General features: G+C 41.9%; 1 long non-coding RNA gene across 2 annotated transcripts; it reads left to right on the top strand.

Annotated features, from left to right (window-relative positions):
• Positions 1 to 72,946: 72,946 nt before the first annotated feature.
• On the top strand, positions 72,947 to 142,531 carry LOC140741197 (uncharacterized). 2 transcript variants are annotated; one of them, XR_012102025.1, is made up of 4 exons: positions 72,947 to 73,029; positions 140,126 to 140,235; positions 141,532 to 141,663; positions 141,816 to 142,531. It is a non-coding gene; the product is annotated as an uncharacterized lncRNA (long non-coding RNA). The 2 variants fall into 2 exon arrangements; XR_012102026.1 differs by having other exon boundaries at positions 141,529 to 141,663.
• Positions 142,532 to 144,179: the final 1,648 nt, after the last annotated feature.

Raw genomic sequence — 144,179 nt, 5'->3', positions numbered from 1 at the left:
TCCTTGAGTGGTCCCATCCTCTCCCTAGTTATCTTGTTGCATTTGGTGTATGTATAGAATGCCCTGGGATTCACCTTAATTCTACTTGCCATGGCCCTTTCTGGCTTTCCTAATTCCCTTCTTTAGTTCTTTTCTGGCTTCTTTATACTCCTCATGTGCTTCATTTGATCCGACCTTCCAAAGCTTTACATACTTTTCCTTTTTGACTAAATTCATCACCTCTCTGGACATCCAGGGTTCTCTTATCTTTCCATCCCATCCTTCCTTCTAACAGGAGCATTCATTTCCTGTACTCTGTGCAATTGATCTTTACACACCCTTCACAAGTCTGATGTGGACTTGCCAAAGAAAACGTGTTCCCAATTAACTCTTCTTAGCTCCTGCCTAATGCCCTCATAATTTGCCCTACTTTAATTTAAAACTCTCCCACAATGATCATTCTTATCTTTATCTATAGCTATCCTGAAAGTTGAGGAGTTGTGGTCACTGTTCCCTAACTGCTCACCCACTGAAAGTTCAGTCACCTGACCAGGGTCATTACCCAACACCAGGTCCAGTACAGCCCCTCCTCACGTTGGACTGTCCACATATTGATTTAAGAAACCCTCCTGGATACAGTTGACAAATTCTGCCCCATCTAAACCCCTTGCACTAAGAAGTACCCAGTTGCTATTAAAGAATTTAAAATCCCCTGTGACAACAACACTATTATTTTTACCATTTCCTTAATCTGATTACATATCACTTCCTCAATGTCCTGGTGGTTATCATGTCTGCAGAATCAGCTTTCTGCTTCTCTAGTTTTGGAATCCACTGTCACTACTGCACTCCACTTCTCTCCCTTCCTTTCTGTGCCAGGGACCCAGTTGTTGAGCACCCACCCACAAGGTCATCCCCCTCAACAGTATCCAGAACAGTTAACTTATTATTGAGGAGAATGACCACAGGGATACTCTACATTGGCTGCCCATTCCCCTTCCTGCCTCCTGCAACTTAGGGGTGACTACCTCCCTGTAGCTCTTACATATCATCTCCTCAGTTTCCCATATGAACCAAAGGTCACTGAGATGCAGGTCCAGTTACTAACACATTCTCTGAGAAGCTGCAGCTCGGTGCACCTGGTGCAGATGTGGTTATCCAGGAGACTGGAGGTCTCCCAGAATTCCCACATCTCACACAACACAACCCCTTGAGCCATTTAACTGTACTAACTGATGAAGAATGCCCAAGAAAAAACTTATCAGAAACTTAAAGCGCCCAAGCCTGTTGAGCCGTAGCCTCCCCAGTCTAACTCTGGTCCACTCATAAAATGGGCCCTAATTATTTTTATTTGTTCTTGCTAATGAATGGCATTTGATTGGGCTGCTGAAAAAGGCCAAAAACCCCCAAAGTTCCTTTTCAAATCTCTTGCCCTGATATGTGTGTAGCCTCTTCTCTTGATTTGATTGGGTCAGCAGGAAAAAAATATTCCATTTTCTTACTTTCTTTTCTATCATGTCTTTTCCAATGATCTCACTTTCTTTATCAGGATTTTCTTCAACTGTGGTTCCCCTACCACCAAGTTGACACAGAGTTCATTCTTTTTGCCACACTTCAGATGTCAGTCCTTATCTCCACTCCTTGAGCAGGATAGATTTCCCTTGTCCCTTTGTCCAAGTTAGATTGGCCTTGTTTTTGTATTCGCAGCCAGTGCCAATATGGGAACAATCCTCCCCATCATTGAGGATGTCTTCAAAAGGTGGTGCCTCAAGAAGGTGGCATTCATCATTTAGGATGTCTCACCATCCAAGACATGCCCTCTTCTCATTACTAGCATTCAGGAGGAAGTACAGGAGCTTGAATACCTACACTCAAGTTTTAAGAACTGCTTCACCATCAGGTTTCTGATTAGTTCATGAACACTACCTCACTATTCTGCTTTTGCACTATTTATTTATTTTTGTAACTTAGAGTAATATTTTAATGTATTGCACTGCATTGCTACCACAAAACAACAAATTTAATGGCATATGTCAGTGATAATAAACCTGACTCTGATTCCTCACTTTCTACATACCACCCAGCATTTGCAAATGTCAGTACCTCAAATATGTTGCCATCACCAGGCATATTTTCCTTGTCTGCATTCTGTTCTTTTATCTTTGTCAGTACTCAAACTCTTTCCTAGTGGACCTTCCCACACAGTTGCAGGAGATGCAACCCCTCATTTTTTAACATCTTCTGGAAACACACAGTAGGTCAAACTGTATATCTGTGGCAAGAGAAACAGAGAAACATTCCTCAGTGAGAAGTGGGAGTAAAATTGAGTGACTGCTTTGTGGAACACCTCTGTTCAGTCCACATGTGTGACTTCCAGCTACTTATCACTTTAATACTCCATCCCCTGAAAGCGGCCACACAAGTAGATAGGGTGTATAAAACACTGCAGCTGTATAAAACATTAGTTAGACTGCACTTGGAGTATTGTGTGCATTTCTGGCTGCCCCATTACAAGAAGGATGTGGATACTTTGGAAAGGTGCAGAAGGGGTTTACTAGGATGCTGTTTGGATGAGAGAGTATGAGGAGAGGCTGGACAAACTTGGGTTGTTTTCTTTGGAGCATCAGGGGCTGGGAGGAGAACCCATAGAGGTTTATAAGATTATGAGAGGCCTAGGTAGGGTAGATAGTCAAAATCATATTCCCAGAATGGTTGATCAGATTAACTAAAGTTGACATATCAATTTACTTTTAGTGAATCTCTATTGAACAGTTAAGTACACAAGGTTTGGAGGAATGACTCAATGAATGTCTGCATAATCTGCTCACATGTGTTGGTGTAAACTACAAACGTACCAATGATATTGCTGAAGCATGAGAAATTTGATACAATTTGTGCCTTTGTAAAATAAATCTCTCATACCATCACTGAACTTTTGCTTTATTCATCATGGGAGTCTGAGGTATATCAAATTACTCTGTGTAAACTGGATTTTGGCCCCAACTGATCTGTGCTTGGTGCCTGTCCTCTGTTATATGCAGCATTCTAATCTCATTCAAACCTGCCTTGTTAGCATATCTCTTTATTCTCTTATTCTTTGGCACCAACATAATAATCTGAAATGCAGACATAGTTGTCAGCTTCAATCACCAAGTCTGGTAGTGAAGTCCCCAGGGTCACAAACTCTGAAGGAAATTTTTCCTTCCTCTTTATCAAAAGAGATTTACACTTAAGCTTACGTTCATAACTTTACATTATAAACCATTCAAGATTTGGAAGCAGTCTGTTTCACTTTTCCCTATCCTATTTTACAACATTTAAATATTCCCTGTATTTTTAAGATATACTTCCAATACTTAAACTTTTTCTTAATTTTTATACTTCTTCATATCCAGCAGCGGACGTATTTCCTGCGGCTCGTGAGGAAATACGGTCTGCCTCAGGAATTGCTGCTGCAGTTCTACACTGCAGTCATTGAGTCTGTCCTGTGCACCTCCATCATTGTGTGGTTTGGAGCCGCCACCAAGCAGGATAGAACCAGACTACAGCGCACAGTGAGGACTGCCGAGCGCATCATTGGAGCCTCCCTGCCCTCTATTGTGGACCTGTACTCTTCCAGGTTGAAGAAGAGGGCGGGGAACATCATAAAGGACTCCTCCCATCCTGCGCACGGACTGTTTGATCTGCTTCCGTCTGGTAGGCGCTTCAGATCCCTCCAGACTAAGACTAATAGGCACTGGAGAAGTTTTTTCCCTACTGCGGTCACTTTGCTGAACAGTTAACTGCCGGTTAACTGTCGGCTAACTATTACTTGGATTGCACTACCTGTATGTATAATCTATATTTTCATTTATATTTATCATTATTATTGTTATGAGCAGAGAGACAACATCTGCCGGAAGTAAATTCCTTGTATGTGCATAGGTACTTGGCGATTAAAGTCTGATTCTGATTCTGATCAAAGTAAATCTGCTCCCTCTCTATTGCCTCAACATCCTTTGAAGGGGATAGAAATCGTACTATTGCTATAGAAGCTCTGGTTGGACCACATCTGGAGTATTGTGAGAAATTCTGGGCACCACATCTTCGGAAAGTACAGCAATGAACTTTTTTTGGTAATTGTAAGTTGTACACAACATTAAAGGGTTGAATGACAAATACTGAAACATTTAAAATGTTGTTTGCTGCAGAATTAAACATTATCGATAAAGGATGGCACTTGGAGACAAGGGAACTTAAAATAATCGTTTTAATGAATAGTGGAGATTACTGTACTTTAGGTAAGAAGGCCTAATTCCTACTAACTTCTGTGTGGTTCTTTAAGAAATACAAGGTTGGGGCAGTAATTTTTAACATTTGAGCACACAAGTAGATGGGATAATTAGGCTTTCTGAATGCAAAAGACATATACTTTGCAAACTGTAAGCTAACTTCAAACTGATAGGAAAGGAAGTGTGGCCTATCTTTGGCCTTGACCGCAGATGTAGGAGGAAAAATGATAAGACTGCTAAGTTGCCCTTTATCTCCCCAGATAAAGCAGTAGAACTGCAAATTCACCCAGCTGCAATTCACAGTTGAAGGGCTTGCTAGCTTTGCATGTGACATAATTTAGTGATTATTTGCTTGTAACCACTTGATATTAATGAAAAGTGAACCAACAAATGTGATGAGATAGAGAAATAACTGCTAACTATGACAGCCAACAAAAGTGTTTCTTTTATTTTCTTTTTTTTACAATATTCAGAAGAAAAAAAACAAGATTTACAGAGTGCAACACATAGATACATCTCAACATAACTTGTGTACATTCATATATTGTAATAAAATTGATCAAAATGTTATAGCATAATACATAAAGGTATGCCACTCTGTAATCAAAAATTTAAAGATAAGTCATACATCATAAAAGAAATTTTTTATATAAACCCCCTACCAACTACCAAAGATAAAAGCTGATGGATGATAATGGATAATTAGAAAAAAAACATATTCGCTTAAGAAGAGAAGATAAAAATATACATAAAAGTCTGTGCACTGTTAAACTTTATAAATTGGAAAAGTAATTTAGGAAAGGTCCACAAAAGTGGTAAATCCATTACTAGCGGCATGTCAAGGAAAGATATGAGAAGGTAATAATGGGAACTGATGGATAGAAAGGGATTGTTTCCACTGGGGGTCATGGAGTTGAGGATTAGAGAATATAATTGCAACACAATGAGACAAGCCTTTTGGAAGTGAAGTTGGGAAACACTTCTACACCAAGATGGTAGTAATTTGGGACGCTTTTTCGCAAATTGCAGTTTATGCTAAGTTATTTGTTAGTTTTAAATATGGTCTTATGGAAATACTCTCAGACAAAGGTAATGAAACATGGTAGGTATATGAGTCTAAAAAATGGATTGATTAGAAATTGTTTTTTCATGCACAGATCCTATATAAAATTGGTTTTACCCATCTAAATTCATGTGAGTGATCATTCCTTCAACAAATTGGTCCAGGTGTTTCTATAGGCAACTCACCATAGTTGGTCTGGCATTTCGTTGGCACTAGTTGTATGCCCAATGACATCATAAGTTTCTTCCATTGCCAGCATAAGTTGAGATTTTCAGTTCAACCCACAAACTTTGCTGAACATTCACAAGCAACAAGAAATGTGTATTCACTATGACACTGATGTTTTGTGTAAAGGATCTGACAGCCTCATCACTGGTTGCTTCATCAATAACATGGACTGTTTCATTTGTGGAATCATCAGTGAATATCACCTTTTGACCTTAGGAAGGTAATTGAAAATAGTTGGATCTAGGACACAGACCTGAGGAACAGTGGATGATACTGGTACTGAGATGATTGACTTTAAACAAACACAACTATTTTCTTTTGTGCAAGGTATGACTCCAGCCAATGGGATATTTTCCCTTTGATGCGCACTGACTTCAGTTTTACAAGGACACCTTGATACCATATAGATCAAATGCTACTTTAATGTAAAGGACAATCACAGTCAACTCACCTCTAGATTCCAAGTCATCCTAGAGAAATCCAAACTGGGCTTCAGTGAGTAGAATACTGATGAGGAAGTGTTGCTTGTGCCAATGATGACAGGCAGGTACATGGGTGACTGTCAGGAGAAGGAAAGGGAATAGGCAGCCAGTGCAGAGAGCCCCTGTGGCCATTCCCCTCAATAGTAAATATAACACTTTGGATACTGTTGGGGGAGATGACCCAGCAGGGGGAAGCCAGAGTAACCAGGTCTCTGGCACTGTGTCTGGCTCTGTGACCTGGAAGGGAAGGGGGAGAAGAGGAGTGCAGTAGTGATAGGAGATTCCATAATTAAAGGAGGAGGCATAAGATTCTTGGACATGAAAGAGACATTGGTATGTTGCCTCCCAGGTGCCAGGGTCAGGGATGTCTCGGATCAGATTCATGGCATTCTAAAGGGGAAGGGTGAACAGCTGGAAGCTGCAGTATGTATTGGTGCCGATAACACAGGAAGGAAAAGGGAGGAGGTCCTGAAGATAAAATATAGGGAGTTAGGCAGAAAACTGAAAAGCAAGATCTTCACAGTAGTAATCTCTGGATTGCTGCCTCTGCCTTGTGCCAGTGATCAGATTATTTGGCAGACAAATGAGTGGCTAAAAAATTAGTGCAGGGAAAAGGGACCATTTCTGGATCATTGAGATCTCATCTGGGGAAGGTATGACCTGTACAAAAAGAATGGGATACATCCGAACCCAAGGAGGACCAATATCTTGCAGGCAGGTTTGCTAGAACTTTTGGGAAGGGTTTAAACTAATTTAGCAGGGGGATGGGAACTGGAGTGATAAGGCTGAAGATGGTGCATTTGGTATACAACTAGATGTAATGTCTAGTTATGGCTCCAAGGGTAGTCATAGCGTAAGGGTGGTAGTGGGAACGATCTCCCACTGCTAAACAAATGCTCTTCATGGCGTGCGTCTCAAACAGCCTCTGACAACCAAGTCCAACTCCTGGCCTTCACATGTGGCATAGTTTTTATGCCTGGCGGAGCTGTTCTCACTGACAGGAGAAGGGGCAAAGGCGGACCACTGGCACCTTAAAACCAGTTGCTCCGGGCAGATGGGGCTGGTTAACCACGGATGGTAGCTCATCTAGGAGAGGGAAAACTCCGATTTCAAACCTCCGCTGCCTTGCGGCTATATCCGCTCACGGGAAAGGCTTTGGGAGTAAACCCCGAGGAAAAATCTGGAGTTGGAGTTCCAAAAGCGGCTGACTGCTGTACCCAGCACCAGCACGGCATCTCTTGCGATGCTGCTGGCACCAAACTGTATCGACTTTCGTTGTTCCTTTGGACCTGTCATCAGCATGGAGAGGGGGGGGTCCCACTGCATGGGCAACATATGGATCTCCATATCAACTCTGCCCGGGCTTGCGCCCTGGAGAGGCCACGCTCAGTACCCATGGTCAACCACGACTGATGGAGGCCACACAATGTCTAGTGAGACTGTGTGAAAGGTCAGCCAGATGATAGGGCAAATTTGCAGAGAGTGGGATGGATTAGTGTGTAACGGGGCCAAAATAAAAAAAATGATGAACCAAAGACTGAGGGTGTTATATTTGAATGCACACAGTCTACAGAATAAGGTAGGTGATCTTGTACCACAGTTAGAGATTGTCAGGTATGGGAACCGGAGTGAAGGGGCTCAGGATAGGACAGATGGTAAAAAAGAAAAGATAGCATGAAGTCAGATTGTCAGGAAGGGCAGGCAGGTGGTAGGACTTGGGTTGCAGCCAACAGGCTGAGTATCAAATCATTAGGGATGCAGAGTCAGAAAGGACAGCAAATACAGTACTCAAGGTGTTGTATCTAAATGAACGTAGTGTAAGAAATAAATTGGATGATTTTGTTGCAGTATTACAGATTGCCAGGCATGATATTGTGGCCATCACTGAATCGTGGCTGAAAGATGGTTGTAGTTGAGAACTGAATGTCCAAGGTTACACATTATATCGGAGGGATAGGAAGGTAGGCAGAGCGGGTGGTGCGGCTCTACTGGTAAAGAATGGCATCAAATCAGTAGAAAGATGTGACATAAGATCGGAAGATGTTGAGTCCTTATGGGTTGAGTTAAGAAACTGAAAGGGTAAAAGGACGTTGATGGCAGTTATATACAGGCCTCCCAACAGTGGCTGGGAGGTGGACTACAGATTACAACAGGGAATAGGAAAGGTGTGTCAGAAGTGCAATGTTATGGTAGTCATGGGAGATTTTAACATGCAGGTCGATTGGGATAATCAGGTTGGTAATGGATCTCAAGAGGGTGAGTTTGTTGAATGCCTAAGGGATAGCTTTTTAGAGCAGTTTGTCATTGAGCCTACTAGGGGGTCAGCTATACTGGATTGGGTGTTATGTAATGAACTGGAGGCAATTAGGGAGCTTAAGGTAAAAGAACCCTTAGGAACCAGTGATCACAATATGATTGAGTTCAACTTGAAATTTGATAGGGAGAAAGTAAAGACTGATGTAGCAGTATTTCAGTGGAGTAAGGGAAATTACAGCGGTATGAGAGAGGCGTTGGCCAAATTAAATTGGAAGGAGCTGCTGGCAGGGATGTCAGCAGAGCAGCAATGGTGTGCGTTTCTGGGAAAAATGAGGAAGGCGCAGGACATGTGTATTCCAAAAATGAAGAAATACTCAAATGGTAAAATAGTACAACCGTGGCTGACAAGATAAGTCAAAGCTATCACAAAAGCAAAAGAAAGGGCATACAGCAAAGCAAAAATTAGTGGGAAGATAGAGGATAGGGAAGCTTTTAAAAACCTACAGAGAGCAAGGGAAAAAAGTCATTAGAAGGGAAAAGATGAAATATGAAAACAAGCTAGCAAATATTATCAAAGTGGATAGTAAAAGCTTTTTCAAGTATGTAAAAAATAAAAGAGAAATAAGAGTGGATATAGGACCGCTAGAAAATGAGGCAGGAGGAATAATAATGGGGTACAAGGAGATGGCTGATGAACTAAATGTGTATTTTGCATCAGTCTTCACTGTGAAAGACACTAGCAGTATGCCTGATGTTGTAGTGTGTGAAGGAAGAGAAGATGGTGCAGTTACTATTACAAGAGAGAAGGTGCTCAAAAAGCAGAAATACCTAAAAGTACATAAGTCGTCCAACCAGATGAACTGCACCCTAGGATTCTGAAAGAGGTAGTGGTAAAGATTGTGGTGGCATTAGAAATGCTCTTTCAAAAATCATTGGACTCTGGCATGGTGTCAGAGGACTGGAAAATTGCAAATGTTACTCCACTCTTTAAGAAATGACGAAGGCAGCAGAAAGGAAATTATAGACCAGTTAGCCTGACCTCAGTGGTTGGAAAGATGTTAGAGTCAATTGTTAAGGACAATTGTCCTTGCCTGTGTGAGGAGTGACGCACCACACAGTCTTTAGTTCCACGCTTTGTAAGGCATGAAAATGCCCAACGCTGGCCTCTCAGGCCTGAGTCGACATAATCATCATCATCATCATTATCATGTTAAGAACAAGGTGATGGAGTACTTGGTGACACAGGACAAGATAGTACTTAGTCAGCATGGTTTCCTTCAGGGAAGATCTTGCCCGACGAACCTGTTGGTATTCTTTGAAGAGATTACAAGTAGGATAGGTAAAGGGGATGCAGTGTACAAGGGGTGATTGATAAGTTCGTGGCCTAAGGTAGAAGGCGTCAATTTTAGAAAACCTAGCACATTTATTTTTCAACATAGTCCCCTCCTACATTTACACACTTAGTCCAGCGGTCATGGAGCATACGGATCTTGGACCTCCAGAAAGTGTCCACAGATGGGTGATTGATGTTCGTGACCTATGGTAGAAGGAGATGAGTTATACAGCTGTTACATGCACATGCAGGTAAACTCTTTGAGTGATTATGCAGAAAGTTTGAAGTTAACAACTCATATCCTTCTACCTTAGGCCACGAACTTATCAATCACCCCTCATATGTTGTATATTTGGACTTTCAGAAGGCCTTTGACAAGGTGCCACACATGAGGCTGCTTCCCAAGCTAAGAGCCCATGGTATTACAGGAACGTTACTAACATGGTTAGAGCATTGGTTGATTGGTAGGAGGTAGTGAGTGGGAATAAAATGATCCTTTTCTGGTTGGTTGCCAGTGAATAGTGGTGTTCCACAGGGGTCAGTGTTGGGACCACTTCTTTTTATTCTGTATATAAATGATTTAGATGATGGAATAGATGGCTTTGTTGCCAAGTTTTCAGGTGATATGAAGATGGTTGGAGGGGCAGATAGTGTTGAGGAAACAGGTAGGACAGATTAGGAGAATGGGCAAGAACATGGCAAATGAAATACAATGTTGGAAAATGCATGGTCATGCACTTTGGTAGTAGAAATAAATGTGCAGACTATTTTCTAAATGGGGAGAAAATCCAGGAATCTGAGATGCAGAGGGACTTGGGAAGCCTTCTGCAGAACACACTGAAGGTTACTTGCAGGTAGAGTCGGTGGTGAGGAAGGCAAATGCCATGTTAGCATTCATTTCAAGAGATCTAGAATACAAGAGCAAGGATGTGATGCTGAGGCTTTATAACGCACTGGTGAGGCCTCACCTTGAGTAATGTGAACAGTTTTGGGCCCCTCATCTTAGCAAGGATGTGCTGGCATTGGAGAGGGTCCAGAGGAGGTTCACAAGGATGATTCCAGGAATAAAAGGGTTATCATACAAGGAACGTTTGATGGCTCTGGGTCTGTACTCACTGGAATTCAGAAGGATGAGGGGGGATCTCATTGAAACCTTTGAATGTTGAAAGGCCTAGACAGAGAAGATGTGAAAAGGATGTTTCCCATGGTGGGAGAGTCTAGGACAAAAAGGCACAGCCTCAGGATAGAGGGGCATCCATTCAAAACAGAGATGTGGAGGAATTATTTTAGCCAAAGGGTGGTGCATTTATGGACTTTGTTGTCACAGGCAGCTGTAGAGGCCAGGTCAGTGGGTGTATTTAAGGCTGAGATTGATAGGATCTTGATTGGACATGGCATTAAAGGTTACGGGGAGAAGGCTGGGAACTAGGGTTGAGGAGGAGGGAAAAAAAACGATCAGCCATGATTGAATGGCAGAACAGACTCGATGGGCCAAATGGCCTAATACTGCTCCTGTCTTATGGTCTTGGGAATATTTGAATCATGGCTGAAAGAAGATCATAGTTGGGCATTTACCATCCAAGGATACAAATTGTATCAGAAGGACAGGCAGGTAGGCAGAGGGGTTGGTGTTGCTCCATTGGTAAAAAATGAAATAAATTCCTTAGAAAGAAGTGACATAGGATTGGAAGATGTAGACTCCTTGTGGGTAGAGTTAAGAAACTGCAGGAGTGAAAAAGTTCTGATGGGAGTTATATACAGGCCACTGAACAATAGCCATGATGTGGGCTACAAATTACAATGGGAGATAGAAATAGCATGTAAAAAAGGCAATGTTGCAATATTCATTGGAATTTTCAATATGCAGGTAGATTGGGAAAATCAAGTTGGTACTGGATCCCAAGAGAGGGAATTTGTAGAATGCCTAAGAGATGGCTTTGTAGAGCAGCTTGTGATTGAGCCCACTAAGAGAAAGGCAATTCTGCATTGGGTGTTATGTAATGACCCTTATTTGATTAGGGAGCTTAAGGTAAATGAACCCTTAGGAGACAGTGATCATAATATGATAGAATTCACCCTGTAGTTTGAGAAGGAGCAGCTAAAACCGGATGTATCAGTATTACAATGGAGTAAAAGGAATTATAGAGGTATAAGAGAGGAGCTGGCAAAAGTTAATTGGAAGGGGACACTATCAACCGTGATGGCAGAACAGCAATGGCTGGTGTTTCTGGGGGAAACGTGGAAGGTACAGGATAAATACATCCTAAAGATGAAGAAGTATTCTAAAAGGAGGATGAGGCAACAATGGATGACAACGAAACTCAAAGACAGCATAGAAACAAATGAGATGGCATATAACATAGCAAAGAGTAGTGGGAAGCTAGAGGATTGGAAAGCTTTTAAAAACCAACAGAAGGCAACTAAAAAAACCATAAAAGAGAGAAAAGATGAAATATGAAGGTAAGCTAGCCAATGATATAAAAGAGGATACAAAAAGTTTTTTTTTCAGATACATAAAGAGCAAAAGAGAAGCAAGAGTGGATATCAGGTCATTGGAAAATGGCACTGGAGAGGTAGTAATGGGGGACAAAGATATTAATAAGTATTTTGCATCAATCTTCACTATAGAAGACACTAGCAGTATGCCAGACATTCCAGAGTGTCAGGGGGTGGAAGTAAGTGCAGTTGCTATTACTAAGGAGAAGGTGTTGGCGAAACTGAAAGGTCTGAAGGTAGATAAATCACCTGGACTAGATGGGCAACTGAAAGAGGGAGCTGAAGAGATTGTGGAGGCTTTAGCACTGATCTTTCAGGATTCCCTAGATTCTGGAATAGTACCAGAGGACTGGAAAATTGTAACTATCACTCCACAGTTTAAGAAGGGAGAAAGGCAACAGAAAGGAAATTATAGGCCAGTTAGCATAACTTCAGTAATTGGAAAGATGTTAGAGTTTATTATTAAGGAGGAGGTTTTGGGGTACTTGGAGGCACATGACAAAATAGGCCAAAGTCAACTGGTTTTCTAAAGGGAAAATCATTCCTGACAAATCTGATGGAATTCTTTGAGGAAATAACAAGCAGGATAGACAGAGGAGAGTTAGTGGATGTTGTTTATTTGGATTTTCAGAAGACCTTTGACAAGATGCCACACATGAAGCTACTTAACAAGATAAGAGTCTATGGGATTAAAGGAAAGATACTAGCATGGATGGAAGATTGGCTGACTGGCAAGAGTCGAAGAGAGGGAATAAAGGAGATCTTTTCTAGTTGGCTGCCAGTGACTAGTGGTGTGCCACAGAGGTCAGTGTTGTGACCACTTCTTTTCATGTTATATTTTAATGATTTGGATGAAGGAATTGATGGTTTTGAAGACAAGTTTGCAAATGATATAAAGGTAGGTGGAGGGGCAGGTAGTGTTGAGGAATCAGTGTGTCTGCAGAAGAACTTAGACAGATTGGGAGAATGCGCAACAAAATGGCAGATAGAATATAATGTAAGGAAGTGCGTGGTCATGCACTTTGGCAGAAGGAATAAAGGTGTGAACTATTTTCTTTATGGGAAGAAAATTCAAAAATCAGAGGTGCAGAGGGACTTGGGAGGATTCCCTGAAGGTTAACTGGCAGGTTCAATCAGTGGTAAGGAAGGCAAATACAATGTTAGCATTCATTTCAAGAGGACTAGAATATAAAAGCAAAGACATAATGCTGAGACTTTGTAAGTTATTGGTCAGACCACACTTGGAGTATTGTGGGTCCCTTATCTAAGAAAAGATATGCTGACATTGGAGTGGGTCCAGAAAAGGTTCACAAGAATAATCCCAGGAATGAAGGAGTTAACATATAGTGTATGACGACTTTGGGCCTGTAGTCAATGGAGTTTAGAAGAATGAGGGGGATCTCACTGAAACCTATTGAATATCGAAAGGCCTAGATAGAGTGGATGTGGAGAGGATGTTTCCTACACTGGGGGAGGCTGGGACCAGAGGGCATGGTCTCAGAATTAGGGATGTCCAATTAGAACAGAGACGACAAAAAATTTCTTTAAACAGAAGGTGGTGAATCTGTGGAATTCATTGCCACAGATGGTTGTGCAGGCTGAGTAAACTGGGAACATTTTAAGCGGTGGTTGATAGGTTCTTGATTAATCAGGGCATTAAAGGTTATGGGGAGAAGGCAGGAGAATGCAGTTGAGAGGGATAATAAATCAGTCATGATGGAATAGTGGAGCAGAGTAGATGAGCCCAATGGCCCAATTCTGCTCCTATGTCTATGTCTTATGACTTCCTGATGTCACTGCTGGTGATGGAGAGTAGACTGATTGTGCTGTATTTTGCCATACTGGATTTGTCCTGCTTTGTGTGAATAGGACTACCTGGGCAATTTTCCACATCACTGGGTAGATTGTCCTGGAACAGATTGTCTCACTCTAGTGCAACATTCCCTCTATTTCGTTTCTACAGCTGCACAAGCCAACCATTGCCCTGAGCAGGAAATTTTTACATGGCCTGTAAACTGTGGCACTTTAATTACGAGGGATGATTGATATGTTCTTGGCCTAAGGTAGAAGGAGTCAATTTTAGAAAACCTAGCACATTTATTTTTCAACATCGTCCCTTCCTACATTTACACACTTAGTCCAGCTGTCGTGGAGCATACAGACCTTGGACCTCCAGAAAGTGTCCACAGATGGGTGATTAATAAGTTCATGACCTAAGGTAGAAGGAGATGAGTTATACAGCTGTGGTTACATGCACATGCAGGATAACTCTTTGGGTGGTTATGCAGAAAGTTTGAAGTTAATAACTCATCTCCTTCTACCTTAGGCCACGAACTTATCAATCACCCCTGCTGTGGATACTTCCTGGAGGTCCAAGATCTGTATGCTCCACGACCACTGGACTAAGTGTGTAAATGTTGGAGGGGACGATGTTGAAAAATAGATGTGCTAGGTTTTCTAAAATTGACTCCTTCTACCTTAGGCCAAGAACATATCAACCACCCCTCGTAAACATTATGTGGAAGAAAAATCCAGCTGCGCAGTAACAAAGGCTATGTGCGTTGAGCATTTCAGTTACTGCATGGCCGTGCACCCATGAATCTTAGAGGGAACAGTGGTTTAGAGGTGCCCCCAGTCCTAGAACCCAAGTTTCAGTACCACATCTGGGAAGTTGCCTGGTCCTATAATCTTTGCTGTATACGATGCTCTCAGCCATTCAATATCATGAGACTGGATTCTGTGATGAGGATCTAAAAAGGAACTGAGATAGTCCATTCAGCATTTCTGGCTGAAGGTGGTTATGCATACTTCAGCTTTTTCTTTGGCTCTTGCAAGTTGTGTTGCACCATCACTGAGGCTCCCCGTCTGTTAATTGTTGCAAGCTTTTCAAATATCTCCTAATACATATTGCACAGGTCCAGGTTTAGTGCCTGATTTGGAATATAAATCACCGTAATACTGCTTCTAATGTATTTTGTGGAGAATCTAACTGATTACTATCTCAGGTTTAAAGCGAGTTCCAATTTCTGGGCAACTGCATGATCTCACTAAATTGCATAAAACAGTAGTGGCCAAATTATCTCCTGCTGGATTAGAGCCCCATAACTGCATGCCATACTGCAATTATAATCTCACTACAATTTTAAAACTATTTGTTATTCTCAGCTGCTATATTATGTTGTACATTTACTTCCATAAAGCCATTTGAATATTTTATGACCTTGTTCACTTGAGGTCCTGTTTTTATTATTATTTTACTTCTAAAGCTCTAAATCTCCACGTTTCTCAATTTTGCCAAGCCTTTCTCATTAAAAGCACATTTTTATACATATTTTTCATTGACAATTATCACTCCAATTTCCTCTTTTTTGCCTGTTCAGCAATCCTATTGCATTTTTCTTTGCTCCACAGAATTACCTACTGTTCCATTTATTGTTGGTATTTTCTTTAACTTTGGACCCTACTCCCTTTGTACAAATCATTGTTGGCAATACTGAATAGCATACTTTACACTCCCATCCATCATCCTAACAAGCCTCATCTCCTTAAACCCTTTCCATTCTCTCCAGTCCATTTTTGACCTTCTCCTAGCATCCTATTTAATATAATAAAAATGTTTATATTTCTGAGAAACACCTTCATCTCTCCTTTAGTATACCTAAAGTGGTTCATAATCAATTGTGTACTTTTGAAGTGTAATCACTGGTGTGACTGTCTACTTCCCTATTGTAGCTGGCATAGTTAATGATTCTCTATCCTCAAGTACTGTGCTCTCTCCTTTAAATCTACTATCATTATTTCTTCCCCAGAAATCCCTTACCATTCAGTCTTTGCAAACTGCTGACCTAGCACCTACTCCCCACCTTTCTCTCATTCCAAATCCATGCTTACCTTTTCCAGAACTTGGTTAAATCTATTGAATTAAGTTTCATTCATTTCCATAGTTCTTATCACAATGACACCAATGTCACTGTGACATACTTAAACAATTCCACCTTATTGTTCTTGACCTTTCTGCTACTTTGACAAAGTTGACTACACCAATTTCTTTAAATACCTTTCCAAAACCCTCCAGTTTCAATGGGACCACATTCATCTGGTTCCACTCTTGTCTATCCTACACTATTTCCTCTGGCAGCTCTAGGGACCTATTCTCAGAGTCCTCTCATATTTTCATCTGTCACCTATTGTACAGTATTTAAAAGCATAACATTAGTTTTGATTTGTACAGTGGTGATCAGCTCTACCTCAATCATTTTGGACCACTTCATTGTCTCTAAATTACTGGACTGTTTATGTGACTGCTGGATGAGCATATATTCGCTTAAACTATATCATCTCCATTCCCCAACTACTGATTCCATCCCCCTCCCTAGCAGCTATTTGAAAGTGAGGCAGACTGTTTCCAACCTTGGTGTCATATTTGATCCTGGGATGAACTTCCATGCTCTCGACTTAAAATCCAGTCTTTTGGTCAGCCAGAATAAATAAAACACTTCACACACTTGGCCTGCTCCAAACCCTATTTATTTATTGGCTTTACTTTAATCACTAAAATAATTCTCTCTCTTGTTAAGTATTGCACTCTTGTTTCTGAGCTGGCCAGGCTTGGCGCAGCAGAGGTTCTGACTGTCACTGTTTTTATTTAGAAATGTGGCACAGTAACAAGCTCTTCTGGCCCAACGAGTCCACGCAGCCTAATTACACCATGTGACCAATTTCTTCCTTGTCAGCTGTTAGTCTCCAGAGTTGTTGCTGTCCACTACTGCTTGGTCATCACCTGGGTATGGGTTGATGTGCATTACTGTTTAGTCCAGCAATGTCTTGATTTTTAAATTCTCAACCTTGTTTTCAAATCCCTCAACGGGCTCATCTCTCTACTTCTGTAATCTCCAGTGTTACAATCATCCAAGGATCCCTTCACCACCTGCAACTCATCTCTGGGTTGTGGGAATATCTATATTTGCCCGGATGACTTTAGTTCCAATAATGCTTAAAAGATTCAATACCATCTGAAATATAGCATCCTCATGATTGCTACCCCAACCACCACCTTAAATATTCACTCACCATTGGTGGCTGAAATCTACACCATCTACTTGATCCACTATAAAGGCACTTTTAGACTTACTCACTCCCAATCCTGAGACTTTAACAACCTAGAAGGGCGAGTGAAAGAAGTATGGGATTGTCACTGCTTGCAGTATCCCATGCAGATAGATATGGTTCAATGATGGTTAAATTGTTGGACAAGCATGCACAGGTCTAGATGACTGATCTGAAGATATGAGTTCAAATAAATTAATTAAATAAACCTTGAATTAAAATATGAACATCAGTAATAACAATCAAAATATTGGAGGATTATTGCAGAAATCCATCTGGTTTACTAATGACCTTTTAAAGGAAAGAAATCTGCCATCCATACCCAGTTTGGTCTTTATGTGATGCTAGAACCACAAAAATGTGATTGATTCTAAATTCCCTCTTAAATGACTTAGAAAACCACATAATTCAGTGGTCCTTTCAATGAGCTGAAACATATGCTGGCCAATATCCGATGAATGAATATTTTTATGGAGTTGCCTGCAATTCAGATTTTAAATGTATCACTATTTCTTTATTGTTGTTGATTTTAAATATGCCAACTCCCTGTCCAAAAGCACTCTGGGAGCACCTTCACTGGAGGGATTGCAGTGGTTTAACGACAGGGTTTACCACAATCTTTTCAAGGTTAGTTACAGAGAGGCAATAACTTGTCAGTAATGCCCAAATCCCAAAATAATTTTAAATCAAAATCCTCCCCTCCCCACCCGATAATCACACTGTTCTTCTGAATGATTTCAGAGTATGAAGTGCTGGTCCAGATCCAAGTAAAAAGCTAATGAGGGGAACTTGTGGGACAATGGCTGGCAAGCAACCCTGGAACAAATCCTTAATGAAGACAAATACAATTAAATTAGTGAATCGGTCTTAAATGAGTTAATGCCAATTGATGAATTAAATAAAATAATTTCAAATATGAACACTAGGAGCTGCTGTAGACTAAATCGGGTAACTGCACAGCCAGAAGCATAGGCAAAACTTTTAACAGACATGACATCTGGTATTTCCTGTAGACTGGAGATCAGTGGAAGGTCAGACAGTTCCCCACCAGAAGGAGGAAAGTGACCAAATTTTTGGGACATATTACTTTATGTAAAATGCAAGCTGCTACATTATAAACATATTGCCAGAACTTTGCAGACTTCTGAAAATACATCTGAGAACTTGAACAAATTTGAACAAAGGTACTGAAGGAATGCATTCAGCCCCTTGAACCTGTTCTGCCACGGATGATCTGCAACCTCACTCCAATTTCTTAAAGCAAACATCTAACCATCTCATTTATTATTTGAACTCACATCCAGGGGCTAGTAATTCTCAACTCCAACAAAATACCTTGCTGCTAAAAATTGGATTAACCCAGAGTAGATGAGCACAATCTGGGTTATTTAGCCCTGTCAGGAAATTCCCCATTTTCAACAGGGTATTATTTTCTCCCCAAGTGACACAAAGTTCATCTGGAATGAGACCGCCACTGTAACTGGCCTGATAAAGTTTAGTTCTTACTTGATCACAGATTAATCAGGTTTCATGAAGCCTGATTTGGCTGGAACCATGTTATTTAAAGATAGATAGATAGATAGATACTTTATTCATCCCCATGGGGAAATTCAACTTTTTTTCCAATGTCCCATACACTTGTTGTAGCAAAACTAATTACATACAATACTTAACTCAGTAAAAAAATATGATATGCATCTAAATCACTATCTCAAAAAGCATTAATAACAGCTTTTAAAAAGTTCTTAAGTCCTGGCGGTTGAATTGTAAAGCCTAATGGCATTGGGGAGAATTGACCTCTTCATCCTGTCTGAGGAGCATTGCATCGATAGTAACCTGTCGCTGAAACTGCTTCTCTGTCTCTGGATGGTGCTATGTAGAGGATGTTCAGAGTTTTCCATAATTGACCGTAGCCTACTCAGCGCCCTTCGCTCAGCTACCGATGTTAAACTCTCCAGTACTTTGCCCACGACAGAGCCCGCCTTCCTTACCAGCTTATTAAGACGTGAGGCGTCCCTCTTCTTAATGCTTCCTCCCCAACACGCCACCACAAAGAAGAGGGCTCTCTCCACAACTGACCCAGTTTTGTTTTCAAACTGTGTTCTTTGTTATCACTGGGACCTTTGAACGTTTATCACCCCATATACAGCCTCACATGTTGTGCTTTGACTGCTTTGTCCAAGGGCATTTTTCTTAAGCATTCCCTCAGGATTGAGGATAATGCACTTACACTTTGTTTTACTGGGTTCTGAGGCAGGGGTGATTAATGATGAACCATAGACTTTTCCATATGTAAGGAAGGCAGGTGGGTAGTTATTTGTTGTGGTGTTGTGCTCCTTCTGCCAGGTATGCAAGATGTCTATGCTCCTGATGCGTAGCCTTATGGTTCTCATTACCATTCTGAATGCTCCTTTACCTTTTTGAACAGTCACAGGCTAAAAGTTCCCAGGAGTTGCACTTCTTCAAGGAGGCTTTGAGCACATCCTTGAATGTTTTCCTCTGCCTATCTGATAATTTCCTCCCATAACAGAGGTTGGAATAGGGTGTCTGTTTTGGGAGTCTGGTCCAGGGCATGTGATAGCTGCCAGCCCAAGATGGTCAGGTGAGTGCCTGTAGGGCCTCAACACTGGGGACATTGTAAACACAAGAAATTCTGCAGATGCTGGAAATCCAAAGCAACATGCACAAAATGCTGGAGGAACTCAGCAGGCCTGGCAGCATCTATGGAAATGAACAAACTGTGGATATTTCAGGCCGATACCCTTTCTCAGGACTGGAAAGGAAGGGAGGAGACACTCAAATAAAAAGGTGGGGGGAGGGGAAGGAGGATAGCTAGAAGGTGGTAGGTGAAGCCTAGTGGGTGGGGAAGGTAAAGGGCTGGAGAGGAAGAAATCTGATAGGAGAGGGAAGGAAGAGGGGACCCAGGGAGAGGTGGTAGCCAGGTGACGAGGTAAGCGGCCAGAGTGGGGAATAAAAGAAGAGGTGGGGGGGAGGACATTTTTTTACAGGAAGGAGAAATCGATATTCATGCCATCTGGTTGGAGGCTACCCAGACAGAATATAAGGTACTGCTCCTCCACCCTGAGGGTGGCCTCATCATGCCATAAGAGTAGGCCATGGACTGACGTGTCGGAACGGGAACCGGAATTAAAATATTTGCCCACTGGGAAGTTCCGCTTCTGGCGAATGGAGCAGAGGTGCTCAAAGAAATGGACCCCCAATTTACAACGTATCTCACCAATGTAGAGGAGGCTGCATCAGGAGCACCAGCTACAATAGATGACCCAGCAGATTCACAAGTGAAGTGTTTCCTTACCTGGAAGGACTATTAGGGGCCCTGAATGGAGGTGAATAGACTGTGTAGCACTTTGGCTGCTTGCAGGGAAAGTGTCGGGAGAAAGGTAAAGATACGTTTGGTGGTAGGATCCCTTTGGAGATGGTGGAAGTTGCAGAGAATGATGTGTTGGATGCAGAGGTTCATGGGGTGGCAGGTAAGGACAAGGTTAACGCGATCATTTTTAAGGCAGCGGGTAGATGGTGTGAGTGTGGATGCCTGGGAAATGGGGGAGATGTGGGTGAGGGCAGTATCAATGGTGGAGGAAGAGAAGCCACATTCTTTGAAGAAGGAGGATATCACTAATGTCCTGGAATGGAAAGCCACATCCTGGGAACAGATGCGGCGGAGACAAAGGAACCGAGAAGGGAAAGCACTTTTACAGAAGGCAGGGTGGGACGGGATACAGTCAAGATACCTGTGGGAATCAGTAGGTTTATAAAAGATGGTGGTCGACTCTTTGTCTCCAGAGATGGAGACAGTGAGATCAAGAAAGAGCAGGGTGGAAGTTGGAGGCAAAGTTGATTAAATTGACAGGCTCAGCATGGGTGCATGAAGCAGCAGCAATGCCATCATCAATGTAGCAGAGGAAGAGTTGGAGAGCATTACCGGGGAAGGCTTGGAACATGGACTGTTCTATGTAGCCAACGAAAAGGCAGGTATAGCTGGAGATGTTGGTCTGGGAGAGGACAATGATATCGGTTCACTTATCTTCCAGTGAATCTGGAGGATTTTGTGGCGAAGCATTGGTGGAATTTTTCAAGTGGGGGTCTTGAGATCCTTGCCCGTCTGTATGCTCTGAGCTAGTGAAGGTGATGATCATGGTCACCCTCATTTTGCTAGCTTAGGACCATTTTAAGCTTCTACTCCTGAACTCTGCCTTATCTCATTTTGTTGCTCAGATCTGCATAGAGGAGATCACCCAAATTCAAGGATTTAAAAATACCTATATTTCTTCCAAACACCAAAGCAGGTTCATGCATTTGGGATTGCAGATTTCCACAAAGTACAGACTCCTTCTTGTGCCAGGAGTGCCTGTCTCTGCCTTAGAGAGTCTTCATAGCTTGTAAGCACAAGGAACATGCCTTCTGTGGACAGTGTTTTTCACCATCTTTGAAGAGTGCTGTTTGTACAATAGAATGTCCCTTGAAGTGCTGGCTGCAGTGATTGCATCTGTTGTGTTACATGTTGAGAACTGTGAGAGATTGTAACACATCTGTAGGGGACACCAGGCTGAAACCAACAAAGTCAGTCTCAGCGTGGCATCACACAGAGAAGCCCAACAGCGCTGTTCCTGTGGTTTGTACTGAAATGGCAGAATACAGCTAAACTAGAGCTTTTATCTACTCTTAGATGCATCAATAGTGGTCACCCTTCGAAGTCTCAGCCTTTTCCTCCAGTGATCCCTATACAGCAATATCTCGAGCAGACTAGAGCCATTTTTGTCATAGTACAACAGCTTGCACCTTTCTTACAAAGCACTGCCATTCGAAGATAGGATGCATCTCCTTCACTAATGATAGGGTATTGAAGTTTTTAAGACTTAAAGCAGCCAAACATTTTTGGAGCAGGAAGACAAGGATACAGTCCTACAAGAGCAGCCTGCCCTGTTTACAGCTCCAACACCAAAAAACTAGCAGAGGGAACAGTAAAACCAGGTTATGTGAGCCCAGCCTGCACATAGCATATGACCAATGGATGTAGAGAGCTTTGGTTACAGGCCTCAAATATGACAGAACAGTCCTACTACAATATTTAAATGTTTGCAACCTCTGCTGGCAACAGAGAAAGTACAGGTGAAGTGCATTCTGTGTCTGACCTATTTTTGCCTGTTAATCTGCTTCTCTTCGGGAGCACGAGGGAAGTCTACTTGAAATTTAATCCTCAATTCACATGAGTAACTGAAATAAAAATGTAGCTAAAATAAAGTCCACAATTCCTGCACTAATAATATTAAGTATTGATTTCTACCTCGATCTCACCAATTTTTTAAGCGTAAAGTCAAATCTGACTGTGAGTGCAAGTTTCATTTTGAAGTGACTATGTTCTGTGACCACTAGGTGGTTCTTTTGCTTAAATAAAATTTGGCTTGTATTGTTGCACTGTGATTTACTGCCACTGGTGTGGAGCTTCTTGGCATGGACATACAGTACGTAAGATAGATTTGACTTAGACTTTAGGTAGTAAATCACTTGTAAGTGGCTGGATCAAATGTTTAAGAGGATCTGATGACAAAGGCAATGATAAGCTATTTCTTCTCAAAGCATTTTAATTGATCAAGTCAAGTCAAGTCACCTTTATTGTCATTTTGACCATAACTGCTGGTACAGTACATAGTAAAAATGAGACAACGTTTTTCAGGACCATGGTGTTACATGACATAGTACAAAAACTAGACTGAACTATGTAAAAAAACAACACAGAGAAAAAAAAACACATGACTACACTAGACTACAGACCTACCCAGGACTGCATAAAGTTCACAAAACAGTGCAGGCATTACAATAAATAATAAACAGGACAATAGGTCAAGGTGTCAGTCCAGGCTCTAGGTATTGAGGAGTCTGATAGCTTGGGGGAAGAAACTGTTACATAGTCTGGTCGTGAGAGCCCAAATGCTTCGGAGCCTTTTCCCAGATGGCAGGAGGGAGAAGAGATTGTATGAGGGGTGCGGGGGGTCCTTCATAATGCTGTTTGCTTTGCGGATGCAGCGTATAGTGTAAATGTCCGTGATGGCGGGAAGAGAGACCCCGATGATCTTTTCAGCTGACCTCACTATCTGCTGCAAAATTAAGGGGGGCTATAGGGATGGAATGTCAATGTTGGTGGGGTAGCTTAACAGCTAGAGAAGAGTTCACTAGTAACATTAGGGAACACTCCTGCACAAAGTACAAAGTTTGGAGATCTCACCCATAAAGCAGTAATTAACACTAAATCAAGTGTTAATTTTAAATCTGAGATTGACAGTTGTGGGGATAAGGTAGATAAATAGTTGTGATCTAATTGAGTATTGAGACAGGTTAAGGACATAACCGTGCCACATCTGGTGAACAAAAATGCATTTATCTCCATCTGGCAAGGAATAGGACTGGGATCAGAGGGGGAAGAAAGTTGGTGGTGTCAGAGGAGCAGGGGGGGTTGTGGTGTTCATGGAAGGTTGGGTCAGAGGACCTCACTAATTTGCTCTCTTTTCACATTATTTATTTATTTTTTATATTTCTTATCATAACTTATAAGATTTTTTATGGATTACACTATACTGCTGCCACAAAACAATTTTTATGAAATACAGTATATGAATGATAATAAACTTAATTCTGATAAACACTCTATTCTGTACTTCACAGTGAACAGTAGGGTTCTGGGAAGTCTTGTAGAACAGAGGGACCCAAGTGTATAGATAAATGGTTCCCTGAAAGTGGTGCAGCAAGTAGATAAAGTGATGAAGAAAGCTTTTGACATAGTGACTTTTATCAGCTGGCCATTGAGTATAAAAGTTAGGATATTATATTGAAGTTTTTGGAGTTATATTCAAGACATTGGTGAGGTGGCAATTGTAACATTGTGTGCTGTTTTGGTCATTCAGCTATAGGAAAGATGCCATTAAATTGGAAAGAGTGCAGAGGAGATTTACAAAGATAATGTTAGGACTTGAGGGGCTGAGTTATAGAGAGAGATTAAATAGGTTTCAGTGGAAGGGTAACAGATTGAGGAGTGATCTTATAGAGGTATATAAAGTCATGGGGGACCTAGGTAAGGTGAATGTGCAGTTTTCCCCGCCCCCCCCCCCCCCCCCCCCCAGGGTTTGGGAATCAAGAACTAGGGGCTCTAGGTTTAAGGTGAAAAGGGGAGATAAGTAATAGAAACCTGAGGGGCAACTTTTACACTCATAGGGTGATCCACATGTGGAATGAGCTGCCAGAGAAAGTGATTGACAACATTTTAAAGGAATTTCTACAGGTACATGGATAGGAAAAAATTAAAGCGTATAGGTCAATAACAGGAAATTGGTACTAGCTTATTGGAGATTACCAGGTGGACAGAGGTAAAGATTGGAGGATACTCTCAAGGTCTGCTTGAAGAAGCACAACTTCCCCACTGACTCCAACCAAATCCTCTTGATCCAGGTACCTACCACCCTCTTACTTCATAAATCTCCTTTAAACTTTTGTCTTCTCACCTTAAACTTATGCTATCTTGTATTTAACATTCAATCCTGAGGAATAAAAACTCTGATCGCCTACCCTATCTATGCCTCTCATAATTTTATAAACTTCTATCAGCTTGCATCTCAGCCTCCTACATTCCAGCAAAACTCTCCTTATTCGTAATATACTTCAATCCTGGCAACATCCAGGTCCTTTTCTGCACCTTCTCCATATCATGCAGCAACTAGAATTGCACAATGCTCCAAATGTAGCTTAACCAAAGTTTTATACAAGTGCACACGTCTTCCCTACTTTTACACTCAATGCCTCGACCAATGAAGGCGAGCATGCCTTATGCCTTCTTTACCCCCTTCTCCACTTGTGTTGCCACATGAAGGGAGCAGTGGACTTACAACCCAAGGTCTCTCTGCACATCAATGCTCCTATGAATTCTGTCATTTATTATTTACTTTCCACTTACATTTGACCTTCCAAAGTGCAATACCTCACATTTGTACAGATTAAACTGTCATGTCTCCACCCATATTTCCACTTATTCTATCTCTTCTGTATTTTTGACAACCTTCCTCACTGTCCATAACTCTGCCAAGTTTTGTGTTGTTTGCAAACTTATTAATGAGCTCACCTACATATATACTTATTTGTATACAGTGCTCATTCATTTTTTTAAATCACTGACACAGTGTACATAATCACAGACAGCGCATTCATTCAAGTGTCATGTTTACCCATTTATGCTCACCTCTATAGTGCACATTGACACATTTATTATGCATAGCTATTCAGATATCCTGAACTCGCTCGCACATTCATTCAAACATGGTGCATTCACTCAAATGCATTCCTATAAAGCACATGTCCATTCACATAGAATGGGTGTTAACTCACACTCACCACAATGCTCACTCGCATGTATCATGTAAACTCATAGACCGACTGTGCTCACATATCATGTGTATTTGCATATACCGCCCATTTTCATCTTTACCTCTTTGAGGTTTTACATCTTTTTCTGGGTTTGAAATGATTTTCTATATGCAAAAATTAACGACAAAATTAAATCCATAAATTTGTAAATTAAATGTTATTGTTCAATATAGAGGTAGATGACTCATGCTGGGCAGAAGCAGAACTTTGGTGGCTGTAGTTGTGGAAAAGGTAATATAGAAATTCTAGGTTTTGGATGTGTGCCTCTGGACACAACTCTTTATTAGACACAGATTGTGCACTCCATTGGGAATATCCTATGTATAAACTGAAACTATATATTTTGGGAATTTGGCTGCGCATCTTTCTGTAACCATAATGATCATTAAACTGTAATAAATGAAGTGGGTAGTGATGTCAGACATGCAGTTGAAGAACTACAAACTAAGCTCCACAAACGGTGTGTAATTGGACATTTTTTTGTAGTGTGGTTTTTAAACACACTGTATGAAATAAAGCAGCAGCTACCCCTTCCACCCCAGCCCACTCACCATGTTGTCCCAGAATAATCTGGAACTTGCTTCATTCCTGCTGCAGTCTGAACACGACAACACTGACATATCCCCTGTCTCTTGCAGAAGAGGATGGACCGAAGATTTGTGGTATTAAGGTGTCATTGGTCATTGCAGTTGGAAAGGTGGAGGCTTACACATTGAAATTACAAACAACATTGTTCCTCGCACCTTCTCCATGGCAAGCCATTAGACACAGGCCTCCAGTCTGAGAAACAATCCTCGACAATCACCCTCTGTTTTCTACCACTGAGCCAATTATGAACCATCCAGACTAGCCTGCCTTGTCAAAAGCCTTGCTAAAGTCCATATAGACACTTCTATTACCCTATCCTCATCTATCCTCTTGGCTACCTCCTTAAAGAATTCCAAGAGATTTGTCAGACACGACCTCCCACATACAAAGCCCTGCTGACTGTTCCAAATCAGACCCTGTCTCTCCAAATGTTGGTAGATCTCAAAAATCCCTCCAGCAATTTACCCACCACTGATTTCAGACTCACTGGTCTGTTATCTCCCGCTTTGTATTTACTACACCTTTTAAAACAATGGTACCACATTAGCCCCTCTTCAGTCATCTGGAGCCTCACCTGTGGCCAGAGATGAAAGAAAAATCTCTGGAAGTGCCTCCATAATTTCTTCTCTAGCTTCCCATAAGGTCTGAGAATGCAGCAGGTCAGGCCCTGGGGATTCATCCACCTTAATGCACTTTAAGGCCTTGAATACCTGCTCCCTGCTAATTTGTATGTGGACCAGGACTGTTGCACTCACGACCCCCATTTCCTTAGTTTCCATTATTTTCTCCACAGTGAAAGCTGAGTGAAATATTTCCATCCTGTGGGAAATGGGTGAGATGGCTTTCAACAGAAGGCCATGTTGATCTGTAAGGGGGCCTATTCTCTCCCTGTCCCTGGTCACCATTTTACTCTTATATACCTATAGAATCTCTTGGCATTTTGCCTCACATTGTCTACCAAATCTTTCTCATATCTCTTTTTAGCACCTACTAACTTCTCTGTCATCAAGAGAGTTATTAGTTCCCAATTGATTATGTGCAGTGCATGCCTTCCTCTTTTTCTTAACCAGAGCCTCAATATTTTTCATCAACCAGTGTTCTGGAAAACTGCCAGCTTTGCCCTAACAGGAACATGCAGGCTCTGAACTCTTAACATCATACTGTTAAATGCCTCCCATTTAGCAGACCCTCCTTTCCCTGCAAGCAATCTTGCCCAATCAGCCACTGCAAGATCCCACCTAATGGCTCCAAGCTTACTCTGCCCCATTTCAGGACCCTAACCTGTGAACTGATTGTATCTTTCTCTGTAGCTGTGTTAAAACTAATAGAATTATGGTCACTGGACCCAAAGTGCTTGCCGACAGGCACTTCTGCTACCTGCCCTACCTCATTTCTTGGGAGGAGGTCCTGTATTGCACCCTCTCTAATAGCTGTAGACTCCCAGACATGCCCTCTTCCCTCCTATATAGGAGCCTGGAGACACACAATCTTTTAGGAACAACTTATTCCTCTTCACCATCAGATTTCTGAATGGTCCATGAACCTAGGAACATCACCTTACTGTTTTTCCACTACATATTTACATTGTTATATATTTATTATAGAATTTTTAGGCATTGCACTGTACTGCTGCCACCAAACAACAAATTTCACAACATATATCATTGATAATAAACCTGATTCTGATTCTGTTCCAATACATTGGTATAGGAAGCTTTCTTGGACACCTTTACAAACTCCACTCTGTCTAAGTCTTTTACATTATGCTTGGACCAATCAATATTAGGGAAGTTAAAATCACCCACTTATTTTTACAACTAGCTGCAATCTCAGAATCAGAATCAGGTTTGTTGTGAAATTTGTTGTTTTGGGCAGCAATACATTGCAATAAATAATAATGAAAACACTATAAATTGCAATAAGAAATACAGTGGATTCCGGTTAATTGGGACACATCAGGACCAGTACAGTTTGGTCTAATTCAGTGGTTGTCCCAATTAGGTGAAGTTTCATGGAAATAGTTAAAAAGGTATAACTATTATACCTTTTTAAATTATGTATTTAAATAAAATACACTACAAATGAGAAAACTACCAATGCTACTGCAGTACTATAAAACTGTGTACTGTATTATAAACACAAGAGATTTTGCAGAAGCTGGAAATCAAGAGTAACACACAAACAAAATGCTGATGGAACTCAGCAGGTCACACAGCATCTATGGAAATAAATAAACAATCAATATTTCAGCCCGAGACACTTCTTCAGGACTAGAAAGGAAGGAGGAAGAGGCCAAAATAAAAAGGTGGGGGTAGGGGAGGGAGGGCTAGCAAGAAGGTGATTGGTGAAGCCTAGTGGGTGGGAAAGGTAAAGGGCTGGAGAAGAAAGAATCTGATAGGAGAGGAAGGTGGACCTTGAGAGAAAGGGAAGAAGGAGGGACATCAGGAGAGATAATTGGCAGGTGAGAAGAGATAAGAGGCCAGAGTAGGGAATAGAAGAAGAGGGAGAAAATTACTAGGAGAAATTGATGTTCATGTCATCAGGTTGGAGGCCACCCAGATGGATTATGAGGTGTTGCTCCTCCACCTTGAGAGTGGCCTCATCATGGGCTGATGGAGGGGAGAGGAATTAAAATGCTTGACCACTGGGAAATTCTGCTTTTGGCATATTGAACAGAGATGCTCAGCAAAGCAGTCCCTCAATTTACGTCAGGTCTAACCAATGTACAGGAGGCCGCATTGGGTACACTGGATACAATAGTCCCCCACAGATTCTTAAGTGAAGTGTTGTTTCACCTGGAAGGACTGTTTGGGGCCCTGAATGAAGGTACAGGAGGAGGTAAATGGGCAGGTGTAGCATTTGTAAAACTGTGTATTAGTTCTTAATTCTTACTGATGGAGGAATTGATTTGTGTCATGTTCTTTTAATTGCAAATAAACAAAATCAGCACAGGCACCTAGTACAGATAGTAGACTGCCTTCATACAATGCTATCAACGATTGCATTCTCCAACTCTTCATTTTCATTGTAACATTCAAGATGATGGTCAATACCTTCAAATTGTTCATAGTTTCAAACCCATTGAAGTAGTGAAATATTTCATTTTCACTCCTGGCCATTTATGGCATCTCCAAGCCTGAATGCTTGAAACTATAGGTGACTTTTATGAATGCAAACTATCACTGCAAACACATGTTGTAGTGTGTGAAGGAAGAGAAGTGAGTGCAGTTACTGTTACAAGAGAGAAGGTGCTCAAAAATCTGAAAGACCTAAAGGTACATAAGTCACCCGGACCAGATGAACTTGTCATGTTTCTGGTTGGCTGTTCCCCTTTAATGCTCCTTTCTCCCTGATTATGCCCTAATTTCAGTCATTAGGTTTCCAATTGCTGCTAGTTTACTCAATTACAGTACACCTGGTTTTCATCAGAGACTGTGAAATAAGTATGATGGTGTCACTATCACAGGTTGCCAGTTTGTTGGTCTATTCTTGTGTGATACTTCGCTCCCTTGTCTGATTAGAACTATTAGTTCTAAGTTCAGCTCCAGTTTCAAGATATTCCATGAAAACCCTGTCTCCATGTCAAGACTCCATATCAGAGCTCTGTGTCAAGATTCCTCCTGTTTGCTGTTCAACGTTCACGTCTATGCCAGCATCACCAACTCAATCTCCATGCCCGTGTCCTGTGCTTGGGTTCTTCTCAGTCGCTCTGTGCAACAGAATTGCACCCTTGGGTTCTGAAAGAGGTAGCATTAGAGATTGTACAGACATTAGTAATGATCTTTCAAAAATCATTGGACTCTGGCATGGTGCCAGAGGACTGGAAAATTGCAAATGTCACTCCACACTTTAAGAAATGAGGAAGACAGCAGAAAGGAAATTATAGACCAGTTAGCCTGACCTCAGCAGTTGTGAAGATGTTAGAGTCAATTGTTAAGGATGAGGTGATGGAGTACTTGATGACACAGGACAAGATAGTACAAAGTCAACATGGTTTCCTTCAGGGAAAATCCTGCCTGACGAACCTGCTGGAATTCTTTGAGGAGATTACAAGTAGGATAGATAAAGGGGATGGAGTGGATATTGTATATTTGGACTTTCAGAAGGCCTTTGACAAGGTGCCACACATGAGGCTGCTTACCAAGTTAAGAGTCCATGGTATTACACTGCCTGATGGCCCATTTAACCGGAATCTACTGGATATATAAAAAATTAAATTAGATAAGTAGTGCAAGAGGAGAGCAAACAAGAAGAAAAATAGTGAGAAAGTGTGCATAGCTTCATTGTCCATTCAACAAAAAGCTATTCCTAAAATGTTGAGTGTGTATCTTTGGGCTTCTGTACCTCCTGCCAGATAGTAGCAATGAGAAGAGGGCATGTCCTGGGTGATGGGGTCCTTAATGACGGATGATTCCTTTTTGAGGCATCACCTTTTGAAGGTGGCCTCCATGCTGGGGAGGCTTGTGCCCATGATGGAGATGGCTGAATAGCAACTTACTGAAGCTTTTTCCAATCCTGTGCAGTGGTCCCTCCATACCAGATGGTGATGCTGCCAGTAAGATGCGCTCCATGGTACATCTGCAGGAATTTGCAAGAGTCTTTGGTAACATACCAAGTCTCCCCAAACTCCTAACGAAATATAGCTGTTGGTATGCCTTATTCATAATTGCATCAATATGTTGGGTCCAGGATAGATCTTTAGAGATGTTGACAGCCAGGAATTTGAAGATCCTCATTCTTTCCACTGCTGACCCCTCGATGAGGATTGGTGTGTGTTCCCTTGACTTCCCCTTCCTGAAGTCCACAATCAATTCCTTGGTCTTACTGATGTTGAGTGCAAGATTGTTGTTGCGACACCAATCAGCCAGCTGACCTACCTCACGCTGTATGTATCCTCGTCAGCAGTATTTCTGGAATTTGTTGTCAGGCATGCAAATATAAAATGGCCTATCCAACAAATGGCAATAACTTGAGTCTCAATACTAGAGATCAGCATATTTGTAAGAGGGTTGTCCATAACTGTAGAGCTGCACTCAGTGTGATTGATTGCTTCTAGGAGAGGAGCAGACCATGTTGGGGAAAAAAGAACAAAATACATTCTTGGAATGATATTTGGATGTGTGCTGGCAGCTAAGTCCTCAACCATAATTCTTCTATATCTCTGTTATGTAGATTCTGTATGATCCAAACCAAGTGCAATTTTGATTAAGTAGAGTGACATTATGGCAGAACAGGGAGCTCAAGATAATTTAATATCTCATCAGAATAAGTCAAGCATCAATTAGTCACTCTGAGGCACTGCACCTTTTAGAACCTTTAAAATTTCTCCAAAGCCCACAGCAAAATACAGAAGATGAAAAGAAGAGGCAAAGGTGACTCCACACTGGCCTGTATTGCCAATGGGACGGCTGTGGCTCCTTCCAATTTCACAAACTATTGAAAAATAAAATTTAGTGATGGATTTTAATAAGTAATATAAAAAAGTCACATTCCTCTTGGAAAATAGGAGTCTTAGTTAGGATTGGAGATTTTAGCGATCAAGGAGTACAGGTTGATTTACACATTGTTAAAAATACTGGCACAGGCTAGTAAGGCCATAAAAATGTAAACTAAGCACTGAGAATCATTTATAGAAGTGAAAATAGGGAGTTTATGTAAAACTTGTATTGAACCTTAGTTAAACCATATGCATAGACTGCTGATCTCCATATTATAAAAATGACATAGTGGTCGTGGAGTAGGTCAAAAACTCAAAGGATGATGCCGAAAATGACAGGTTTTATTTATAAATTAAGGCTGAGTGGACCAGTTGTCTTTTCCTTAAAAAAGGGAAAACAGAGGGCTGATCCGTTAAAGGTCCTTACATTTGTAAGAGGTTTCATAGGGTAATAAAGTCAGATTATGAGCACTGTAAACTGTAAGTAGACCAGATTGTGTCTAAAGTTAATTTATTGCATTTGTTTTAGAACCATAAAACAATCACAACAAATTTTAGTTCAGTCCAAATACAAGCATACAGAGAAAACTAGAAATGTAAGACTGTATGATCAGAAAATTATAAGGTAATATAGAAATTGCAACAAGGGAGCTTGTTTAATTTAACTATTTTCTATATATATGTGTGTGGGGGGGGTATATATATATATACTTTACTGTAATTCACATTGTATTGCTGCCATGAAGTCAACGAATTTCACGACATATGCCAATGATATTAAACCTGATTCTGATTCAGATTCTAATTGCTACATAGTCTAACCAGTCTGCACTGGGGATGTATCACCCAAATCAACAAACATAAAGCAAATTCAATGTGGCAATCCTGTACCATATCCCTTTATTATTGTATTTTCTCTTCCTATTCTATATTTCCTGAATGTACTTTTGTATCTATGTCAAGTCAATCTGTGACAGGTGGTCTAAGATAGGACGAGCATGATAATGAGATAAAATATCTTTCGAGCATTAAACATCTGAAAGTTGCATTGTTCACACTCAGGTAACTGCAAGAAATACAATATCGAATTATGAAGTCATAGAATCATGCAGAACAGAAACAGGCTTTTCTGGTCCGGCTCATCCATTCACCCTCATGAGAACTATATCCCTCTATGCCTTTCCTATCCAAGTACTTATATAAATCCCTTTTAAATGCCATACTTGCATCTGCCTCGACCACTTCACCACCTCCTCTGGCAGCTTATTTCATATAACCACAATCCTCCGTGTGAAAAACTCTAATCATACAGACTTGCGCTTCTGGTTTTCTCCGTATTCTTATATTTGAACTAGACTAAACTTTGTTGTGATTGTTTTATGGTTCTAAACCAGTATCCTTAAATGTACTCCTCACCCTAGAAGAAAGATTTTGACAATTTACCCTATCTATGCCTTTGTAAGGTTACCCCTCAGCCTCCTAAATTCCAGTGAGAATAAGCGCAGGCAATCCCATTTGTCCTTTTAACTGTAGCCCCCATTCCAGGCAATATCCTGATGAATCCCTTCTATATGCTCTCTATCGCAACCACATCTTTTCTATAGAGTGGTGACTAAAAGTGCAGTCCTCCCAAGTGCTGTCTAACCAATGTTTTATACAGATGCAGCATGACATCCCACTCAAGCAGCTATCTGATGAATGATCATGTCAAGGAGATTGATTGTAGCTATGAAAAAATGGAAGCTGATAACATCAAGTCCTGGTAATCAGAGACTGATGCACCAAGTTTTAACCTCACCGGCTGGTAACTGAATCCATTAAATTTCAGATGCTTAGATTTTTTCCTGTTATTCTGTCCTTGGCCCAAATATCCAAAGCATGCACAACACTGAAAGCTAAGAATGGTGGTGAATTCATCAGACAGAAAGCTGGAAGGAATGTGTACTTAGAGGACTTCCTCAACTGTGACTCTTTCCTTAATATGAGCACCCTATTCTCCACCCCACACACAGCAGCCTATTCACCACTGGCCAACAAGAACTTGGGAAAACAGGATCTGAAGCAGAAAAACAGCAAGGCATCAGGAGTGACTATATCTCCGCTGAAATTCTAAAGCTTCAGTTGAAGAACTTCAAGTCAATAATGAGGAGGTAGTGGCAAGAGGTTGCTTATACCAGGATTACAGCAAGCAGAAATGGTTCCAGTTCAGTGATCTCACACAGGTGGTAAAGGTCAGTGAAGACATTGTCAAATGCCACCTCCCCAACAACTACCCCACAAACCTCCTGTATTGCCACATGCAACAGCCCAAACACAATCTCTAGAAATACAGAATCCTATCCAATTCTTACACACTTACCACTATTCCAGTACTCAGATAGTTTCTGCCCACTGCCAAGTGTTCATTTTATGGTAGATGCAACACACACACACACACACACACACACACACACACACACACACACACACACACACACACACACACACACACACACACACACACACACACACACACACACACACACACACACACACACACACACACTCACTTCTACTATGCTCTTGCAGGAGAAAGTGGAATGCAGTCTTGACTAGGCTCATACCCAACATTTTGCTGCTCATGGTCAAGACCGTGTTCCACTTTTTCCTGCAAGAGCACAAAAGTGTGTGCTGATGATCAGGGACTGTGTGAAGTCCATTGCCAACAGCAGAGAGATCTTTGATATATGCTCATATCTCACCTGCTTTTTCACACCCAATTCATCCTCCATCCCACACTCTCTCCTGATTTTCAAGCTGAAGATATTTTAAGTATGACCTCATATTTGCTCCCTTCCCCTCCCTGTAACTGTCCACTTTCAGATGCTCCCAAATACACACTTGGCCAGTCCCTTGTTCACAGCTGCTAGCTCAGATGTCAGCATTTGGTGCACTACCATGGCTAGTTTAAATGTGGGACCGGAATATGGCGAATTGCCAGGCTTGAGTATCTTGCCGCTTGGCCAAAGGAGGAAAGGTGGCTTGTGATTCAAGTTCTCCAGAGGGGAACACCAGTTCTGCTCCAGAAGATCAAATGAGATTCTGATGGGGAAACTTACAGGTGAAGGCTAATGGCTGTACTCAGTGGGATTCATGGAATTTTGCCAGGCCTGGCTGAATGCATGTGGGAAATGTTGAGTTCATTGGGATGGGGGTGTTGCAGAGTCCAGCTCCAGTCTTGAAACAGGGCTTTGCTCAGTGGCTGGAGCCTATCTTTTCCAGCATGGAAGTGGAACTTCTGTCTTCAGGCACGCAAGCTCTTCTGAGTTTCTTGGAAGCTCAGATGACTGCCATCTTGGCTTTGGGATCCACCATTCAAAGATGCACTGTTAGTGTCAGAGCACAATCCATCCTCCAACAGATTACTAGGACTATTGAGGAATTGCCCAGGGTAAAGGAGCATAAATCGCAGTCCCTATCAGGGTGAAACATTCAACGCAAGAGCCCTGCTGACTGTCAGCCAGCTCACCTAGCTCTCCTGATAATGTGTCATTTGAGACTGAAAGCCATTCATGGCCACTCTGCAGTGCCACCTGCAGTCTCCTTCTAGCAAGTACACCCATATCTAATTCTCCTAGCTTGACAGCAGCTGCTCACAGAGCACCATGCAACGGGGTACAAGTGCAAACATGAGCAGCCAGTGTTTGCTGCCACTCGAGAAATTATAATTGGACAAAATTTTAAATGGAATATGACAAGAAATTTGAATGAATTGAGTCTAGGCTTTAAAGTACAGGGCTGATGCCTTTAACAGAATTAGTGGCAGTAGGTACTCACATCCATTTCAGCAATGACAGTTCTTGGTTTGCTGGAGCTGTGAGTCAGCATCTTCACTAGCTGCTCCATTGTGATGGCTCACACCAAAGGATCAGTGCAATTCGTGTCAAAAGATTGTGAAACAATGAATGCCTGAAGTGAAAACAGAAATCTAAACAGAGATAGTTTAAGGATTCCATAAAGTGTTATTTTGTAGGATTCATAATGTTTAATCATGCATCAGCCTCTGAAAGTTAACATGTAAAAAAATGAATGCAACAGCACTTAGAATGCTAAAGTCTTGCTGCAGTCAAACCTTCAGAATTCAAGAAGATGCTCTGTAGATGAGTACGAGGGGTGATTGATAAGTTCGTGGCCTAAGGTAGAAGGAGTCAATTTTTGAAAACCTAGCACATTTATTTTTCAACATAGTCCCCTCCTACATGTACACACTTAGTCCAGCAGTCGTGGAGCATATGGATCCCTTCTTTGTAGAAGTGGTCCACTGCAGGGCTGATTGATTAGTTTGAGGCCTAAGGTAGAAGGAGATGAGTTATTAACTTCAAACTTTCTGCATTATCACTCAAAGAGTTGGACTGCACGTGCAAGTAACGAGAGCGTCTTGGACCTCCAGGTGGTCCACAGCAGGGGTGATTGATAAGTTCGTGGCCCAAGGTAGGAAATGAATTATTTAGCTCTCGTTAGATGCACATGCAGTTCAACTCTTTGAGTGAAAATGCAGAAAGTTTGAAGTTAATAACTCATCTCCTTCTACCTTAGGCCATGAACTTATCAATCACCCCTGCTATGGACACTTTCTGGAGGTCCAAGACGCCGACTTCTACAAAGAAGGGATCCGTATGCTCCACGACCGCTGGACTAGGCGTGTAAATGTAGGAAAAATAAATGTGCTAGGTTTTCTAAAATTGACTCCTTCTTCCTTAGGCCACGAACTTATCAATCACCCCTGGTAAATAAAAAAAAATGCTTCAGTTGAGGAGCCATTTGATTTCTTGACTCTTGAGTCTGACCATCATGCTTCTTACCCTATCACTCTCACCCATATTTATCCAAATTAAACACTATGTGATTTATGTATCCAGCACATCTAAATCTTTTTGGAGTTGATTGCATTTTGCTACTATTTAACTCTTGTGCAAATTTTGTGGCATCTGCATGCTTAGTTGCCATACTCCCAATGCTGCCACCCACATCATTGATATTGAGCATGTACAGTAAAAAATTCTAGGAGTATTTCCTGTCAGACGCCACCCAAAGTATGTCTCCAAGCTGTTGTACAATACAAATCAAACAACACTCTCTGTTACCATGCAGACGCTGGCCAGTCTGCACCTGGAGCTCAGTGTGCTGGCTAGATTCCCCTTCATAATGGGTGATGCAATAGGCTTGGAAAAAGTCTAGACAAGAAAGACAAGAATGATTCCTAGATTAAAGTAAGAATTTAGTTGGGCATAAAGATCTAGGTCTGTTTACTTTCAGACAGCTTTGACTTAGGTATGACATGACAGAGGCCAATCCAACAATGAAGCTCCTGGGTAGTGCATCAATTAATAGATTATTATCCATTAATTTTAAGTTTTTGACTGCAATTTCGAACCAGTTCTAATTCCCTTGTATTCAACTTCTACTTGTAGTACTTCTACTTGTTTGATGCACTAGTTGTTTGATGAATTCATTTCACAATAATGAATGTAGCTGGTAGGAAAGTACTGTCCTGGTTTTGATTTGTTATCAGTTTCAATTTTTAAAAATGCTATCAGAGCTAATTTCCAATTTAAGGGAGCTATTTCTAACTTTATTCAGCAAGGGGCTGACAAAACCTGTCCTGTCTACTTAATCACTCTTGTATGGAAATTATCTGAACTTGGAACTATCTATATTAAATGGAATTACAATCTATTTTTAATAATAAAAATCTTTAATAACAAGCTGTTCATTTGGAACTTAAGCATCATCGAACTGCATGAACAGTCATTTAAAATACTTATTTGGCAGCTCAGCCACAACCAGAGAAATGTCTTGAATCTACTGTTTCCCCTGAACTTATTGCAGTTTAAAAAGCTTTTGATAATAAAGCCACAATTATATTCTTTTTTTTTTCTCTTGGCTACTTATAAATTTTACCATGTGTCTCCATTGGACCGATCTTTCTCCCTACTCTCCCATGTGTTAAATGAATTTCATTTGGATTTCCTGGTGAATACTTGGCATTTGCCAAGTGCCTATCTTTTAACTATTGAAACATAACATTATTTTATTTTACAAGAATTTAAATATAACTCAGTTATCCTAAGTATTTGATTCCATTTATGTAGTGGTTTTCACATCTTAGGACATCTGAAGGCTCTTCAAAAACCAGTACAGTGCTTTTGAAATAGAGTCATTGTTACAATCTAGGATACACAGCAGTTAATTTGTGCACAGCAAGTACTCACAAGCAAGAAGGGAATCTCCAAGGTTTAGGAGCATATACTTAACAGGTTAAGACTTTAGGCTTCACTCTAATCAAAAATAACTGTATGTGTTCAAACACACAGTAAAATAATTGGCCAGCAGTTTGTGAAACCCAAACTTTGATAATGAATTTACTTAGAACTTTGAACCTTGAATCAATCAAGAACAGAGGAAGCATGCGAGTCATCCTGCCCAGGACAGAGTATAACACAAAACAGCTTGACCTAAATCTAGATGTTTTATCAGAAATTATAGGCAATCTGAAACAATCAGGTCTCATCGGGCTTGGATCAGATAACAAAGTTCCGACACACCTGGTCTTCTGCCTGTGTCTTGTGTTAATTATGCAGAATTGTGAAGTGCGTAACTATGAAGAAAGGCATCTGACAGCAAAAGAGCCTGAGGTCAAAAGAGAAAATATTGTCAGTGTATCTCAACAAGAGCCAGCAAGTTCATTTTATATGTGTGATTCTCCATTGCAAGGAATTCTAGAAATGGTACCTACGTGTTTTTGTGCAGTTTGTAGATAATACACAGATTATACACTTTGTAGATGGTTCTCACAGGCAGAATGCACTGATGAAAAAAAGTAAATGTTTAAGATGATTGAAAGAATTCCAAATAAATAGACTGCTTTGCTTCAAAGTGCAAAGTAAATTTATTATTGAAGTACATATATGTCACCATATGCAACCTTGAGATTCATTTTCTTGCAGACATACTCAATAAGTCCAATAACCAATGAAAGACCGCACCAACAGGGCAACAAACTGTGCAAATGCAAAAAAAGAGAAATAATAATTATAAATAAGTAAGCAATAAATATCAAGCACATGAGATGAAAAGTCCTTAAAAGTGAGTCTATAGGTTGTGGGAACAGTTCAGTGATGGGGTGAGTGACGTTATCCTCTCTGGTTCAAGAGCCTGATGGTAGTAACTGTTCCTGAACCTTCTTCCTGATGGCAGCAGCAAGAAGAGAGCATGACCTGGGTGGTGGAGGACCCTGATGATGGATGCTGCTTTCCTGCGACAATTCTCTCTGTGTAGATGTGCTCGACAGTGGAGAGGGCTTTACCTGTGATGAACTGGGCCATATCCATTACTTTCTGTTGGATTTTCCATTCAAGAGCATTGCTGTTTCTATACCAGGCAGTGATTCAGTCAATATACTCTTCACGACACATCTACAGAAGTTTGTCAACGTTTTAGATGTCATGCTGAGTCTTTGCAAACTTTTAAGGAAGTAATGGCGCAGCCATACTTTCTTCGCAATTGCACTTACGTGCTGGGCCCAAGACAGGTTCTCTGAAATGATAACACATAAGAATTTAAAGTTGCTGACCCTCTCCACCTCTGATCCCCTGATGAGAACCAACTCATGGACCTCTGGTTTCCTCCTCCTGAAGTCAATAGTTAGCTCTTTGGTCTTGCTGACATTGAATGAGATGTTGTTGTAACACCACTCAGTCAGATTTTCAATCTCCCTCTTATATGCTGATTTATCACCACCATTGATTTGGCCAATGGCAGTGGTGTCGTCAACAAACTTACATGTGACATTGGAGTTGAGGTTAGCCATACAGCCGTAAGTATAAAGCGAGTAGATCAGGGGCTAAGCACACAACCTTGTGATGCACGTGTTTTGGTTGAGATTGTGGAGGTGTTGTTGCCAATCCAGACTGACTGGGGTCTGCAAGTGAGGAAATCAAGGATCCGATTGCACAAGAAACAAATGGTATTGACCTGCTTAAGTATTGTTGGACCAGCACTCACTCATGTGTGGAGAGCATTCTCTAAACCTTGCCTTATAGGTGATGGCTTTGTAATGGCTTTGGACTGTTAAGAGCTGAGTCACTTCCTACAGGTTGCTCAATTTCTAACCTATTTTTGTAACCACATTATTTACGTAACAGATTTAGGTCAGTGATGGGTTCGAGATTACATCTGTGCAGATGGTGTGCAGATGGTGTGCAGATTGTTGACACATGCACGGCCACAAGTATTACTTGCCATTTATCATCCTGCTGTTAAAGTTTGCTGCATATAACTGGGAGCTACTTTATCTGACGAATTCTGAATAGAATTGAGACTGTATAATCATCACTGAGCATCTCCACACTCGACCTGACCATGCATGAAAGGTTATTAGTGAACACCTGAATGAAAATGGTTGGTCTTAGGTCACAGTCCCGAGAAACTACTGTACTGATGAAAAGGGGATGAAGTAATTAGTACCCAGCAAAAACAATCTTAATTTCTGGGGTTATTACTCATGAGGAGTTTAATCCTTGATTTCCACAGAATTCAGTTTTGCTTGAGTTCTTGACTGCTACACCTAATCTTGATATCAAGTGATTACTTTTAATGTACCCTGAGAATTTAGATTATTTGATCATATTTGCATCAAGGCTGTAATGAGGTCTAGAATTGAGTGGTCCTGGTAGATGACAAATTAAGCATTAATGAATAGGCTATCGGTGAGTAAATACCAAAATGAGTACAACACAGTAAATGCAAAAATACCAAACAAGCACCCAAAATGGTAATTGAAAATGGATTGGGAGAAATTGACCATGCAACCTATTCAATATTTCAGTAATATTTGAGTAATATTGTAAATATATTGTTTAATAAATATATTAAATAGCATTCTTTTTTGCGTAATTCATTACAGGTTATATGTAAAAGTACATGAATGGCATACATCGTTTGCCACCAAATGAAGCGCCGCAGGAGAGAACGAGACATCGGGAGCAGTGGATCAGCTGTTGGAGGCTCTGTACTCAGCGAATTTCTCTCTGCTCATTCTCGAGTCACAGAACTCAAAAAAAGCAGCACAACAAACTCTTAACATGGTAAATCTGTGAGTTGTTATGTTATGTTCCCCTTCTTGCTGTGAAAGGGGACACCTCTTTTTCCCTTTATTTGGGAGAGACAGAAAGCCTGTGGCATGTTGAATTGTCAGGTGAGTGGTTATGGTCTTTATTGGGGGCCTTGCTATTGCGTGCTTGGTGGGTGGAGGGTGCTGATGTGTTTTTGTGTAAGTGGGTTGGGTGGGGGAGGGTTGTTACTCTGCTGCTGTTTGTGCGTGGGAGGAGGGAGTAGGGCGGCTTTGGGGTTCTAATGTTTTAACTGTCATTCATTCTTTGGGGCACTCTTCTGTTTTTGTGGATGTCTGCGAAGATCAAGAATTACAGGATGTATATTGTATACATTCTCTGATATTAAATGAAACTATTGAACTGGCTATGCTGTTCCTGGGTTGTTCCTTGCACTCATGCTTGGATCTCCACAAACCCATTCTCAGAAGGAGTAACACACACAAAATGCTGGAGGAACTCAGCATGCCAGGCGGCAGGAGAAGTATGCAGGACAAACAGCTGAGACAAATTGTGTGTTCTTCAAAGAGGTTCATTATTTCACTCCTGGACAAGCAGTCTGGGTGAGGAACTGCAGGGATGATCAAAACTGGGTACTTGGAAAGATTAAGGACAGAACTGGACCACTCTCCTACACAGTGGAGATTGCACCTGATGTAATCAGGAGATGACACGTCAGTCAGTTGAGGAGGGAAGGGTCAATTGTTGGAGAGGAAAGGTGTCCAGAGCTGTCAGAACCATGTCCTACAGTTCCAGAGTCAACTCCTCCAACCACCACGGAGAAGCCTCCGGAACCTGAGATTGTTTCACAGTCACAAGTCTCATCTGCCTAGCAGAATGACTCTCCTTGTCAGGAAATATGTTATCCCACAAGAGTAAGAAATCCTCCACAGTGATTAAGTCTTTTGGTGTTACTGGGACAATTTAAAATTTACTGTGCTGTGGGTGTCTATATAGGAGTTGTATTATATAGTATACTATATATATAAAATGACTAGAGAACAATACATTACTTATTTGAGTTGAGATGAATTCTATATTGAATTGGAGTTCATAGCTAAGCAGAAAGAAGTGTAATGTATTCAATATTTGAGTAATATTGTAAATATATTGCTTGATGAAGCATTCTTTGATCACATAATTCATTGTGGGTTATATGTGAGAAGTATGTGAATAGCATACATTATTACGCCATCACATCATATGTGAGCGTCTCACTAAAAAAGAAAAACTAAGTAGACCATTATCCTGGCTTCTATGTTTTTCTTTTGATTAGTTCCTGGAGTTACAGAACATAACAGGCCAGATTCTTTTTTTTCTGTGAACAGTAATTTATTTAATTTGTTGGGTAGATGCAGATATTGTACCTTGTAGTAGGTTGTGTAGAGGTGCAATTGTTTCAAGAGTAGAAATTTTCACTGCTATAGCCAGGATGTGGTCTGGTCGCCAAAGGCTTTGTTCTATCCTGCCACTTTTTAGTATCAAGTGTAGTGAATCAAAATGGCTAATGCCTGCTCTTTAGGATAATTAGAACTCCCAAGTAGGCCAAGAAGGATTAGCCATTCAGTACCTTGGTTATAAAGCTTTTCCTTTTGCATAAAATGACAGAAGAATTCAGTAAAGTCTTTATTTCTTCTGTTGGAGAGCCTAGAATATGCAGGCATAATCTTAAAAAGTAGAGCTAGGCAATTCAGGAACAAAATCAGGAATTACTCTCTGAAAAAGGACTATTCTCTTTCCCAAAAAGGATGAGGAAGTTGGGAATTCAATGAATCTCCCAAGGCTGAGAGAGAGAGAGCAAGAGAGATTTTTGTTGATTACGATTAAAGATATCAATACATAACAGGTAAGTGGGTTTGAGGAATAGATCCAGCCATATCTTAGGCTAAACCTAGCTGATTACAGTTTTAAAATTCTATTTGATACTGAGCTGAACTCTTAATCCCTTAGTTTCTCCATCACTAATGCCATCAACTTTCGTAACTATCTCCACCCATCCTTTCAGTCCTTCTGCCACTGAAACACTCATCCATGGTGTTGTCAACTCCTGATCCAAACGTTACCTTCCTCTTACAGTTGATTTATAATAATTCATATTAATTCAGTTCAATTAAAACTCTGCTGCCCACGGGAAACTAGGCAGATAATCTGTTTGCACTCTCAGACGAGTGTTAAAGGTCCTTCAGTACTTGTGGAAAAAGACTAGGGGAGCCCTCCCTGGTGATATGGTCAATTCTTATTCTTCAAGAACCAATAGCAAACAGATTATCTGGCCATTTATTTTATTATTGTTTGTGTGAGTTTGCTGTGGGCATATCAGCTGTGCTGTTTTCTACTTTACAACAAATATAATAATTCAAAAGTACACCTTCAGATGTAAAAAGATTGTGGGTTGCTGAGTTGTGAAACAGATTATAGAACTGTAACTCTTTCCTTATGTATGCTATTCCCAGAGTGTCATGGACAGAAAGTATGGCCGGAGACCAGAATCATTCGGTTAATACTCCTTTAGTGCATTGTACCTAATATGGAATACCACATGAGGAAAAAAAACTCCAATGACAGGTGGAACCATTTAAATTTCAAAATATCTGGAAGTGATACATCAATGTTTTATGGTCAATTTCCAGGAGGTGCCAGGACATCAATCCTTGGTGATAGAACATAGGACAGTGCTGCAACTGGGCAGGCCATTCAACCCATGATGTTATGCCAATCTTGATGTCAATTTACTGTAAATGCCCTCTTCATGTGTATCATCCATTTGTCTCTATGCCTTTCAAATTAATAAACAGCTCTATATAAAAGCCTCTTAAACTCCACCAAACTGCCTTCTTCCATTACTACCCGGGTAACCCATTCTAGGAACCTAGTTCTCTCAGCATTAAAAAAACCTTCCACTCCCCACCCCCCGCAACATTAAAAGCATGTCCACCCCATAGAAAACCCATATTTGACGTTTCCAACCCACAGAAAAAAGTTCTGACTGTCTACCCTATCTATTCCTTTCATAATTCTAAAAACCTCTATCAGGTTTCCTTCCAGTCTCCGATGTACTGGGGAGGAGAATTTCCATTTGTCCAACTTTTCCTTATTGTTTGTATCCTCTAATCCAGGCAATATCCTAGTAAATGTCTTCTGCACCCTTTCCACAGTTTCCACATTCTTCCTATAATGGGTGACTAGAACTGCACACAATACTTCTGGTTAAGATGGCACTATGGAGCGCGTAAGGCAGATCACTGGTAATTAAAAAGTTAAGAATTCTGACTAAAAACATCACTAAAAACACCTTTTCTGAGGTAAATTGTGTTAAATTATCACCACAAATAGTGAAGGGGCAAGCAATGGTGAGGTGAGTTCCGGGGATGAGCCAGGATGGAACGTTGCAGAATCAATGTAGATGGAGTGAACCATTCAGAGAGGAGAGGTCGAGGCAGAGGAGTTCTGATGCCCGTACAACTGGCTCAGATGCGAGGTTTGATCACTCTGGGCACCGAGCTGATCCGAAGAGCTTGAGAGCAGCTTTGGGCTGGGCGGTGAAACCTGGGCCTGGAGCAAGTCGCTGGGTGGCATGGTCTAGACCCTGAGCCCTTCACAGTAGCTGAGTCCTAGTGCAAGGTGTGATCCGCTGTTTACACAAAATAAACGCCAGCCCAGATCGGAGGCAAGGCTCATTTTGCTTGTTCTCCGCGATATTCGCTCCTCTCTCCAGGGCACCAGAACCTTTCGCTGTTCCGTTGTTTGTGCAATTTAAACGCTGGCCCAGGTATACTGAAAAGAGACAGTGTCAGGATCTGAGGCGAGAGTCAATTTCACTCACCACGATGGTCTCTCCTCTCTGTGTTGACTGCCCCAGCTGCTGTGTTCTGGAGAAGAAGGATGTTTATGTGGGAATGCTGTTCTTGGACTACAGTTGAGCATTCAACACCATAGTTCCATCCAGGCTCAACGGGAAGCTCAGAGATCTCGGCCTTGACCCTGCCTTGTGCAGCTGGATCTTGGACTTCCTGTCACATCGCCGGCAGATGGTAAGAGTGGGCTTCCTCACCTCCACCCCTCTGACTCTCAACACAGGAGCCCTTCAGGGCTGTGTCCTAAGCCCCTTCCTTTACTCTCTGTGTACTCATGAATGTGTTGCACCCATCGCCCCAGTCTGCTAATTAAGTTTGCTCATGACACTACACTGATTGGCCTAATCTCAAATAATAATGAGGCAGCCTACAGAGAAGAAGGCATCACCCTGGCACAATGGTGTCAAGAAAACAACCTCTTCTTCAATGTTGCAAAAACAGAAGAGCTGGTTGTGGACTACAGGAGGAACGGAGAAAAGTAACCCCTATTGACATCAATGGATCTGGGGTTGAGAGAGTGAACAGCTTTAAGTTCCTTGGCATCCACATCACCGAGGATCTCACATGGTCTGTACATACCGGATGTGTGGTGAAAAAAGCACAACAGCGCCTCTTTTACCTCAGACAGTTGAAGAAGTTTGGCATGAGTTCCCAAATCCTAAGAACTTTCTACCGGGCACAACTGAGAGCATCCTGACTGGCTGCATCGCTGCCTGGTACGGGAACTGTACTTCCCTCAATCGCAGGACTCTGCAGAGAGTGGTGCGGACAGCCCAGCGCATCTGTAGATGTGAACTTCCCACTATTCAGGATACTTACAGATGTAAAAAGGGTGTATAAAAGGATCATTGGGGACCTGAGTCACCCCAACCACAAACTGTTCCAGCTGCTACCCTCCGGGAAATGGTACCGCAGCATAAAACCCAGGACCCACAGGCTCCGGGACAGCTTCTTCCACCAGGCCATCAGACTGATTAATTCATACTGATACAATTGTATTTCTATGTTATATTGACTGTCCTGTTGTACATACTATTTATTACAAATTACTATAAATTGCACATTGCACATTTAGACAGAGATGTAACGTAAAGAGTTCTACTTCTCATGTATGTGAAGGATATAAGAAATAAAGTCAATTCAATTCAGTTCAATTCTGTGCCCGCTAATATGATGAACTGATAAGCAAGGCTTTGGGTCTACTCTGGGGCTTGGATCTGATGACTTAATTTGATTCAGAATGTTGTTGCTCTCATCAATTGTTTGCATGATTTGTGATTTTGTCTTTCTCTTGTGCATCAGATGTTGGTCTTTTATTTTTCTTTCTGGTTTCTTGCTTTGTGGCTACCTGTAAGCAAACAAATCTCGAGGTTGTATAATCTATACATTCTATGGTAATAAATGTACTTTGAATCTTTGAAGTACGATCTGACTAAAGCTTTGTACAGCTGCAGCATGACTTCCTTGCTCTCCTACTCAACACCCCTACCAATGAAAGCAAATGTGCCAAATGCTTTCTTTAATACTTTATCCACTTGTGTAGCCACTTGGACCCCGAGATTCCCTCTGTACTTCAATGCTTTTAAGAGGCTTACCATTAACTGAATATGCATACTTCTTCCTTTCATTTGACCTCCCCGAGTGCAACATATCACACTTGCCCAGATTAAACTCCATCTGCCACTCTTCTGCCCATATCTGTAACTGATCTGTACCCAGCTACATTCTTTGACAGCCTTTTACACTGTCCACATCTCCACAGATCTTGGTGCAATCCACAAACTTGCTAATCACCCATTTACATTTTCATCAAAATCATTGACATATATCACAAAGAGCCGAAGTCCCAGCACTGATCCTTGCAGAATTGTACTGGTCACGGACCTGCAGCCAGAATAACTTTCACCCCAACTTTCTATCTTCTATGGGCAAGCCAGTTCCAGCTCTAAACTAGTCCTTAGCACAGTGGATGTGGCAGCATCAGTGATTCTGTTTCTGACAGTGTTAAGTAGGCCTTGGGATTTATGTTGGGAACAGCATATGAATGATCTAGTGTCTTCTGCACTCTGGCTGCTCTTTCATTGATCCTGTTGTAGCTACTATTCTATAGATTTGCTGAGTATGCCCACAGGAAAATGAATCTCAGTGTTGTATGTGGCGACATATACTGAAGGTACGCTGATAATAACGTTTACTTTGAACGTTTGAACTTTGAATTCATGGTGCCAATTTGGACAACTGTTTATTTAGAAGCTTGCTCAGTCTATTAATATTAAGTTTACCTGGAATTTATTGGAGCCCAAACTGAGCACAGATGGAAGGCACTGTTAATGTACTGAGATAAAGTTGCTTAGAAGGAGGTGAAATCAGTTCCCAGAAGAAAAGAAAATGCAAGCAGATTTTTTGGCAAACAGTTAAGAGTGTTAAGATTCTGATTATATTATCCTCTTCAGAACTATCATATATCCTTAGAATATGAAGACATAATGGCTGCACAAATGTTAATCTTATCAATCTGAAGTCAAGGGCATATTTTGAAACTGTGCGGAAGGAGCTGGGACAAATCAATATTATAAACAGAAATGGGAGGTCTCTGTGTCATAAAGAATCCCTTGCATCGAGTGATATTTTGGCCCTGATTTTCAATGTAGGCAAATAGTTGTTTAAAACGTTAGAAAAGATAAATAAAAATTCTTTTGAAAAGACAATCATGACACTTATTTTGGTTAGTGGGAAATTCATTTCAATTTCCAAAGCCTTCTTCAGTCTATTCGTGCTTGGTATGAAGTCAAGGTCAGTGATGTCAAAGGAGTCAGTGGAGTCTAGGAATGTGTTAGTCCCCTTCTAGCTGCCAGAGGGTGGTGGAATGAATGAAGTTCCATTCCTCTCAGATATGGGCGGTATTCCAATGTCAAGAATGTCATAATAGCTATTTGTGGCAGCTACCCAACCAGCACCCATGACTCATAACCTTCGCAGTGGTCAAGTACAAAGCATATGCAGGGTGACTGCTAGACTACATTAGAACTTGAATTAGTGTTGATTTTGATTTTGTGCCAATGTCTCCTGAGAGGATTGCAAAAATCAAATATTCTGCAGGTATGCATATTAATTTTATTCATCTAGAGTCAAGGGCATCTCTTAAAGTAGAAGCTCAGTGCCTGAAGGTATACTTGATGTTTCCAGACCCAAATCCAATAAATCGTGCAGAAGAGACAAAATGGCACTCTCTGTGACACTAGGATAATTATGGAATGCACATATCAAATTCAGAGCAGTAGAAAATCTTTTGAATAAGTTACACTTCTGAGCAATGCTTCAGCCAAGCATCAGTGACTGACAATAAAAAATCAAGCAATTGCCCAGGTTATTTCCAATGCCATTGAACATAGTTTTGATCTGGAGAAGGATAAGGCATGTGATCAGTGAGAAAATTGTCACACACTGATATGCAAAAATGTAGAATGCATCCCATTTTGCATACTGATGTACAGTGTAGAGCAAAGGTGGTGGTAACAGATTTTGGTATCGATTTTGTCACCTTACAAGTTACTTTGCTATCCTCATAACTACAACAATAATTAATGAGTGAAAAGAAATCCTTTTGCCATTAACAGACAGCATCTTCTGTTAGGAGGGTACACAAGAATTTAAGAATCAAGCAGCTGAAGGAAAGATTCCCAATGATGTAGCGTTTCAATTTAGAGACATGTACCAAGCCAGAAATGGAAGAACACAGATATCTGGAGAGTCATATGATTGGAAATGTTATAGAGATAGGGAAAGGCTAGCCAAAGGAGAAAATTTGAAAGCAGGGATGAGAATTTTAAAATCAAGCAGTGAGCAGGGTTCTGATAGAGATAATGAAAAAGGGAGCAGAATTTGTGATGTGCACCAAACACTCTTCCTAAGGTAGAATCAGAAGTCATTTCTTCTCACCCAATAAATGACATTGAACAAACAATACAACAAATCAGAGACAGTAGAAGGGTCAGGAGAGTTAATGGTGAGGTTCTGTCTCGCCATCACCTCAGTTGTCAGTGCACAAGTATAAACGTGAAAAAAATATTGTTATTCCGGATCCAATGCAACACAAAAAACACAATAATACTGAAAACACAATGAATATAAATACATAAGATAGCTTATATACATAGATTGAGTGTATGTCCATAAAGGGCACAGAAGTATCTGTACATAAGGTGGCTCTGACAGGAAATGATTAAGTTAGTGGGTTAGTGGGTGGAGGTGTTGATCAGCCTCAGTGCTTGGGTAAAGTAAATGCTTTTCATTCTGGTGGTCCTGGTGTGGATGCTATGTGGGACAAACAGCCCATGAACAATGCCACTTTTGCGTTGATTACCCATTGTAGAGCCTTTTTGTCTGTCGCAATGTGGTTTCCGTACAATGCAGTGATGCAGGTTAGGATGCTCTCTACTGCACTCAGTCAAAAGACGTGAGTATAGATGTACAAAGTCCAGCTCTCTTCAGCCTCCTCAGAAAGTAGAGGCATTGGTGAGCTTTCCTGATTGTGTGGAGTGTGTTCTGGGACCAGGAGAGGTTGTGTGCGATGTGCATTCCAGGAGTTTGAAACTCACAATTTCCATTGCTGTGCCGCCAATATACAGAGGGGTGTGAGTGGTGCGAGTTCTCCTGAAATTGATAACTATCTCCCTTGTCTTGTTGCCATTGAGGAAGAGGTTTTGTCTGACACCAGCCCTCGAGTTCTTTCACCTCCCCTCTAGGTAGCCTCATTGTTGTTGGTGATGAGCCCCACCACTGTCGCGTCATCGGTGAACTTGACAATGTGATTACTCGGGTGTTTGCCCGGGCAGTCGTGTGTGAGCAGAGTGTACAGCAGTGGGCTCAGCACACTGCCCTGGGGGGGGCAGCCATGTTGAGGTTGATGGAGAGGGAGGATCAATTGTGCATCCTGACTACCTGAGATCTGTTGGTTAGGAAGTCCAACAACCCCAGTTGCACAGTGGTGTACTTCGACACTTAGACCGAGGATTAGGAGCTTGTTCACCAAGGACTGTGGGACAATAGTATTGAATGCTGGACTGGAATCCAGAAGCAGCATTCTGTTATAAGTGTCCTTGTTTTCTAGTGTGTCAGGGCTAGGTGCATATCAGATGTTATGGCATCTGTTGTAGAATGGTTCTGTCGGGTAAGCATATTGGTGAGTGTTCAGTGTGACAGGAATGGAGTTTTTGATATGTGCCATTATCGGCTGTTCAAAGCACTTCATGATGATAGTCGTCAGTGCCACTGGGAGGTAGTCATTTAGTTCTGAAGGAGTAGAGATCTTTGGTACAGAGATGACGGTGGCTGATTTGATGAATGTGAGGACAGCAGGCTGGGTGAGTGATGTGTTGAAGATGTCCATGAAGACATCAGTGAGCTGTGTGCACACTCCCTGAGTACTCAGAAAGTACCTACACCCAGTGTAATGTCGTGGATAAGTCTGAGAACTCTCTTTGGCATTCACTCATCTGGATGGACCTTGGTGGACTTGGACATGTATTGCGGTTGTCCATTTAGGAAAGTTAAGATTGCCAGTAAAGGGGCCCTGGTGGTTTGTCAGCAAGTAAACAAGTTCAGTTGTCTTCACAACCCTTTTGCCCAATTTTGTCTGATAGGTGGGAGTTAAAATCACCCCTAATTTTTCATGAAAATCTGAGTCAAAAGAGAAAACTGAGGGCTGGTTTCCTTTGGATTACAATCAAAAGTTAAATAACTGTCTGCATACAACAATGAGCACAATGAGTTCATATTGCCTTTTTCCATTAAGTTTGATGTAAATTCCTTTTAAACAACCTTGATTCACTCAAAGTTCACATTTTACATATTTCTGCTTTAGGAATCTTTTCAGACAACTGTTTAGACACCTCTTACTAAGCCATTCCTGTGTGTCTGAATGATGTATAACTCAAGGGGAATTTCATACATGCACATAGAACTTCAGGATTATCAGAACATAAGAAGTTATTAAAGTTTGCTTGGCATTCCTTTCTAAAATGTTGAGCAGTTCATGGTAGGTTCTGTTTCCTGATGGGATGGTTCAGTGAGTTGCAGGCTCATCGTTGAGTGCGGACATTGTGAGTTCAAAGACCACCTATGAGACAAGCAAAATAAACTAGACTAGTACTTCCAATGTACTATTGAAGGAATCTGGTTGAAAGTACCATCTTTTTGATCAGAGCTTAAACAGGGGTCCTGTTTACTTTCACAAGTAATGAAACATTGTGTAGCAATGTCTCTGAGGAAGACCAGGGCATTATTTTCCATTGCCTTAATGAATACTTATCTTCCAAACTTCATTACAAAAAAGATTATCTCACTGCTTTTTGTCAGATCATATAGTGCTGCCACATTTCCAACATTTCCAACATTACAACAGTAGCAGTGGTGCAAGGAGTACATTATGTCTGAAAAGTACTTGTTGATATTCTGAGGTTATTAAAAGCATTTTAGAAATTCCAGTCTTTCTTTCTCTTATACCCCTCTCCCCATTATCTTATGTCTCCAAAGTTATTAATCTATACTGACATTTATGCAACTGAAACCTGGATCAGAATGATTATGTCTTACTTAGCTGAGATACAGTTTGACAAATTATAATTGTACGCAGTTCTTGCAAAAAATTTTGCCATCCTGAATTGTAGATGATGACCTCTCAGGTGGGGAGAGGTTAAAAGCACACTTTGCACTTCTTCTGAAATTGTTGAATGCTCATATTATAAATTCTGATTCATTTTAAACAAATTTGCTCTGAAATTATTATATTTTAATTTATAAAAATATACTTGGGCATATGCACATTAACAAAGTGACCAGACGGAAGTTTATTGCCAGCAGTCATTTTAACCTTTTACTGAGACAGTCTCCATAGTGACCCTTCCCAGAACCTCTTCAAGCATACACACTCCTAATCCTCAGAGAGAACTTAAATGAGGATTTGAAATTAAAACAGTCCAGGCTCATTTCTGGCGAAGTGGGAGACATCCATTTCATGCTAGAAGTACTCCCACAGAAAATTCCAAATGTGGTTTCACTAACAATCTGCAAGGATTACAGCAAGAATAAAAGATGCCTCACTGTTTTACAAGGGAAGAATCCAGTGGATCTCAAATGATCTTTAAAATGATGAAGCTAGAAATGCTACAATCCCACTAAGAAAGCAACTGGAATTATTCAGAAGATATCCAGGTTGTGAGGTTTCCATTATGACTGCTATAAGAATACAGGGAAGTAAAATTTTTCAGGATATCACAGATAGAAGTTGGATATATATACATTAATAGTACTTTCTGGAAGTTCGGGTTCATTAAGCTTTACCAAAACCAGCACAGTTCTGAGCAGTGGAACTAAAATCACCTACAAAGGGTGTTTCTGAACTCATCAGGTAACCTGTTAACTAGCATAAGTATGACATGTTGATTTCATTCACCACCTATCTTAGCCCAGTGATAGTGAGGCCATTTGAGTCAGAATCAGGTTTAATATCACTGGCATATTGTCATGAAATCTGTTGTTTTGTGGCCAGCAGTACATTGCAATATATAATAAGAAAACTATAAATTATAATAAGAAATGTGTGTATATATATATAATGAAATAATTAAATTAAATAAGTATTGCAAAAGAGAGATGGAAAAAAGAAAAAAAAATAGTGAATTAGAGTACATAGGTTCATTGTTCCTTCAGAAATCTGATGGCAGTGGGGAAGAAACTGTTCCTAAAATATTCAGTGTGTACCTTCAGGCTCACAGTACCTCGTCCTTGATGGCAGCAATGAGAACAGGGAATGACCTGGGTGATGGGGTCCTTATTGACAGATTCCGACTTTTTAAGGCATTGCCTTTTGAAATGTTCTTGGTGCTGGGGAGGCTCATAACCATGACGGAGCTAGCTGAGTTTACAACTTTCTGCAGCTCTTTCCAATCCTGTGCCATTGTCCCTCCATACCAGATGGTGATGTAGCCAGTTAGAATGCTCTCCATGGTACATCTGTAGCGATTTGTGAGTGTCTTTGATGACATACCAAATCTTCTCAAACTCCGAATGAAATATAGCCACAGTAATACCTTCTTTGTAATTGTATCGACATGTTGGAACCAGGTTAGATCCTCAGAGATATTGACACCCAGGAACTTGATATTGCTCACTTATTTCACTTTTGATCCCTCTGTGAGCACTGGCGTGTGTTCCCTCTACTTCCCCTTCCTGAAGTCCACAATCAATTCCTTGGTCTTACTGATGTTGAGTGCAAAATTGTTGTTGTGACACCACTCAACCAGCTGACCTACCTTACTCCTGTACACCTCTTTGTCATTATCTGAAATTCTCCTAATAGTAGTTGCATCATCGGTAAATTTAAAGATGGCGTTTGAGCTGTACCTAGCCACACAGTCATGGGTGAAGAAAGGGTAGAGCAGTGGGCTAAGAACACATCCCTGAGGTGCACCAGCATTGATTGCCAGTAAGGAGTTGGTGTTATTTTTGATCTGCACAGACTGTGGTCTCTTGGTGGGGAAATCAAGGATCCAGTTGCAGAGGGAGGTACAGAGGCCCAGGTTCTGGAGCTTATTGGTTAGAACTGAGGGTATGATGGTGTTGGATACTGAGCTGTAATCAATAAACAGCAGCCTAATGTAGGCATTGCTGTTGTCCAGCTGATCCAAGTCTGAGTGGAGAGCTAGTGAGAAATCATCCATTGTAGACCTATTGTGCTGATGGGCAAATTGCAGCAGATACAGGTCCTTGCTAAGGCAGGAGTTGATTCTGGCCATAACCAACCTCTCAAAGCGCTTTATCACAGTACTTAAGAGAGCAACTGGGTGATAGTTGCTGAGACAGCTCACCCTGGTCTTCTTTTGAAGCAGGTGAAAACCTCCAACTGTAGCAGTGAGAGATTGAAGATGTCCTTGAACACTCCAGCCAGATGGTTGGCACAGTTTTTCAGAGCCCTACGAGGTACACCATCAGGGCCTGACACCCTTGTGAGGGTTCACCCTCATGAAAGATGTTCTGTCAGGGTCACCAGATGCTGCAAGGATTCACACAGGTGTAGTTTTATTCTCCTTTTCAACTTGTGCATAAAAGGCAGTTAGTTCATCTGGGAGTGAAATATCACAGTCATTTATGATGTTGGGTTTCACCTTGTAGGAAGTAATGGCCTGCAGACCCTGCCAGAGCTGACTGCATCCGATTCTGTCTCTAGCTTCAATTCAAATGTTTTTTTTTGCTTCCAAAATAACCTTCTGTAGATCACACCTGGACTTCTTGTGTAGCTCAGGATCACTGGTCTTGAATACCACAGATCTAGCCTTCAGCAGACTATGAATCTACTGGACCATCCACAGCTTTTGGTTCAGGCATGTCCGGTAAGTCCTCAAAGGCACACACTCATCCACATATGGTCTTGATGAAGTTAGTGATAACTGTGGCGTACTTATTCAGGTTCAAAGATGAACCCTTGAATATTGTCCAGTCCACCAACTCAAAGCAAACCTGGCTCCTTCTCTTCCTCCCTTGAACACACCCTCTTGGTCCTCACCACTGATGCTGTGGTCTTTAGTCTCTGCCTATCTGCCAGAAGTAGAAGTACCACCAGGTGATTGGACTTTCCAAAGTGTGGGTGTGGGATGGCATGGTAAGCATTCTTGATGATGCTATAATAGTGAGCAAGTGTATTGGCTCCTCTGGTTCCACAGGTGATATGTTGGTGGCAGTTGTTCATAGATTTCTTCAAGCTGGCCTGATTGAAATCTCTCACAATGATCAGGAAGGCATCAAGAGGTGCTGTTTTATGCCAGCTGGTCATGGTGCTTAGATCTTTCAGTGCCTGTTTGCCATTGGCCTGAGATGGAATGTACAATGCTACCAGAATGATAGTGGAAAACTCCCTCGGCAGATAAAATGGTTGACACTTAAGCGCTAGATGTTCCAGGTTAGGTGAGCAGGACTGGGACAGAACCACCGTCTATGCACCACGATGAGTTAATCATGAAGCACACTCCTCCTCCTCTACCTTTAAAAGACTCAACTGGCCTGCCTTTATGGCTAATGGTGAAGCCATGTTTCCGTGAAGCAAAATACACAGCAGTCCCTGAAGTCCCTCTGGTATTGCAATCTTGCTCTGAGGTCTTCAATTTTATTTTTCAGAGAGTGTACATTCACCAGCAGGATAGTTGGGAGTGGGGTCCTAAGGCCTCTGCACTTCAATTGTACCTGTACCCCAATGCACCTTCCGTTTTCTTAAAGGGGAACTGTACTCACAACCTGTTTATGGACAGTTCAGAAATCAGTAGCGGTATACATTCCACCCATGGCAAACATCAAGCTGGCGTTGGCAGAGCTGAGCACCGTGATCAGCAATCACAAGACAGAGCATCCTGATGCCTTCCTGATCATCATGAGAGAATTCAATCAGGCTAGCTGAGTGAAGTCTCTGACAAACTGCCGCCAATATGGGACCAGAGGAGCTAACAAACTTAGTCACTGTTACACCACCATCAAAAATATTTACCATTCCATCATATGCCTGCTATTTAGCAAGTCTTTTAAACTGAGGACCACAGCACCCGTTGTGAGGACTGCAAAGGTATGGTCAAGGGAAGTTGAGGAGTGTTTACAGGTCCGCTTTGAATCAGTAAACTGGACTATATTCATTTAGTTTTGGAGGTTCATCTTCAAATCTGCATGAATGTGCCATGGCTGTCACCTACTTCATGAAGACATGTGTGAGCTAATGTGTACATTAGACAACATACTGAGTCTTCCCAAAACAGAAGCTCACCAACTCCATCAAGACATGCATGGATGAATGTGTGCCTTTGACAACATACCGAGTCTTACAAAACCAGAAGCCCTGACCGAACCAGGAGATTCGCAGTCTGCTGAGGGCTAGATCTGTGGTGTTCAAGACTGGCAATCCGTGACAAAACATCCAGGTACAAACATGAGAAGATCTGCAGATGCTGGAAATCCAAGCCACACACACACAATGCTGGAGGAACTCAGCAGGCCAAGCAGCATCTATGAAAAAGTGTAAACAATCAATGTTTCGGGCTGAGGCCCTTCATCAGGACTAAAGGAGAAAAGATGAGAAGTCAGAGTAAGAAGGTACAGGGAGGAGAGGAAGAAGTACAAGGTGGTAGGTGATAGATGAAACTGGAAGAGGGGGAGGGGAGGTGAAGAGCTGGGAAGCTGATAGATGAAAGAGATAAAGGACCGGAGAAGGGGAATCTGACAGGAGAGGGTAGAAGAACATGGAAGAAAGGGAAGGGGGAGGAGCACCAGAGGGAGGTCATGGCAGGTAAGGAGATGAGGTAAGAGAGGGAAACAGGAATGGGAATGGTGAAGGGGGACAATTATCAGAAGTTTGAGAAATTAATGTTCATGCCATCAGGTTGGAGGCTACCCAGGCAAAATATAAAGTGTTACTCTTTCAACCTGAGTGTGGCCTCATCATGGGAGTAGAGGAAGCCATGGACTGACTTGTCAGAATGGGAATGGGAAGTAGAATTGAAGTGGGTGGCCACTGAGAGATCCTGTTTTTTCTGGCAGATAGAGCGTAGGTGCTGGGAAAAGCAGTCTCCCAATCTACGTTGGGTCTCACCGATATACAGGAGGCCACAGCAATGGAGGGGGGGAGTGCAGATAGAGTAGATGACCCCAAAAGGCAAAGTCCTGGAAGGTCTGTTTGGGGCCCTGAATGGTAGTGAGGGTGGAGGTGTAAAGGTAGATATAGCAGTTGTTCTGCTTGCAAGGATAAGTACCAGGAGGGATGAATGGACAAGGGAGTCATGTAGGGAGTGATCCCTGAAGAAAGCAGAAAGTGGGGGGTGGGGGAGGGAAAGAAGTGCTTGCTGGTGGGATCCTGTTGGAGATGGCAAAAGTTATGGAGAATTATGTGTTGGACGCAGAGGTTACTTCCGTGGTAGGTGTGGACAAGAGGATGGGGTGAGGGCAGACATGTGTGAAATGGAAGAGATGTGGTTAAGGGCAACATTGATGGTGGACAAAGGGAAGCCCCTTTCTTTGAAGAAGGAGGAAAGCTCATCAGTTCTAGAATGAAAAGCCTCATCCTCAGAGCAGATGCGGCGGAGGCCGAGGAACTGAGACAAGGGGATGACATTTTTACAAATGACAGGGTGGGAAGAGGTATAGTCAAGGCAGCTATGAGAATCAGTGGCTTTGTAAAAGATATCAGTAAATAAACTACCTCCAGAGATAGAGACAGAGAGATCAAGAAAGGGGATGGAAGTGTCAAAATGGACCACGTAAATTTGAGGGCAAGGTGGATGTTGGAGGCAAAATTGATGAAAATGACAAGCTCAAAGTGGGTGCAGGAAGCAGCACCAATACAGTTGTCAATGTAGCAGAGGAAAAGTTGGGGAGTAATACTGGTGTAGGCTTGGAACATAGACTGTTCCAAGTAGCCAACAAAAGGGCAGGCATAGCTGGGAACCATGCAAGTGCCCATGGCTGCACCTTTTGTTTGAAAGAAGTGGGAGGAGCTGAAGGAGAAATGATTGAGAGTGAGGACAAGTTCCGCCAGACTGGGAATAGTGGCGGTGGAGGGGAATTGGTTGGGTCTGGTGCTCAGAAAGAAACAGAGAGCTTTAAAGTCCTGCTGGTGGGGGATGGAGGTGTACAGGGACTGGGCGTTCATAATGAGAATGAGACAATCGGGGCCAGGGATCTTGAAGTAATTGAAAAGATCTAGAGCATGTAAAGTGTCGCAGATAGAGGTAGGAAGGGACTGAACCGGGGGTGGGGGGGGGGGGTTAAAACAGAGACAAGGTCTGCAGACACAAGTTTGGTGGGGCAGGAACGAGCAGAAACAATGGGTCTACCTGGACAAGCTGGTTTGTGAGTTTTGGGTAGGAGGTAGAAAAAGGACATGTGAGGTAAGGGAACTATGAAGATGGTGGCAGTGGATGGGAGATCTCCAGAGTTAATAAGGTCAGTGTTGGTGTGGGTGACAAGGGTCTGGTGCTCCTTACTGGGGTCCTGGTCTAGGGGCAGGTAACAAGAGGTGTCAGACAGTTAACACCAGGCCTTAGCAAGGTTGACGTCAGTCCGCCAGATTACTACAGCACCCCCTTTATCTGCAGGTTTGATGGTGAGGTTAGGATTGGTGCAGAGAGAGTGGAGAGCAGAACGTTCGGAAGGAGTGAGGTTGGAATTGGAGAGAGGAGTGGTGAAGTCTATACGGTAGATGTCCCGTCAGCAGTTGGCAATGAAAAAGTCCAGAACAGGCAGAAGACCAGGGCGGGGTGTCCAGAAAGAGGAGAAGGGGTCATCGGTGCGGGGTGGAGAGTCCTTGCCAAAGGCAGACTCGGAGACGGAGGTGGCATTAGAAGAGTTCAGCTTTGTGGCAGGCGCGGAACTCGCTGAGTGTGGGCGCGGGGGACAAAGGTGAGTCCCTTACTGAGGACCTGCCTCAGAGAGGGGAAGGTCGGAAGGAATGGTGAAAACCCGGCACGGATGAGAGCTGGGATCGGGGGGTGGGGGGGGGGGAGAGGGTTGGTAGTGTCTGAGGAGAGGGGAGATGGGGTTTTCAGGGAAGATAGGGTGAGAGGCAGATGAAGTCTGCAAGGACCCAAGAGCTTGTGGCAGGACCTGAGAGAGACAGGATTGTAGAATGACTGTGGGGGGAGTGGGGATGGCAGTTCTAGCGGCCGCGCGTGAAGAGCCTGGAGTGCTGTTGGTCAACGTCCAGGCTGGAGCCGGAGTTGGAGGTTGCACAATCAGCACTTGAAGGTGTCTGAGGTCGCTGGAGCCCGCATTGATGGCGGTGGAGTCCAGGAGCTGAATCTGCTGTGGATTGTTAGAATCGCTGAGGTCGGCAGTAGGGATCGCGGTCTGCGGACATCCAGGCCTGCCGGCATTGGAAAGAACAGGTTCTGTGGTCTGTAGATGGGCTATCTTCCGATCCTTGCAGGAACGTGAGAAAGGCAAAGAACCAGCGATTGAAAGTGTGGACCCGACTGGGGATGAAGTAGCAGACAGGTCCAGGTACAAAATACGTGACCATTGTGAAAGCAAAAAAGCAACTCTGCATGAAGTTAGGGACACAAGCAGATACTCAACAGCTGTAGCAGGGTTTGCATGCTGTTACTTCCGATAAGGCAAACCTAACAGTATAAAGGCAGTGATGCTCAATACCTTTTGAGCGTACTTTGAAAGGGAGAATAACGCTACCCCTATGTGAATCCACACAGTATTTGGTGATTCTGTGATCACCGTCTCAGAGGCCAATGTCAGAACACCCTTCTAGAGTGTGAAAGGCGTCAGGCCCTGATGGTGTACATGGCACAGTATGAAAAACCCGTGACAACCAATTGGCAGAGTGCTCAAGGGCATCTTCAACTGTTGTGGTCAGAAGTTCCCACCTACTTCAAAAGAGCACCAATTGTACCAGTGCCCAAAGAGAGCAGGGTGAGCTGCCTCAATAACTGTCACCCTGTAGCACTCACATCTACTGTCATGGAGTGCTTTGAGAGCCTGGACATGGCTAAAGTTAACTCCTGCCTGAGCAAGGAACTGGACCTGCCGCAATTTACCCACCGCCGCAACAGATCTACAGTGGATGCAAGATCACTGGCTCTCCAGTTGACTTTGGAGCAGCTGGACACCAGCAATGCCTAGGTCAGGCTGCTCAGTGTTCAACAAGCTTCGCAACCTGGGCCTCTGTACCTCCCTCGACAACTGGATCCATGACTTCCTTATCGGGAGAGCACAGTGAGTGTGGATTGGAAAAGACATCTCCTCCTCACTGACGATCCACAAAGCCGCACCTCAGGGATGCATGCTTAGCCCACAGCTCTACTCCATGACTGTGTGGCCAGGCACAGCTCAAACATCATCTATAAGTTCGCCGATGATACCACTATTGTTGGCAGATCCTCAGGTGATGATGAGGCACAGGAATGAGACCGGCTGGTTGAGTGAACTCAGCACAGAGTGGGCATGGAACCAGGGTGCATCCTGCGTTTTACATCTGGGTCACACCACGTTCTTCATCGGTCAAGTTAGCCAGGAGGGAAAGGCAAAATTGCTCATAAAAATCAATTAACATCAGGGTCCAAAATAAAAACAATTTTCATTGTGTCTGTAACCCCACTTCTAAAATTCCCTTAAAATTGGGCAATAATGGAAAGAAGAATGCTCATGAATTTTGGTCAACTGCCATAGTATTTAATGCTTCTAAGCTTACTGGGAGGCATTACAGTTTTTCATTGAAAATGAAAACCCCAACAATAAATGTCAGGATTGAACCTGGGTCATTGGAGCTATGAAGCATTAGCTCTACTTGCTGCTCTGTGCTCTTAACCCACTCTGTGCCATACTGCAGAACAGCCTCAGATTGTTGCCAGTACTTGAATGTTTCAAAAAAACACAATGAGATTTCAGATTTTTCTTCATTGTAGGCCTTTGTCACGAGGCAGCTTTGTTTTTAGAGATATAATGAGCCATATTTTGAGCTGGTGATCTGTGCTTCATACCCATTAGAGAACCACAGAGAACACAAGAAAATGCTTGGAACGTATCTTCCTTTGCACCATTACTTATCAGTGGGAGTCAAGAAAAATGAGAAAGCCCAAGCAAACCACACATTTTATAAGAAAAGCACAAAGTTAACTTTAAATAAGAAAATAGCTTTGCAGTTATAAAGCAATTTTCATAGCTCAGAACATTCCACAGCTTTTTGCTATTGAGGCATTCTGAAATACAGTCACAAGTATTCAAATTTGCAAAGTCCCACAAACAGCAAATTGGTAGTGATGATATTTATACTGATTTATGCTGATATTGGGTACTTAATGGACTGGTGCAGACACAATGGACTGAAGGATCTTTTACTGTGCTGTATGACTCTATGACTCCAAGAAATAATTTGACCATCCATTCTTGACATTCAGTGACAACATCTTTGCCAAATCCTGGGTGTGCGAGGGAAAGGGCAGCAAGTTAGGTCGGAACTCCAAGGAAGATTTCAAGCACACCCAATACAACTTTTCTGCCTCTAGAGGAGTAGTTTGCTTTGTACAAACATCACTTCCTGTTTGTAAGCTGTTCTTTACATCATTTTCTGCATAGGTTAATTTGGAATTTGACTTGAAGCAAACATGGTGGAAAGACATCCATCTCCATACACTCTATTTGTCCTTGAAACAGCAATATCTGTGAGTCTTAAGTTTTCTTAATATTGGTAAACATTCAGTAGATGTACATTGAAGGAAGTATTATATCTATCGTTTATCATTGTTAAGCTATTGTCGCACCCCAAGTTCACTATAGTCCACGGCATAGCTATAGAATGTTGCATGTGTGTATTACCTTGTTTAATGCTGGGCATGAGAATAATCAATAATATTAGTATGTTCAGGTGCATGGCAATTCTGTATTGAATATAATATGTGTTTTAGTTTACTTTCTGCAGTTTCACAAAGTTTTGCCATTAAAAACTCTGAAGAAAGCTTTTGGCCCAGGTGATCGTTGAGAAGGTGTTTAACTCCCTGCCAAGCTGTGTATGTAATGCACTGCAAGGGCAATAGAAAAACATTACACTGCACAAGATTATCAGACTGGATTATACACTCAGGTCTCCAGAAAGAAATATTAACCCCCAATCTCTGACTGAGAAACGTGAATGTCATGAACCACTCAACTGACACATAATTGGCATTTTGAACATCTATTTTTAAAAGAATTATTCATTTTTCAGAATCTGCCTCAGCCTGCGTTTATTGCCCATCCCTAATTGTCCTTGAGAAGGTGGGGTGAGCCTGCAGTCTTTTTGAGGAAGACAGGAATTATATTTCCATGTTAGAATGATATACAGCAGAGGGGAACTTGCAAGTGGTGGTATTGCCATGTACCTGAGACCCTGTTCCTTCTTGGTGGAAGGTGTTGGGCAAGTAACTACAACATATTTTGTGGATACTACACCCTTCAGCCACTGTGCATTAGAAGTGGAGTGAATTAGTGTTAAGGCTAGCGAATGAGGCACCAGTCAAATGGGCTGCTTTGTCCTGGATCGTGCCGAGCTTCTTGAATGTTATCAGAGCTGCACTCAACCATGCACGTGGAGAGATTTTCATCACTGTTCTACTTGGTGATAAGGACCTGGGGTGTCAGAAATTGAATAATTTTCCACAGAATACCTAGCCTCTGACCATTTCACTCATCCACAATATTAACGTGGTGGTTTCAGCTGAGTTTTGGCCCACTGCCCTTTCCCTCACACGCACAGGATTTGGGTGATGGGCGTGTCAATGACGTTATCACTGAATGTCAAAAAGGAGTGGTTAAACTATCTCTTGGAGTTTTAGAGTCAAACAGTGCAGAAAAAGCCTTCAGTCCACTGTGTCTGTACCAGTCCATCAAGCACCCTGGAATGCGAATTCCATTTTGCCTCTTGCAGTCCCATTAACATCACTACTCACCAAATTTCCCACCATGTAATTGCATTAGGGGTAATTACAAAGGCCAATAAACCCATCAACCAGCACTCTTTGAGATATGGGAGGAAATCCACTTGGTCACAAGAAGGATGCACAGATTCCACACAGACAGCACCCAACACCCAAGGGCAGGATTGTATCCAAAACTCCAGCGCCAATGAGGCAGCCGTGCTAAATGCTGCAACCTCCCCCCGCACACCGCGGTTCAGGCTGTGCTGATAAGTGGCGTAACATTTGTGCCACCAAAGTGCCAGGCAAAGACCGTTTTGTTGGTGAAAATCTTGTCTGGCATCCTCATGGCACAACCGTTACCTGCCACTTTGCAGATTCAGTGTTAGATTTATTTATCACGTGTACATCGGAACATGTCAGAAACGAGCCACGCTCCCGAATAATGGCTTCAAGACAAATTCAAGGAAACAAAGTTTATTAACAGTTCTGCAGAGCTGGGTGCCTTCAGAGAAGGGAACCCTGAACCTTACAGGGCAGCAGGTTTTATCCTTCTTCCTTACCCCTCCCCTCCCTGACTCGGGAGGTACATAGTCTTATCCCATTCCATATTTGGAGTTGTTTTTTTACACATTTCTGTAAAACAATAGTCCATATCTCAGGACTTCAATGATTCCACAAACAGTTAATCTTGATTAATAATCATTTAATTCATAATTAAATCACATTTGTTTACTGACTTTAACCCAGACATAATTAAATCACATTTGTCCTCTGCACTGACCCTTAACCTCTTTCAGAAACGCACATCTTAATTTACTTCGACTCTCACAATTCCACCCTTTTTCTTTTTAAGATGTGCGTAGCAGCTAGCATTTCTCCTCTTTCCAGGGGGCCCACCGTCCTTCCTCCGCCCCCCGTGGAGGGTCAACTTTCTTCTTTAATAGCATAAGTTTTAGCTCGTTTGTCCCATGTTGGGATATCGCTACTGCCTGGAGCTGGAATATACTGCGCCTGATCAGTGTTCGTATACAAGGAATCACACATGGCAAAAGTAAGAGAATCATTAGACCCCCGCCTGCTACTAGGAGAGCGGTGCGCCACCAACTACCTCCCAGTTGCCCGTCTAGCCAACTCATGTTCCCCAGGGATTTCCAGGTTTGTACTGGCACGTGGGCCAGTTTCCGAATTTTGTCGGATATTTTTAACACGGCCTTTCCACTGTCGTCTATTTTAAGGCAACAGTTTGTAAGATTGAACTTCCCACATACCCCGCCTTCAGAGGCCAATAGGTAATCCACAGCCAGCCTGTTCTGGTATATTGCTGTTCACATCTGACTCTGCTGTTTTGCCAACAGCTCCAATGCCAGTGCCGTTTGATTGGTTATCACTTCCACCACCGCCTGCAGTCTAATAATTCGGTTTAACATATAGATCGGTGTACGATATCCCCATGACCCATCCTGGGCCCAGGTTGCTGGTCCATAGTATTTAATGATGCGAGCTGGTGGCCATTTATCACCCCACTCGCCCATCTTTATCTCCTTGAGTAGCCCTTATTATAAACTTGGTAATAAGGTTTACTATTCTCCCAACATTCTTCTCTCTTACTTAGATCATAGCATTGATCATTCACATGCGAGTGGGACACAAATGATCCTGGGAACACCCTCTGCCCCACTCGTACCACGGTTCTGCACTTGTCACATTTCCCTTCAATTTCCCCGACATATAGAATCAAATATATTACAGTCAATAATGTTACAGTCCACATAGAGTTCATTTTTGCTGCCTTTTTAGCTTCACCACCAACGGTTCTTCACCGGGAACACAGGTCCACTCAGTGCGGCTTTCGGGCTTCACCGGTCCTTTTACCCTGGATGCGTGTGTCCACCCTTTTTCTTTTGTCCATACAGCCGCCTCTGTTGTTAGCAGGACCTGGAAAGGGCCTTCCCACTGTGGCTGTAACTTCTCCGGCTTCCAGGTCCTTACCAGAACCCAATTTCCAGGCACGATCTGATGTAAAGCAAAGTCAAGCGGCGGAGTCTGGGCCAAGAGACCCTTTTTCCGCAGTTCTGCAAAGGAACGGGACAAGGCCAGTAAATTGTTCTTTACAAATAAATCACCCCCTTGTAGTGTGGGATATCCCTCTATTTTATTCCAATATGGCAGTCCAAAGAGCATTTCATAAGGAGATACTCCTATGTCCTTCCGGGGCGCTGTACGTATTCTCAGGAGAGCGATCGGCAAACACTTGGTCCATGGTAGCTTGGTTTCCAACATCAACTTGGTTAGCTGTGCCTTCAGGGTGCTGTTCTACTCTTCGTTCTACTCTTCCTGAACTCCGGGGATGCCACGGGGTATGGTACTTCCATTCGAACGCAAACATGTCACAACTGCTCTCTTCTAGCGGGCAACTCCAGAAGGCGTCTTTTAGATCTATTACACTGAACCATTCATGGTCAGGGGAGATCTTGCTCATCAGTGTGTAGGGATTGGGGACTACAGGGTACCAAGTCTGTACCACCGCGTTTAAGCCCCTCAAGTCTTGGACCATCCTGTAACTTCCGTCTGGCTTCCTCACCGGGAGGATCGGGGTGTTATGGTGACATACACTCTTCCAAAAGTCCATCTGCGATCAGTCCTTCTATTACCGGTTGCAGGCCTTTACTCCCTTCCATTGAAATAGGGTACTGTTTTCTCCGTACTGGCGAACTGTTAGGTAATAGTGAGATTTGCAAGGGGGGGGACGTTCAAACCCCCCCGGTTCCCTTCCTGGTACCATACCTCCGGGCTTATTTTCCTATCGTCTTCTTCCCTGAGGGCAAACAGCTGTACCATTATCTTCCCGTTCCTGGGCACAGTCCCGATGCCTAGCCTGACTTGCAGATCCCGCCCGAGCAGGTTGAATCTCGCAGAGGGTAACAAAAGTAGGTCCTGTCCCGTTACCCTATCCTCATGTTCAATTTTCACGTTGTCCACAATTGGCACTTGTATTGTCTTTCCTCCGATACCGGATACTCCCATCAATTTTGCTCTGGTCTGGGTCCCTGATGGTATCTCTATTATACTCGATCTTTCAGCTCCTGAGTCGACCATGAAGGTTGTGTCACACCCTTGGGGACCTACTTTTAAGTTTACCAGGGGTTCCTGCCGATGATCTTTTTCCCAAGGGTTAGAACCCCCGACTCCCGTAGTACTCTTCTTCCATCATGGCGTACGAGCGCACTTCCCGTCGGTATCTGGGGCACTCGCGCCTGAAGTGTCCCTCTCCATTGCAATGAAAACATCTTAAAGCCTTCCTTAGCCCTCCTCCTTGCTCCTGGCTACTACCTCGATCCAACCATGGTCCCTGTCTCTCTCTCTACTATCTGCGGTTACTTGTCGCACTGTCTGGACCATTATCCTTGCCGTCTTCTGCTTCTCTTCATCCCTTCTTACAAACACTTTCTGTGCCTCCCTAAGTAGTTCACTTAAGGGTTTAGTATTCCAATCTTCTAGTTTTTCCAGTTTTTTTTTTATATATCTGGCCATGCCTTCGATACAAATTCATCACGAATCAGCTGTTGGCCAACCTCCGTCTCAGGGTCTTCGATTTGCGGAGCGGTAGGGGGCACATATGGGGCGGCAGGTGGTCGAGCACCTCCCATGTATTCTTTTTCTGTCCCCCTTCATTTATCATTTTCAATTTATAACTATTTGTCGTTGGTAACCAGCATAGGACGTAATCACTTTCTTCGGGTTTAACGTTAGGTTTTGAATTCACGTACAGATTAAGGGCTTGTTGTACCCAATCCTCGCTAGACCCAAACTTAGGCCACCACACAGCCGACCCTTGGATCAGCTGGCGGGATCAGAATTCACAGTACTGTATCATTTTTTTTTACTTCCCTTTTCGCCTCCCGTAATCCCAATTTTCTAACATCCGTCCCAACGGACTATCAGGGTGTACCCCGGGGTATTTTTCATCATTGGCGCCTGGATTTCCTTTACCCTTGTCTCTCTTAGACCCCTTATTCCCCATCTCGAGGACTTGCCCGGTTCCAATCCACCCGCAGGCACCCTGTAATTCCACAATTCTCGTGCACTACGTCTCTGCAGGAATTTAATTTGAATGTGACCCACCTAGCTCGGTCACTCCTGTCCAATTCCGGAACCTGTATTCCCGCGATCGCCCAGGAATCCACCTGCAGGCACCCCGCAGTTCCACAATTCTCGTGCACTACGTCTCTACAGGATCTACCTGCAGGAACCCCGCAGCTCCACGATTCTTGTGTACTACGTCTCTACAGGAATTCAATTTCTTACCTGGGTCCTGTGCACAGAAATTACTCGATCGCTCACTGTCTCAACTGCCTCGACAACCCCTCTTTGTTTCCTTGAGTCCGCCGGATATCACTCGCTCAAGTCGCGCGGGGTGACGAGCAAGGAATCAGGGACTGCCGAACTCGGCAGGGTGCACCTTCTACGATGTCCTTCCTTGCCCCCCTCACGGCCGGAGTGTGGATCCCGGACGAGCCCCCAAGTTGTCAGAAACGAGCCACGCTCCCGAATAATGGCTTCAAGACAAATTCAAGGAAACAAAGTTTATTAACAGTTCTGCAGAGCTGGGTGCCTTCAGAGAAGGGAACCCTGAACCTTACAGGGCAGCAGGTTTTATCCTTCTTCCTTACCCCTCCCCTCCCTGACTCGGGAGGTACATAGTCTTATCCCATTCCATATTTGGAGTTGTTTTTTTACACATTTCTGTAAAACAATAATCCATATCTCAGGACTTCAATGATTCCACAAACAGTTAATCTTGTCAGGGCTTCTGCATTCATAATTAAATCACATTTGTTTACTGACTTTAACCCAGACATAATTAAATCACATTTGTCCTCTGCACTGACCCTTAACCTCTTTCAGAAACGCACATCTTAATTTACTTTGACTCTCACAGAACATAAAGTGAAATGTGTAGTTTTATGTTAACAGCTGCACGTTTCAGTGAAAATATTAGGTGGGTTGCTGGGTGGTGCAGCTTGTTGAGCTGGAAGGGCCTGTTCTGCACTGTCTCTCTAAGTAACATTTAAAAATTAGCATGTCTATAATTCTCAGCAGAGCAACATAGGACACAATAAAACAGAGCATACCAAGCAACAACAGGGAAACAAACCTCATTTCTCCACATACACAGTCCTCCAAAACCCAGGACAGGCTGTCTTCGGCCTCCTGCCTCCAGCGGACTCATGGATTCACAGACACTAGGCCCCGACTTCTCCAGCAGACTTTCAGATTTACAGACTCGGTCTTTGGGCTTCAATCCAGACTTCTGAGGACAATACAGAACAGCCCATGCTTGAATATTATCTGTGTGCAAACATGGGCTGCTTCAATTTCCAAGGAGATGTAAACGGAGTTGATTATAGTGCAATTATAGTCAAACATCCTCATTTTTGTCATTGATAAGCAACTGAAGATGATTGGGCCTGGTGATGTCCCAGGGCTGGGGCAGATCCTAGGGAGCGTGTAATGTTGCACTGTTTGACTCACCTAATAGCAGCACTTAAAGATCCAGACTACTTTCATGATTTTGTAATTTGGGTGCTGAACAAGGGCCAACAGGTATCTGCTGAATAACAGAGGGAGCAGGGATAGGAATCTAGCTATTCTCCACAGAGGTAAACTTAAATTTTAAAGGGGCTGCAATAGGCCCCTGGAGATGGAGAATGGGTGGAGAACAGAAATTACCCACTTAATGGTCATCGGATGTGAAAATTTTTGTGAAGATTCATTAATACACAACATGGTAACAGAAAAGGTAATTTAAAATGTTCCGTGCTACCATCAGCAGTCACTTTAAAGTCTACTGATGCCCAGGGCCATTGGGCAGACCTGTGTGAGATCTGACAAAGTGAGTTGGACTTTAATGTAAATATTTTCAAAGGGCTGTTTCCTGTTTTGACCTACTTAAAAGACATGGTGGACATGCTTCAGGTGGCCAGTGGCCAGTGCCCAATTACTTTTAAAGCAAAATTTTGTATCTCTAGTGTAATTCTTCAAGATGAAAATAGTAAGTCAGCATGAGTGGAGATAGAAACCTATGGAGAGTTAATGTTTCAGGACAGTGACTATGAGACCACAAGCCCATAAGACAGAGCAGAAATAGAACATTCAGCCAATCGAGTCTGCTCTGCCATTCCATTATGGCTGGTTTATTATCCCTCTCAACCGCATTCCCTTGTCTTCTCTCCGTAACCTTTGACTCTCTGACTAATCAAGAGCCTATCAACCTCTGCTTTAAATATGCCCAACGGCCTGGCCTCCACAGCCTTCTGTAGCAATGAATTCCACAGATTCATCACCCTCTTGTTAAAGAAATTCCTCCTCTTCTCTGTTCTAAAGGGATGTTCTTGTTTTCTGAGGCTGTGCCCTCTAATCCTAGACTCACCCCACTAAAGGAAACATCCGCTCCTCATCTACTCTATCTAGAGCTTTCAATATCCGATAGGTTCCAATGAGATCTTCCCCTCATTCTTCTAAACTCCAGTGAGTACAAGCCCAAAACCATTCAACACTCCTCATACGTTACCCCTTTCATTGCTGGAATCATTCTCAGGAACCTTCTTTGGACCCTTTCCTTTCTTAGATAATCAATCTCTGCCTTAAATGCACCCAATGACTTGGCCTCCACAGCCACTCGTGGCAACAAATTCCACAGATTTACCACCCTCTGACTAAAGTAATTTCTCCACATCTCTGTTCTAAATGGATGTCCTTCAATCCTGAAGTTGTGCCCTCTTTTCCTAGACTCCTCTACCATGGGAAATAACTTTGCCATATCTAATCTGTTCAGGCCTTTTAACATTCGGAATGTTTCTACGAGATCCCCCCCCTCATTCTCCTGAACTCCAGGGAATACAGCCCAAGAGCTGCCAGACGTTTCTCATACGGTAACCTTTTCATTCCTGGAATCATTCTCGTGAATCCTCTCTGAACCCTCTCCAATGTCAGTATATCCTTTCTAAAATAAGGGGCCCAAAACTGCGCACAGTACTCCAAGTGTGGTCTCACGAGTGCCTTATAGAGCCTCAACATCACATCCCTGCTGTTATATTATATACCCCTAGAAATGAATGCCAACATTGCATTCGCCTTCTTCGCCACCGACTCAATCTGGAGGTTAACCTTTAGGGTATCCTGCACAAGGACTCCCAAATCCCTTTGCATCTCTGCATTTTGAATTCTCTCCCCATCTAAAAAATAGTCTGCCCATTTATTTTTCACCAAAGTGCATGACCATGTACTTTCTAACATTGTATTTCATTTGCCACTTCTTTGCCCATTCCCCTAAACTATCTAAGTCTCTCTGCAAGCTCTCTGTTTCCTCAACACTACCCGCTCCTCCACCTATCTTTGTATCATCGTTAATTTTAGCCACAAATCCATTAATCCTGTAGTCCAAATCATTGATTTACATCGTAAAAAGCAGTAGTCCAAACACCGACCCCTGTGGAACTCCACTGGTAACTGACAGCCAACCAAAATAGAATCCCTTTATTCCCACTCTCTGTTTTCTGCCGACCAGCCAATACTCCACTCAATGCTAGTAACTTCCCTGTAATTCCATGGGCTCTTACCTTGCTAAGCAGCCTCATGTGTGACACATCGTCAAAGGCCTTCTGAAAATCCAAGTACACCACATCTACTGCATCTCCTTTGTCTACCCTGCTTGTAATTTCCTCAAAAAGTTGCAGTAGGTCAGTCAGGCAGGATTTTCCTTTCAGGAAACCATGCTGGCTTTGGCCTATCTTGTCATGTGCCTCCAAGTATTCTGTAATCTCATCCTAACAATTGATTCCAACAACTTCCCAACCACTGATGTCAGGCTGACAGGTCTATAGTTTCCTTTCTGCTGCCTCCCACCCTTCTTAAATAGCAGAGTAACATTTGCAATTTTCCAGTCATCCGGTACAATGCAAGAATCTATCGATTCTTGAAAGATCATTGTTAATGCCTCCGCAATCTCTCCAGCAACTTCCTTCAGAACCCAAGGGTGCAGTCCATCAGGTCCAGGAGATTTATCCACCCTCAGACCATTAAGTTTCCTGAGCACCTTCTCAATCATAATTTCAACTGCACTTACTTCACTTCCCTGACACCCTTGAATGTCCAGTATACTGCACATCTTCCATTGTGAAGACTGAACTGATGCAAAATACGTATTCAGTTCTTCTGCCATCTCTGCGTCTCTCATTACAATATCTCTAGCATCATTTTCTATTGGTCCTATATCTGCGTTCCACTCTCTCTTACCCTTTATATACTTTCAAAAGCTTTTAGTATCTTCTTTGATATTAGTCGCCAGCTTCCTTTCATAATTCATCTTTTCCTTCCTAATGACCTTCTTAGTTTTCCTCTGAAAGTTTTTTAAAGCTTCCCAATCCTCTATCTTCCCACTAGCTTTGGCTTCCTTGTATGCCCTCTCTTTTGCTTTTACTTTGGCTTTGACTTCACTTATCAGCCACGGTAGAGTCCTTCTTCCAAATAGAGGACAATCAATGAGGTAAGTAAAACGATAAAAGTAGTAGAACCCTGAGAGGCATTACACAGATCTTTATGAAGATCCAACAAAACAAGACAACTTTGGAAATTGGATCATTCAACCCCAAACTTTTATACATCATGCAATTCAAATTTCAGTGAAAAATCATTTGCTAAGTTAAAGCTACAAGCTGCACTATCTGTGATTTTCCTTTTAGGTCCTCTATGTGTCTGATGAATTAAAGTACAGGGGAACCCAGTCATGCACAGTATCAAACAGCGGTGCTCAGCTTCTGGAGTTTTGATGCACTTTTGCATGGTGTATAACATTGCGGACAACACATGTAGAAACATTCCTTGTGAGATCTGTTTTGGCTGAAGATAAAGGGCATTTGCCTCACCATGTCCCAGAGCCTGGGGTTCAATGGGAACCCATTTCAAGTAATACTCTTAATATAATTATCTGTTCCAATAACTTTCCTTCAGGTCCGCCAGTTGCAACTTCCATCTCCCCCCACCTTGTTATCTCTGCCTGACACACCACACTGTAACAACCTGCTACCTGACCCCTACAGCAGCATCCACCACACAAGCTGATCTATCACTCAACAACCATTTCTACATCATCAATTTACTGACCAAAGCATGTGCCCTGTAAGCTGAACCTACCTAATTTCTCTTGTGCATCTGTAATGCTACAAAGATAAGGTCTCTCAGAAGCCTATTCAGTAATGATCTGGGCATCAGGTGCTGTTGGATTTTGCTATGGCAGGCTCTCAAACAAAATATTCATCGACTCATTCTGCATATGCCAATGCAGCTGCCATTCAATCTCATAATAGCTTAACATCAAAGTCTTTATTTCAGGAATTTGACTCTTTAATAACTTTTCATCACAGCTGAATATTCACACCTGACCGAATTACTATGGCTACAAAGTTCCTCAATAATGCAACATCAATGGTAATCCAATCGTATTACAAATCTTGTTGCTGGACTGTATGTACACTTTTATTCACACAAACAAAAGTATTTAATGAATACAACATTCAGAGCCTAGTTTATAAACACAGTTCCGGTGTTACGTGCCCCGTAACTGGGTCACTTACCAGCAAAGATAGAGAAGTCCATTCAAGTCTGATGGTACTATTTTTAACAGTATTTATTGATAAAAATACACAAAATAATATCAAGGCAAACTTACAGATAATATACGTCGTCAATACTAAATCTAAAAGCACGGGTATAATAATAATCAATAAGAAATAGCTCTATCGTTGTCTAGGGGATAATGTATTGTCCGATGGAAATATAAAAGTCACTCAAGTTCATTCAAGCTGCAGCTTTTGGTTGGAGAGAGAGACGGAGGTTTAACTTGCCCATTCCTTTTATGATGTCAATCCTTCGAGAGTCGTTGGGAGTTGATTTCCCCGTTGTTAGCTAAAAACTGTTCTGCCGTGGTACAGGGCCCACTGATTCCGGGGCAAACGGAAAAGGACGCACGTGGCCTTCCACTGGTTTTTGCTATTACGGGATCGTTAGCGTTCCTTCTGGTGCGTCTGAGGGGTGTTCCCACAGACCCTCTTTTTATCCTGACTCACAGGGTCTCAGGTGTCAATCAGGTTGGGATGATGCAATCCCTCCACCACCCTCCCCCTCGGTTCATTGCCTGGGGCTTCGATGCATAGTACAGGATGCAATACACAATCCCGTCTCCAAGAGACAATAGCCGTTATCCATGGTTCCGCCTTTCGGAGGCCAGGACACATTCCAACTCTTTGTGGATTCTGCATGTCTTTCTCTCATTTCCTGGGTCTCCTGAACTGATGTAATAGTGATCTTGCGATTCTCACAAAGGAGGGGGGCTACCCCGCACCCTTCGGCCCCTCAGAGCTGTGGCACATTCGTAACACCAGCCTAACTTCTTTCACCTTCCTTAGCAGTATGGTTGTCAAACTTTAATCAGGGCTGTTAGAAGCAGTCCTACAAGCTCTCAATGTTAAAAGAACGGCCTCTACTTCAGAATGTGAAATTATAGCCTTGATTTTCTACAGATCTTACCAATAGGAATGTACAGTGGAGGACAGGTTCAAGGTAGATACCTGATAAATGTTACGCTTCATTGGAATCAGCAGAGGACAAAAACAGACATTTGGCTGGAACCCAACAAATTCCTGCCAGACAGTTTTTTTTAATTCATTTATTTTGCAGGATCTGGGCATTGCTGGAACAACAGCATTTAATTTGCATCCTAAATTGTCCTTGAGAAGGTGGGGCTGAGCTGCCTTCTTAAATTACTGCAGTTTTTCTGGTCAATGTGTTCCCACAGTGCTGCTGGGGAGGGAGTTCCAGGACTTTGTCCCAATGATGGTGAAGGAACAGATATATTTCCAATTCAGGTTGGTGCGTGTCTTAGAGGGGAACCTGCAGGTGGTGGTGTTCCCCAGTGCCCGCTTCTCTTGTCCTCTTGGTGGTAGGGGTCACAGGTTTGGGAGGTGCTGTTAGAGTTGCCTGCACAAGTTATTGCGGTGCATTTTGTCGACAGTACACACTGAAATTTCTGTGCACGGGTGGTGGAGGGAACGAATAGGCGCTGTAGGTGATGCATATCAAAGTGGCTGCTTTTTTGATTAAGATTAGTGCAATACAATTTCTTACATCAACTATATATTACACCACAAAAAATAAACAAATTAAACCCAAATCTATCTGATCAGTGTTTTCGATGTAACCAAGAAATTGGTACTTTTTTACATTCTACTTGGTCTTGCTCTAAAATTCAACCTTTTTGGACAAATTTAAGAGTTTTACTGGAACAAATCATTGGAATACAACTTCCACACAACCCAACATTACTTTTACTAGGTAATATTGAAGGGATAAAACCGATATCCAGATTGAATAAATATCAGAAAGAATTTATAAAAATTGCATTGGCAGTAGCCAAAAAAGCTATTGCAGTGACTTGGAAATCGGATACATATCTAAGTATAGATCGTTGGAAGAACGAAATTTATGGCTGTATTCCACTTGAAAAAATCACTTACAATTTAAGAGATAAATATGAAACATTTTTGAAAATTTGGCGCCCTTATTTACAAAAGACAGGATTAAATATATAGGTGCTCCGAAGATGAAATAATTGGTTACTTGGGGAAAGAAATAAATGCATACACTAAAGTTATTACGAACTCCATGGAGCGTGTGGGGACCCTCCAATATCCAGGCATTCCTTTTTTTTTCTCTTTCTTTTTTTTTAGGGATGTTAGGGGGGAGGGGTTAAGGGGAGGGGGGCTGGGTAACATTTTTTTTTCTCATACACATTTATTCTGTAACTATTTGAAAACAATAAAAAAAGTTTAAAAAAAAAGAGAAAATCAGGAACATTGAACTTGCTACCACAAGGAAATGATGGAAAGAACTGATCCACTAAGAGTAGATCAAAAGAAAATCTAGATAGGTTCAAAAAGAGGATTGAGAATTGAAGGACATCTGATAAGGGGAGTCAAAGCTGAGTGAAAGGAAACTCCTTTGAAATTTAAATAGCAACAGAGATCTGCTGAAAGGGTGTTACCTCTGTATATTTCATTTTATGTCACCTATGCACCTATTCTTAAAAGTTCTAAAAAATTGTTTAAAAATAAAAATTGACTGTTAAAAAAAAAGTGGCTGCTTTGTCCTAGGTACTGTTGAGGCTGAATGTTGTGCCACTCCACTCTTACAGGCAGTATTCTGACATATTGCTGATATGCATTGAGATGTTGGAAGTGCTTTAGTGTGTGAATGATCACTGCAGTATACCCTTTATAGATCTGACCTGACCTGCTCATTAAGCCATCTCAGATCCAGGTGATTTCATGATCAGTGATGACACTCCACACCACTCCCTTCCCCAGGGTGTTGATGGCTGAGACATGGAATATGAAGGGTATGTAGTTTGGTGACCCTTTCTTGTTGGAGTTGGTTATTACTTGACACTTCTGCAGCAGAAATGCTACTTCCATTTCTTAGCTCTTGCCTGGATGTTGTTCAGGCTTTGCTACCTGCAGACACGGACCTGCTTCAGTTTCTGGGTAGATGCAAATGGAATTGGCATTGTGCAATCATGAGCGAATGTCTCTCTGGCCTTCAAATGGAAGGAAGGTCATTGATGAAGTAGCTGAACATTGTTGGGTCTAGCATGCCTCATACAAAGGAAGATGGTCGTGATTGTTGCAGGTCAATCATTCCAGTCCTAGGACATCACTGCAGGAGATCCCCAGGGCAGGTATAAATCCAGCCACAGGAATGTTTTATCATTAATGCTCATTGACTTAAATTTTACTCGGGCCCCTTGATGTCACACACAGGCAAATGCTGCCTTGATGTCCGTAAGACTATAAGACATAGGAGCAGAATTACACCACTTGGCCCATTAAGTCTGCTCTGCCATTCTATCATGGCTGATTTATTGTCCCTCTCAACCCCATTCTCCTGCCTTCTCCCCATAATCTTTGACTCTCTGACTAATCAAAAACCTATCAACCTTCACTTTAAATGTACTCAATGACTTGGCCTCCACAGCCATCCATGTCAATGAATTCCACAGATTCACCACTTTCAGGTGAAATAAATTCCTCTTCATCTCTGTTCCAAATGAATGTTGCTCTATTCTGAGGTGGTGCCCTCTGGTCCTAACTGCCCCACTATAGGAAACATTCTCTCCACATCGACTCTATATAGGCCTTTCAATATCCGATAGGCTTCAATTAGATTCCCCACTCATTCTTCAAAACTCCAGCAACTACAAGCCCAGAGCCATCTAGCATTCCTCATCTGTTAACCTTTTAATTCCTGTAAATACAATGTTGGAAAGTGTATGGTCATGCACTTTGGTCGAAGAAATAAACGGGCAGACTATTTTTTAGATGGGGAAAGAATTCAAAAGGCAGAGATACAAAGGAACTTGGGAGTCCTTGTGCAGGATACCCTAAAGGTTAACCTCCAGGTTCAGTCCGTGGTGAAGAAAGTGAATGCAATGTTGGCATTCATTTCTATAAGTATAGAATATAAGAGCAGGGATATGATGTTGAGGCTCTATAAGGCACTCGTGAGAGCACACTTGGAGCATTGTGAGCAGTTTTGGGCCCCTTATTTTAGAAAGGATATACTAACATTGGAGAGGGTTCAGAGAAGATTCACAAGAATGATTCCAGGAATGAAAGGGTTACCATATGAGGAACGTTTGGTAACTCTTGGGCTGTATTCCTTGGAGTTCAGGAGAATGAGGGGGGATCTTATAGAAACATTCCGAATGTTAAAAGGCCTAAACAGATTAGATATGGCAAAGTTATTTCCCATGGTAGAGGAGTCTAGGAAAAGAGGGCACAACTTCAGGATTGAAGGACATCCATTTAGAACAGAGATGCGGAGAATTTACTTTAGTCAGAGGGTGGTAAATCTGTGGAATTTGTTGCCATGAGCGGCTGTGGAGGCCAAGTCATTGAGTGCATTTTAGGCAGAGATTGATAGGTTCTTAATTAGCCAGGGCATCAAAGGGTCTGGGGAGAAGGCAGGGGAGTGGGGATGACTGGAAGAATTGGATCAGCCCATGATTGAATGGCGGAGCAGACTCAATGGGCCGAATGGCCTACTTCTGCTCCTATATCTTATGGTCTTATGGAATCATTCTTGTGAACCTCCTCTGGACCTTCTCTAATGCCAGTACATCTTTTCTAAGATAAGGGGTCCAAAGCTGTTCACAATATTCCAAGTGTAATCTGACCAACGCCTTATAAAGCCTCAGCATTATATCCTTGTTCTTATATTCTAGTCCTTTCAAAATTAATGCTAACATTGCATTTGCCTTCCTTACCACTGACACATCCTGCAAGTTAACCTTTAGGGAAACCTGCATGAGGTCTCAGAAGTCCCTTTACACCTCTGATTTTTGAATTTTCTTCCTGTTTAGAAAATAATCTAATTTTATTCCTTCTGCCAAAGTGCATGACCATACACTTCCCTCTGCTAGATCCATCTGCTACTTTTTTGCCCATTCCCCAAACTGTCTCAGTCATTCTGCAGACTCCCTGCTTCCTCAACGTGACCTGGCCCTCCGCCTGTCTTTGCATCATCTGTAAACTTGGCCACAAAGCCATCAATTCTGTTAACAAAATCATTGACATATAACATGAAAAGAAGAGGTCCCAATACCAACCTCTGCAGAACACTACTAGTCACTGACAGCCAATTAGAATAGGCCCTTTTTATTCCCACTGCTGTCAGTCAGCCAATCTTCTACCCATGCTAGTATAATTTCTATAATACCATGAGCTCTTATCATGTTAAACAGCCTTACGTGCAGCATCTTGTCAAAGGTCTTCTGAAAATCCAAATAAACAACATCCACTGACTCTCCTTTGTCTATCCTGCTTGTTATTTCCTCAAAGAATTCCAACAGATTTGTCAGGCAAGGATTCCTCTAAAGGAAACCATGCTGAATTTGGCAGACTTTATCATGTGCCTCCAATTACCCTGAAACCTCATCCTAAATAATGGATTCCAACATCTTCCCAACTACTGAAGTCAGGCTAACTGATTATTTCCTTTCTTCGTCCTTCCTCCTTTCCTAAAGAGTGGAGTGACATTTGCAATTTTCCAGTCCTCTGGAACCATTCCAGAATCTAATGATTCTCGAAAGGTCATTACTAATGCCTCCACAATCTCTTCAGCCACCTCTTTCAGAAAACTGGGATGTAGTCCATCTGGTCCAGTTGACTGGTCAACCTTCAGACCTTTTAGCTTCTCAGGCACCACCTCCTTAGTAATGGCAACTACACTCACATTTGCCACCTGACGCTCTTGAATTTCTGGCATACTGCTAGTGTCTTCCACAGTAAAGATTGATGCAAAATATTTAAATTCACCCACCACTTCTTTGTCCCCCTTTATTGCCCCTTCATCATCATTTTCCAGTGATCCAATATCCAGTCTTGCCTCTCTTTTACTCTTTATATATCTGAAAAAAGACTTTTGGTATCCTCTTTTATATTATTGGCTAGCTTCCTTCATATTTAATCTTTTCTCTCCTTCTGACTATTTTTAGTTTACTTCTGTTGATTTTAAAAGCTTCCCAATCCTCTAACATCCCATTAATTTTTGCTCTATCATATACCCTCTTTTGCTTTTATGCTATCTTTGATTTCCCTTGTCAACCACGATTGCCTCATTCTCCCTTTAGAATACTTCCTCATCTTTGGGAAGTTTCTTTCCTGTGCCTTCCGAATTTCCCCCAGAAACTCCAGCCATTGCTGTTCTGCCATCATCCCTGATGGTGTCCCCTTCCAATCAACTTCGACCAGCTCCTCTCTCATGTCTCTGTAATTCCCTTTACTCCACTGAAACACTGGTATATCTGACTTTAGATTCTCCCTCTCAATCTGCAGGGTAAATTCTATCATATTATGATCACTGTCTCTTAAGGCTTCCTTTACCTTAAACTTCCTAATTAAATCTGGTTCATTACACAACACTCAATCCAGAATTGCCATTTCCCTAGTGGACTCAACCACAAAGTGCTCTAAAAAGCCATCTCATAGGCACTTGACAATTTCTGTCTCTTGGGATCCACCACCAACCTAATTTTCACAATCTACCTGCATATTGAAATCCCCCATGACTATTGTAACATTGTCCTTTTTACATGCCTTTTCTATCTCCCTTTGTAATTTATATCCCACATCCTGGCTACTGTTTGGGGGCTTGTATATAACTCCCAATCAGGGTCTTTTTACCCTTGCAGTTTTTTAACTCTACCCACAAGGATTCTACATCTTCCAGTCCTATGTCACCACTTTCTAACAATTCGATTTCATTTTTTTACCAAAAGAGCCACCCCACCCTTTCTGCTTACCTGCCTGTCCTTTTGATACAAGGTGTATCCTTGGATGTAAATCTCCCAACTATGATCTTCTGTCAGCCATGTCTCAATGATTCCCAGAATGTCATACCTGCCAATCTCGAACTGCATTACAAGATCATCTACCTTTTTCTGTTTATGGTGTGCATTCAAATATAACACCTTCAGTCCTATATTCATCACCCTTTTCTATTTTCCCCCATGTTACACTTCAAAGCATTTACTTGTGTTCATTTCCATAGAAAAAGGAAAAAAAAAAGAAAAAAAAAGTGATCACAATTCTATCTCCTTTACCAGAGCATTGGAGAGGGATAGGAACAGACAAGTTATGGAAATGTTTAATTGGAGTAAGAGGAAAGATAAGGTTATCAGGCAGGAAATTGGAAACAAATGTTCTCAGGTAAACATATGGAAGAAATGTGGCAAATGTTCCAGGGATATTTGCATGGGGTTCTGCATAGATACGTTCCAATGAGACAGGGAAGATGGTAGCGTACAAGAACTGTGGTGTACAAAGGCTGTTGTAAATCTAGTCAAGAAGAAAAGAAAAGCTTATGAAAGGTTAAAAAAAACTAGGTAATGATAGCGATCTAGAAGATTATAAGGCTAGCAGGAAAGAGCTTAAGAATGAAATTAAGAGAGCCAGAAGGGGCCATGAGAAGGCCTTGGAGGATAGGATTAAGGAAAACCCCAAGGCATTCTACATGTATGTGAAGAGCAAGAGGGTAAGATGTGAGAGAATAGGACCAATCAAGTGTGACAGTGGAAAAGTGTTTATGGAACCGGAGGAGATGGCAGAGGTACTTAATGAATACTTTGCTTCAGTAAGTATTTGCTTCAACGGAAAAGGATGTTGGTGATTGTAGGGATGACTTGCAGCAGAATGAAAAGCTTGAGCATGTAGATATTAAGGAAGAGGAAGTGCTGGAGCTTTTGGAAAGCATCAAATTGGATAAGTCACCGGGACCGGATGAGATGTACCCCAGGCTACTGTGGGAAGCGAGACAGTAGATTGCTGAGCCTCTGGTGATGATCTTTGATGATCAATGAGGATAGGAGAGGTTCTGGAGGATTGGAGGGTTGTGGATATTGTTCCCTTACTCAAGAAAGGGAATAAGGATAGCCCAGGCAATTACAGACCAGAGAGTCTTACTTCAGTGGTTGGTAAGTTGATGGAGAAGATCCTGAGAGGCAGGATTTATGAACATTTGGAGAGGCATAATATGATTAAGAATAGTCAGCGTGGCTTTGTAAAAGGCAGGTCATGCCTAACGAGCCTGATTGAATTTTTTGAGGATGCGACTAAACACATTGATGAAGGTAGAGCAGTAGATGTAGTGAATATGAATTGATAAGGTACCCCATGCAAGGCTTACTGAGAAAGTAAGGAGGCATGGGATCCAAGGGGACATTGCTTTGTGGATCCAGAACTGGCTTGCCCACAGAAGGCAAAGAGTGGTTGTAGATGGGTCATATTCTGCATGGAGGCTGGTGACCAGTGGTGTGCCTCAGGGATCTGTTCTGGGACCCCTACTCTTTGTGATTTTTATAAATGACCTGGATGAGGAAGTGGAGGAATGGGTTAGTAAGTTTGCTGATGACACAAATGTTGGGGTGTTGTGGATAGTGTGGAGAGCTGTCAGAGGTTACAGCGGGACATAGATAGGATACAAAACTGGGCTGAGAAGTGGCAGATGGAGTTCAACCCAGATAAGTGTGAGGTGGTTCATTTTGGTAGGTCAAGTATGATGGCAGAATATAGCATTAATGGCAAGACTCTTGGCAGTGTGGAGGATCAGAGGGATCTTGGGGTCCGAGTCCATAGGACGCTCAAAGCTGCTACACAGGTTGACTCTGTAGTTAAGAAGGCATATGGTGAATTGGCATTCATCAATCGTGGGATTGATTTTAAGAGCCAAGAGGTAATGTTGCAGCTATATAGGATCCTGGTCAGACCCCACTTGGAGTATTGTGCTCAATTCTGATCGCCTCACTACAGGAAGGACATGGAAACCATAGAAAGGGTGCAGAGGAGATTTACAAGGACGTTGCCTGGATTGGGGAGCATGCCTTATGAGAATAGGTTGAGTGAACTCAGCCTTTTCTCCTTGGAGCGATAGAGGATGAGAAGTGACCTGATAGAAGAGTATAAGATGATGAGAGGCATTGATCGTGTGGATAGTCAGAGGCTTATTCCCCGGACTAAAATGGCTAGCATGAAAGGGCACAGTTTTAAGGTGCTTGGAAGTAGGTACAGAGGAGATGTCAGGGGTAAGTTTTTTACGCAGAGAGTGGTGAGTGTGTGGAATGGGCTGCCGGCGACGGTGGTGGAGGCGGAAACGACAGGGTCTTTTAAGGGACTCCTGGATGGATACATGGAGCTTAGAAAAATAGAGGGCTATGGGTAAGCCTAGGTAGTTCTAAGGTAAGGCCACATCGGCACAGCTTTGTAGGCCGAAGGGCCTGTATTGCGCTGTAGGTTTTCTATGTTTCTATGTTCTATCTGATTGTCTATAATTTTGCCCTGTCCTTCCTCACAGTCTCACTGCACACTACATCTAGTTGTATACCAATTGCCCCATCCTCAGCCCCATCACTCTGGTTCTCATTTCACTGCCCAATTAGTTTTAACCCTCCGCAGCAGCTCTAGTAAACCTGCCTGCAAGGATATTGGTTACCTTTGGGCTCAGGTGTAACTCATCCTTTTTGTACAGGTCCTACCTTCCCCAGAGGAGATCCCAATGTTCCAGAAATCTGAAACTCTGCCCCCAGCACTAATTCCTCAGCCACTCATCCATCTGCCAAATCATCCTTTTCCTGCCCTGACTAGCATGTGGTACTGAGAGTTATCTAGAGATTACTACCATGGAGATTCTGCTCCTAAGCTTCATCCTTAAATACTTATACTCACTTCACAGGACCTCTTCCCCTTTATACTTATGTCACTGGTGCCAATGTTCACCACAACATCTAGCTGCACAACGTCCCTCTTGAGAATCTTCTGCAGCCAGTCTGAGACATCTTGGACTCTGGCACCTGGGAGGCAGCACACCATCCTGGCTTCTCTTTCAAGGCCACAGAATCTGCTGCCCATCTCCCAACTATCAAATCTCTAATTACTACCACTCTACTTGACTTGACCCTTCCCTGCTGAGCCTCAGATCCATTGACTGTTTACTCCCCTTACTTCTCCTGGTGGTCACACATCTACTATCTGAAGCTTGCATTCTAGGTGTGACCATCTCAGTAAAAGTCACATCATGAGGTTTTCAGCCTCCTGGATGGTCCTGTGTATATTCAGGTCCAGCTTCAGCTCCAATTCCTTAACCTTGTCAGTCAGGACCTGAAATTGGGTGCACTTCCTGAAGATTTAATCATCAGGGAGACTATCAAGTATCTTGAAATCCCACATCTCACAGAAGGAGCATTCCACTGCTTGAACTACCATCCTGCCTACACTTGTTAGACCTCTAACATCTCGAACTTAAGTTCTAGCCTGTGTCTGTTCTTGCCTAAGCCTGTTGAGCCAAAGCCTGACCACTCTAACACTGTCCACTCCCACAATAACTTTTCAACTTACACCTCACTTCTTTTTACTGCCCCCTGCCAAATGCCTTAAATATTTGAATATTGCAGCCTGCCAAAGTGTTCCAAAAAGCCCTGAGCTTGTTTTAAACCTCACACAGCCTCATCAATGAATTACCTCCTGTGATAATTGCAGCCCACTGAAAAGGTGATGTGGGAGTGACTGACTTTGCAAGAACACCCTAGGGTTTGTCACTCTCACCTCATCTCTGGAATTCAGCTGATTGATCAATGTTTCAACCAAGGTTGTGATGAGGTCTTGAGCCAAGTGGTCTGGGCAAAGTCCAAACTATGCATCATTGAGTGTATTATTGGCAAGATAAGTCCCATTAGGTAACACTGTTGACAATGACTTCCTTTGCTGATGATAGAGGTTAGACCAATTAGATCTACTGATTAGATCAGTGGCTAAACTGGATTTGTGCTTTTTTTTGTATATAGGATTCACCTGGATAATTTTCCGCTTTGTCAGGTAGATGTCAGTGTTGTAACTGTACTGGGACAACTTGACTAGAGACAAAGCTGGTTATGGAGCACAAATCTTAAGTACAACAGCTGGGATGTTGTTTAGTTACATAGCCTTTACTTATCTAGTGTTCTCAGTTGTTTCTTGGTCTTGACTTTGAGTAAGAGACAATAGACAATAGGTGCAGGAGTAGGCCATTTGGCCCATCGAACCAGCACTGCCATTCACTGTGATCATGGTTGATCATCCACAATCAGTACCCCGTTCCTGCCTTCTCCCCATATCCCTTGACTCTGCTATCTTTAAGAGCTCTATCTAACTCTCTCTTGAAAGCATCCAGAGAATTGGCCTCCACTGCCTTCTGAGGCAGAGCATTCCATAGATCCACAACTCTCTGGGTGAAAAAGTTTTTCCTCAACTCCGTTCTAAATGGCCTACCCCTTATTCTTAAACTGTGGCCTCTGGTTCTGGACTCCCCCAACATTGGGAACATGTTTCCTGCCTCTAGCGTGTCCAATCCCTTAATAATCTTATATGTTTCAAAGGTTACAGGGAGAAGGCAGGAGAATGGGGTTAAGAAGGATAATTAATCAGACATAATGGAATGGCAGTACCAAATGGCCTAATCCTGCTTCTATATTTTATGGTCTTATCATCTAGAGTGAATTGATTTGGCTGAAGACTGGCTTCTCAAAGTAAAAGTAAATTTTTTATCAAGGTACATATATGTCACCTACACTACCTTCAGATTTATTTTCTTGCAGGCGTTTACAGGAATATAAAGAAATACAATAGAATTTATGAAAAACTATACACAAATAAAGACAGATGAATAAAAACTCATGTGTAAAAGAAGACAAATTGTGCAAATAAAAAATAAATAATAGTAAGAACATAGGTTGTAGAGACCTTGAAATTGAGTCGGTGAAGTTGGCAACCTTTGAAAGCCACTCAGCACCCCGGCTGAATATTGTGGTGTCTGCTTCAGCATTGTCCTTAATACTTACTGGGTGGGCTCCATCATCATGGATGATGAGGTTATCCTTTGAGCTTCTACGTCCCATTAATTGTCCACCATCGTTCACAACTGGATGTGGATTGACTGCCAAATTTTTGATCTGATCCAGTGGTGGTGGGATTGCTTAACTTGATTTGCTTTTTTTTTGCTGTTTAGCACACATGTAGCCCTATGTTGCAGCAACATCAGATTGGCATATCACTTTTAGGCACAGTTGGTACACCCAGCACTGCGTTCTGAATAGCACATTGAACCAGAGTGGATCCCCTGGCTTGACATTAATGGTAGGATAGGGGATATGCCAGGCCATGAGGTTACATATTGTGGCGGTTTATATTTCTGCTGCTGACAGTGGTCCACAGTGCCTCATGAATGCCTAGTTTTGAGCTGCCAGATCTGTTCTGAGTTTGTCCTATTTAGCTCAATTGGCAAAGAAAACACAATGGAAAGAATCCTCAAAGAAAAGCAGGACTTTGTCTCCACAAAGGTGACGGTGAGCTGCATCTGACCATCACCAAGATGGTTTATCCCTCATGCTGGTTCACTCACTACCTGCTGCAGTCTGAAAACTTTGTCCTTTAAGGACTGGGCCAGTTCAATCGGCTGGTGCTACCAAACCACACTTGATGGTGGAAACTGAAGTCCCCTTGTAATTACATTCTGTGTCTCTGCTGCTTTCAGTGCTTCTTCCAAGTGATGCTCAACATGGAGGAGATTCATCAGCTGAGGGAGGATTGGTGGTGGGAAATGAGAGGAGGTTTTCTTGCCCATGTTTGACCCTATTATCATGCGACATAATGGCGTATAGGGTCACAAGATAGGATAATCCAAGGCAATAGTCCTTAGTCCTCAGCAATCATTTTCACTTCAGAATGAGTTTCAATGTAAAAATTACAAACACCAATAATTACCTAAAGGTTAAATTAAAAACAAATGTAATGATTATTTAAAATGAGACTATTTGTTCTGGTGTTCTGTCCTACCAATGGAATGGGAGATACCCAGGAAAGTGATGGAGAAGTGTGGCACATAGTTTGCAAAGTAAGGTCCTGTGAATATACCTGTATCAGCTTGTTGTTTGACACCTCTCTAGTCTCCAGGAGTTTTAATTCTGTAGTTCCTTCTGGCATAGAAAGAAGCCAAGTCTGTGCTAGCTATCTGAGCAATCCTCTTCCCCCACTTATTTCCCCATAACCTATTCTCCCCACATTTCTATCAACTCATCCCCAATGCTACCACTCATCACACAGTAGGGACCAACCCACCAACCCACACAACTTTGGGATGTTGAAGGAAACCAGAGCACCCAGAGGGAAATCATATGGTCACAGGGAGAACATGCAAACTCCATGTAGAGAGCACTGAGATCAGGATTGAACCTGGGTCACTGGAGCTGCATCACCTGGCCACTCAGAGGTATAGTGATGAGGATCTTATGAGGCTAACTGGGCTGGGAGTGACTTTGCATTGCTAACCAGGTGGTCTCTCTGATTTTATTCTTATCTGTTTTTTTTGAAATAGTGGTAATAGTACAAGCGAGCAGCTTGCAAAGTCATTTCAGAAATCATTTAAGAGTCTGGAGTCACATATAGGCCAGACTGGGTAAAAATAACAGATTTCCTTACATATTAGTTAACCAGATGTATTTTTATGTCCTTTACTGGTTTTATGGTTATTATTATTGACTAATGTGTTTTTAATTATTAATTGGGTAAAATTGCCATATATTTCACGATGCAGCCATTATTTCGACAAGTGATAAAGACTGGCAAATTAGGAGTAGATTTGTAGCATAAATCAGAGTCACCAACTCAGAAACGTAAATTCGGATCATAAAGATTTTCAAAAACTGAGCAAAATTCCAATCCCAGAGGAGAAAGCCCCAGCATCCACATTCATTTCCTTCAGAGGAGCAAGAACGTTGTACAGCAAGAAAGGGAAATATATGAAAACAGTGGTCTGACATTTTATACATTCTTGTTACATTAACAAGAAGACATTGTCAGAGGAGGAGAGAGCAGAAATGGTAGTGTTTGTACTGTTGCTCTATGAGACATTGGTTTAATTTCATTTGGAACCTTGAATACCGCACTTGTCAGCTGATCGTAGGAGGGATACTAACTTCCTTTAATGAAAGTGTGGGGCAACACAAATAGTTCAGGGTATCAGAGAATCAAATATAGCAGTTTTTTGATGAGAACAAGTAAGTTTTCAAAACTATTAACAGAATTGCATAAATATATTGTTGGTAAATTTTTAACCCAATGAAAAATACAAAGGGTGATTTTTGTCTTCCTAGAAACCTGACAGCTTAATTTACAACCCATTTGATTTTGATTTCTGCATGGAAGTCAGGGAAGTTCTGAAAAAGGCTTGGACTGTTTACAGTTCCAATAGTGCTAGAAAAAAAACCCTACCTCTTATCTCTGATCCAGAATACAAGTTAAACATGTTTGTCAAAAGAGAGAAGGGAAGTCAAGCAGAACTTTATTAACCAAAGGGCAAATGAGATATGAGTAAGTTACCACAGAAGGGAATCGTAATGATCAGTATAAACAAGTTCAAATGGAAGTAAACAGACTATCTGGATAAAGAAAGAGGAAGAGCATGTGTCAACAATTGGAGTGGATGGGGCTGAGTTCACCTCAGAGCAATAATCTATTCAGAAAATAGTGCCTTTTCCTAAAATTCTTATGTGTTTAAGATAAAAGATGGAATAATGCAGTGTAAGAATCCAGAGAACAAGTTGAAATAGATTTACAGAGAACATCTACAGGAGAATTTGAGGGGGCAGAAGTGCACTTCACCACTCTTGTTTGTATTGTGGCAGCTGAACTTTGAAATTTAAGTTGCTTTTCATATTTAGATTATACTTTGAGGTGTGGTAACATCACTTAACTAAAAGCTACAAAAGAGAAATATAGAGCAAAACTATGAAAGGGTTCAAGCTTCAAATGGCATGTGCTATTTACATTTCATGTATTAGAATTGGTCAAAGCTCGTAGGAGTTGTATGTACAGGATGTGAATGTACTCCGTCAAGTACTTCTGGAATTCTTGAAGCACAGTGTTTTTTGCTTAAAGTTTGCACACTGCGACCTTTTTTTGAAAGTTATGAGGAATTTTGTAAGGGTGGCACGATAATCCATTCCAAAGTTGAATGTCTAACCAACAAATGTAACCAGAAAGAAAGGAATAAGACAGAATAGGAACAAAATAAGTAGTTCATCAAAAATAAATGTGGACCATTTATAGAATATTATCAGCTCATCACACCAATGGATTTCTGACAGCCTATTAACTACAAGTCACCTGCCAGGCAAGAGAAAGATAGTTTTCCTGCTTGATGGGTGGTGGGACAGAGCATTCCAAAATACAGTAGTTCATTACATCTGAAATCTAAGATATTTCCAAAAGGCAGAATGAGGCAGTATAAATGTATTACTGTTCTTTCATAAGCTGACCTTCGTGAATGCAAAATTGTACAAGGCACATTGAGTACGTCTGAAATTTCCATATGCATTTTCATTGCACGTATCTTTGTATTGTGTATGTTAATTCAGGAAATCTTTCCCCTTATCTCTGAATTGGTCTACAGTCCATCCTTTCAGCTGGTGAGGTAGTATGACAGTGGCTGTGGGTCGATCCTCTTTCATAATAGAGGCTGGGCGGCATGGTAGCTTAGCAGTTAGCACAACACTTTACAGGACCGGCTGTAAGATCAGGGTTCAATTCCCACTGCTATCTGTAAGGAATTTGTACATTTTCCCTGTGACCGTGGGGGTTTCCTCCGGGTGCTCCGGTTTCCTCACACAGTCCAAAGACGTATGAGTTAGGATTAGTGAGTTGTGGGCATGCTATGTTGGTGCTGGAAACATGGCAACACTTTCAGGCTGCCCAGCACAATCCTTACTGATTTGATTTGACGCAAACAACAGATTTCACCGTGTGTTTCAATGTACGTGTTTCAAATAAACCGTCTTTAGAGATCGCAAGTAAGCACATTGTAGTGATAACAGCGAAGGTGACAAATCTGATGAAATCGATTGTCTTTTTTCTTAACCATTTTCCTTGTAGCATAATTTTCAAGGCAGTTTTTCATTCTTAAAAATAATGGAGAGTTTTACAATCTAGTTCCCATGCCTTATTTTATGCAAAAAGCATAAAGTGAAAGAAGTATCTATTCCATTGCAACACCCAGTGCTATCTGGTTTCTGACATACAGCCCATAATCCTGCATATTCAAGAAGAAAAACTTAAGAACACACATATTGAAATAGCTCCCATGAAATCTGCTCCTTCCACATTCCATGACTTCTGACATGGACTCCACATGTCCATATAATTGCCACCCACAGACTGTGGTCCCTTTTACCCCATCACAGATTCTACTCACCCGTTTAGTCTCCATTCAAAGTCCATGCACACTCACATCTGTGATAAACTCTACCCACTCAATTTATTCCTTTAACAGCTTATGCCCACTCTATCCAATCATGATTTTATACACTCATTCAGTGCTCTATTGTTACCTAGAAATCAGCGCTTTTTTTTCTGTGGCCCATGTCTGAAAATTATTTTAACTGTGAGTGAATTGCATTTGTAACTATTTTTGAGTTAAGCCGTGTCAATCACAAAATGTGACCGAATGCTTTCAGCTAGGATTTAGGGTTAGTGTGTCTGATTCTTACTCATGCACACATCCAATGATATTAATCCTGGAACATTGTTGATTGGGGCTCAGTGGCGCACAAAATGAGTGCACTCAGACAGTCAAAAAAGAATTCACAATTCGCTGCATTCTGCATTGAGGTTTTATTTAAAGGGTCACTCAGCTAACAACAGATTTGATAAGACAGCTTCAAACCCCCCTGGAGCCTGATCCCATACCAAGGACCTCCAGCCATATATGCAACTTGAATTGTTCTCACTTTGGGCGTCCTGGTCACTGCTAATCTGTACCCCACAGTTTGCTCCACACCACAATACTGGAAATTATGATTCTTTATATTCTAGGAGAAGCGACCAAGAACAGTTTCAGTAAGAAGACAGTCCGAGGTGCAGGCTGCCACAGAGTGTGTTTGAGTCCATAGTGTTTCCCCGGATGCACGCTGAGCTCTTTATGAATAGAAAGGCTGCGACACGCTCAATGTCCATGTGCTTGTTGATAATGGGATATAGACAGGTTATGTGAATGTGTAAGAACATGCAAGTGCAATATAATATTTTTAAAGCTGAGGCAGTGAAAAATAGAAAGGTGTTTTGTTTTCAATGGTGAAAGATTGAAAGGTGTCAGTGCTTGGAGGAACCTGGATTTCCTTGTATGTAAATCATTGAAAGCTAACATGCAGCTATAGCACGCTATTTGGAAGGCAAACAAAGCATTTTTTTATTTTTATTTTTTTATTTGTTTGTTGAGATATGGCACGGAATAGGCCCTTCGAGCGGTGCTGTCCAGGAATCCCCCATTTAAACATAGCTAAATCACGGGACAATTTACAGTGACCAATTAATCTGGCAACTGGTACATCTTTGGACTGTGAGAGGAAACCCATGTGGTCAAGGGGAGAACGTACAAATTCCTTACAGACAGCGGCGGAAACTGAACTCAGGTCACTGGTACTGTAAAGCGTTATGCTAACCACTACACTACAGTGTCACCCGTTGTCGAGCATCTTCGCTCCATCCGCCACAAAAGGTCAGTTTTTCCTGTGGCAACCCATTTTAATTTTACTTCCCATTCTCACACCCACATGTGTGTCCATGATCTCCTCTACTGCCACACTGAGGTCACACTCAGGTTGGAGGAGCAACACCTCATATTCCGTCTGGGTACCCTCCGACCTGAAGGTATGAACATCGATTTCTCGAACTTCCAGTAATTTCTCTCCCCTCCCCTTCTCTCTTTTTCCATTCCCCGTTCTGGCTTACCACCTGCCCCTTCTCCCCACCTGCCCATCACCTCCCTCTGGTGCCCTTCTTCCTTCCCTTTCTCCGATGGTGCACTGCCCCCTCCTATCAGATTCCTTCTTCATCCCTTTAACTCTTCCACCTATCACCTCACAAGTTCTCACTTCATCCCCCCTCTTCCTCATTTGATTTCACCTATCACCTTATACTCCTTCCCCACCTCTTATGTTGCCTTCTAACCCCTTCCTTTCCAGTCCTGATGTTGAAGAGTTTTGGCCCAAAACATCGACTGTTTATTCCTTTCAATGGACACTGCCTGACCCGCTGTGTTGCTCCAACATTTTTTGTGTGTTACTCTGGATCTCCAGCATCTACAGAATTTCTGATGTTTATCAATATTGACCATTATTGCTGAGGATTTCAGTCCAGGAGTGGAGATGACTTTGAGGAGCCTCGAGGAGCATTCTGGCTTGATAAAGATGAAAAGCCATTTATCTGAGATGCTTGCTTTTGTTGTATGCTTGATTCCTGGGCTTGTGGGCATATCCTTCGAGGAACATTAAGCCGACTCAGCCTGTGTTGTCCAGAGTTCAGAAGATTGAGAGATGATCTCATTGAAGTGCACAAAATTCTTATGAGGCTCGACAGGGTCGACGCAGAGATAAAGTTTCCCCAGTTTGGATTGTTTAGAAAGAAGGGATCACGGTCTCAAAATATAGGGTTATCCAGGATGGAGAAAGTGGGTGGCGAATTTTCAGAATATTGTCCCCAAGAAGGCTGTGGGAGCTCTGTTAATGAGTATATTTGAGAAAAAAAGATCGATTTTTCGATATAAAGGGAATCGAGGGTTGTGGAGTTAGCACAGGAAAGTGATGCTGAGATAAAAAGATCAGCAATTTTTATTGAATGGTAGAACAGGTATAAGGGGCCAAATGGTCTTGGAAATTTACATTCTTAAGGATAGGAATTCCCTGAGGGGTGGATCTTGAGAGACCAGGGTTATCCGCAGTAAGCAGTGAAGCATAATTCTTTAATATTTGAAAGCATTTCAGAATAAACAATATGGATTTTAAAGCTTTCCACTCGCTGTCTGCATCAATAAAGAGTGAGAAAGTATTGAGCAAAGGCTCCATTTTAGATGATAGTATTGATAATCAATGCCTTTGTTCAGAAAATAATGCCACCATGGAATGGAAATCCATACCCTGTTATCTGGAAGTACATCATTAAGGCACGTAATGACGACATTAGCGTCTGTATGGACTCAGCCACCATATTATGCACTCTTACACAGATCTGAAGCATTGTTGAATTAGGAATAAAGTTCTACTAATCAATAATTTGCATCAAGATTACAGTAGTGATGTGGATTATTTCTATGTATAATCCTTTTAAAGTACCTATCTCTGTGCATGAGATTTGTTCCTCCTTGAACTACTCCATCATTATGGGGTGTTGGTTCCAAGTCTGGGAATATCTGCTGTGGTGCAGACCACACACCAAGTTCTCAACCCATCACAGAGTCAGCTGACAGACCTTAAATTTCAGATGTCTGGTCTCTGATTTCTGCAGCGTTCTCCTCCGAGTCAGCTCTCAGCTTTATCTGAGTAGAACTCTGTTCATGATGTGGAAGTGTTTGGAGATGAGACCTGTGTTCCTGCTCCTGGAAGACAGTGAACTGTTTGTGGGCATCATCTCACCATTCCTGCAGCTGAACAACCTGTTGGTGGTTATCTTTCACCTGTGCTTGCTGGACAGCTGTTAACGTTGGCATCTCTCTATTCCAGATCAGCACTTTACCTACGGAGAACAATCAGCTCATAGTTGGTGGTGCTCTGCTCAATAGATTCATCAAATCGTTGGCATGTGGCATTATGCTATTTCTGAAAAACAGCGTAAGACAGCATAGAGGCCTCTGCCTATATCTCCAGTGGCAGTTGTCATCTCGCTCAGTAGCCACTGTATGAAGGAAATGATGCCAACCCCTCACAGAAGAGTGCAGTTCACTTCCAGAATGGAATTAACGCTCTTCTGGTTGTGCGGAACTCTGTGAGTGCAAGTATAATGGCTCCATACTCCTTGCTTTGCTATACATTCATTCAGTCAGGTTTGACATAATGCCAGCCATCTCACTTAGGTTCCACACAAACCTATTCATGAAAGCCTCCCAACTGTAGTCATCCTCTGAGGCCTCTGAGTCATTACTCTAATAAACGCCTACATCAGATTGCCTGCATATGGATGAGGGACTTTAAATATGTGTATAGACTAGAGAAGACGAGGCTGTTCTTCTTGGAAACAGAGATGATTGTGAGGAGACACAATATTACCATTGACTGAGGGATCAAGCCAAGGTGTATAGAGTGAGTCAGTGAAAGAAGCAAAGGAGACATGATGAAATTTCTCCATTTTTATTTGGATAGCAATATAGAATAGAATGAGGGTATGAAGATTTAGGAAGGGAGTAGAAACAGGGCCTGACCACCAAACAAGCACATCTTTGCCACCCCTTTCCTTTAAGTATTCCACAAGGAATGATCATTCATGACATCTTTACAAAACTATAATACGTTACCTGTTCACACACTCACTACATTTCCCTGACCCTCTATGAATAAAGAATAGAAAAGGTAAAGGTGATACCGGGAAAAGGAGTCTACACTGACCAGGCGCTCCTCTTGATCTCAATGTAATCTCCATGCTTCTGACATGGGATCGCCACTTCTATGATGGTTGATCTCCACAGAGATGTCGCTGTCTGTACTCCTGAAATCCTCTATTCTTATCTGTTTCTTCTCAGATCAATCAGTTATGTTTCAACTTTGTTGGCACAAGCTTCTCTGACTGATCTGTGTCAGCTACTCATTGGATCTGGCCCATGGCTACAAGTAGTATTGCTTTATGGTTTTTTCTCTAGATCTTAGGTAACTTCCTTTGTTCTTACCAAATCAGACCAGTTCAGCCAGGTCAACCAAACACTGGGTTTAGGCTAATTCATATCACAGGCTCTTCTTCAAGTCTGGCATTTTTACATAACTGAATAAATATCTTCTTATCTGGAAATGGTCTTAGATTTAGCAGTTCATCAGCAGGCAACTCATTCAGTTCATGTTCTAATTGAGCCATCCCTGAGCAAGAACCAGCTCACAAAATGGTGGCCTCCATTCCTTTGACCACATGGCAAGAAGAAAGACATTTGCTTTGTCTCCTTTTATGGCATTTGCCTCATTCCTGTATGCTCATTTGCAGATTTTTGTTCTTTCTGGCCAACAAAACCAAAGTTTTTTCCCCCAAGACTATTCCAAATTATTGGTATTCTGTTACTGGACAAAGGAACCACTGAGGTCTGGGCACAATCAAGAGCAGAGACATAGAAACATAGAAAATAGGTGCAGGAGTAGGCCATTCGGCCCTTTGAGCCTGCGCCGCCATTCAGTATGATCATGGCTGATCATCCAACTCAGAACCCTGTACTTGCTTTCTCTCCATACCCCCTGATCCCTTTAGCCACAAGGGCCATATCTAACTTCCTCTTAAATATAGCCAATGAACCGGCCTCAACTGTTTCCTGTGGCAGAGAATTCCACAGATTCACCACTCTCTGTGTGAAGAAGTTTTTCCTCATCTCAGTCCTAAAAGGCTTCCCCTTTATCCTTAAACTGTCACCCCTCGTTCTGGTCTTCCCCAACATGTGTCTGTATTCAACATTTATGCCTATCATAAAACCATCCTCCTTTTGATCAAATTCAAACACAGTTATCAGCACATATACAGCCCCATTCCCATAAAGATAGTTAGACTGCATTCATATCTGCTCTTTTTTTGTGCTTAGTCTTTGGAACCTTTGTTTGTCATCGCCACAATCAGAACCAACAGAGATGGTGGAAGAGGAGGAGCAACAAGAGGAAATTTTGGAGGGAGCAAATAATGATGATTTCCACCGACACCCCATAACATCATCTCGGGTACTGACACTGGGGAACGAACAAGGTAGGTTAGAAGTGTAGTGACATGGGGAGAAACACTGGGCACTTGTCAGAGAATCACATAATGGTTATAGCATCAGTATCAGATCAATGCAGTCAGTCACACCCCCCCCCCCCACCCTCTCCACAGTCCTGCTTATTCTTTCCTTTCAGATACTTATCCAGCTCTCTTATGAACAATACTATTGAATCTGCCTCCACTACTCCCCCAACCCGAATCCCTCGAGTAAATAAAAACCTCATTTATTTGCTGAATAGATTGCACAGGTTACCAGTGGCTTTTAAATAAGCCCCAAAGAAAACATGGCTCTGCCTGTAGCTGGCAAAAAGCAGCTCATCGCTTTGCTGACTTCACGCTTTCGAAGCCTGCCTCCCTGCATCCCCACTCTTGGTCTCCCTGTTCAGTGTTCAGTTCAGTAAATTCATGATAAGGGGCTTTTAGATAGATTGTTTTCTCTATTTGAGAAGTTAGAGAGGAATATCAATTTCAAGCTGCCATTTAGTATGAGGACAGATGTTAGTAAAATTCCTTTATTGGGTGTGTTGTTGTCAAGCCCTCTGTAGCAGGGAGTGGTTGAGAAAGAAATCATTTCCTCTATTAGGTGGACGTTTGATAAATACCCGAAGCAGAGGAGGAACAGAACCCTGAATGTGACTCTGCAATAGTTTTGGATGGCTCTGGCAATAAACTGGTCAGCAGTCATGGATTCCTGTGTGGTAAACATCGTTCTACGGATCTTAAATAACTGACTGATGAGTTCCAAGCTGTTGGCCTCAGCAGATCTGGTAAATTACTTTTAGTGATGTCATTAGTAGTCTGAGTGAGACCCCTGCATCAGCAATCACCAATCTTTAGAAAAATGTATTTCAGTTTGACTCTTCAGTGGTGAAATTCATTTAAAAAAAGCTTCTGTTGTTAAAATGAATGACCTGAACCAATTGACAAAGTGTCTCTTAAACATTAGTTCTGGATTAAACAATTAACAATACTGTAAGTCTCCCATAATCTGCTATCCGACTAGTCTGATGGTTTGAAATTTGGCTTACCAGGTGCTGATTCCTGCACTCCTTTTCACACACCAGGGTCCTGGTTACCATACTTCCTTGAAATTCAACTGGTTGAACACACACAAAATGCTGGAGGAACTCAGCAGGTCATATAGCAGCTATGGAAGGGAATGGACAGCTGATGTTTCAAGCCAACACTCTTCATCAGGACTGGAAAGGAAGAGCAGAGATGCCAGAATAAAGCACGTCAGGGAAGGACAGAAGTATAAGATGGGAGTTAATAGCAGAATCCAGGTGAGAGGGAAAGGAAACAAAGGGCTGCAGAAGAAGGAATCTGGTAGGACAGGACAATAGGCCAGGACAATAGATAGTCGAATAAAGGGAAAGGGGTAGTTTACCAGAGGGAGGTGATGACTGGTTGTGAGGCAGGGGAAGAGAAGGGGTGATGGGGCTACGGGAATGAGGGAAAACAAGGGAGTGGGGGAAGGAAAGGAGAAAAGGGAGTGGTTACCAAAAGTTAGAGAAATCACTGTTGCTGCTGTCAGTTTGGAGACTACCAAGGTGGAATGTGAGGCGTTGTTCCTCCAACCTAGGTCTGGCCTCAACGTGACAGTAGCTGTGTCAGTGTTGACCTGTCCATCACCTACTTCTTGTTCCCCATCTCCTTCCCTTTCTCCCATGGTCCACTGTCCTCTCCTACCAGATTCCTTCTTCAGCTCTTTGTCTCTTCCACCTATCACCCCCTAGCTTCTCACATCATTCCCTATCATTCCCCACCCAACTACCTTCTCCCTCTCACCCAGATTCAGTTATCACCTGCCAGCTAGTGCTCCTCACCTCTCCATATCTTTTTATTCTGGCTTCTGCTCTCTTCCTTTACAGTCCTGATAAGAGTCGCGGCCCAAAATGTCGCCTGTTCATTTCCCTTCAAAGATGCTATTTGACTTGCTGAGTTCCTCCACCATTTTGTGCATGTCGCACAAGATTTCCAACATCTGCAGAATATTGTGGCTGACCTGGTTCAGCTTCCTTGAAATTTTCCAGGGCCTTGTTCCCTTTGCTGTCTTTAAACTTACAGGATATACTGAAAAATTATCCTACCATGGAATATCAAGGAATAACATCCAATATCTGCCTAGTCCAACATCACTAGGTCACAGGCATGCTAGATTTTACTGTATTGAACAGATTGTCAGGCATTTGTCAGTCTATGAATATCGTCCACGAGTTCTATTCATTTCTGCATATTCAGTCCTATCTATGGATGAATGTGCAAAAGTGAGTGCAAATGATGGTTAGTGTATTTTGGCATTGGAGATGAATTTCTTCTCCACAATAACTATTTTAATCCTCTTCTTTCTGTAATTATATGTTAGTCTACAGGCAAAAGACTGAGTGCAGTCCTCAGGCAAAGGTGGGATTGAGTGGTGGTGGTTAATTCAGGTAGTATGCAGAAATAATTTAACTAATGCTGGGGTAATTTTCAGAGGGAAAAATTATTTTAAAACAATGACAAACAACACTTCATAGGAACAAAACAGTTAATGTTTTGTTTAAAGGTAAACTTTTGTTTGGTGCGTTATCTCTCTCAGGAAAGAAGTGATCTACCCCTGGTTGCTATATTAAACAGTTTTTGGGAAATAGCCGCGCACAGGATTGTAACGTGACCTGTTAATGATATCAAGTCATCTGTGACAAGCATTCTTCTCATGTTGAGCTTAGTTCCTGTCTTAGGATTTCTCATTAAAAAGCTGTTTGGCAGCATTCAATGTCATGTTCATTCTTATTACCTGGAATTCCTTGATGTCTATTATATGCCCAGGTCATTAACCCTTTACATCTATAAGCTGAAACATTATTACACATTATACACCTGTCTACACAGGATGAGCTTTTGTATCAGATGACCTACCACTCCTGTTCAGAATTATTGATCCAAAACACTGCTGGAAGAAATGTGTAGTGAATAAAGACTCCAGTAACCCAAGCCAGTGTGATCCAATACAAGACAATTCCAAAATTTGGGTTTACATTTGATTACCATTATCAATCACACTACTTAAGGCATTAGAATGTATCCATGAGCTGTGTTTTCGGGAATTGCACCAACAGATCCTAATTGAAGTCATAAACACAAGAGTTTCTGCAGATCAAGTTCAAGTTCAGTTCATTGTCATTCAGCTGTGCACATGTATACTGCCAAACAAAACAGCATTCCTCTGGGCCAAGGTGCACAACACATTACATATAACTCACCCACACAAACACCATCTCACTAGCTCTCCGCTCAGCCTTGGATCACCTGGACAATAGCAGTACCTACGTCAGGCTGCTGTTTATTGATTACAGCCCAGTGTTCAACACCACCATCCCCTCAGTACTAAGCAACAAGTTCCCTCATCAGGAGACCACAGTCTCAGCATGATGAAGCTTGAGGTGTTGCTGCCAACTCGGGTCTTTCTGTCAAGAAGTCCAAGATCCAGTTACAGAGAGGGGTACTGAGTCCCGAAGAGGGCAGTTTACCCACTGGCCTCTGAGAGATGATGCCAAGTTGAAGTTGATGAACATCATTTTCTAGTGGGACAGGATAGAATGGAAGGCCAAGGCTATGACATTATCAGTGGACTGGTTCAAGAAGTAAGTGAAATGGAAAGGGTTCAATGTAGCTGAAAGGTAGGATTTTATATGACCCTGTCAGTACCTCCAGTTGAACTTTGTCTTTTTGTGTGTTTTCCACCTAGCCGTTAGTCTGTGGTTTTGTATTGCCACGTGCTCTTGTTTGTTTTCATGCCCCATGTGCTCCTGTCCCCGCTCCTGCTCTACTCCGGCCCCTGTGTTACTGAGTACTCCGTCTCTCACCTGTTTCTCATTATTACCTGTATCGCTGCCACTTCTGTCTCACTGTGCTCCACCTATCATTTGCCTCTCTGTGTATTGCTCAGTGTATTTCAGTCCCGTGTTTTCATTTGTTTTACCAGATTCTACCAGTGAATTTTCCTGAGCCTTTCCAGAATTCATATCTGTACTCTGTCCATCCGAATATCGACTCTGCCTGTTTCCTGATTCTGGTTTTTGGATTTCTCTGGATGTTTTGATCTCTGCCTGAACTTTGACGCTGACTTTGTTTGTACCTTGGGATTTGTTACTCAATTAATATCACTGTGTGTACAGTACTGGGTCTGCAATTGGATCCCTGCTCCAGTGCCCTGACAGTACAATCTAGCCAGAATGGATCCAGCAGACCCCAGTCGTCTGAGAGCTGCCCTAGAACAACAGGGAGTGATGCTGGGAAAACACCAGAGGCAGCTGGACTCCGTGTTCAGGGCAGTGGAGTCACTTTCTGCCAGTGTAGCTGATCTTGTGGCCCAGACTCGGTCACTCCAGCTGTCCCAGAGCGCCCATCAACATTCTGCAACTGCATCTTCCGCCCCGCTCTCTGCGTCCTCGCATGCTGCTCCCGTTCAAGAGCCCCGTCTGCCTCCTCCAGAAAAGTACTCGGGTGAGCCTGGTACCTGCTGCTCTTTTCTTTCCCAGTGCACCCTCATTTTTTATTTACAACCAACAACCTTTCTGACTGATCAAGCCAAGGTAGCCTACATCATCACCCAACTGTCCGGTTGGGCGAGAGAATGGGGAGCAGCTGTCTGGGAGGCAGGCTCCCCTTTCTGCATCAGTTTTCAGGTATTTTCTGAGGAGATGAGAAAAGTGTTTGATCACTCTAAACATGGGAGGCTGCCCATAAAATGCCGCACATGCACTGGGGAGCAGATCTGTGTCAAATTATGCCATAGAGTTCTGGACCCTAGCCACCTCCAGCGGCTGGAACTCGGAGGCACAGTATGATACCTTCCTGAATGCTCTCTCCAAAGATATCAAAGATGAGCTGGTCACCCAGGACCTTCCTGCCACCTTTGAAGTCCTGGTGGATTTGGCCATCCATATTGATGTTTGCCTTCAGCAGTGCCGCAGAGGAAGGGGTTCCAGTGGGTCCCTGGGGGCACTGGGTGAGTTCCAAGCTCATCGTCAGTTTACATTGCCCTGCCGTTTGCCCCATCTACAATTTCTGTTCCAGAGCCCGAAGGTTGACTGTACCCGCCTGAAGCGGACTGAAAGATAAAGGAGAATTGGCACCTATTCCTGTCTGTACTGTGGCCAACCAGACCACTTCATCTCCACCTGCCCAGTAAAAGCCAAACACTCACCAGTAGGACGAGGAGTACTGGTGAGTGTGACCCCTGTCCGGCCCTCCTCGATGCCACTCACTCTCATACCTGCTTCTCTGGAGTGAGGCGTCCAATGGCGAGCAGTCTCCATCTTGGTCGATTCTGGGGTGGAGGGGTGTTTTGTCGATTCTGGCTTGGCTGCCCAGTGGGGATTACCCACATCTGCTCTCCAGTCACCATTGATGGCCAATGCCTTGAACGATCAGAGACTGGCTAATATTACCCATGTCACGGCCCTAGTGAGTCTCAGTTTATCCAGCAACCATCATGAACAGTTAACCCTTTATGTTCTTGACTCTTCTCACGCTCCCATTGTCCTGGGCCATTTCTGGTTAGTTAAACACAACCCCCACATTGACTGGCTCAGTCACAAGATTGTAGGCTGGAGCCCATTCTGTCACTCCCACTACCTCTGCCAAGTTCAGATCCCTTTGTCTCCAAGCCCAGATCCCCCAGAGGAATTTCTGGACTTTAGTGCCATCCCTCCTGAATACATGGACCTCAAGGCTGTGTTTAGCAAGTCCCAGGCCATTTCCCTACTGCCTCATCGTTCATATGATTGTACCATTGACCTCTTTGTGGGCACATCTCCCCCAGGGGACTGTCTGTGTTCCTTGTCCGTACCTGAAACAGAAGCCATGAGTAATTACATTCATGAGTCCCTGGCTGCACGCATCATCCAGCCGTCTTCCTCCCCTGCTGGTGCCAGTTTTTTCTTTGTTGAAAAGAAGGACGGCTCCTTGCGTCCATGCATTGATTACCGGGGACTGAATGAAGTCACTGTTAAGGACTGTTACCCTCTTCTGCTCATGACCTCGCCATTTTAACTACTGCAAGGAGCCTCAGTTTTCACCAAGCTTGATCTCCGTAATGCCTACCATCATGTCCGGATCTGCAAAGGGGACAAGTGGAAGACGGCCTTCAACACCACCTCAGGCCATTACGAGTATCTGGTCATGCCATTCGGTCTCACCAATGCCCCCGCCATCTTCCACGCCCTGGTAAATGATGTTCTCAGGGACATGCTGAACCAATTTGTCTTTGTGTATTTCTATGACATTTTGATTTTTTTCTAAGTCCCTTGCTGAACACACAGGTCATATCTGCAGAGTTCTCCAGCGCCTTCTGGAGAACCAGCTCTTTGTGAAGGCCGAGAAATGTGAGTTTCATCACAATACCATCTCCTTCCTGGGGTATGTAATTTCAGGTGGTCCCATTCAGGTGGAGCAACAGAAGGCCAAGGCGGAGGTCGAATGGCTCCAACCTTCAACTCATCGGGAGTTGCAACGCTTCTTGGGCTTTGCTAACCTCTATCGCCACTTCATCAGAAATTACAGTACACTGGCTACACCACTCACTGATCTTACCTCATCGGCTGTCAGATTCTCCGGGTCCCCTGCTGCTGAAAAAGCATTCTCTGACCTGAAGGAACGTTTCACCTCTGCCACCATCCTGATTCAAGCCGACACCGACCGGCAGTTCAGTGTGGAGGTGGATGCGTCTGACATTGGCGTAGGAGCTGTTCTCTCTCTGCGCTCGGCCAAGGATGAGAAGGTACACCCCTGTGCCACCTTCTCTCACTGCCTCACTCCCACGGAGCAGAATTACGAAGTCGGAAACCGGGAGCTGCTGGCTGTGAAGCTAGCTCTGGAGGAGTGGAGGCATTGGCTGGAGGGAGCCAAGGTGCCATTCTTAGTCTGGACTGATCACAAGAATCTGGAATATATCCGCACTGCCAAGCGTCTCAACTCCCGTCAAGCTCGTTGGTCCCTGTTTTTCTCAACATTCAATTTTACTCTGTCCTTCTGCTCCGGTTCCAAGAATGGAAAACCTGATGCCTTCTCCGGAAGATTTACTTCCTCTGAAACCTCTGAGGTACGCAATGTCATCCTCCCTGCTCGCTGTCTCGAGGGTGCAGCGCAATGGCACATTGAATCCATGGTGCAAGCTGCTCAGCAGAGCGAGGCAGCCCCGAGTCAATGCCCCACTAATCGTGTTTATGTTCCCAGCTCTGTCCGCTCACAGGTATTGCAGTGGAGTCATTCTTCCCGGTTATCCTGTCAACCCGGAACCAAGCGAACTCAGGCCTTCATCAATCAGCAGTTCTGGAGGCCCTGCATGGGAGATGACATCGCAACTTCGTCCCAGCCTGCTCGGTCTGTGCTCAAGGCAAGAACTCTAACTGGTCACCTGCTGGTCTGTTACAACCACTGTCTATCCTCAAGAGACCCTGGTCCCACATCGCCCTGGATTTTGTCTCGGTCTTCCCACATCAGATGGTAACACCACCATTCTCATAGTAGTTGATCGTTTCGCCAAGTCTGTACACTTCATTCCTTTACCTGAACTCCCCTCGGCCAAAGAAACAGCCAAATTACTAGTACTGCATGTTTTTAAATTACATAGTTTACCTGTAGATGTTATGTCAGACAGGGGCTCGCAATTCACATCCAACTTCTGGAGGGCATTCTGTAATCTTCTGGGTACCTCCGTGAGTCTGTCTTCAGGATTCCACCCAGAGACCAATGGCCAGACCGAGCGGGCCAGCCAGCAGCTAGGGACTGTATTGCAGTGTCTGGTCTACCAGAACCCCTCTGCGTGGAGTCAGCAGCTACCCTGAGCCGAGTACGCCATAAACTCTCATCCATCCTCATCCACTGGTCTGTCCCCTTTCGAGTGCTGCCTTGGCTACCAACCTCCACTGTTTCCTGCCCAGGAGGAGGAGGTCGGCGTTCCATCTGCCGAGACATTCATCTGCCGTTGTCACCGGATGTGGAGGCGCACTTGCTCTGCCCTTCTCCGTGCCTCTGCTAGGATCAAGCGTCAAGCTGACCGCCATCACTCTAAGGCCCCACGTTAATGCCAGGGACAGCGTGTGTGGCTTTCAACCTGAGACCTGCCCCTCAAGGTGGATTCCTGCAAGCTCACCCCCCCGCTTCATTGGCCCCTTTCCCATTGCTACAGTCATCAGTCCTGCTGCCGTCCATCTCAAGCTCCCGTCCACTCTCCACCACATTCATCCTACCTTCCATGTGGCCCAGATCAAGCCTTTCATGAGCCACCCCCCTGTGTCCTGTCCCCAAACCCCTCTCCCACGGCTCATTGATGGGTCAAAGGCCTTCATGGTGCGTCAACTGCTGGACGTTCGTCACCGGGGCCATGGCCTCCAGTACCTTGTGGACTGGGAGGGCTACAGTCCTGAGGAGAGGTGCTGGGTCCCCACCCGTAACATCCTGGACCCCTCTCTCATCAGGGACTTTCATCACCAGCACCCAGCTCTACCTTCCGTGATGCCAGGAGGCGTCCATAAAGGCCGGGGGGGGGAGGGGGGGTACTGTTAGTACCTCCAATTTAACTTTGCCTTTTTGTGTGTTTCCCCCTTGCCTCAGTCTGTGGTTTTGTATTGCCATGTGCTCCTGCTCTACTCCAGCCCCCGTGTCACTGAGTACTCCATCTCTCACCTGTTTCTCATTATTACCTGTTTTGCTATTAATTCTGTCTCATTGTGCTCCACCTATCACCTGCCTCTCTGTGTATTGCTCAGTGTATTTTAGTCCTGTGTTTTCACCTATTTGTTGTCAGATTGTGTCAGTGAATTTTCCTGAGCCTTTCCAGCATTTGTGTCTATCTGTCTGAATATCAACTCTGCCTGTTTTCCAATTCTGGTTTTTGGATTTCTCTGGATGTTTTGATTTCTGCCTGAACTTTGACACTGACTTTGTTTGCACCTTGAGATTTGTTACTCAATTAATATCACTGTGTGCACAGTACTGGGTCTGCGATTGGATCCCTGCTCCAGTGCCCTGACAGACCCATTAACAGCTGGTCAAGGCACTTCTTGATTGTTGAAGTTAGTGACACTAGGTGGTAATCATTTAGGCCAGCTACTGCTACTGTCACTATCTCGTACTCAAAGAACTAACAGTGAGAGGTATTTGTAATCAAAGTTTCTTATCTGTGTTCTTTGACTGAGAGAAAATGGATTTGAAAATCTATTGTCTAATGAATGATAGATTAACAGTTTCCAGTAGTAAAGTCAAAACCCCATATGCAGAGGTCAAGAGCTTTATTTACATAGCTTCTTTCAACATTATTAAGGTATTATCTCTTAATTATTCAATTGTTAGAATTATTACTTGTTTAAATTGCCATAAAGGTCTAGAATGTGTTGAAAGTTTTCCTGCAGTGCTTGACTGGTGCTATTGCCAGCTTTACTATTCAAATACCTTTCTGTTTATATGGATTGGAGCCACAGTCTGTCTGTCTTCAGAAATATTTTCCAGGATCTTCTTTTGAAATCCTGACTGAAAATTGGCAGAGCACTGGTGGAGAAAATGAACTCCAAGGTAAACTGCAAAGCTGCTTCACGAGTAAACTTGCATTTCCTTCCTTCTACCCTTGCTTCCCCAAATGCTATGTGTAGACAGTGCTGACAGCTGGTTGGTGGTGTAGTGGCATCAGCACTGGACTTCCAGGCAGATTGGACCATCTGGACCGAGTTCAAACCCAGCCGGGTTCCAACCTGGGCAGCAGCCGCATCTGCATGGAAGAAAGGCCTGGCAATCTAGAATCAGACTCAATGACTGAGCAACAGCAGATAGTGCTGGGTACCTGGAGCCAGGATCTCTAGCAGGTTCTCATCTGCTGCTGGAATTATCATCAATTCTCCTTAAAGAACATAATGGAGGATTCCAGGGCAAGTTGGCAACTCTTCTGAAGGAGGAGATATTGGAGCAACCCAGTCTTCCTCCAGTTACTTAGAGAAGGTGCTGCTTTTGGCATCTTTGTGGCATGTCTATTTCTATAAAATTGGTCCTGGCATACAAATTCGGGGTAATATAAGACCCAAAGTCTTTACAATATTTGTTCTGGAAAACAGAAGCATGAGAGTGTTAAAAGATTGTTTAAAAAGATCCTGATAGTGAAATTCTGTTTTTTTTTTCAGTTCCACTCTGGTCTCTTTTTTCCCCAATGCACAACATTGGCTTTAATATTGAATTGTACACGTTGATGAAATCTAAGATGGCATAATTCTCTCTTGCTGCAAACCTTTATTTTCCAGCTATAAAGCTTTACAATGTTTCACTACTCAGTTATCAGGTCACAAAATTTAAATTCTCTCCATACTACAATCTGCCTGAGGTCAGAAAGAAACTTGTAAAGGCAGGCTTACTTTTCACAAAGTTGAAGTTGTTACTCCATGCACAGTGTAAAATCAACAGAATTCAGAACAACAGTTAACATGTCTCCAAAAATTGAATCCTCATATATTCACTTGATACATGCTAATCAAGGAAAAATATAACTCCCAGTGAGGAGAATGTACTGAAAGCTGTGGAGCATTCCTAGCCTAAGAGGGATCTTACAGAATACCACAGAAGACTCACTGAGGCATTGCCTTGAGTGAGTGCCCCTCCTGGACTGAATAGAATTCATGACCTTTGGGGCATAACTTAGCAGCTCTCAAAGGCATCAAGTTATCCTTGGCTGAGGGTAGCAGACACCAACAGGATCAACAAACTCATTCGTAAGGCCAGTGATGCTGTGGGGGTGGAACTGGACTCTCTGACGGTGGTGTCTGAAAAGAGGATGCTGTCCAAGTTGCATGCCATCTTGGACAATGACTCCCATCCACTCCATAATGTACTGGTTAGGCACAGGAGTACATTCAGCCAGAGACTCATTCCACCGAGATGTAACACTGAGGGTCAAAGGAAGTCATTCCCTACCTGTGGCCATCAAACTTTACAACTCCTCCCACAGAGTGTCAGACACCCTGAGCCAATAGGCTGGTCCTGGACTTATTTCCACTTGGCATGATTAACTTAATATTATTTAATTATTTATGGATTTTTTTTATTGCTATATTTCTTCACTATTCTTGGTTGGTGTGGCTGTAGCGAAACCAAATTTCCCTCGGGATCAATAAAGTATGTCTGTCTGTCTGTCTGATGTGTATTTCTACTGAGCAGGGGCCTGAGAGATCGAGTATGTAGTATCGTTAGTTTGGCTGCAAAGAAGTCATATGATCCATACCATGAATGCCCTCACACAAACACCTCAGATACCTACACATGTAGCAATGAAACGATAGGTTCAGGCTGCTTAGGCAAGAGCAATAGAAATACTCCATCTTGGGATGTAAAGAAAGAGCTGGGGAAAGTCAGCCTATCCCCAGAACAGACATTGAAGCAATGCCTCACAACATGCTTCAATTTCTCAAGCAGCATTTAGGCAAAAAGAACAGTCAAGAGCACGAAGGGGAAACCTAGTGCTCTGAATCCATCAGCCTAGAAATTCATTTATGTCCAGAACCAGACACATAGTTAATGTGCAATATCTATGCAGACTGATTATTTTAATGAAACAGATATTCTGTACATCTGACATACCTCTCCCCTCTGTAAAACAAACTTGGTACCGTGGTCAGGGCCAATGCTACAGTAACTACTTATCCCCTCTGACATCACTGTCACCCTGTGCAAACTGAGTATCAAACTAAAACGCTTTCAATCTCCACCCATTTCTCATCTTCCCACCCCCACACCACAAGAACCCCCGTGTCTCTCTCTGGGAATGTGGAATCACTGTACTACTGGAGGAAGAGACCGACCGGTTTTCATGAAAACAGGAGGTCAGCTGATTCTGTCCTTGTGGGCATCAGCTCAGAAGCTGGCACCATGGGAATTATACACTGGGCAGATGTGCCATGCTGAACGCTACTGAAGAGGACTGACAGGATGTCTGGGAGCTCTCTGGATTTGATACAGCCTGTCTTGTAATTTCTGAGATGTATTTAGCCTCTGGGGCGTTTGGAACAGGGTCCAGGCCATCCACTATAACCATACTGTGCACTTGATGTTTCCAGTATTGGAAGCTTTGTGCTGTTTCAATTATTTCATCTGTAATGATAATTCTAATGGCTGAGTACCACCCCAGACTGCCACATGAGTGGCAGTAGGGCTATTGATGTGTATGAGTGGAATAGAACTGTACAAAAAGCATTGAATATGAATGCAAAGAATGAAAAGACATTGAACGGTTTATTCTTGCAAATATTTTTATTTATGAATAAAGTTTATTTTGATATCTAACAAAATTCTAGTCAATGAGGAGCATAGATTCCAGAGAACTGTTTCAATCCTACTCCTTTGACTACAAAGATATTATCTATTTTCAAACCCATTCACTGCAGGTAGATGAGAAAATGTCTGTAATTAATGTTAAGGCTCCAGGAAATGACAATTGTGTTCTCAATGCACAACCTGTAGGAAGTGGTCAAAGTCATATCTTGAGTTTGATTGATTTCTTTTAAAAATGTTTTCAGTGATGCACGTATGCACAGTATCTACTGATCTTTGCAAAGGAACTGGTTGGGCAACAGAAAAAAAAAATACCTTGTAATATTGTTGTTAAATGCCATTTTAAATTTGAAGCTGTAAATGAATTAATTTATTCACAGAACTTGCTGCAAAATAATGTACAGTAGTTGATTGTTAACAGAAGAAAGAAGTTGGTAACTTATGAATACACAATTTGTTTTAGCTAAGCGTAATCCAAAATTTGTCCATTGGCTTTAAATGCACCAAATTTCAAAAGTGGAATTCAATACTATATGGTGCATGTAGCAATAAAGGATGAACTTTTACTCCCAAATCCTCTTCTGTACAATCAGAATTCCTTTTCGCTGTGGTCTGGAAATAGGAGATTAGAATACTTTTTCAATATTAAGGAATCAAAGAATTCTTTAGATGTCTGGCCTTATAAATAATCGTTACTTTAAACCTTTGGTTATTACATTGCAGATCTATCTGAAGATGAACTAACAGATTTATGGCTCCTTCTACATTGCCACAATGCTAAATAGAAATGGCTTCAAATTCTTTTTAATTTGTTCTGCAACATTTAATTCAAATACATATTAGTACCTGGAGTTGTTTAGGTAGTTCAAATGTTTCCTATCTTTTCTAGATCTCAGTATATATCAGTTAAAGATGTTTTTAAGTACACTTTATTTTATTGTGAGATAGTCGAATGACACAGATGTGGGTGAAGGTGACGTTAACAGCTACAGGAGTGGAAAGACAAATACCAAACAGCCTGCAAAAATATATACTGGATGTGCATGAAAACAGGAATTTAGATTTAATATATATCTAAATACGCAGTTTGCACATTCTTTCTATGCCATAATTTACTTCGACACCAGGGCATTACTTCTGATAGTTTTTTCTTTTTTTTGTGTTGAGGGTTTCACTGGCAGGGCCAACATTTGTTTTCCATCCCCAGCTGTCCTTGAGGAGATTGTGGCAAGTCACCTTTTTGAACTGCTGCAGTCTTTTTGATGAAAGTGCTCCCACAGTGTCGGGCAAGGAAATTTCGAATGACCTGAAGGAACAGACATCTATTTTCAAGTTAGGATGATGCACAACTTGAAAAAGAATCTGCAAGGAATAGTGTTCCCTTGTCTCTGGTGTCCTTTCCCCTGGTGGTGGAAGCCATAGGTTTGAGAGGAACTATCAGAATACTTGGCTGAGTAGCTGCAGTATATACATATAAACCATAAACAAAACAAAACCTGATCAACTCAATTCAATTCAAGTTTAATTGTCATTTAACCATACACGAACACAGCCAAACTGAACAGTGTTACTCCAGGGCCAAGGTGCAAGAAATGGATAGATAAGATAGAGGCGGGAAAATTGTTTAGGTGAGACTAGAACTAGGGGACATAGCCTCAAGATTCACAGGAGTATATTTAGGACGGAGATGAGGAGGAACTGCTTCTCCCAGAGAGTTATGAATCTGTGGAATTCTCTGCCCAGTGAAGCAGTGGAGGCTACCTCAGTAAATATATCTAAGACAAGGTTGGATAGATTTTTGTATAGTAAGGGAATTAAGGGTTATGGGGAAAAGGCAGGTAGGTGGAGATGAGTCCATGGTCAGATCAGCCATGATCTTATTGAATGGTGGAGCAGGCTCGACGGGCCAGATGGCCGACTCCTGCTCCTATTTCTTATGTTCGTAAGACACAGCACACAACACACATAGCACATACAAGGTAGAAGGCACATGTAAGATATCAGTAAAATACAGCCGCCCAAAAATATAGTCCAGATCCTGAGATCATGAATGCCACAGAAATCTGCAGTTGACCACAATACTGCTGGTCAAACACTGGGGGGCAGTACCAACTCCAGCCTGGACACTGCACCGCACCGTTCCCAGTGAAGTACACTGGCTCTGACACCTCTCTCCTGGTGGCTGTAAACAGGTGACACCATGGCTTGAGGCCTGGTCTTCATTACAACTGAGGCTGCACAATTCCCTCGCTGTCTGCCCTCGCTGCTTGCCAATAAACCAGTGAATTGGATTTGCAACCTTTCCACATTAACAATGTCCAAAAGGGTCCTGCAATCAGAGGAAAGGCGACTGGGATGGTCACTTGCTATTAGACTGCACACCACCTTCGTGCGCTGACTCCTCTGACATCTCCCTGACGCAGGCAGCAGCACGATCCACACCAAGTCCAGCTCCTTCAGTTTCTCCGCCAATGAGGAAGGTAGACCTGCAGTACTTTATTCTCTTAATGTCTAGCAGGGTTTTGTGATCATAAAAAATACATTTTAAAAGGACAGTAGCACCCTTTGTTGACTCCGTAAAAGCCACTGCGATCGAACGCACCACCATCTTACTGGAGTCCCGAATCAGAATCAGGTTTATTACCAGCATGAGACGTGAAATTTGTTAACTTAGCAGCAGCAGTTCAATGCAATACATAATCTAGCAGAGAGAAAAAGAAAAAAATGATAATAATAAATTTAAAAATAATAATAATAGTAAATACACAAGTAAATCAATTACAGTATACATATATTGAATATATTTTTTAGAAATGCAAAAACATAAATACTATATACATGTATTTAAAAAGTTCACAGGTTCAATGTCCATTTAGGAATCGGATGGCGGAGGGGAAGAAGCTGTTCCTGAATCACTGAGTGTGTGCCTTCAGGCTTCTGTACCTCCTACCTGATGGTAACAGTGAGAAAAGGGCATGCCTTGGGTGCTTTAGGTCTTTAATAATGGATTCTGTCTTTCTGTGACACCGCTCCCTGAAGATGTCCTGGGTACTTTGTAGGTTAGTGCCCAAGATGGAGCTGACTAAATTTACAACCCTCTGCAGCTTCTTTCGATCCTGTGCAGTAGCCCCCCTCCACCATACCAGACAGTGATGCAGCCTGTCAGAATGCTCTCAGTCTACGTATATTGTTCCTTATGTAGCACATAACCTGTAGCTCAAATACAATGAGCTTCCTCAACTTCCATACCCCTGATTTCCATTTTCATTCCAATAATTGACAGGGCTCTGTGGACTTTGGAACAAACACCTTTAGAACAAGGTAACTATGCTACCTAAGTGGGGCTAGTGGTCATCTCTCCCAATGTGACAGAGTTGCCCCCATACTCCCTCATAATCCTCTGCCCTTTTCCTCTTTTTCCTTTCTTCCATCTCATCCTTCCTCCTTCGTTGTTTTCATCCACCCTTGCACCAGTTGCTCAAACGTTCCTCCCTTCCACCCAGTTGCTCCTTGAGTTGAAGAGCTGCAGGGTAATTTTGCAACTCTATAAAACCCTGGCTAGACCACGCTTGGAGCATTGTGTTCAGTTCTGGTAATCTCATTACAGGGAGGATGTGCAAGCTTTAGAGAGGGTGCAGAGGAGAGTTACCAGGATGCTGCCTGGATTAGAGAGCGTGACTTATGAGGATAGGTTGAGCGAGCTGGGGATGAGAGCTGACTTGATAGAGGTGCACAGGGTGATAAGAGGCATTGATTGAGTGGACAGCCAGAGACTTATTCTCAGGGTAGAAATGGCTAATATGAGGGGGTGGCTGGAGGAAAGTATAGGGAGGTATGTCAGAGGTAAGTTTTTTACACAGAGGCTGATGGATGCATGGACCACCCTGCTAGGGGTGGTGGTAAAGGCAGCTATATTGGGGACATTTAGAAGATCTTAGGCACATGGATGATAGAGGGCTATGTAGGAGGGAAGGGTTAGATTGATCTTAGAGTAGGTTAAAAAGGCAGCATAACAGCTGAAGGGCCTGTACTATGCTGTTATGTTCCATGTTCATTTTCCAGCCAGAAGCCAACCTTGTAAGACTGCCATCAGTACATCCTATTTCTGTGGTGGCTGAACAGAGTTCAGGCTGAGCAGCAAAATTCTCTGCATGCTAACAAAGTGAAGCTTCGAGAGTCGGAAAATACAACAGAATACCCAAAAATAAACTGGCTGCCTGAAATGAGAAACCAGTAACTGAGCTGTAAGTTACGCTTGATTCCTTTAATTAGCAGTGGTGAAAATACTTACAGTTAGTTCGATATTATGCTGTGGGAGCTCAGCATAGTACATAAGAAGCAAAGTGTAAACATAAGAGCATAAGAAGGAACTGGAGTTGGCCATTCATCCCTTCAGGCTTGTTCTGCCATTCAGCAAGATCATTACTGATCTTCCACCTCAACACCATTTTCATGCCCTATCTCCATATCCTTTGATTCCTCTGATAGAAATCTATCATCTTTAAGTTTTGAACCTTAAGACTGCATGCTCTTCTCCCTCTACATTCATGACTGTGTGACTAAGCACAGCTCATTAATGCTCTGATGAAACCAGTGTGGTTGGTAGAATTACAGAATGGCGTTAGGAGGCATACAAGAGTAAGAAAGATTGACTAGTTAAGTGGTCTTGAAGAAACTGTTTCGCACTCAACCTCAGCAAGACCAAGAAATTGATTGCATATTTCAGGAAGGGGAAGTTGGGAAAACACTCACCAGTTCTCATTGACAGGTCAGCTGTGGAAAGGATGAGCAGCTTCATGTTCCTGGGTATTAACATCTCAGAGGATATGTCCTGAGCCAACATATTGATACAATCATGAAGAAGGTACACCGGCAGCTCTACTTCATTAGGAGTTTCGGACGTCACCATAAACTGGCAAATTACTGACAGATTGCATCACCGCCTGGTGTGGAGGTGCCAGTGCACAGGAACACAAGAGGCTGCAGAGAGATTGGAGCCTCATTCAGCTCCATCTCAGGCACAACCCTCTCTACTATTGAGGACGTCTGCAAGAGAAGGTGCCTCAAGACGGTGGCATTTATCATTAAGGACCATCACCACCCAGGACATGCCCTTTTCTTGCCCCTTTAACATTGGAGAGGAGGTACGGGAACTTGGATATCCGCACTCAACAATTCAGAAACAACTTCTTCCCCTCTGCAATCAGATTTCTGACCGATTCATGAACCCTTGAGGACTACCTCACTATTCCTTTGTTTTGCGCTATTTATTTATATTTGTAATTTAAGATTTTCATGTCTTTTCACTGCTTTGCTACCGCAAAGCAACAAATTTCACACCATGTAAGTCAGTGATGATAAATCTGATTCTGTTTCCAGTCAGATTCTGATTCTGAATTAACTTAGTGACTGAGTCTCCATAGCCATCTAGGAGATAACTTACGGCATAGTTAAATGGATAGTTTGTGAGACGTGCTCTCCTTTTACCACTTATGCAGGGCCTTTGTGTGATCTTGTTCATGGCCTTGAGGTTGTTTGTACCATCCTGAATGTTCCTTCTCCACCTTGAGTGAGCATGGGCCAGAGACTGCCAAGAATTGGAGGGGATGTTGCATTTCTCTAAGGGGCCTTTGAGTATATCCTTCAATCTTTTCTTCTGTCCACCTGGAAATCTCTTGTCATGAATAGAGTATCTGTTTCGGGAGTCAAACTGTTCTGAAGAAAGGTTTTGACTTGAAAAGTTAACTCTTTATTTCTCCATGGATACTGCTTGACCTGCTGGGTATCCCCAAAATTTTCTGTTTTTCTTCTTCTTTCTGATTTCCAGTATCCACTTGTTCCGCTTTTCGATGCTTAAGTTGAGTTGCCAGTTTATCACATGTTTACTTAAAGATCCAATCTGTTAAAGAAGTTAAAACCTACTGAGCTTCAGCAAACATTGAAAGCAGCAACCAGTCCTTTACGCCATGGAATTAGGAACCAATTGCTGTTTGTAGTGTTTGCTAAAGCATTTAGGTGGATAGTAATTGACCTAACAACCCTCTCCGAACAGTGATCTTGAAATTAACTAGCTGTTGCAGAATTTTTTAACACAACCTAAAAGTTTATCATGCACTATACAATTAAATTTCTGTGAAAACAAAATGCAGTTAAAAATCAAGGGATTTCTGCAGGGATCGTGAGTCCATCTATTTTCAGTCTGGGCCTCCATGCACCTGACAGACTGGTGAAGCCAGCATCATTCAACAGCATGCAACTGGACACCAGTTTCCTTTGCACTCCATGATTTGACTACTCTCAGCCTTGACAGCTGATGACCGCTTTCCCCAAGCTGCCAACTGGACCCTCTGAATCGCGCTTCCCAACCTCACCAATCGATCATACCCCCTTCCCTTCTCTCCACCCCACCAAGTAACCTTCTTCCTGACCATCATAACGACCTTGACCTCTGTACACACATTGGTGTTGACCCATTCCCCTACCACTGGTTTTCTCTCTCCTGACACAACCCCGATCCCAGATATTTGAGTACTGTGTGTAAAGTTGATTCAGTAACAGACCCAGGTACAACAACTGTTTAAGGTGCCCTTCCAGGAGCAACCCAATTCTTAGCCATTGTTAGCTGGAACTTTGAAGGGGAACTCTTGGAAACAATGGGAGACTCCCTGCAGCATCTTTTCAAGATTTAACAAATCTTTAACTCTGGAAATTCTCTGAGGACATCAACAATAAAGAATTAATTACTGTACCATTCCCCTTCTTTTTCACTCTGTGAGCCATCGAATGTGCCACTTTGTGGCAGTTACAACACTCCATATCCTCAGTGGAAGTGAGTGTCAGAGGTCTGCATGTACTGCCCTACGTAACTGTGTCTAATCAGCACTTGAAAGCTGAAGCTGCTTTAACACCTCAAGACAAATTGCAATTCTAAAAAATAATAGTAATTATGTTGTGTGCTCAATAAGGACTTACAAACGCACAAAGAGGTGTGTCTTCTTAAGCACAGTATCTCTTCAGCACTTCAACCCTTCACCAAACTAGCTCCCCAGGTACTGTGGACTGACTGAGTCCCTGAAGTCTCTCGGCAAGACATGTCAGCACTGTGCTGGAGTGCATTGATTGAACACAAAATAAGCCATGAACTGTTAGCATTTTGGATCCCTGCTGTGGATTTCTTGCTGGAAAGAGAGGGTTGGTCGTTGCAGGTGTGGAAATATCAATTCCAATCCCAAACCTGCTTACCTGAATCCCTGTTCTTGGATGAGATACGTTACAACCCCGTGAATGTTGAATCGTCCACTTGAGCAAAACTGGGCCTGTCGTCAGTGTGGCATGTCTCTGCTGCTAAGGATGCACCCCTACTCTGGACAATTTCCCAGCCTGAGGTTTTTCAGTTATTTTTGGCAGTGAAATGAGATGGATATTAACCACATACTTCAACAGAGTGCTTCTGTGTTTGTGTTTAATATTCTGCACTTCTGTTCAAAGTCTGCTTTTATATTTCAAAAATGTCAAACTTTGGTTAATTGCATCGTTATAACCTATTTTAAGATCAATCTAACCCTTCCCTCCGATATAGCCCTCCAGTTTTCTATCAATCATGTACCTATCTGAGAGTTTCTTAAATGTCCACAATGTATCTGCTTCTACACCACCCCTGGCAGAGCATTCCACACACCCACCACGCTGTGTAAAAAACTTACTTCTGACATCCCTCCTATACTTTCCTCCAATGATCAGCTTTTCCATTTTATATGGATTCAGTGAGTTGAACTATAGAAAAAGATATTCAACTACCTTCCAAGTTCAACGTTTGAGGTAAAATTTATTATCAGAGTACATACATGTCACCACATACAACCCTGAGATTGTTCTTCTGTGGGCATACTTAGCAAATTACAATAACTGCAAATGCAGATATAAATAACGAGCATGAAATAACAAGATAAAAGAGTCCTTTTATGAGTGTAATCATCCTCTTTTGTTCAAGAGCTTCATGATTGAGGGATAGTAACAGTTCTTGAACTTGGTAATGTGAGTCCTGAGGCTTTTATACCTTCTACCTGATGGCAGCAGTGAGAAAAGAGCACGGCCTGGGTGGTGAGGATCTCTGATGATAGATGCTGCTTTTCTATGATAACGTTTCATGCAGGTGTGCTCAATGCTTGGGAGGGTTTACCTGTGATGTCCTGGGCTGAATCCACAACTTCTTGTAGGACTTTCTGCTCAAAGACATGGGTGTTCCCATTCCAGGTTGTAATGCAGCCAGTCAGCACACTTTCCACCACACATCTATAGAAGTTTGCCAAGATTTTTGATGACATGCCGAATCTCCACAATTATACTTACGTGATGGGTCTAGGACAGGTCTTCTGCGATAGTGACACCCGGGAATTTGAAGTTACTGACCTTCTCCGCCTCTGATTCCCCCAATGATTACTGGCTCATGGACCTCTGGTTTCCCTCTCCTGAAGTCTACAATCAGTTCCTTAGACACTGACATTGAGTGAGAGGTTGTTGTTATGACACCACTCAGCCAAGTTTTCAGTCTCCCTTCAGTATGCTGATTCATCACCACCTTTGATATGGCCCACAACAGTGATGTCATCAGCAAACTTGTTTATGGTGTTGGAGCTGTACTTAGTCACACAGTCATGGGTGTAAAGCGAGTAGAGCAGGGGGCTAAATACCCATCCCTGCGGTGCTCCTGTGCTGACGGAGATGTTTTTGCCAATCTGGACTGACTGGGGTCTACAAGTGAGGAAATCCAGGATCCAATTGCACAAGAGGGTATTAAGGCCCAGGTCTTGAAGTTTACTGATTAGTTTTGAGGGGATGATGGTGTTAAATGCAGATGTAGGCATTTTAACTGTCCAGATGTTTCAGGGTTGTGTGAAAAGCCAACAAGATAGCATCTGCTATAGACCTTAACTACCATATAGCAATTAGACTACAATTGGTTACCAATGGAATCTCCCCCTTTTTCACAGATTTTCTTATTCCTCCGTGTGTGACACTGTGGCATGTGCCTACATCCTGATTCGTTGATTTACACTTTACAGCAAGTCGTACAAAATCAGATCTATTTTACATCTAAAACGTCTGCCAGTGTACAACTTCCTTTTCCAGATCTTAAGGTCAGACAAAATATATTAAAACATTTGGCTTTACTAGAGCTGATTAGTTACATATTAAAGGAAAAGCTATTTATTCCATGACCTTATTTATACAGGGAAAGTACTCACTTCCACTATCAAAATCAAAGCATCCATCCTTGCAAATGTGAATCCCACAAATAGCCTCAGTAACCCAGAAAGAGAACCAATCAATATCCTGATCACTGATGTCCATTGAAAAGTATGTAGACCCGTGCACGAGGTAAGGAAAGTACTGGGCCTGATATTCAGCAACATCAAATGAATTAAGCAGAAAAGAACAAAACATAATAATGAAAAATACTTCACTCAGCAATCTATCTAAACTTTATCCCAAGAATTACAGACAGAAAGCAGTTTGAAGATGGAAATAACTCTGACACTTAGTTCTTTTCTGCATCACATCAACTCCAAACAACGACCTTTATTCCCAGGAAATTGTGCAGACAAGTATCTTGCTACCACAAAAGCAGAATCTTAATTTGACAACCAGTTCTGATTAATTAAGTGCGATTAATACAGACCACCACTGAGACTCACAATGGAATTTTATTTGAAAATCTTTTTGCATGGACAGTCTATAGGGTGTAACGGGGAAATCTGAAAGCATATTATTATTGTTCTGTAACGTTTGCCATGACAAGTTGGGGTTGACTTTAACATGGAGCAAGATTAGTCCTTATAGGGATAGGGGGTACTCAAATATACCCAAATGTCTGAAAGTTCATAAGATCTGGTCTAGCTTTTATCTAGCTCAGTAGCCCAAAGTCACCAGAAGTGGCCAGTAGATAAGAATGAGAATTGGGGCAAGGGCCAAGATATGGCCTGGGCATCAAGTAAGTGCTTGGCGGTAAGTTGAAATGGTTGTTAGTGGGGAAATAGAAGGCTAAAGAATAGCTCAAATTCCACACCTGCTCCTCTGAAATTCTTCCACAGGATAAAATCTATTGCTGTCATTGGGCTTTTTTAGCCACTCTCTTGCACTTTGTCAGGTTCTGCTCGTGAATTTGCAGTTCCCCTGCTGTAAAGTTGCACTGATTACTTAACTGGTTGCAGCTTCTAAATTGAAAATTCACCCCTATGCACGTGTATTGGTAGCCTCAGTTCCTTTCAAAACCAGTGAACAGTGAATGTATCTGGGAGGATCAGTGAAGCTAATAGACTTAGTTGCTTTCCTCACATGCCAGAAGGCATGGGGTGGGGTTAAAATCAATCTTCCTTAAAAGGTGATTTAACGTTTTCAGATACTTCCATCTTTATAACCTAAAATGTTGCTTAAATCCCTCCGATGTGGAAACTTAACAAATGGTATCTGAATATCCAAGTGGCTATATAGGACTCCACTTGGAGTACTGTGCTCAGTTCTGGTCGCCTCACTACGGTAAGGATGTGGAAACCATAGAAAGGGTGCAGAGGAGATTTACAAGGATGTTGCCTGGATTGGGGAACATGCCTTATGAAAACAGGTTGAGTGGACTCAGCCTTTTCTCCTTGGAGTGACGGAGGATGAGAGGTGACCTGATAGAGGTGTATAAGATGATGAGAGGCATTGATCGTGTGGATAGTCAGAGGCTTTTTCCCAGGGTTGAAATGGCTGCCACAAGAGGACATAGGTTTAAGGTGCTGGGGAGTAGGTACAGAGGAGATGTCAGGGGTAAGATTTTTACTCAGGGAGTGATGAGTGTGTGGAATAGGCTGCCGGCAACGGTGGTGGAGGCGGATATGATAGGGTCATTTAAGAGACCTTTAGATAGGTACATGGAGCTTAGAAAAATAGAAGGCTATGGGTAACCCTAGGTAATTTCTAAGGTAGGGACATGTTTGGCACAACTTTGTGAGCTGAAGGGCCTGTATTGTGCTGTAGATTTTCTATGTTTTTATGGTCAAAAGGGATAATTTTATAACCCTCTGTTCTTTTATATCAAACAGTAGTAAATCAAGACAACTGGACTTGCTATGTTGTCTAGAAGATGTTTTGCCACTCATCTTCTTCAGTTCTGATCCATGGTAGGCAGTTTTCTGGCTTATAAACTCTGTGAGTTCTTTAAGGGTATAGCAATCACATGAGGGTTGTTTAGAGTCATAGAGGTAGTGAGAAAATCATTAGAACATAGAACATAGAAATCTACAGCACATTACAGGCCCTTCGGTTCACAATGTTGTGCCAACCATGTAACCTACTCTAGAAACTGCCTAGAATTTCCCTAGCGCATAGCCCTCTATTTTTCTAAGCTCCATGTACCTTTCTAAGAGACTTTTAAAAGACCCTATTGTATCAGCTTCCACCACCGTCGCCAGCAGTGCATTCCACACACCCACCACTCTCTGTGTGAAAAACTTACCCCTGACATCCCCTCAGTACCTATTTCCAAACACCTTAAAACTGTGCCCTCATGTTAGCCATTTCAGCCCTGGGGAAAAAGCCTCTGACTATCCACACAATCAATGTCTCTCATCATCTTATACACCTCTATCAGGTCACCTCTCATCCTTCATCGCTCCAAGGAGAAAAGGCTAAGTTCACTCAACCTATTTTCATAAGGCATGTTCTCCAATCCAGGCAACAACCTTGTAAATCTCCTCTGCACTCTCTCTATAGTATCCACATCCTTCCTGTAGTGAGGTGACTAGAACTGAACACAGTGCTCCAAGTGGGGTCTGACCATGGTCTTATATAGTTGTAACATTACCTCACAGCTCTTGAACTCAATCCCATGGATGATGAATGCCAACACACAATATGCCTTCTTAACCACAGAGTCAACCTGCGGAGCAGCTTTGAGTGTCCTATAGACACAGACCCCAAGATCTCTCTGATCCTCCACACTGCCAAGTGTCTTACCATTAATACTATATTCTGACCTACCAAAATGAACCACCTCACACTTATCTGGGTTGAACTCCATCTGCCGCTTCGCAGTCCGGTTCTGCATCCTATCAATGTCCCGCTGTAACCCCTGACAGCCCTCCACACTATCCACAACAGCCCCAAACTTTGTGTCATCAGAAAACTTACTAACCCACCCTTCTACTTCTTCATCCAGGTCATTTATAGAAGTCACAAAGAGGAGAGGTCCCAGAACAGATCCCTTTGGAACACCCATGGTCACCGACCTCCATGCAGAATATAAGCTATCTATAACCACCCTTTGCCTTCTGTGGGCAAGCCAATTCTGGATACACAAAGCAAGGTCTCCTTGTATCCCATGCCTCCTTATTTTCTGAAGGAGCCTTGCATGGGGAACCTTATCAAATGCCTTGCTGAAATCTATATACACCACATCCACTACAGTCTTATCTTTGCATGAATGGAGGTATGAAATGTTGTGGAGATGCTGGGGTAAAGATGTTAGGACTGCATTGTAAGTAGCTGATAGGTGATGTCGTGCCTCACCCCCTCTGTGTCTTTGGCATTTCAGAGCTCAGCCCTGCTCTGACTTTTAGCCTGATCTCTCTGCTGGGATTAACTATTATGTCCACCACATTAAATTCCTTCATCAAAGTTCAAAGTACATTTATTATCAAAGTATATATACATTATATTGAGATTTGTCTCCTAATAGGCAGCCAGGAAACACAGAAACTGAAAAACAAACAATTCTAGCAACGACTACGGCATTACTTCAAAAATCATACTAAATGTTCATTTACATTCTTACATTCATAATATCATGCATAACTGTCTCATTTTTTTTCTACAATCAATGTCTGGTCAATGGGTCCATAAAGTTTATTGATTTTGTAATCCTAAATAATATCATGCAGGATTGCAACTGTTGGTGTAGATACGGATAAACAAAGACAATTTCATTAATTCTTTGAATATTTTATGGTGCGTTCCTTACTAATGTGTTTATAATTGAATTCCTCAACTCTCATCACTGGATGTAGAATTTATCTATAATCTGATATGAAGAATTAATTTCCTCATTCTGTGCAATATTTCTCCCAAAGTACCCTTTAATGGATGATCTGCCTTTTCTAATATGTGACCTGCTGCTATCAAAGCAAAACAACCAAGTTGGCTTTCTCTTACTGTTATCACTAGTTTACCTTTCTATTGCTTTCTTATCGCAATATTTTAACTGTCTTTAACTGTTTTTATGCAACCCCAATTCCTCATTGTTCTCTTTTTTCTCCTTTAAAGTATTGTTATCAGGTTATTTCTTCCAGGATATGGACACCATTGACAAAGTCAGCATTTATAGCCCAGCCTGCCTGCCCTTGAGAAGGTGGGAGTGAGCCACTCCTTTAAGCAGCTGCAGACTGTATAGTGATATTGTTGTTGGGGAGGGTGTTCCAGGAATTACACCCTTGACAAAGAGAGAAAGATAAAGATTATCTTTATTTGTCACATGTACATCAAAATATCAAAATTTCCTGGGGTGAAGCCTGCTAGTGTCGCTATACTTCCATCTTTGGATTGTGGGAGGAAGTGAAAGTGCATGGAGAAAACCCGCGCAGTCACAGGGAGAACATACAAACTCCTTACAGTGGTGTAGAAAGAACAATGAAGGACCAGTAGGATCTTTCCAAACCAGGACGGTGTGTTCCTCAGAGGGGAATGTACAGGTGGTGGTATTCCAATTCCTTTCATGAGGATATGCACCTTTTCCGTATATTCCTGAAATTTGTTCTTAAAATTACCCATATTTCTCTTGTTTTATTTAACTCTATTTCCTTCTTCACGCACATCGACTACACCTCAAAGGAAATTTTTGACTGTCAACCTGTATGGGACATCCTGAGATTTTGAAAAATGCTATAGAAATAAAGACTTGCACTGTTATTTATATCCCCTTCGATCTTCTCATGGGCTCAACATTTACTCGCTCAGTGTCTGGCACAACTGTATACACTGATCATCAGCAATTCCCAGTTCACCAAACAGATTGGGGTGACTGCTCAGCATTAAAGCTGCTTCAATAATTTATTTGTTTCCAGGAGGTACAGGTAAGGCATTTATTGTGCTAAGAAGGTGGCTGTGAGCCATTTGAACTGTTACAGGCTGTATGGTGAAGCTGTTTCAGCAACCGCCATGTGGGCAATGTGGACACAGCCAGCATTTATTGTCCATGCTTGGTCACTCTGAGAACATGGTGGCGTGCTTTCTATTTGAGCTGCTGCAGACCGTATGGTGCAGCTGTTATGCAATTTACTAACAGAAAACACTGGATAAACTTAGGTCAAGCAGCATTCGTAGAAAGACAAACAGTCAATATTTCAGGTCCACAACCCTTCGTCAGCACTCGGAAAAAAATGTTGTACTCAATACTGCGGCTGATGTAGACAAGCATGCCATCTAACACTTTCACTATCCTATCTACCCACGTTGCCACATTCAAGGACCTATGTAGTTGCATGCCAAGGTTGTTCTGTTCAGTAACAATCTCCAGGGATCTTCCATTGATGTGTATGATCTGGCCTGGTTTAACTTCCCAAAGTTCATTACCACATTTGTCAGGGTTAAATACTGTCAGCCATTCCCTTCCCACTTTCCTAGATGATCACTATCCTGTTGTAACCTTAAATAATCTTCTTCACTGTCCATGAAGCCACCAATTTTGGTGTCATCTGCAAACTTACTTATCATATTAACAGCGCTGTCATCCAAATCATTGACATATATGATAAACAACAGAGGACCCAACACTGATCCCTTCAGCACACCTTTGGTCACACGCCTCCAATCTGAAAAGCAAACCTCCTCTACCATTGTCTGCCTCCTGCTACCAAGTCAGTTTTGTATTCAAATAGCCAGCTCACCTTCTGGACCCACCTACCACGTGGGACCTCGTCAAAGGTCTTGCTAGACAACATCTACCACCCTGCCCTCTTAAATCCTCTTGGTCACCTTTTCAGAAAACTTTGTGAGACTCTATTTCTCCCACACAAATCCATGCAGACTAACCCTGATCAGCCTTCATCTTTACAAATCCTGTATCTCAGAATCCAGTAATTTTCACATGGCTAATGTGAGGCTCACCATCTCTAGTGGTCTGGTCGTAGTACAGCTAGTTCTTTAGCAGATACCTTAATTATTTAGAGAGGAGGAGAGGCAGATAAAGAGTAAATCTACCAAATCCTCCCTCAGGAAAATAAAGTGCTATGCAGAATCTTTTCAGGGATATATTCCACATGGTTATTAGAGAGCTTGATAAATGCAGCGCCTTTTTCATTTCATAATTCCTTACCTGCTTATATAATTGAAAACAAGCTAAATTAATAATATCCAGCTCTATCAAGCTCACTGAATTTGATTCTGACCTGATGAAAATCCTTACTTTTTTTTACCTTTTCCTCCTCATTCATGGAAACATAAAAACTGGTCTAAGCTTAGATAGAAATTCTAAACTTATTCCTTTCTTATTCCCAATTCACAGTATAGTTAAACAATTTCTTACTTGTCTACATAGAACTTTCCATGTTCAATAAAAATTTGTTGCATTATCAAAGTGTAAAGGTTAATCCTGAAATGCAGCACTAACCAAAAAAATCAATCCAAATTATTCATTAATAGCAAGCTAAATCCACCATGAATACGTATGGGCACTGTATCTTACGACGTGAGGATTTAAAAAGAAACCTTTCATGGATCATCAATTTTAATCCCCTGGTACAACATATTTCATGGCTGCTTATTTGCAAGTGAGAATTTGTTTCATGACCTCAATCACTGAAAATTTCTTCATGAATTTGGATATATTCCTTGGAATTGGTTCGTGAGCTGCTATGTTTTTCAAAGTTGTGTTGTTGAATTTCAGTGCTTTTAGGTGTAAATCGTGGAAATGGAATTGGTCATTGGGAACTGCGTAGTTCATAAAACTCAACACAGCACTTTTCTTGTGGCAGAGATCATCAGGAAGAGTGGGCATGCGGACTTGTGACCCCAAAGATGCAGGAAATTACCAATTCTATTCCGCTGGTGCTTCAGCCTTCCCTTGAGGAAATTCTACCTGAATCACAAAGGCTATCATTCACTAAGCATTAAATATGCACGACCATAGAATCAAGAGGCATTCCCTCTCCTTCTATGTTTCCTGCCTCCCCTTCTGTGCAACAGTCTTTTCTTCTTAGGCGGTCCCAGGTGATCAGGGATGACTTGCTTCCATTCCAGTTCTGTGAACCTGATGAGGTCAATGTGGGAACGGCAGACTCTTCAATCAGTGTAGAAGGAGATGACTGAGGATGTAAGCAGGTGGGTAGCTCGTTTGGTAGAACACTCCTTCAGCTACTTATGCAGGGCTTCTGCGTGCTATTGATGAATGGCCTTCAGCTTCTCAAATGCTGCTTCTCCAAGTTGATAGGGTGGTTAAGAAGGTGTATGGTGCGTTGGCCTTCATTAGTTGGGGGATTGAGGTAATGTTGTAGCTCTATAAAACTCTGGTTAGACCACACTTGAGGTACTGTGTTCAGTTCTGGTCACCTTATTATCGGAAGGAGATGGAAGCTTTGGAGAGAGTGCAAAGCAGATTGACCAGGATGTTTCATAGTTAAAGTTTCTGCATTTACAATTGGACAGCTGTTGGCTGTCATGGTACAGGTCATGCAGGAACACTTTCAGTCTGTGATTCTATCAACTCTTATCACAACAGACTCAGCATCCTGTCTACCATGCAAGTTACTGTGTGGTAGGGTGTAACATTGAATACTCAGTGGTATGTTATCAGAGGGACCAGCAAACTATGAAACTTTGCACTATTCCTTGACCTTAGTAAATTGATGTTGTCACATTGAATAAGACAACATATATGACTGATGCAGCTGCCCAAAGTGTTGACCATCACCAGTGCAAGGAAAGGATATAGAACTGCAGGAATCTCTGCTACTCACTTCTCAAATGTATGATATTCTGGAGGACAGCAGCACCATTTCCATGGGTGTTACAGAACCAGTGGTAGTGGAAACATACAGGAGGAGGATGCCCATTCCATTGAAGCAATGATCACCTAGTAGTAGTATTAATCAGTGACTTTACTTCAATGTTTAATCAGAAATATAGCACAGAAGTTATGTGGGTGAATACCCTGCCTCACTCATGAAATAACTTGACAATCTATACCAGTTATGGCTGTTGACCTTGTCCTAGCACTGCATGCCATCGTCTACCTGTGACTTTCCTACAACTCTCCCTTGATGTGCAGAGCCTGGGGAATGCTCTTGAGCAAGAACTTCCTCTGAGAGGAACTATGTTCCTGTTGTTAAAGGGCAGGAAGGAGATCTATTGGCTTATATAGTGACATGATGAGGTATGGTGGCAATTTTAAGTCTCCAACAGCACACAGATCTGACAAAAGCTCACTTCACTCCTGCGTTAGTTCCTTCTGGCAACTCCTATACCGAAAGAAAAGCCACTTACTTCCACAACGTGTCAGGTCTTACATGCATTCATTAAAGATAAAGGTTTCATAGTCAATTTCCATTGCACCACCACTAATGCCTTCTTCCCTGGGGGGCTGAAGCAGGCTGCAACACCGTTTGCGACAAGTCCAGTTCTACCACTATTGAGCAACTTGCTAGTGGGGCAGACCTGCAGTACTCGATGTTCTTGATAAATCATCAGTGTTTTTCAATCATTAAAATGATGTAACAGATGAACAATCACACCTTTGGTTGAATCCTGAGAGGTGCTGTGTCCAAGCGCATCACCATCTTACTGGGGGTCATCTACTTCCATCCACTGAATTTTTCTTGGTGATAGTATTCCAGCTCGGTCTGCTGAACCCACAACTGTATCTACAGCCAGACTGAAGGAAGGCTACTGTCTGTCTTTGCAATTGCAGAACATGATGGACAACTAATTCTGTGGACGGAAGACTTGACTTGTGATGGCAGCAGCTTGAATTGATTGGATAGCTAGCTGTCTGTGGAACATATACAAGGGATTGTTGGAGAACTAGTAACAGAAGCAGAGATATGATACACTGAGTGAAGACTCCACTTCAAGCCCCTCAAAGCCATTGACATACACACGGACCAGGCAATTAATGGGCAGTTGATGTTGACACCATGATTCCCAGATTTGCAGCAACATATAAATCAAATCTCGTATGAAATATCCCATATCTAACATACCCTCCTTTATGACAGGAATCGGTTCTTCTGCTCCTGAAGAGTAGTTTTCTCTCAGGTGGCATTAGTCTATTTCCATGGGCACCTCTCTGCTCATAAAGAATACTCCATTCTTGGGTGACAGCAATTTGCCATCTGTCTGTTGTGACAGAATAGGAGCTTTGAACTGCATCACTTGTTCAGATATGCTGATACTGTACACTGAAGTATACATTAGGCCTCAATAGTTTGGTTAACTGGGGGTTAACTACGTAGGTGTTTGTCAGTGCTGTTGCTGTGGCTTGTGACTGCAGGAAAGCTGCATTTGTGGTCTTCAGTTAGAAGATCAGAAAAAACATCTTGACAAAGTTTATCATGTTACGGAGCTTCTTTCTGCAATGCTCCCAACTGCAGGATAACTTGCATCCAAAGGCAATTTAAGCGGTCATCTCTCACCACCACTGTTTTTGCACTTTGGGCTCTGCCTTTTCCCTCCTTCTCTCCCATCTCTTCCACAGGGATATGTATCACTGAAACTGAGTGAATGCTCTCTCACACTGCTCATTTCAATTGCAGTTTCTGGAACTGAGCACACCACAGACACCTCCAACAGTGCTGTGGTTCAGCGAATTGTTGTCCTTTAAGGCTTGGAGCCATGATGTAAGTTAGCAAGGGAAATGATTGGCACGTGTAGTGTTAAGCCACAATGATTCCATATCATGCTTTAAAAGAGAAATAATGTTGTGTGCTGATGAATGCAATTATTACATTCTCAACAGTAATGCTACCAACTGTGAGCTGATTGTGGACCTCAGAAAGGGTAAGATAAGGGGACACAAACCAATCTTCATAAAGGGATCAGAAGTGGAGAGAGTGAGCAATATATCCTGAATGTCAATATATCTGAGGACCTAACCTGGTCACAACATATTGATGCAGCTATAAAGAAGGCAAAGCAGTGGCTATATTTCATTAAGAGTTTGAGGAGATTTAGTTTGTCAACTAAAACATTTGTAAACTTTGACAAATGTACCACGGAGAGCATTCTGACTGGCTGCATCACTGTCTGGTATGGGGGGTGGGGCGGAGGGTCGCTACTGCACAAGATCAAAGTAAGTTGCAGAAAGTTGTAAAATTAGTCAGCTCCATCACGAGCACTAGTATTATCCGTATTACCCAAGACATCTTCAAGGAGAGATGTCTTAGGAAGGTGGCGTCTGTCATTAGGCCCTCCACCACCCAGGACATGCTGTCCTCTCATTGTTACCGTCAGGAAGGAGGTACAGAAGCCTGAAGGCACACACTCAGCGATTCAGGATCAGCTTCTTCCCCTCTGCCATCTGATTCCTAAATGGACACTGAACCCTTGGACACTACCTCACTACTTTTTAATTCTGATTTTTTTTGCACTACCTATTTTAACTTAATTATTTCATAGACTTACTGTGATTCATTATTTCTCTATATTTATCATGGATTTCATTGTACCGCTGCCACTAAGTTAACAAATTTCACAACATATGCCGGTGATATTAAACCTGATTCCGATATGTATCTCAGCTTCAGTGGCATTAGTAGACATAGGTTAAGCTCATAAAGCTACTTCAGCATTCTTACTTAGCACTGTTATTGGAAATAATATTTGATACCAGAAGATATACTGGATCTATAAATGATTTAACTACAAAGTGATTACATCTTGAGGTGCTTTGGAGCATTTCAGAGAGACAGGATAGGGCACTATGTGCTTTTTTTTAGAAACATGCAGACAACACGTTTTTACCATACGACCCTGTCCAAAGAGTTTCACAAAATGTTCTCAATTCCATTGCAACATTCCAATTGCATGTTTTTATGCCAATGAATTATATGGATTTAGGGGCACTTGTCAAAAGCTGCAGCCAACAAATGCATCTCAAAGCCAAGATGTAAACATGCCCACAAAGAAGTAGGAACACTACCAAAAATAGTATTGTGTAAGACACTATTCAAGTAGTTCAAAATCTGCAATGTTTTAACAGACCAAAACTTTATTATATTTCTGGTTTGCAAATGTTTAGCATAATAGACCTTTCCTGTGACAATCAGGTAGGTATCTCCTTTTTAAAGCAGGATATTAATGTTGCCCAGAACTATTGCGCTCTCTGATTTTCCCCGAGAAGAGTTGATGTCCCTCAAGAGGAATGTGTTATGAGGATTTCTTGTAAGATAAACATTTTCATATATATATTTTGCTAAACCTTGACCCTCCCTGCTTTTGCTGTTTCTGCTTGTGCTCTCCCAAAGCACCTGGAAAGGAATTATGTCATCTCCTTACTACCATTTACAGAAAAAAATGTACTTTAGATCTGTAAAGTACCACTTGCTATCATCTCTTACTTTTCATGCTTAAACTTGGATTGATTTCCCCCCGATACTTTTAAATCAGTTCCACTTGTATTAAATTAATGTGATGTGTGAATGAATGTCCATTTTGAATAAATGTCCATATTCCTCGTTATTTTCCTATTAACTCTCCACCATTTTCCCCCCTTTAAGATGGTCATTGAAATTTAGATCTTTGACCAAGACTTTAATAACATGTAGCTTATACCATATTTTGCCTTTTACTACTCTGGTGCAGTGCCTCGGGATATTTTATTGTGTTAAAGCTGTTGCAAAAATAAAGACGTTGTTACTGCAGAGGAGCAAAAAAACAAACAGTAAATTATCAAACGTAAGAAGTTTAAACGAGGTCAGGGATTAACATATTTTGGGTTTATGTACACAAACTTTTGAAGTGGCAAATCAAGTTAATAAGCTTTTTAAAATGTTTACTGGATCCTTGCTTTTATAAATAGAGGCATGTGTATTAAAGCAAAAAGATCATTCTAAAATTTTACAAATAACTCGTATAGATGGTATCAATTCTGGACACAGCATTTTTGGAAAGATATCAAGGCCTTGGGTGAATGTTGAGGAGATGCACACAAATGACACCAAGGATGAGGGATTTCCATTGTGTGGAGAGAATGGAGAATTTGGAGTTCTTTACCTAAGAACAGTGAAGGTTAAGGAGAGACTTAAGGCAAGGATATGATAAGTATAGATGGAGTAAATAAGGAGAAATTATTTCCACTGGTAAAGAACTTGTAACCTGGGAAGATAATTGAGATGGGGTCAAGCAAATGGGGTCAAGCAAATCAATTTAGTTAAGCAACAAGATGATTGTGTCTCGAACTTATTGCCTGATATGGTACAGAAAGCACATGGATTAGTAATTTTAGAAAGGAAAAAAATGCATAGCTGCAGGGAAAGTATAAGGAATATGACTAGCTGAATAAGTTCAAGTTCAAGTTTATTATAATCTGACTGTACTGTACATGCACCCAATGCTCCTCCAGACCACGGTGCATCCACAATACATATATCACACACAGCACATAGAACAATATACTACCACAAATAAGTTAATAAAATACAATTCAAAATGCATGCAGTGTGCAGCACAGTAAAGAGCTTGCTGTCGTAGCGATGGCAGGGTATTCATTAGTCTCAGAGCCTGAGGGAAGAAGCTGTTATCCAGTGCTAGTCCTGATGCTCCTGTACCTCCTTCCTGACAGTAGTGGGTCAAAGAGATTGTGGGCTGGGTGGGAGAAGTCCTCAATAAAGCTTGTGACCCTTTGTATACAATGCTCCCAATATCACCAATAGGGAGGGTGGAGACCCCAGTGATCCTCTTGGTGATTTTTACTCTCCTCTACTGAGTCTTGCGTTCCAAAGCCTTTCAAGGGGCTGGGAGGGGTACAATGGGTTAAAAGGTGTCCTTCTGTGCTGTAAGATTCTAGGACTCATCACTAATAATAGAAAAATCTATTAACACCAAGTTAGTAGCCTAATGTAAGCATCGCAATTTCAGATATTTAGGTAAAAGTCAGTTGGCACACAATATTAGTGAGCATTAATGTAGAACTAACACAAATGCATTTCTTCTTCTTATGTAGTCCCTGGGACTGAGGACTGTGCACATTTGAATGAAATTAATATTCATTTATATAAACTGGAAAATTCTAATTTTCTGGAAGTGCTAACAAGCGGGATTCTGAGACAGAAACTGAACATTTTTACTCAGACCGTAGGGGTTTCTCTCTTCATTGAACTTTTGTTTAAAGTTGGCCCTTGCAAAAGTAACATCAGAGCTTTTCGTGATTTTGGACATTCATTAAATCAGGACACCTCCGGGAGTAAAGAAAGTTGATAATGGTTTGATTTTGATGTCTTGAGAATAAATGACATTAATTTAATCAGGCAGTTTTCTTTCTTTGAAATGAGCAGTCTCAGAATATAGCAGTTGCCGTTTATAAGAAAGTAAGAACAGGAATAGATTGTTTAGCCCTTGAACTTGTGAGATTGTGAACTGTGATCTAACTCCATGTCTTGATGAAGGGTCTTGGCCCAAAACGTTGACTGTTTACTCTTTTCCATAGATGCTGCCTGACCTGAGTTCCTCTAGCATTTTGTGTCTCTAACTCCATATGTCTGCCTTAGCCCCACATCACTTAATAACTTTCATTGGCCAAAACCTAGCAAAGTCAAGATTTTAAATTGACATGTGATCTAGTACCAATAACCACTTGTGGAGGAGCATCTCTAATTTCTCCCACTCTTTGCATATAAAAATGGTGCCTAATTTAACTTCTAAAAGGCTCTTCCCCTAAGATCTAACCTCCTCAAAGAGCAGAAATAGATTTTCTCTATCTACCCTATAATTTCCAATTAACAACATGAAAACTTCAATATAATCACTTAAGTGTCTGAGTAAATAGACCTAGTTTGTGCAATTGCTCCTCATAATTTGATTTTGGGGTCCTGGTAAATCTACAATGCACTCCTTTTACTCCAAAGCTAATACTGTATACCCTTTTCAACGGTGTGGCAGTCACAGTATTCCAGAAGTGCTCTAATCAAATGGTTCATATACATTTACAATCTCTACTTGCATTTCTTATCAAAAATCTGCAGCTTCCACCTTCAGTCTTTTAAATTTGCCTGTAGTGAGTATGAGCAGAATTAGACTGCTGTTAACCTTTGATTCAAAGATTAACTTTTAAAGCAGAACTGAATTCCTTTCTTAATTATTACCTTTTGCCCACTTATCAGAATGTACATATACTTGACAGCAGTCATCTCAGCATATTGTCACGCACAATGGCCTATTTTTCCCTTTCACAACATCCCTCAGTAGTTTCCTCATTTGTTTTAATACTTTTGTTTGGACTGATCTATGTTACCAAGTTGAAAGCAGTTTTATAAATGAACTTGACGTAATCAAACTAAAAACAGCAAAACTCAGCAGAAAGTTCGGCAACCATTCAGTCACTGCAGCTACTTCCTTTCACAGGTTATCCTTTGTGCCATCTCACCAGGTTCAAGAACAGCCAGTAAACACAAAGTGCACTGCAGATGCTGTGGTCAAATCAAGACATACAAAAAAGCTGGATGAACTCAGCAGGTCGGGCAGCATCCATTGAAAGAAGCAGTCAACGTTTCGGGTCAAAACCTGACGAAGGTTGACTTCTTACTGTTTTAAATCTAATAATTGTGTCAAATTCTCCCAAAGTGTGAGGAGGGTTAACAGCGGGGGCTGGGTGGGGCTGATTTATTCAAATCGCAGACATCCCAGGTGACAGACACTCTTCTCATGTTTGCTTCAAATCTAGAGGAATCAACTTTTGTAACCGTCTGAGGATCTGTTAATGCAAGGGCTTTAGAAGGAGATGATGAATTGGGTGCAGGACCACCAGCTAGAACAGCTTTTCTGAACCTTTTTGCCCTGGAGGAACCCTTGAAATAATTTTAATGTCTCAAGGAACCTCTGCATAAAAATTATTATATTTACAGTTCTTAGCGTGTTAGTGTGATCAGTAAGTTGTGGATGTAATAATCCAAAATTAATTGTCAATGTTCTTTTCAGTGGAGAATGAATGTTTAGACAACCTTTTTTGAAAAAGAAAACAGGTAGTTAAGCTTAGCTTACCTTTCTTGAAATTAAACTCTTTCTTTCCCTTTCATAAATTTTAAAAACTCAAAGGCAAACATAATAAATTTCTGTTTAATAACTGGCTTAAGCTAAAATAGGATTAATTTTTCTAAAGGTAGGCTCAGTACATTTAATTAAAATAAAGGTTGTAAATTGATTTTAATTAAGGCTATTTACAACATGGAACTTTATTAACAATATTGAATAGTAAAGTTATGAAAAACCATACACCAAAGAGATAGGAATAGAACATGACATTTATTGATGAAAGCTGGTGACTCATCAACCTGGACAGAGAAGCTGTTGTTCTTCAGTTTATCACACAAAACCTCTTCAGCATCACATGGCATGTCATCAATATACTGACTTATGATACTGTTTGAGAGTGACACCTTTTCAATTTCTCATGCTGCATCTTGTCCTAGCATTTTACTCACTATAATTTTACATGCTGACACCATTAGGTCCTCACCAACTGTGTGGCTTTTCCTTTTCTGGGTAGTAAGTTCTGCTACTAAATAACTTGCATCCTAAACCCTTTTATTGACTGACTTTATTAACAAAATCTTTACTGTGTTTGTTTTGTGATTTCAATAGCAGTTTAAAATAATCAGCCCTTTTACGTGTCGTACGGCTGTGATTCAATTTTGTTGGGTCCATTGCTGCATTTGTATGTTGTTTGCCACAGACCAGGCAAAACGGAACAGGACAACTTGGATCACCCGTCCATGTAAAACCCATTGATAAGAAGCTTTCATTGTAAAGACAGACTTCTTTTGTGTCTGTTCGTTGTTGAACTAATGCAGTGAAATGACTCAGAAGATTGTAATTCTTCATCATTAACCTTATTAGGTTGTCTGTACGCCTAGGTCTAGAATCCTCCTCTTCCATCTCACACGTCCTCTTCAAAAATCACATTGGACCATCAGACATTTCGATAAAACACTGGGGTTAATAAAATACCCCTATGTATTTTACACAGGGAGAGGGTGATGTCACAGCCCAAGTTGGGCAGGTCCATTCAATGCTGGGAAAATGCACTTCACACTCTTCAACAGCCTACCATCCTCCCCTCACCGATTATCAATGACCTCCCCTATCTCACGTCAAAAACTGAGAATGGACTCGACCAAATCAACATGGTCCTACTGCACACTGCCATACTGGGCTGAGAGGCCTCTAACCAGATTGCTAACGGGGCTGCCCGGTCACTGCCCACCACTGTGATGGCTAGCACCAAAACACAATGTTTTTTTAAATCATGATCTCCCATGGAACCCCTAGTGATCTCTTGCAGAACCCCAGTTGAGAAACCCTGTCCTAGAAAGATAGAGAGGAAGGTCGGGGGAAGAGGATGTAATTAATTGTAACAAGTTTATAGAAGAATAGGGGAGTTATATGTGGCTAAAATGTCAGTGTATTCTGAACCGATTCCAACAAAGAAAACTTCGGGGTTCAACCTAAACACTGATCTTAGAGGCAGAGTAGTGAACTGAATATTTAATTCCGTGTGCTGCAATCTCAGTGAGACTGTCATGCATGGGTTTGTTGAGATTCCTGAAATTCAGTATTGAAACGAAGGATAGAAGAAGACACCAGGTTAGTGGGTTCATTGAAAGAGTGGCAAATATACTAATAAATAGTCAGTGCTTACAGCAGCTTATTTTAAAACCAATATGTGAGTTGTTCTGAAAATACTCATGGTGAAATCAAGTTCATAAACTATAAGGCTTCCAGACCATCAATGTGTAGTTGGCCTCCAACCAAGAAAATATATCAATGTACATGTGCCATAGATTCCTAGGAACTATCATGATCATTTCCTCCTGAGGAAGTCTGAACTCATTGATCTTTTTTAAAGCTGTTTGATTAAAGACTGACTGCTAAGAGACAAAGGATATCTGTTCAACCTGCTGAGTTCTAATAAAAGGTCATTGGCCTGTAACATTAACTCTTGTTTCCGTCTCCATAGATATTCTTAACCTACTGAATGTTTCCACCAGTTTCTGTTTGTATTTTAAGTTTCCATCATCTGCCGTCTGTGGCCTTTTTGTTTTTAATAATTCAGTAGTACTGTGGTCATCACTACTGAACCCTTTATTTTAAAATAAATCTTTATTCCACCCCCATGGTGGATCCTGAATTCCTTATTAGTCCAGCAAACTACCTACTACAACACCAGCATCTTAGATCCTTTGGTTAGTCATTGTGCGCCTACTCTACACAATGTGACACAGCAGGACAAATTGAAAGCACAAGAGGGACATCTGCAGGAGAATCTAGTGCAGAGGAGGAAAACAATGAAGATCTTGACCTATTTCAGTATCACACTGTCATATTACTTCTAGAGATTCACTTACAGTTGCTGGACTAATGTCGGAAATATGTTCAGCAGACACTCTTCTCCCTAGCAATGCAAGTAGTAAGTGGTGACCAGTCAACCACTCAAAGTGAATGAGTTTGGCCAAACAGATTGCTTGGTCCTAGATGATGCTAGGTTGTTTGAGTGTCGTCAGAGCTCCACTCATGTAGAAAAGCGGAGTCTTCTGTGCCTTGTTGATGGTAAATTGGCTTTGAGAAGTCAGGAAGTGAGTTATCTGCCACAACTACCCAGTCTCTGGTCTGCTAGCTGAAGTGGTGGTAAAGCTAATGATCAACGGTGACTCCTGGATGTTGAAAGGTGAGGATTTAACAATGAATGTCATGGGGAGGTACAAGCAACAAACAAGATGCTAAAGCAACTCCACAAGTCAGGCAGCATCTGTGGAAGGAAATGACAGTCGATATTTTGGGTCAAGACCCTTCAACTAGATCAAGATGTCCATTTCTCTCCACAAATGCTGCCTGACCAGCTGAATTCCTCCAGCATCTGCGGTATCTTCTGTCTCCATTATAGGTAGTTAGTTAAGATCACCAAGCAGAGGTGGTCACTGCCTGGTGCTTGCATGATGCAAATATTATTTGTTACTTATTAGCCCATTGTGAATGATTAGGACTTGCTACAAATGATACAGACTGGTTCATTTTCTAAGCAATTTTGAGTAGATTTGAACATTGTACAATCATCAGCAAACATCCCCACTTCTGACTTTATGATGGAGGTAGGGTCACTGATGAAACAACTGAGGATGGTTGGCTCTACAACATTGCCTTCTGCAGTGTTATCCTAGGACTAAGGTGACAGGCCTTCATCTCCACTTTCAAAATTCTAAAGCTATCATTGATCAGACTGCTCTTGGCATGATTTGGCTGAATGTGGCAATGAGTAGTTTTCTCACTAAGTGCAGTTTCAACTGGACTTCAGGAGATCAGCAGCAAAAGCATTGTTACACAGCTCAGGTTGCAGTAGTAAATTAGCCAGCGAGGTCTAGGCAAAGTGATCTGTATCTCTGAGCTATATCAATTCATCTGTATGCATTTTCTCTCAAAAACAGCATCTTCTATTCCAGGTCCTCAGTCTCATTCGTGTCCCAACGCTTCTCCTAAGTGGCTTTCTCTTCTAAGCTATTGGCAACTTTAACTAACTGTTGTCAAGTAAATGTCTCTGTAGTGGTAATGGTGAGATCCCAGGGTGGAATTCCTAAAAAATTAGCAGTCTTGAAGAAATTAGCAGTCTGAAAGGCTGGAGAAAGTCACAGACTAGCGGTCTTATCTTCCTATGACAAATGTAATGGCATTTTTACTTGAAGAAATAGAAGGCTCGGATAAGGAAACTGGTATACTTTGATAAAACAGGTGAAATAGAATTCCTTATTTTCTGAATAATCAGTTATTATGTTAACCCAGCCCAGCAGATAATTCAGTGCTCAAATATGTGGGATTAGCTAAGTAATTTCAAGAAAGATTGTGCCTGAATTTCAATTGTATAAATGATTTTTATGCACTATACAAATTAATTTAAGTATAAAGTCAAACATGATTCCCTATATGTATAAAGCAAATTGAAACTTTTAAACACATGCTTCTATGCATTTGATGTACCTATGAGCAAAAGGCAAAAGACATTGGTAACACCAACCCATTTGGAATGCCAAATTAGCAACTCCCCTGTGAAAATGCTTCAGATATACATTCACTGGAAAACAATAATAAAAACAGGGATAATCTTACACCTGGATTATTTGGAAATAATAATTTAGAGGTATGTTGGAGTGTGTGGAAGTTACATTCAAAAGAGGTGAAGACTGCAATTTATGTTCTTATGCAAGTATGGATGACGCCCAAGAGCTTTTTGTTACTGCATATTAGTGGTTCAGGGAACAACATGTAACCACAAAGACTGTTGCTCCTGAATGTACAGATGGAGTGTGAGCACCAAAATTGTTATGATCATTGCTATGCACCCAGGAACCTCACGACTCATTCATGCTGAGACAGTCCACTGTACCTACTAATTTCAGTTACCACACCAAATAGATAGATGTCTCATGGTTTCCCCTGGATAACCTCAACTTCAAAGGGAATGATGCATAATCAACCTTTTTCTTGATAAAGGTACAGACCTCCCAACAAATGTAACCAAAACTGAGGAATACATTTTCATTTGGCTTCCTCCTGATAAACTGACTGCCTTCATTTAAAAGCAAGTACAAAGGACAGGCAACTCACACAGCAACTTCTTCCAACACTCATCACTGCCCACACTCAATCTCCCCACCCTTCTAAGAAGTTGGCATCTTTGTTTTTTATTGGAGGGTATTTGATTTTGATACACTTCTTGCGACAGATCCTTCAACTCTTCACAATCAAATGAAGAAATGTAAGTTGCTGCTGTGGGTCCCTTTTACTGTCATAGATAGATGATAGATAGATAGATACTTTATTCATCCCCATGGGGAAATTCAACTTTTTTTCCAATGTCCCATACACTTGTTGTAGCAAAACTAATTACATACAATACTTAACTCAGTAAAAAAATATGATATGCATCTAAATCACTGTCTCAAAAAGCATTAATAATAGCTTTTAAAAAGTTCTTAAGTCCTGGCGGTAGAATTGTAAAGCCTAATGGCATTGGGGAGTATTGACCTCTTCATCCTGTCTGAGGAGCATTGCATCGATAGTAACCTGTCACTGAAACTGCTTCTCTGTCTCTGGATGGTGCTATGTAGAGGATGTTCAGAGTTATCCATAATTGACCGTAGCCTACTCAGCGCCCTTCGCTCAGCTACCGATGTTAAACTCTCCAGTACTCTCATTGCCACAACTCCTCCTTCAATAGCTAGTTACAGTGGAGTAGGAACTGAATCACAACTGTCTAATGCTCCCCACACAAGTGATGTTATAAAGGTACATATTTCATGAGCTGGTGGCCAATTGAATATATAGAAGGAATTTCCATTCCATAATTTGGCAAAATCTTTTTCTTGCAGAAGTGAAACTGTACCATCAATATTCTCGGGCCAGTAATGAAATGGGTTAAGTAACAAGACAGGATAGGGTTAAAACTCCATATTTGATATTTGGGGATTTGTTAAACAGAGCAGTTTTTTTGTGTTTAAAATGCTGAAAAACCAGATGGCCAAATACTGAAAGGCCAGAGCAGTAAATCAAGCCCAAACTTTCCTGTGTTTATGACTGTTCCTAAGAAATCTTTTTTTAACAAAGGATGGTTAAAGCAAGAGACAGACTTCCAGGCTCCAAAAATCCTTGAGATAAAATTTTGTCACATGGAACCATCCTAACCATGAAATTTAGTACTGTCCATAATTTGCTTCTGTGAAACTTTTGAAGACAAAATTACTTCTATGCGAGTCAAAAGCAAAATCCAAATTTTCAATCAGATATGGTCAAATGTCACAGAGGACCAGAGGTGTTTTAGACTCCATCTTTTCATAGAAAGAAGCAAGTAATATATCAGGAAATGAAGAATAGAAAAAGAACTAATGAAAAGAGATCCATCTCATAATTAAACTGATGTATGTGTAAGTCACGAGGCTGAAAGGAGGTCGAGATAGATTTTCAACAGTTATCTCAGCAGTAGAATTATAATGGCTGATTATCCAACTGGTTAGTGTAACCAAATTACCACATCACAAGAGGCAGGGAATCCTGGAAGCCAACACTATGCCTCCTGCACTTGTTAATGCAGAAGACGTATGGAGCTTGTCTATCGACTCCACGTGGCTTGTCAATACTCTATTTGCAACCAATACTATAAATGCTGGCCCTGAGAAGCACATTATTTTCACAACTTCCATACAAATTGACATTGCAAAGGAGGCTGCTTCTGATTTTATCTCAAAAATACTTTCATCCTCTCTCCCCCACACTCCAAACTCTCCAACCCCAAATATAACATAGGATCAGTGCTAATAGACTTTCGCACAAAATATTCTGCCTCTGCAAAATTTGTTCTGTACTTTGCTTTCCTCAGAGTTTACAACTATCATACTCCTCACTCTTTTGTGGGTTTTCAATTAAAGTCTTGGGTTACACCCAAAAGTTCCAATTTACATCAGCAAGGAAACCACGTGCAAGTTAGGTGTGTGACTGACGCAGGGAAAAGATCACAGGAAACTACTTAAGCAATTTCTTGATGTTCATGTCTATCACCTCTCATGACTCTGCCTTATTCTACTACCCATAGTGCTTTCCCCTTTGATTCCTTCTTCACCTCTCCTACCTATCCCTTCCCTGCTTCCCCTCCCCCATCCCTTGATCTTTCCTCTGATTGGTTTTCCACCCTCCCCCCACCTTCTTCATAGGGCCCCTGCCCCCTCCTTCTTTAGTCCTGACGAAGGGTCTCAACCCGAAACGTTGACTGCTTCTTTCAACGGATGCTGCCCGACCTGCTGAGTTCATCCAGTTTTTTTGTACTTCTTGATGTTTGCAGTTTGATTGGAAATAGTCATGAGTGTGATCTAATCAGGTTTTACATCACAGTTACAGGTATGTGCAAAATGATCCAATTGCTAGGATAGTGTATATACATGTTCAAATTAAATTACAGCAATTCAGGTACATAGTAAGCAGAAAAATGTAGCAACATAGAAATAAAGTTGCAACATAGATTCATCAATTTGGCAATAGGAAGCAAAAGCAATAACTATGAAGAGAGACTATAGGTACTGGCATTCTTAAGTCGAGATTTAGTACATTTATCACCACACCAACTAAACTGATTGGTGGCTTGGGTGTGTGTGCACATGCTGTGGAGGTGAGGGTGGTTCATGATCATTGGCAGATCACTTCAGGTGAGTGCAGGGTCCAAATGGTGATCCCTGAGAAAGTAGGGAGAATTTTAAACCTATTTCTATTTTGTGTGCAAGCTTTTGTCTCATTGTAATAAATTCTTCAAGAAGCAAGTTTTTGTGGCAACATTTAATTTGGTTTTATAAATTATTGGTACAATGAAAAAATAATACATCATTCTGATTTACAAATCATTAAATTTAATTCTTCCACTTGTTGTTATAGAATCAGGAAAACAACATTGGTATAAGTGATTATATACCTTTGGTAATAAACCAGCTTCACAAACTATTTATGAAGGGTGAAATATTGGAAAAATGGGTGCCACCAACAATATCCTGCACAAAGGTAAAAGTGTTGATCTCTGTCAACTTATTGCCTGGTTTTCACACAGAAATGAATAAAATCCCAGACTACAGCTGAGCAATTTTGCAGATATATACTTGGAACAACTAATTACAAAACCAGAGTAACACACACAAAATTCTGGAGGAACTCAGCAGGTCAGGCAGCATCTATGGAAATTAATAAACAGTCAAAATTTCAGACCAACACCTTCACTCCCCCTCCTAAAATTTACCTTGGTGCTTGTTGGATTATTTCCCACTGCTGTCTCCCAGCCTCCACCCAGCTAATACAATTCACCTGCTCCTCACTCCAGACTCATCACCTGCAGCCTATTTAATCCAGTTCTCAGCTACAGTCCCTTTTTATTCATCAAACCAACTGGCCTTGACCAGTTGTTCCTAGATTCCACTCTTCCTGCCTAAAGTTGACCCTATTGCCTGTTGTGTAAGTTTTTGTTCTCTCTCGTTCAGTGGTCCTTCATAGCTTGTTATTTTGCAGTCTACTATTAGAGTTGTCACTCACTGCTAAGCCGTCTCTGCTGCTCTGCTTTTGAGTCAAGCCTCCTCCGCATCTCCTGATAGGTTCTACGAGTTAGAGTTCTCTTGGTAAATGGCCACCAATCAAAGGGATATTAACAAGGTCAAAATTTATTTGATGATTAAACCATGCAAAAGTAACAAAGAAACCACAAGTTATGGGGCTCTATGTTCAGTGGTTTAACTATCACTGCTACACCCTGTGCCCCTCTTCACCAGCATCACAGCTCCTTGCAGAACTTCTTTTCTGTTGAGACAAAGGCCCTCATTATCCATGACATTGTAGATGACTGCATTAATATTACATATGGAAATCTGTCTGATGGGTAAAAGTGCAGGTTTCAGTCCTTCTCTAGACTTGAAGTGACTTCGCCATGTTGAAATCAGGTGCCAAGTGGTCCAGACAATTGTTATGATCAACAGAATGATTCATTGGGCCAGTCTGCTACATCATTTTTGTGGATCTTGAGTCACACATGCAGGTTACCTTACAAATGTTTGACTTGCTGTATTTGGAGCCTGTACATACAGATGAGCGCTTAAGAGACCAGTGGGATAGGTTTATCATCTACTGTGGGTTACAAACAGTTCTCAGGAACAGAATACTGCCATCATCTGGGAAGGATCTATAAGCTAGACAAGGTAAGGGTGGCAGATCTTGTTCCCTACAGGGCATCTTACTTAAGCAGATGGTTTTTTTAATGACAATCCAGTAGTTTTGTCATTGCTATTAGTAAAATTAGTTTTTAGTTCAAATTTAATCCAGATAACCAAATTAACAATTTAACTTCCCAGCTACCATGGAGGGATTTGAATTCACACCTTCAATTTTTTAGATCTGGTCTCTGGATTGCTAGTCCAGTGATTTATCCATTTATATCACTATTCACTGCTTTTCCCAGAGATTGGTGAACCTGTGGAATTCTCTACCCAATGAACCAGTGGGGGCTACCTCAGTAAATGTACTCAAGACAAGGTTGGGTAGGTTTTTGCATAGTAGAGGAATTGAGGGTTATGGGGAAAAGGCAGATAGGTGGAGATGAGTCCATGACCAGATCAGCCATGATCTTATTGAATGGCAGAGCAGGCTTGACGGGCCAGATGGCCAACTCCTGCTCCGATTTCTTATGAGAATTGGTTGAATGGATATTTAACAAGTATGTGCCCATACAGTGGTCAGAGGTAAAGGTGGAGGGGCCAGAGAGAGGGAGAGGTGCAAGGAAAAAATGGACTTGGGGAAAAAAGAAAGGAGGTATTGCCACCCTTCTCAAGGAGGATCCCTGCAGAGTGAATGGTTGTAGGAGAGGGGTGAGAGGTCACATCCTAAACCAGCCCGGTCTGGCAATGGATATCAAACCAGCTGTTACCAGATAGGCTTGAGTTTTTGGGAAGCTGGTGAGGTGAGGCAAAAGAGGTAACTTTAAAGAATGCATTATTTTTATGTATTTATTCATTTTTTATGGTGCTTGCCAATAAAGCCAGCATTTACTACCCATTCCTAATTGCCCTTGAAGTGTTGTCACGTGACCTTGTTGACTTGCAGAGTAGCAGTTCAAGGATTTTGTTCACTGTATGTATTTACATGTAGTAAGAATTTTCTGTGGTGTATTAGCATGGCATGCAACAGGAAACAACATTCAACAATTCTAAAGAATAAATTATATGAAAACAAAGTGAGAAATACTGATAAATGTGCAAAAGTACATAAATACCTGCATGTATTTGAACCAGAGGACTAAGTGCACTATAATAAATAAATGGGTAGGTACTTACAGGGATAGCAGTATTTGCAACTGAATTCCTTCTTCCAAATCTCTACAAATTGTTGCACATATCCCCAACCTTTAACGTAATTTAATTACTCTAATACTTTTTAGTTTTGCTGCCCAAAAAATCATCCTTTGCCACTGCATATTGTACTGATTTCAATGCAACCAAATCTTGGATGCTGGGTACAACACAGCCTCTGGTAAATCTGTATGTTTCTGCACTAAATGTCTTATGTCCTTTTTTTTAAGTTTGATTAAGGAAAAGTGTGCTGGATGGCATGTTCTGTATTGTGGAATCTCAATTACCTCTCCATTTCTATTATGCACAAGATTGGGACAGGTCAATTCTATTATTGCAGGTAAGCGTAATTGAGCTTAATTGAGTGTTTAGTGCTGCAATTTTGGTTCTGAAGCTTCTTATTATCAGCTTATGGGAAAATGCTTATGTTTGGCAACACCCCAAAGAGAAATGATCAAAACCAGAAGTTCACTGTGTTGAAGCATTTTCAAGAGGAACCCTCAAATGAGTCAATGAGTGCAACTGTGGACCTCAACAAAATGTTAGTGAATACCACTGACCTGTGCAAAGATTTGCCATTACATCCACTTCTCAAGAGGACACATTACTCTTTGCTTAAATGTCAGCCAAGAAGATTATGTAAATGCAGAATCTTGACTTTTGCTGCATTTGCCAGAACTCCCCTCAAGCAAACCCTGAAACAAAATGTCAGATTTATAGGGCATCCTTAATATGGAAAACTATTTCAACAATTTTTGGAGAGGAAACAGCCTCTTTGCATTCCCTAATTCAATTATCTGTCTTACTGAAAGCTAAATGCTTCAAATGCTAGAAAAACAGAAAATTCCAGAAACACTCAGCAGCTCAAACAGCATCTGTGGGTAGAGAAACACAGTTAATATTTCAGATTGATAACCTTTCATCACATCTCTTTTAATGTAAGTTCATCAACCTAAACTGTTAACTTTGTTTCTTTGCTCTCTTTGTTCGTGTAGCTTTGCTTTCTCTGTGTATCCATCATTCAATATCTCTATTTCTCTAAGTGAATATAAAATAATTTCAGAAAGGAAATTTGAAAATACTAAAAACACATGTCAGGCAGCATCAGTGAAAGAGAAATCAGATTAATTCAGGTCAAAAACCCTTCACCAGAATAAGGAATACCTTTTGCCAGTTCTGACGAATGGGCTTTGACCTAAAACATTGAATCTTTTTCTCTTTCCACAGATGTTGCCTGATTTGCTGAATATTTCCTGCATTTCTGCTTTTATTGCATTTCTCTAGATCCATCTTAGATGGAGACAGTTATCAGGATGCTGAGATGATATATACTGAGAAAAAGGAAAGAAAAGTTTGCATGAATATAGACTCTTCCATAATCTCAAGACACTCCAAATTGCCTAGAAGCCAATGAAGTTATTTCAAATGTAGCCATTGTTGTAACAGCTGATTTATTCATAGCAAAAAAGAGCAAAATATTTACACAAACTCCCACAAATAACAATGAGATAACAACCAGATAAATATTGGTCAAGATATTGTGTTGAACTCTCTTGCTCTTCAGAATAGTTTTATGAGATCTTTTACACCCATCTGTGACCTGAAGGCCTATACTTAATATCTCATCTGAAAGCAGGAGTCACAAACTGGGACATTGGGACTGAGACTGGAAAAGTACTTAGTGTGAATTTGGTTACAGAGTGGATTATGAAGTCTGGTTCAGTCTAACTTTGAAGAGATCTGGAGGTCAAGCAGTGATTTGGGATGGGTGAGTAACTACTTTCTGGACATTGGCAGTTATTTTCTTTAAGGTGCTAGTTTCTGATCAGAGTTTGCGATAATTGGATTTTTACAGTTTTGCATTAACTTGCTTTTGTATTTTGTCTGCTGTAATCATTTATTCATTTGGTCTGGATTTAGGGACGAATTTCTAAAGGGATTTCCTCTCATCTTTGGTGGATAGCCACAAGAATCTTGGAAAGCAGCATAAACAGATGTGGATGAGCCCTGTGGAAATTTAATCCTTTAATTTTTGCAAATTTCTTTGTTTGCTTGTTTTTCCATTTTTGTGCTGTGCATTTACCAGAGGTGCAAAGTAGGTTCATTAGGAAGAGTATTCCTCTGTAATTTTTTTAATCCCTTAAAGGGCTTTAGAGCCAGGAAGAGTTCCAGATACATGCCTGGAGATGAGTTACATAGACCAGTCTTTTCTAAAGGATGCTGGTTTGAAAGCATTTCCGTATCCTGCAGCCTGATATGCAATCAAAGTGATCACAGACATGAATTTTTATACAATTAACAAAGTATCTCATGTGAGCCTATCAGTTATTTAGCAGAGTATCGGAAGATACAGCAGTTATATAATAGATTTGCTTTTATGGGCATTAGGATCTTATATTTTGGAGTTTCATTTCTTCTGAGAATGTGCATTGCATTTTTTGATGTGAATCTAGCTCATGTGTTAAGACGGTCTCAATATTTTTTCTGTAATGAGATCTTACATCTTTTGTACTATATATGGGAAAATTACAGTTTGAACTGTGGTATGCAAGGCCAATACTTGGCATTTTAATAAAGTAATATGGAGCACCTCCATAACTCAGACATGCAGTTTTCAAATAAATCATGTAAACAAAGCTAATGTAGCAAAATTTATTGTTACTCCCAGGGAATTGGTGCCGTTTAAAAGTAAGAACTAGAATAATTTAAAGCAGTATCTCCGCTAGATTAAAAGCAGGAATTAGAGTATTAGAGGTAAACAGAGAAGATTAAGAGTTGAAACTAGAGTGTATGAAGAATAGGAACCATGGGTATTTGGGATTGTGAGTTTAAATGTGAGAACTCCTGTGGACTTAGAGCAGAAAATGAAGTAGCCTAAGAATGGGAGCCAGAATAGTTTAAGGGGGGGAAACTGAAGTAGTATTCGACCAGGAACTCAAGTGATTTAAGAATATAATATGGAAAAAGATGAGGTTATCCACTTTGGTGAATAAATCAGATTGGGTAGTGTTGACATTCAAGAGAATCCAAGTAACTTTGTCCATAAGTCACTATAAATATACAGGTGAAATAGGCAATTAGGAAGGCAAGTGCTTTTATAAGATTTGAGCTTAAAGTGTAATGATGATTTACTGCAATTATATAGGGCCTTGGTGAGACCACACCTGGAGTATTATATACAGTTCTCGTCTCTTTACCTATGAAATGAGATATTGGTAAAAAGGGGGTGTGGTGAAGGCTCACTGGACTGGTTCCATAGATGACAACTTTGCTGAGCAGAGACTAAGAGGACTATACTCTCTTATATTCTTCTGAGTGTGGGTATTGGAATAGTTTAAAGTGTGGTAACTAAAGTAGCTTAGGATCAGGAATACAAGTGCATTAACTGTTGGAAACAGGGCAACATAAAGGTGGGAATGAAATGCTTTAAATGCTGGGGTGGAGTACTTTGGTGCAAGAATCCAAATAATTTATCTAGTATTGAAACCTAAGAACGGGAGCAAAAGTAGTTTAAATAAGAACTAGAATATATTAAGAATAGGAACAGGGCTAGATCAAGTGCAGAGAAGTGGCAGAGAGGAAAATGGAGTAGTTTCAGAGTGGAAGCTAGAGATCCTTAAGAAAAAAGTACTTCAACTTGAAAAATTTTAGAAAGTTAAGAGAGGAAACCTTGTAGTTTAAGCATGGCAATCAGCCTGGATTAGGAACAGAAAAAGTAGTTGAAGAGCAAGGAAAAAAATGAAATTTAAGAGGACAAACCGGAGCAGTTTTCGAGCAGAATTTGGAATACTTGAAGAGCTAGAACCAGAAATATTTAAGGGAAGGAATATGTGTAGTTTAACTGCTGATGTGGAAGTAGTTTAAAAGCAAAGACTGGAATTTCTATAGAGTTTGTAAGAGTAGATGTAAAATGGGTAAGGGAGCAGTTTAGCAATGGGAACACAAGCAGTTTAAGAAGGAACTTCAGCAATTTAGGTGCAGAAATTGGAGCAGGAACCAAAGATGTTTAAGAGCTTGAACCAGAGTGATTTAGAGGCAGGAACTAATAGAAGACCAACAACTGGGGGCATTTAAGAGCTGTACTATGAGTGATACAAGTGCAAAAATGAGATAAACGTAAAAGCAAGAAGTGAAGCACTCTAAGCCAGAACACAGGAAAATCTTGAGGCTAAGGAATACTTAAAGAGTGGGAATTGAATTAGTTTAAAAGCAGGAAGTGAAGAAGGTTAGTAGTGGAAACCTGGCAAGTTGAAAAACATGAGTGATTAAAGGACAGGAACCAGT

Source organism: Hemitrygon akajei, chromosome 18 (assembly GCF_048418815.1).
Source record: "Hemitrygon akajei chromosome 18, sHemAka1.3, whole genome shotgun sequence".
Classification (NCBI taxonomy): Eukaryota; Metazoa; Chordata; class Chondrichthyes; order Myliobatiformes; family Dasyatidae; genus Hemitrygon; species Hemitrygon akajei.
This window is presented reverse-complemented; position numbering and strand designations above follow the sequence as displayed.